The sequence below is a fragment of the Bufo gargarizans genome, chromosome 1 (genome assembly GCF_014858855.1).
Source record: "Bufo gargarizans isolate SCDJY-AF-19 chromosome 1, ASM1485885v1, whole genome shotgun sequence".
In the NCBI taxonomy this organism is placed as follows: domain Eukaryota; kingdom Metazoa; phylum Chordata; class Amphibia; order Anura; family Bufonidae; genus Bufo; species Bufo gargarizans.
Window position 1 is genome coordinate 384871640 of NC_058080.1, and position 144179 is coordinate 385015818.

General features: G+C 43.4%; 2 protein-coding genes across 2 annotated transcripts in view; one reads left to right on the plus strand and one right to left on the minus strand.

Moving 5' to 3' along the window:
* The first annotated feature begins 6666 nt into the window (after positions 1-6666).
* On the plus strand, positions 6667-79510 carry SLC25A42 (solute carrier family 25 member 42). Its single transcript, XM_044270570.1, has 8 exons — positions 6667-6768; positions 20782-20896; positions 45249-45363; positions 57729-57754; positions 64564-64730; positions 71414-71530; positions 72879-73030; positions 76223-79510. The coding sequence occupies exons 2-8, from the start codon at positions 20822-20824 to the stop codon at positions 76546-76548; spliced, it is 978 nt and encodes a 325-aa protein (XP_044126505.1). The 5' UTR covers positions 6667-6768; positions 20782-20821; the 3' UTR covers positions 76549-79510.
* A 61995-nt stretch (positions 79511-141505) lies between these two features.
* The window catches only part of TMEM161A (transmembrane protein 161A), a 15931-nt gene continuing 13257 nt past the window's right edge, over positions 141506-144179 (minus strand). Inside the window, exon 12 of the mRNA XM_044285513.1 lies at positions 141506-142060. Coding sequence (XP_044141448.1) covers positions 141777-142060 — 284 coding nt within the window. The 3' untranslated portion in view covers positions 141506-141776. The remainder of the gene's footprint in view (positions 142061-144179) is intronic.

A 144179-nucleotide genomic window follows, 5' to 3' on the forward strand; every position in this document is an offset into this window, starting at 1 on the left:
GTGGTGGTGGACCGTTTTAGCAAAATGGTGCATTTCATCCCTTTTCCTGGTTTGCCCAACGCTAAGACGCTGGCGCAGGCTTTATTGATCACATTGTCAAATTGCACGGTATTTTTATACAACTGACCGAATGAGTGAATGAATGTGGCGGGGTGTACTGCAGACACCCTGTCTAACCATAGAAAGCTATGAATGAGAAAAACAAATATAGCGATGAGGGAAAGCTAGTTATAAGATCAGGCCAGTAGGATAGAACAGAGTTAAGCATTATATTATATAATCAGTGGGAGATCTTATAGATGCTGTGGAAATCAGATAGCTAAGGGTACTTTCACACTAGCGTTTTTCTTTTCCGGCACTGAGTTCCGTCAAAAGGGCTCAATGCCGGAAAAGAACTGATCAGACATATCCCCATGCATTCTGAATGGAGAATAATCTGTTCAGGATGCATAAGGATGTCTTCTGTTCAGTCATTTTGACTGATCAGGCAAAAGAGAAAACCATAGCATGCTACGGGGATATACCTGATCAGTTCTTTTCTGGCATTGAGCCGGAAAAAACTGAAGACTTGCCTGAATGCCGGCATTTTTTTCCATAGGAATGTATTAGTGCCCGAAAATACCGGAATGCCGGATTCGTCCTTCCTGTCTGCGCATGCGCAGACCGAAAAAAAAGGTGAAAAAAATAAATGCTGGATCCGTTTTGCCGGATGACACCGGAAAGACGGATCCGGCATTTCAATGCATTTTTTTTTACTGATCAGGCATTTTTAAGACTGATCAGGATCCTGATCAGTCTTACAAATGCCATCAGTTGGCATACGTTTTGCCGAATCCGGCGGGTAGTTCCGGCGACGGAACTGCTTGCCAGATCACTCTGCCGCAAGTGTGAAAGTATCCTAAGGCTGTCATTTAGTTGCAATACCAGCAGCTAATAATAATAAATTATCACAAAGGAGATACAAAGTGAGTGAAACCACAGCAGAGTGACTATAAAGGATATGAAAGTAGTAGTATCCCAGTGGTTCCCTCACAGCTGCTTGAACAAAGTATTGTAAAAAAAGAAAAAAAAAACACACTCAGGTGGTCACTACAAGTCAGTAATTTTTGGGTAACATACATTGATTTTAATACATATATTAAATGTTACGTTTTATGGCAAGTACAAGAAAAATGACCTGAAACAGGAATGGGAAAGCCTTTGGCTTTTGTGCAATTGAATATATCTTGGGTAGCAGATAGGGTCTAAGTGCCTTGTAGTGCAGTGTTTCCCAACCAGTGTGCCTCCAGCTGTTGCAAAACTACAACTCCCAGCATGCCCACACAGCCAAAGGCTGCTGGGACTTGTAGTTTTGCAACAGCTGGAGGCACACTGGTTGGGAAACACTGTTGTAGTAATTTCCCATATGAAAGAAAATATATTAACAAGTGATGGGTAGCTTATTTATTTTAAAACTTAACATTTAATAATGTATTTAAAGATAAAATTATAGGCCCTTTAGTATTAAACACTTAGTTTTGTAGCCACGGGTTACACTACTCTCCTAAAGGATGGCGGAGATGGGAGAGGACCGTATGCAGGGACAGCAAAATTTTAACAGACAGGATGAATGGTACGTAAGTACCTAGACAGAAAGATACAGTGCTGGGTCAAAACCCTATACAGCCCTGTCACTATCTCTCCTTCACCCCAGCTGATGCAATGACTCTAGTGTCACCCTCCCTAAGTATGGACTGCCCAGCTTTGCCCAAAAAACAGAAGTAGGTCCTGTTGGTGGTAGGCCAACTGTGTTACAAAGAGGACATGAAGACTGGTATGGAATGTGCAATGAGTGAGGTCCGGTGTAGGTGTCTTATTATTATAGGCCACCCACAGCACGACACCCAGTCTTTCTCACACACATATCAATCAATGTAAATATATATATATATATATATATATATATATATAAATACATACCATCGGTCGAGATGTCCCGATGGCATAAACATACACATATATATAATATATGAAAGAACCAGCGTCTCCCTGAGGCCTAGTAAAAAAAGACAGAGGGGAAACATCAAAATATAAAAGGGAAGTAACTAACTTAACTTCTGAAGTAAATGGACAAGCAGGAACTCAGAAGAGGACCACACACCAGCACTTCCAATACCAAACTGAAGCTATCAACCACATGATGGGTGAAGCCAGACTAAATAGAGAAGTTGGAATGATCACTAAGCTACACCTGAGACAATAGGTGTGGTCATTACCAGCAACAACACTGAAAACATATGAAACCAAAGAGGCTGTCAGATCACATCACATGCAGCCAGTCTCTTAGATCTTCTGACACCTGTCACAATAGAGACCGTGACAGTACCCCCCTTCTATGGGTGGCCTCCGGACACCTAGGACCGACTTTATCTGGATGAGCTCTGTGAAAATCTTTCACCAGCCGACTAGCATTAACATTGGCCGCTGGAACCCACATCCTCTACTTTGGTCCATAACCCTTCCAGTGAACGAGATACTGGAGGGATCTACGGAGAATTCGGGAGTCCACTATTTGGGCGATCTGAAATTCCAGATTACCGTCCACCATGACCGGAGCGGGAGGCAAGGAGGACGGTTCAACATATCTCTTCAACGACTTGTGGAACACATTATGAATCTTCAAAGCCTGAAGGAAGTTCAAGACAAAAGGCTACTGGGTTAATAATGGCAGTGATCTTATATGGACCAATAAACCTTGGCCCCAACTTACACGAAGGTACTTTCAACTTAATGTTTCTTGTGGATAGCCACACAGAATCACCCACTCCCAGGTCTGGACCACTCACACGTCTCTTGTCAGCCATACGTTTATACTTGTTGCCCATCTTTTTCAGATTATTTAGAATTTTTTGCCAAATAGATGACAAAGAAGAGGAAAATCATTGCTCTTTAGATATACCAGGAGTCTCAGTACCAGAAAATGTGCCAAATTGCAGGTGGAACCCACATGCCCCCAAAAACGGCGACTTATCATTATTGTTTATGGCAAACTCGGCTAAAGACAAGAATGAAGACCACTCCTTCTGATTCTCCGAGACAAAATATCTCAAGAGCTCCGCAGGGAGCGCAGTATAATGCCATTCACCCTAATAAATCTGTATTAGGGTCCATTCACACGTCAGTTGTTTCTTTCCTGATCTGTTCCGTTTTTTGCGGAACAGATCTGGACCAGTTCTGGACCCATTCATTTTCAATAGGTCCTGAAAAAAATCGGACAACACAATGTGTGCTGTCCGTTTCCGTTGTTCCGTTCCGCATGTCCGATTAAATATAAAACTTGTCCTATTCTTTTCTGCAAAAATCGGATCCTGGTACAATACAAAGTCAATGGTTCTGCAAAAAACGAATGACATTCGTATGTCATTACGTATGTCATCCGTTTTATGCGGAATCCGTTCCTGGAAATTAAATCCTGCCCACAGAAATCACTTATTCACTTTTATTTTTTTCAAAGAAATCCAAACAACTTTATTTGCTTTGTAAAATTTATACATGTTTCCGTTTTTTGCGGATCCGCAAAAAACGGATGACATACGGAAACATTTTCAGGAACAACGGATCCGCAAAAAACGGACCGAAATTCGGGATATAGAAAAATACTGACGTGTGAATGTAGCCTTTAGAGTCCATTCACAAGTCCGTAGTGCATGGCGGATCCGCAATACACCCGGTCGGCACCCCATAGACCTGCCTATTCTTGTCCGCAATTGCGGACAAGTATAGAACATGTTCTATTTTTTTCGGGAGCCGCGGACCAGAAGATCGGGGCCGCGCTCTGGAAATGCGGATGTGGACAGCACTCTGTTTGCTGTCCGCATCTCTTCCGGTCCCATAGAGAATGAATAGGTCCAGATTCGTTCCGCAACATTGCGGAATGGATCCGGACCCATTCTACGGACATGTGAATGGACCCTTAGGGTGAATAAGACAAGGGATCAAAAGATCCCAGGTTCTAGCCCACTCAGGATGTTAAAAGTTATTATTATAAAAATATTAAATATATAAACAATAAAAAATAAACGTATCGGATATCGCCGCTTCTGAACCTGGACATTCTTCCATTTTCACCCAGGCAGCCTCCCTGACTTGAGCATCGGAGCAGTTCATGCTCCGATGCTCTCCTTTGCCCTGCGCTAAATCGTGCAGGGAAAAAACATTTTTTAGAGATCCGGTGACATACCGGGCTCTCCATGGGGCTGCCAGGAAGCCCGGTGATGCCACCAGAACTGATGGGCAGAATTTAGCGCTGCCCTAGCCAGTAAAATGGCTTGGGCAGTGCTAAAGCCCGCCCATCAGAGCCGATGACGTCACCGAACACACTGCTGGGCAGAAGCAATTTGCGGGCCACAGTACGGCCACGGGGCGCACACGTTCGTGTGCAAGAGGTCTAACATTGATCCAATGGTACCAATAAAACTACAGTTTATTACACATAAAACAATCCCTCATAAAACTTTGTGGATGGAAATATAAAAAAATTATGGTTGTCAGAATATGGCGATGCAAAGAAAATTTTCGATTTTTTTCAAAAGTTTTTATTTTTTTTAAAGCAATAACTATAAAAAAAACTATACATGTTTGGTATTGCCTCATTCGAATTGAGCTGCAGAATAAGGATGTCATGTCATTTTTAGCGCACAATGAACGTCGTGATGTCAAAACCCCAAAAACCTTGGCTGAATTGTGATAGTTTTTTTTTTAAAATTTAAACCCACAATTTTGTTCCCATTTTCCAATAACAGACATGGTAAATTAAATGGTTCCCCTAAAAAAATACAACTTATCCCGCAAAAAATAAGCCCTCATATGGCTATAGGGATGGAAAATTTAAAAAGCTAAAGGAAAATAGGGAGGAAAAAATGAAAATGCAAAACCAAAATTGGGACTGGTACTTAAAGGGACTCTGTCACCAGTTTCTAACCCCCCCTTTTAAAACTATTGTTCTCTCCATGGTGCCCTTGTCATTACAAAGCTGTTGTTATAAGATAAATCCGCCGTCTAGTTTTGATAAAAATCACTTTTATCTAACCTGTCAATCTTCTGGATAAGGTGCCCAGGGCGTTTCTGAAGGTCTGAATCTGCCGCTCTCCGCCGCCGCCGTTGGTGCCCAGCTCCTCCCATGATCCTTTCAGCGCCACCTCGATGTAATGAAATCCGCCTCCGGCTCTCCTCAGTGCCCCCTCCTCCTTTTCAAAGATCCCGCGCGTGCGCACAGGCCTGTGCCTGATGCGCCCGTGCGGACTTTTAGATTCTGCCTCGTGGAGCGATCATGGGAGGAGCTGGGCACCAACGGCGACGGCGGAGAGCGGCAGATTCAGACCTTCAGAAACGCCCTGGGCACCTTAAAAAAGCGATTTTTATCAAAACGACACGGCGGATTTATCTTATAACAACAGCTTTGTAATGACAAGGGCACCATGGAGAGAACAATAGTTTTAAAAGGGGGGGTTAGAAACTGGTGACAGAGTCCCTTTAAGGAGTTAAAAACTAGGTTACATTCTAGATCCTACATGAATACATGGTTGAGAATAGAGCGATCTGATGACTTCAGCTTTGATTAAAGGGGTTGTCTGATCTGAGACAATGGAGGCATATGATTAGGATATACCTCCATTGTCTAATAGGTGGAGTGGGCAAAGGAATCAGGTCCGGCCACCACCAAGCGCTCTCCCCATAGAAGTGAATGGGAGCGCACCGGCCACCGTTCCCATTGACTTCTATGGGCGCAATGGAAATAGCCGAGCTAGTGCTGGGCTATTCTTGGCAACCCCATAGAAATGAGTGTGCATGCGCAGTGCCCCCTCCACCACTTTATGGGCTCCGTTTAGGAGACAGGTGCGGATCCCAGCGGTGATGAGACAACTCCTGTAATGCCAGGAGCATCTGGTACTGCACCTGGCTGGCAGAAGAAAGTGCCCTCCTGCATTCAACTGTATTGCCCTCCACAGGACAGTGATAGAGTTGAATGCTATGTCAGTATTTTCTGCTGGGGCAGTATTGTGTGCTGCACTATAGTATTGCTGGACCCGACTACTTACATTGGCTCAGCGCCAACAACATGGGGCCACTTTGAAGACTGTTTCAGGGGCCCCTTTAAGTTCCCTATATACTGTATTCAGCTCTTGCTGAAATGTAGGCGACTGCTGCTATCCTGGGACTTCAGCAACAGGCTCCTTTCCTGAGGTAAAAATGTCCCCGTGTTTCTGGAAAGTTCTGCCCTGGCGCGCACTATGCAGCCGGGAACATGCATGAGCTGTGCAAACGGGGCCGGTAGAAGAAACGCACTGGAATGTGACTGACAGAAAAAACGCATCTCCCACACTCCATGCGCCCTGTACCATATACACTACACACGTCACGTAATGCTACAGGGTGCCACCCATTTCTGTCACCTTTCACCCTGTTTCTTATACCCTCTGTTCACCCTTCTCCCATCCCCCCAAAATAGCAGCCACATGGGATTAATAACCCCACCCCCTTATTTCAGAATTGGTTTATTCTTACGTCAATCATCTTTTAAACTCCAGCCTCCTAGCCCCGCCACACATGGTTGCGCCCCGTCGATATTTATTGGTTTACGGTCCTGTCATTCTCATTTTACAAACCAATGGGCTTAGCTTAGCCACAAGGCAACAGTGTGCAGGGCGTGTCCCGGGCTACTCAGCTTGTGCTACGGTGGCCTGGAGAGAACGCTTTTTAGAGCGGGTTTCCGAGGACTAGCTAACAGAGGTGAGTGTGTCACCTGCTGGCAGGCGTATGTTCCCACTGTTTGTTTGTGCCCTGGCCAGTGGCATGCTGTGGCAGCCCCCATTTAAGTTTGTCTGTGTGCCCTGTCATGTTTCTGTTGGCACTGCCACCTCCCCTTCACAACATTTGTTTATTCCATACTATTGGTTCTGGAGGTGTTGGTATTCATGTGCCCGGGAGAGTTGTTGCATTCACTAGCCCTCAATGTATAGAAATGTAGGACCTAGCTGTATACCCAGCGTGTGTTTCCAGTTTGCTGGGGCTGACACTGACATCACATGCTGCCTACTGGTAGATAAACACTTGCGATCACAGGATTATCCCGGATTACAAGACCCAGAGCCATATTAACCCTTGAAACTCCCAGCAAATCCTCCAGCTCAGCCTGTGAGATTAGGATTTGACCTATAAGAAAGAGATTATTGTACATGCCGACTAGGAATGCAGGCGGTATACACTATGCCAAGGACTTTACTGGTCTTTCCTATGGATTATGGTGAATTTCTTTGGTATCCAGTCTCATTCAGCTCTGCATTGCCCTTCTGCCCAGGGGTGGATGGGTATAACTGACAGGCTGCAGTTCTCACCGGCACAAGGACAGGGGTGGATGGGTATAACTGACAGGCTGGAGTTCTCACCGGCACAAGGACAGGGGTGGATGAGTATAACTGACAGGCTGGAGGTCTCACCTGCACAATGACAGGGGTGGATAGGTATAACTGGCAGGCTGGAGGTCTCACCGGCACAAGGACAGGGGTGGACGGGTATAACTGACAGGCTGGAGGTATCGCCTGCACAAGGACAGGGGTGGACGGGTATAACTGGCAGGCTGGAGGTCTCACCGGCACAAGGACAGGGGTGAACGGGTATAACTGACAGGCTGGAGGTATCGCCTGCACAAGGACAGGGTGGACGGGTATAACTGACAGGCTGGAGGTATCGCCTGCACAAGGACAGGGGTGGACGGGTATAACTGACAGGCTGGAGGTCTCATCGGCACAAGGATAGGGGTGGATGGGTATAACTGGCTGGCTAGAGGTCTTACCGGCACAAGGATAGGGGTGGATGGGTATAACTGGCCGGCTGGAGGTCTCACCGGCACAAGGATAGGGGTGGATGGGTATAACTGGCCGGCTGGAGGTCTCACCGGCACAAGGATAGGGGTGGACGGGTAAAACTGGCCGGCTGGAGGTCTCACCGGCACAAGGATAGGGGTGGATGGGTATAACTGGCCGGCTGGAGGTCTCACCGGCACAAGGATAGGGGTGGACGGGTATAACTGGCCGGCTGGAGGTCTCACCGGCACAAGGACAGGGGTGGATGGGTATAACTGGCAGGCTGGAGGTCTCACCGGCACAAGGACAGGGGTGGACGGGTATAACTGGCAGGCTGGAGGTCTCACCGGCACAAGGACAGGGGTGGACGGGTATAACTGGCAGGCTGGAGAACTCCCCTGCTTGCTGCTTTTTATAATGTCTCTTAGATATTCTCATAACGGATACAATAAAACCTTTTTCATGACCCAAGTTCTGAGTTATGTTCATGGACCAATTAAGGGCATATTTACCCCCAAAAATCTTTATACCGAAATGCAGTCAAGAACCTCAATATACCTTTACAACCTTAGCAGTGATGTGAAGAAATGCAGTTTTAACCATAAAGATGAAGGGAGTGGTAGTTCACGTTCCTGACCTGCTGCTTCATTCACTGCTCTTGTTATCAGTGGGGGTCCCAGTGGTTGGACCCTCACGTTCTAATAATTAGATTTGTAGCTATGAAACTGGCTGACTAGGCAGTGAAAATGTTATTACTCCTAGCCCTGTCAATCAAAGTGCAGAGGTTGTAGCGGAGCCTCTAGAACATGGATCAGCAACCTCTGGCACTCCAGCTGTTCTGAAACTACAACTCCCAGAATCCTCATTTCACTTCTATGGTAGTTACAAGAACAGCCAAGTAACTGTGCATGCTGGGAGTTGTAGTTTCACAACAGCTGGAGTGCCAGAGGTTGGCGATTCCTGCTCTGGGAGTGAGGCTAGGGCTACACGGCGACACTGGTCACGGCCAGGATCGCTGAGTAGCGGTGATTCCATAGAAACGGGTTAACTGCGACAGACACAAGAAATCCAGCCATGTTGCGGCAATCCCATTCATTTCCATGGGATCACCGCTACTCGGTGATCCTGGCCGTGACCAGTGTCGCCGTGTAGCCCTAGCCTAATGGCAACGCCCCCGTTGTTCCTAGAAGCTAATTTGCATACATTAAAAACATAATTTTTCTCAGCAATGCGGACTCATATGAACATGGGACCAACACAGATGCCTTCAGCTGCCAAATGCAGCTGTATGTAGCTGGTTAGCCAGTGTCATAGGAACCAACCTGCTGATAGGGGTTGTGCAGGAATGGGTGGGGGGTTTTGCCCCCCTCCCTTCCTTGGCTAGACCTAAGGCTGGCTTCAGACAAGCGAGCGTCGCGCTCCAGACTCGCAGAGCAGCACCCGTCCTGAACTCCCAGCACTGACACAGCATTATATTGATTTATGATGCTATGTAACCCTTACAGTTCTGGAATGTATTGGATAACACTGACATAATGTTGTCAATGTTATTGAATACATTCCTCAACTCTACATAGCATCATAAATCAATATAATGCTGTGTCAGTGCTGGGAGTTCAGGACGGGTGCTGCTCTGCGAGTCTGGAGCGTGACGCTCGCTTGTCTGTAAGGGGCCCAAAGGAAAGCTTACTTATCTGCTTCCCGGTGCTGGCTCCCTGCTCCTTCTCCTCCTAGCCTGGGACGCTCCGCTGGGCTACCTTGCTGTAAATATCTGAGCCCAGTCCTTCAAAAGAGAGAGAGAGAGAGAGAGAGGGGGGAGCCAGCACCCCCTCCTTCCCCGAGCTTAGCTCTGATACACTTGCAGTAAACTTTCAGCTTCCAGCACCCTGAAAAATCCCTGTAGATAACTGGATTGCACGTTGTCACCTACTTTCTTTTCTCAGTGACATTGTAAACCGTTAGAGGGTTTCCTGTGGCACAAGTAGGGTGCAGTATGCATTCCTCTAAAATGGCACGGTGCCCTGCCGGCAGCGAGCACATACTGATCCTGCAGGATCAGTTTCATCCACACTTGCTGTAGGTGACCGTCATGGTCCTGTTACAAGTTCTGCAAGACAACTGATTCCTTGAGGATAATTATAAGAAAATGGCGGACACCTAATCTGAAATGTGGATTCATTCTTGCTAATCAGCAGGTAATACGCATTATGCGGAATTTGCGGTCATTTTCCATTCCTGTTCTGGAGTTCAGTGGTATAAAGCTTTGGCTTTATTGCCGGGACTGGGTCCCAAGTTTAAAAATAGTTAGTGGTGCGGTCAATAAGAACTGTGGCACACGCCGTATTGCCCGGTCACACCTAGCATGGGACAGGTCTGTGGCTTTAATAATGTCACTGCAAGTGACAAAATATCAAACAGGTTGTACTTTGCGTTATACTTATCCACGTCTGGGACCATTGGCAGTTTTTTTTTTCCAGTCGATCACAGATTTTATACTTATCAGGTGACGTTGCATCCCTTTTGGAAGCTCTGAGCACCAGTGCTAGTTTATTGTCCTGTTAAAGGGATTATGTCACCACATACCTCAAAATAAGAGACCACTGTTAGATCCGTTACGATATCTTGAGCCATACGTTTTTGTCCCCTACCCAATCGATGCTTCCATTACTGAGAAATGCTGCTTTCTCATCTGTATCATTGAGGGACACAGTCTTGACCTTGGGTATAGCTGTTGCCACTAGGAGGCGACACTAAGCAAAACAAGTGTTAGCTCCTCCTCTCAGCTATATCCCTCCTGCAGACACTGAGCTAATCAGTTATAGCTTAGTGTCCATAGGAGGCAGACCTTGCTGCGTTGCAGGTCTGCAGATTTTAATTTTTTCCCCTTTGTTACTGGTGTCGCTACCCTCACCAAGGGGTAACACACCAAAGCTGGAGCCAGGGTGACAGAAAACGCCAGACGGGTGAGTATTCTCTTAGTCCCCAAGGCCCCCATTCCTCCTCAGGTTTTTTCATGTGAATTTCCCCCATGTTGGCCTACTTACCTCCACCAGAGGCCTCAGTTTTATTGGAGCTATTTGGTCTGTCTGAGTCTGGTTCCCCTGCCAGGTAGGCAGAATTTATTTTCCCTACTGCTGGATACATATGTCCTATAGCATAAGCGGAATCCTGGTGCTACCGCCAGATACCGCACGCCCTGTAGCTTGCCCTCTTTCTATAGGCGGAGTAGTTACATGGAAGCATACCCTCTTTCCATAGGCCCGTCTTCGATAGGCAAAGTAATTGCGCTTGTTCTGGATACCGTACAGCCTGTAGCATACCCTCCTTCAATAAAAAAGGCAGAGCAATTGTACTTCCAATGGATACTGTACATTTTGTAGCATTAATCTCCTTCCATAGGTGGAATAATTGCACTTGCACTCAATGCTGTACTACCTGTAGCATTATCTCCTTCCATAAGGCGGAGTAATTGCACTTACATTGGATGCTGTACTGCCTGTTGCATTACACTCCTTTCATAGGCGGAGTAATTTGCATTTGCACTGGATACCGTACAGTCTGTAGTATTACACTTCCTTCTTAGACGGAGTACTTGCACTTCCATTGGGTACTATATAGCCTGTACCATTACCCTTCTTCCATAGACAGGGTAATAGCACTTCCATGGGGTACCGTACAGTCCATTCCATTATTCTCTTTCCATAGGCGGAATAGTGCCACTAAATCTGGACACGGTACAGCCGGTAGCTTTACCCTCCTCCCAGGGGCGGAGTAAATGCAATTTCAGTGGGTGCCATTCGGCCGGTAGCGTTACCCTCCTTTTTTAAAGGACGGAGTGTTTGCATATTTCTTAGGCAGAGTATTGGCACCTTCCATGGGCTCCTGGACATCAGGTAGCATTGTTCTCCTTCCATAGGCGGACTATTTACACCACCACAGGATACCAGAAGTCATGTAGCACTTCCCTCCTTCCATGGCGGAGTAGTTGCCCTATCACTGGATCCTATGTTTCCGCTAGCATTCCTCTCCTTCTGTAATAGGAGTATTTGCACTCACTCCGTATACTGTACGTTTTGTGGTATTACCCTCTTTGTATAGAGTAGTTGCTCTACCACTGCTTCCTATACAGGCTATTGCATTACCCTTCTTCATTGGACGGGTAACTGCACTTCCGCTGGATACCATACATCCTGTTGCATTACCCCCTCCTCAGGCTGGGTAATTGCACTAGTACTGGTTATCATCTGTCCTTTCGGTTTTCCCCCTTCTATAGGTGGATTAGTGGCACCACAATTGCATACTGTAGATCCGGTAGCATTACCCTTCTTCTATTGGTGGAGTTGTTGCGCAACCAGTAGTGCTTACACTACCCGTGGACCCGATACATTATGTTTGGTTTCCCTCTTCAGTCAGCGGAGTGATGCGCTATCGCATTTTCCGTCTTTCTTAGGTGGGACGGTAGCTGACAGGCTGTGGACTCAACATGATCGACATCCATTCTCTGTCAGTAGGTGGAACAGATGCACTGCTTGTCAGTTTCCTTCCTTCTGAAGGGGAGGATGGCGCTAGCACCTTATTCTGGGTGTTTACTGCTGTTTGGCCTTATTCTCAGGGGGAGCCTCTCCTCTGATCCTGGAAACCATAGTTGGGCTATGGCCTCCCCCCTATGAGGCAGCCTTGCGCTGGATATAGATTTTATCGCTACTCTTGTTCCATGCCCCTACTGTGGGACTCTGTCCCAGGGGGAGTATTTCTGTTGATCGTCCCCCTTCTAGGGGTGGAACCTTCTTGCTAGTTGTAGCTGTGATTGTACCTACATTTCCTGACCATAGGTAGCACTGTGCTCATGTTCTGCCATCACCAGGTGCGATAGATCCTCCAGGCCTTATATGTATGGGTTTGCTCACTTTGCGTGGGTATTAGTACGGCTTTCGGTGCAGGGTATAACCTGCCGATTTCTAGGGCGCGGGCTTCAAGCCTTTACAGGTAGTGCATTGCTTCTACCTTCTACTACGGTAACAGCATCAGCGCTGCCTCTGTGTGGTTTTGGGTATGCACTTATTCAGTTTGCATATGTGTATTGTTAGCATGGGACCCCTACCCATGTAGAGCAGTCATACTGTCCTTGTCACCCCTAGATGCTGGTTCCCTTCTGAGCCGCATCAGCCTTTTCTACTTCTCCTCTTTCGCAGGGTGAGTAGTTGCACTTTCTCCACATACTGTTGCTGCCTGCTTGGCTAGTGTTCATAGCCATTGGGGGCTCGTATGCCCCCTTTCTGCTGTGGGATGCCTGCGCGGGTGGTGTTGGTCCAGGTTCTCTAGCCCTTCAGTGTGTACACCTTTGCATCTTCTGACACTTTTCTGGGGTGTAGAGTTTTGGAGAAAGTGGTCCTCGGATTGGCAGGATGGCTTCTTCATTTATGACCCACCCCGGGGGACTGCTCTGGAACGTCCCAAGGTCAAGACTGTGTCCCCCAATGATACGGATGAGAAAACTCGATTTTTTTACTCACTGTAAAATCTGTTTTTCTTCTGTTCATTGGGGGACGCAGCTCCTGCAAAGTTGCCTTTTTGGTGGCAGTTCAGTGTCTGCAGGACAACCAGATTTTACGGTAAGTACAAAAATCAAGTTTTTTTTCTAATATGCAAATGAGCTGTTTGGTGCAGCTAGGGCGTCATCGTTGCACCTCGCCTTACCTAAAGCTCCACTCCTTATAGCTGGCAGCCACCACCAGCTATGGGTAACAGAGCCAGAAGGAGGTCTAACCTCACCTGGCCCTGTGTTACTGTGCGTGTGCCATTGCTTTGGGGATTTGTGTATGCGCAGAACAGATGCTTTCAGCCCTGGCAAGCATCAGGGCTGTACTGCGCGTGTGCCAGCGCCCAAAGTGAAGACACATGTGCAGTATCACAGGGCATCTCTACTGCCCGCCCCTGTCACTCAAAGCTGAGAGGCAGGGCTGGCAGTAATAAGAAGCAGAGCTTTTGGTGCAGTGAGGTGCAACAGTGTCATCTTCATTGCACCAAAGAGCTCATATAAATAACATATTAGGGGGGAAAAAAGCATTTTGCAGTAATTGAGTCACCGATCGGGAAGGGGACAACTTTTTTTTGGTATTGAGATACCATAATGAATCTAACAGTGTTCTTGCTTTTATATTGAGGTATGTGGTGACAGATTCCCTTTGAAGGTGTTGTCTGATTTAGGTCTTAAAATAATAGTAATAAAAAAGTTATGCTTGCCAGTGCAAAGTCCTCCATTTCACTGTCGCTGCCAGGTCTTTCATGCCAGGCTTTGTTTTCATGACTGCAGTGGTGACATGCCAGTATACTCCACATGACCACTGCAGCCAGTGATTGGCTGCAGCGGTCACAGGATGTTGGCGGTAGTGGTGCAAAGCATCAGAGCAGCAGCACTGGAATGGACGGGTTTGGGCGGTGAGTATATGTTTGTTTTTTCTAGTACCTTAACTGCATTAAAAATAGAAACTCCTCGAATCACTCTTCACTATATTCTCATACACATGCGCTTACAATCCTATTATTTGACTAAAGTGACAAATCTATTTCCTCTGGTTACTCAGTCCTCTACATCTGCCTCCTCACTCGTGGGTGGGCAGTCTTACTGCAGCCGCCAACTTGGCATCTCTTTTCTTCATGTTTGGTGTCAATGAAGGGATCCACATTACACAGTAGACTTAAAGGGACACTGACAGGCCCAATAACCATAATTAGCTGTACATATCCATGCACAGGTCTTCTAATGTGCATTTAAAACATATAAGTATCCCCCCTGTCCACATTATGAATACTGCAAACTCGTGTTTTATAACCTGAAGTAATCCCTGTTCTTTCTGCCCAAGGGGCGGGGTTTCAGCTTCTCTGGGCACAAGAGAAGCTGAAACCCCGCCCCTTGGGCAGAAAGAACAGGGATTACTTCAGGTTATAAAACACGAGTTTGCAGTATTCATAATGTGGACAGGGGGGATACTTGCACATTAGAAGACCTGTGCATGGATATGTACAGCTAATTATGGTTATTGGGCCTGTCAGTGTCCCTTTAAATGATTTTCTTCATTGATCTTTTCATACAGTGTCTCCTAATCACATTTAAAGGGCATCTGTCAGCAGATTTGTACCTATGACACTGGCTGATCTGTTACATGTGCATTTAGCAGGTGAAGGCATCTTTGTTGGTCCATGTTCATATGTGCCTGCATTGCTAAGAAAAATGATGTTTTAATATATGCAAATGAGCCTCTAGGAGCAACAGGGGAGTTGTCGTTACACCTAAAGGCTCTGCTGTCTCTGCAACTGCTGCGCCCTCCTGCACTTGGATATTTAGTGGCCCTGTCAATCTAAATGCAGGAAGATGCAGAAGAGCTATGTCTCTAGGTGTGAGGGCAATGTCCCGTTGCTCCTAGAGGCTTATTTGCATATATTAAAGAGGTTCTCTGGGCTTTTAATATTGATGCCCTGTCCTCAGGATATAAGACCATAAGGATAGTTCCTAGCATCTGGCACATAGTACTTTTCAGTGATACAAGTAATTAGGACACGTACCTAATGTACTAGGACAGACTGCCAACAAAGCCTGCCATGTGTGCACTGTATAGTTGGTAGCAGATGGGTTAATACACTTGTGTTTGGTAATCAAATATGTCAGAATAAATGTGAGAAATCATTGCAGAGCAGACAAGCAATGTGCTAGAGCGCTGATAACACTAGATGCATATTCCACGAATATAGTCTGAATGGCCTTATCTCTCTGTAAACTATCCGTGTTTCTACATTATCTCCATTACTAAGCTTCCATAAATGTCTCTAGGATAATGTGGTTATAGTAGTGCAGATTTTATGCTTGGAGTTTAAAAAAAGACCTGTCGCCATAAAATGCAGTGCAATCTGTGGGCATCAGGTTATTGAGCAGGTTGATATATGGTTTTATAGGAAAAGAGTTAGTAAAACTTTTTGACCATTTAGACATTTAAATCTCTGCTTTTTCTGAGTTCAGTTGTACATGGGGACCGTCTTATCAGTGGCTTACATGTATCTATATATACACACTTACACAGAGAATACTATCAATCACTGATAACACCTCCCCTGTGTACAGCTATCAGTGACTGACCACTATCTATGTATACACACTTACACAGAGAATGCTATCAATCACTGATAACACCTCCCCTGTGTACAGCTATCAGTGACTGACAGCTATCTATGTATACACACTTACACAGAGAATTCTATCAATCACTGATAACACCTCCCCTGTGTACAGCTATCAGTGACTGACAGCTAGCTATGTATACACACTTACACAGAGAATGCTATCAATCATTGATAACACCTCCCCCGTGTACAGCTATCAGTGACTGACCACTATCTATGTATACACACTTACACAGAGAATGCTACTAATCACTTACTAAGCAAGTGAACTCACAAAGAGCAGATATGTAAATGTATAATTTACAAATTTTACTGAAACTTTTCAAAACTATATATCAATCTACTCAGCTTCTCCTGCACTATAACATGCTGCCTGCAGACTGTGTGACAGATTCTCTTTAACCTGAAGCTGCCCATAGACAATAGATTTTAGTTGGTGGGAATTGAGGACTGATTAACATTGGGGGACTGATATGAGGTCTGATAAAAAATAGTTTTTGCTTTATTTTCTTCCTCTAAAACCTAGTCCTATGTACCCCAAAATAGTACTGATGAAAACTGCATCTCATCCTGCAAAAAACAAGCCAAATACCGCTACATCAGTGGAAAAATGAATAAATTATAGTTCTTGAAAAGCAACAATTCAAAAAAAAAAATGTATATATATTATTTTTGAATGAGGTGCTATTATTGTGCAAAAGTAGTAAAAAGACAAACTATACATATTTGGTATTGCGTTAATCGAACTGACCCATATAATAAAAGTAAGGCAGAGTTCACACTTCACTTATTTGGTCAGTTATTACAATCGTTTTTTGTGAGCAAAAAACAGTAGTAAAGCCTACTCAGAAATCAGGTGTAATGTAAAGGTCTGTACCTGTTCTGTGTTTTTAACACAATAAGGGCTCATGCACACGATCGTGTGGCCATATTGCGGCCTGCATACAGCGGGTCCGCCATACACTGGCACCGGCTGTGTGCCTTCTGCATCACGGATCACGGACCGTACCCCAAAATGGATCACGGACCCATTCACTTGCGAAACGGAGACACGGGTCGGAACCCCATGGAAGCACTACGGAGTGCTTCCGTGGTATTTCTGGCCAAGCCTCCGCACCGCAAAAAAGTAGTGCATGCACTACTTTTCTACAGTGCGGACCGTTGAATGCGGACCGCAGCACGGGCACGGAGCCCTTACGTTCGTGGGCATGAGCCCTGTCATCAGGATTATAGCAACAGAGCTTTTCACATCAACGCATCAGTCTCATTGATTTAGTTTAAAATATACTAGTTTTACTGCCATATGTCATGTCATTTAAAATAGCTTTTATTCATATGCAAATTACCTCTTTAAAGGGCTTCTGTCACCCCCAAAACACAATAAAAAAATTTTTTGGGACTTGTTAAAATCCTTATTTAACGACTATTCCCTATATAGGGCTCTTGCCTTTGTCTGTGGCTTCGTTTCCTTAAAAATCGATCTTTTAAAATATGCAAATCACTTCACTACCAGCAAGTAGGGCGTCTACTTGCTGGTAGCCGCCGCAAAAAACCGCCCCCTCCTCCTGTGGATTGACAGGGCCAGCGAACGCTCTCCTCCTCCGGCTGGCCCTGTCAGCATTTCAAATCTCGCGCCTGTCTTCATTCGGCGCAGGCGCTCTGAGAGAAGGAGGCTCGCCTCCTCAGCACTCCCTCAGTGCGCCTGCGCAGATGACGTCTTCTCCCAGGCTGTGAGCTCTGCGCTGCGATTGGCCAGCGCTAGAGCAGAAGAAGGGCAGACTCCGCCTACCATAACTTAGTGACTGAAATCTCCGCCTACTATAACTTGGTGACGGAAGATACCGGAGGGCATAGCAGGAGACCGGAGCGGCGCCCAGGGATAATAGTAAGTGCAGTGAGATCCCCGGGGGCCGCTCTCCATGTCTGTATACTTAGTTCACAGTGTAATAATCGGTGAAAGGTCCTCTTTAAATAAGGATTTTAACAAGCCCCAAAAAAAAATTGTGTTTTGGGGGTGACAGAAGCCGTCACTCTTGCCGTTGGAGCCCAGCTGCTCCCATTCTCTTGGAGCCCAGCACCGCCCCACTGCAAATTATTTACTCCTTTCAGCGCCGACTTCCTTGTTCTGGTGCGCCGTTATCTCGCGCATGCGCCCTGAAACAACTCGTCACCGCCTGTGCAGTGTGCTGGCAGCAGCCTCAGCGAATGAAGCACGCAGGCGCCAGCTGTCTGCGCACTTTGCTCGACCCGGAAAGGAAGAGCGGAGTGGCGCAAAATCCCTTACAGGCAGAGGAGCGAGGTGCAGGAGAAAAGGCACGCAACAGAGTAGGCCACTGAGGAGGCAATTTAGCAAACCTACAAAAAAAAAGGTACAAGGTACACAGTTCTTCAACTGCAGAGGAGCACTCATTACATAGATGGAATAAAGAAAGGCCATAATTGGGGTCATTTATCCAAAATAAATCATCAAGGCCTTACAAACACATTCAGGGCAGGTGAACATGTACACCATAAAAGATTGGGGGCACCTGAAACAATACAACTTTGTGCACTCTGTGCTGCATATAGGCTACTGTAAAATCAAGTTGCAGATCAGAGTGACAAGAGGGGTGGCACGATCTATCACTCAGACATGCATCAAGGTGTGGGAGGGGGGCAATGTCACATGGACTCTGGGACGGCACAGAGGCCTTTACAATTGTGTCAGCTAGTTTCATGGGAAATGTCAGAGTCAAAAATTCCCATCATCTTGTAGATGAACTTACGGCATACAAGAAAATGGGTTGCAGAATGTCTCTGAAGCTGCATATCTTCTATTCCTTTCATATGTCTTCTCCATTCACCACTTTCTAACCACCATACACTATAAACATCTGGGTGGTCGGGATATATAGCAACTATACTGCTTCCTGCTCTGGTCTCAGCAGTCATGTGACCACTGGGGGCCGGGACCTAGATCACCTCTACAGTGAGGTTGTACAAGCATGTACAACCTCTCCGGAGGCTGTATTCCCCCTGTAACTGCGGCTAGTATGTCAGCCCCAGATACAGGAGAAATCAGCAGTAATAAAAATGTAAAGTTGAATGTCCCCCAAAGGTCTTGTGTGACGTTATGGGAAGCACAGCGTGTAAAATAAAGACAAACAATGCAGTTTTTATCCCGGCCCCTGGCAATTATAACCCATGCATCCCATATATAAAAAGGACCGTGATGGAAAGGTGAAACAATAAATATAAAAATATAATCCCTACCAAGTCCCACCCCTTTAGAAAAGTAATGTGAAGCTCAAAATGTCGCAAATTATGGCACGCTCCATAATTTGTGACTTTTTTTAAATTACACAATAATGGCGTAAATAGCTTGATATATGCCCTCAGTGTTTTTCCATTTTTTTTCTCTATATCTTCTAAACAAGAAGCAACCAAAAAATGACATAAGATTAGTTAATCACGTCTCCGTTACAAAACCTGTGTTGAACAGTGTAACTGTCCAAACTAGTGGTCGCATGAAGAATCGGCAATGAAGTTCTGCCGACAAAATCTAACTTTTATGTGCACATAAAAAATGTGATCAGCCGACAAGCGAGAGTTTACTTATTTGTTGGCCGATCCCTGGCACATTTGGAAACAAGCATTTGAAATGGAAGGGACTTGTAATTAGGAGTGGCTCACAATAGCGCTGTTCCGTTACAAAAGGCTGATCAGCAATAAGTCTCCTGTACCCCAAAATGGAGTCAGGGTCCTGCCCATTACATATTGATGATCTATTGTAGCACCGCACGACCCCTTTAAGATCGTTCGTCCGATCATCTGCCCTTGTGAAAGTCCCTTTTCTCTCTTTGATCTTTCCCCACTTCTTGCTACAAACCATAGCAGAGGACATGGGTGAATGGGGACAGGTGGATCAAAACTGCCTCCATTGTATGCTTTGCATTGGTACATCTTGGGTCTTCTGCTTTTCACTTTCACAACCCTCAAAATATAGACTGAGTATTGCTTCAAGAGGTTTTCTAGGACTTCAAATTAATGGTCTATTAAAGCGGTTGTCTGGATTCAAAGCTGAACCTGGACATATACCCTTCTACCACTCAGCCCCTCTGACGTGAGCATCGGAGCATTTGAAGGTCCGATGCTCTCCCTTGCCTTGTGCTTTATCGTACAGGGCAAGGGCTTTTTCTGGCGATCTGATGATGTACCAGGTTCTCCATGGGTAAACTAGAAAGAGGGTGTAAAACGGCTAGGGCAGCGCTAAAACCCGCCCATCAGTGCCGGTGACACCTAGCAGTGTAAAAATATAAACAAACAGCCGTTGCCCTGCGCGATATAGTGCAGGGCAAGGGAGAGCATTGGAGAATGAAATGCTCCAATGCTCATGTTAGAGGGGCTAAGTGGGGGAAGAAGGGGATATGTCAACCCCTTTAATAGTGGGGGGGGGGGGGGGGGGGTCTCACTCTGTGTCTCATAGATCGGCTGCAGGGGCATGGTGCTCAGTGACCACCACATCCTTTTCATTATTCACTAGGACTCACACTAACCACATATTAAAGGCCTATCCTAAAAACAGGTCTTTCATGTTGAATATTGAAATCCACAGTTTGATAAATGTATACGGTACAATCATCCATTTCTCTTTGAGTATATGTCCCAGTGCGATTCAGTAGATTCCAAACAGTTGACTGATTTCTTAGTTCACAGTGACATTCATCTGTTTTTGTTTTATTTTACATTTGATCTAAAGGGAAATTTTATGTTTTTTGTCCTGTAGGAGTGGATTTTTTTCAGCTTCTTTGAGGAAGAATCGTGGCATGGAGAATGGTATAAAAGAAAGTCAAGTGGGTCTAAGCAAAAATGGCAAGCATACTGTACTGCCTACTGCTATGGTAAGGAACTAAAGAAAATCTGTAGATCCTGTAGTAATTAAGTAATACATTATTTGTGATGCTGTGCAGGGTTTCGGGTATTGTAATGTTGCCTGGGCACTGATCTGTCCTGTCTGGTGATACATCTTCCATTGCCAGCTGCACATTTTGGTAGGAGAAGCATCCAAATGTATGTTGATAGTGTCACTTTAAATCCACTTACTATGGTTTTATGTAGTTGGTTACCACATGTACATGTTCCTATGTTGTGTGTTTTTTTTTTTTTTTTTATTCTTCTCACCCCTTTTCACCATGTAAGAGCTCATGCACACGAACGTGTGCCGGCTGGGCCTGTATTGCTGCCCGGGTCTGCAATATATGGGCCCTGGCCATTTGTGCACCGCATTATGGATGCAGACCCATTCACTTGAATAGGTCCGCAATCCAGAAGGTCCGGTGTGGAACAGAGGCACAGAACCCCACGGAAGCACAACAGAGTGCTTCCGCTGGGTTTCTGTCCGTGCCTCTGCACCACCAAAAAATAGAACATGCTCCATTATATTTTTTTTTTTTTTAGCGTTGTGGATGGATCACGGACCAATTCAAGTTGAATGGGTCTGGATCAGCCTGCAGCAGCCACACGGATGGGGCCCGTGCACTGGGGACTGCAAATTACAGTCACACCCGAAGCCAATCACTCTAGTTAGTTTTCATCCTGTATGTAGCACTTCCTGTTACTGTATCCAACCAAACCCATGATGCACTTCTCCTTTCCCTACTGCAACTCCAGCACCGCCCCTAACGACACCCAGCCAGTTTATAGCTTCTCCCACCCAGCTAGTAACATAGACCACTACCCTATCACTGCTTCTCACAGCCCAGAACAGAAATTAGGAGCAATAAAGGTAAAATAAATACATTTCAAGATTACAGCTACCTTCAGAAATGATTACTTTAAAGGATGATGCTAACCAAAAAACTCCTTTAAACTTGCCATGGAAAGTCTTTCAACACGCAGTTTTCACCCAGCAGTGTTATTTGTGCCCTCCAGGCCCATCAGATGAATCATTGGTGGTAATGCTCACTGGAGGTCCCATTAACTGTGAGCATTGTCTACCTCTTATTTATTTGCTAGGTGTGGTTGACAGTCAGTGTTGCTGTATGATAAATTTGCATCCCATTTACACATCTGGCCCTGAGCTTGTTGCTTCTTACTAAATTAATAAATGCACATCCTTTAATAACCTCACTTTTAACTGAAAAGCTTTTCAGTTTAACTTAAAGGGGTTGTCCGGGTTCAGAGCTGAACCCGGACATACCCTTATTTTCACCCAGGCAGACCCGCCTGAGGCTAGCATCGGAGCATCTCATGGTCTCTTTTGTTTATCATAACACACTGCCAGGCGGAAACTTCTGCCTGGCAGTGTGTTTGGTGACGTCACCAGCTCTGATGGGTGGGCTTTAGCGCTGCCCTAGCCGTTTTACTGGCTAGTGCAGCGCTAAATCCCGCCCATCAGTGCCGGCAGCCCCATGGAGAGCCCCGGTACGTCACTGGATCTCCAAAAAATGCCTTTGCCCTGTGCGATTTAGTGCAGGGCAAAGGAGAGCATCGGAGCATGAACTGTTCCAATGGTCATGTCAGGGGGGGGGGTGCCGAGGTGAAAATGGAAGTATGTCCGGGTAGGTAAAATAGGGTACCTGATAACTAAATGATTAGTGGAGACTAATTGCCAAGGACCCCCATTATCCATTAATTGAACATTACAGATTTTTCCTGCACAGATGCACCTGCTGCACAAGAAACTACAATACAGCTTCATTCACTAGACCCATTTCCTTTTGTTCTCGTGCTCATCAGGGGACTCAGTGGTCAGATACCCTCCCAAACCAAACATTATGGCATATTCTAGTATGCAACATAACATTATTAAATTGGAATGCACCTTTAGTGTATGTCTACACAGGACAGAATAAACGTGTTACAAAGTTCACTGCAAAACCAATTTTTTTACATGAGGCCTTCTGTAACTGTCATGTTATTGGGGTAATAAAGACACAGTAGAAGAACTGGGAGCTCTGGAGTGGGGTTACATCCAGACAGTATCGGTCCCTTGGTCAGGCAGGAACCAACAGTCGGTTACTACCTGGCGAAGGGACTGGTACGGTCCCGAAACATGTTGCAGAGAAAACTATTAATAAAGCATTTAGTTGCTTGTAACAAGATTGTATTGTCTGCTGAGGTAGCACCACTCCAGCACTCCCTGTTCCTCTACTGTTTCTTCACTGTATGTTCTGGTTCTCTGTGGATCCAGCGTGGACTGTGTGCATCACCTCAAGATCCATTTATCGATGGCACTATAGGTTGTTGTGCCCTCAGCACAACATATTTAGGAGAGCAGCTCTCCTGCCTGGATTCTTGCCTTCATTCTCAAAGGTCCCGTCTATGATCTGCTTTCCATTCTCCCCTTGCATGTAAATGTGCTGGTGGGGTATCATGTCATTGGGGTACACAGAGACTGTGGGTATAGCTGCTTCCACTAGGAGGTGGACAATAATCAGAAAAAGTATTATCTCCTCCTACTAGCTATATCCCTCCTACAGACACTGAGCTTATCAGTTTTAGCTCAGTGTCTGTAGGAACAGACCTTCCTGCAAATGTAGGGCTGTTTTCTACTTTTATTTTTAGTTTATTATTTTCCAGGACGTCCCCCATCACAGCACATGGGAGGATGTCCTTATAGACCTATGTAGGGACAGGAAGCAAGAGAGTTTAACCTCTTCAGGACACATGACGTACCGGTACGTCATGTATAGTTCCGATCGCCGCAGCCCGGCGGGCGGTGATCGGAGCAGGCACCTTGGCTAAATGCGCCCCCCCCCATGTCAGCGATCACCGCAAACCGCAGGTCAATTCAGACCTGCGGTTTCGGAAGTTTCTGATCCCCGCGGTGTGTGACCGTGGGGATCAGAAACTTCAAATAGCCTTTATTTTACACGTGCTCTTTTTCACGTGCAAAACCCCGTGCCAACTTCTTGATCACAACTCTTGCTCCTCCTCTTCTGCTGGGTCTAACACAGTGAATTGGACCTGGGTCTTGACGGACAGTTTTCTGCCCCGGACTCATTATCTAATCAAGACCACAACTCTTGCAGCCTACTAAGCCATTTCTTTAGTGGGATTGGAGCGGCATGTCCCTTATTCCCGGCAGTCTGAACTACATGCCCAGTGCACCAATCGCCTACCCTTCCTCTCCACAGATCGCTAGGATATGCCCCCATTGTCTGATAGGTGCGAGTCCCACCTCTGGGACCCTACAATGAGAACGGATCGGGGAAATTAATGGAGGGTGTACTGCGCATGCGCAGCTGCCCTCCATTCATTTCAATGGGGCCGCCGGAAATAGCCGAGCAATTTTGTGGTGGACGGACCCTGGGAAACCCGGGGTCCTCCAGCCACAGCTCTCCCCGCTCCGTTCTCCTTGTAGGTGCGGGTCCCAGAGGTGGGACCTGCACCTATCAGACAATGGGGGCATATCCTAGCGATATGCCCCCATTGTATGTGATGGGAATACCCCTTTAAGCCCCACAAGCATTTTCCTCTGTCTGGGTACGACGCTGGTGTTGGAGGCTGCTACTTTAAAGCTCAGATTTTTTTTGCAGCCAATAAGGCCAGCTATGCAGTAGGACTGGAAGTGATGTGTCCACTATTCTTGGCCCTTTTAGGGAGCTATCCAATTCTGCATGAGACTCAGTTTCTGTACCTTTACTCATACATGGCTGTCTCATTGTACACCCTTGTCCTTTCAGTCTGAGAGTTCCTACAAATCTCTGCCCTGTAGAATTTTGTCATTTGCAGGCTTAGTCCTTACAGTAGCCCTGAAGTTTTTCTGTAACCACTCAAGTATTGACCATATCCTCTCATTCAGTGGAAGTTCCCAGGTTTTTATTCCATTTCTATTGCCTGGATCTTGTCTTCCCTTGGCCCACAGCCCTCCTCACCTCTGGCCTGCAGCCTCTCAACCGATGCCAGCAGATGCTTCTGTCTTGGTCTTGCCCCGGCATCTTTCTGGAGCTGCCATTTGGATTGACATTGCATTTCCGGTGTCCATTTGCTGTTGTTTGAGTTCTTAGCTTGAGTAGTCTATCAAGCTACTAATTAGTCACCCACGGTCTCTTTTCTGTCTTCCGTGTTCTTGCTCCCAATATTTGAGAAGGTGCTTTGAGACAACCAGCTGCAAGGGATATCCTTTGTTGTACAGTTCACAGTAATGCTCAGTCCAGTCCCTTGGGACTCTATTCCACCATTCCATGGGAAAGAAGACTAGTCAACGGTCAAAGTATTGGAAGTAAGTACAGTACTTACTGGGTCTTTACAAAGTCCTTCCCCCAGGGCAATAACTCTTTACATTCAATACCACACTCGGCCTTTTAGTTGGCCAATTCTAACCTGCTGGAGCATCCTGTTCATCTCTAATAGTTCCTCCTGCACCCACTTGGGGCTCTCTTCCCCCTACCATTTCAATATTTTTTTTTTTTTACTTTGTTAGACCCAGTTTTTTAGGTGTGTCCAGACCTTTTTAGTCTGACCAGGCCACCCATAGCCTGCCGGTTTTGCCATGGTAAACCACGATTCAATAATTGGAGCTAATGCTTTATTTTCTTTCTGCGTGGATTCCACAGCTAATAGTGGTTCTCTCTTTTTTTCTTAGGCCCCTTTCACGCGGGTGAGAATTCCGCGCGGGTGCAATGCGTGAGGTGAACACATTGCACTCACACTTAATCCGGACACATTCACTTCAATGGGGCTGTTCAGATGAACGGTGATTTTTCACGCATCACTTGTGCGTTGTGTGAAAATCGCAGCATGTTCTATATTCTGTGTTTTTTCACGTAACGCAGGCCCCATAGAAATTAATGGGGATGCTTGAAAATCGCATAGCATCCGCAAGCAAGTGCGGATGCAATGCAATTTTCACTCATGGTTGCTAGGAGATGATGTTAGTAAATTGATAAGTCAATTTAGGCTACTTTCAGACTTGCGGCAGTGTGATCCGGCGGGCAGTTCCGTCGTCGGAACTGGCCGCCGGATCCGCCGATCTGCTGCTGACTTAAAGCATTTGTGAGACGGATCCGGATGCGGATCCGTCTCACAAATGCATTGCAAGGACGGATCCGTCTCTCCGCTTGTCATGCGGACCGACGGATCCGTCTTGTACATTTTTCTCATTTTTACCGATCTGCGCATGTGCATGCCTGAACGACTGATCCGGAATTCCGGTATTCTGAATGGCGGATCCGGCGCTAATACATTCCTATGGGAAAAAATGCCAGATCCGGCGTTCAGGCATGTCTTCAGTTTTTTTCGCCGGAGAGAAAACCGTAGCATGCTACGGTTTTCTCTTTTGCTTGATCAGTCAAAACGACTGAACTGAAGACATCCTGATGCAAACTGAACGGATTACTCTCCATTCAGAATGCATGGGGATAAAACTGATCAGTTCTTTTCCGGTATAGAGCCCCTGTGACGGAACTCTATGCTGGAAAAGAAAAACGCTAGTGTGAAAGTGCCCTTACTGTATTAATTTCCTTTATAACATGGTTATAAAGGAAAATAATAGCATTCTTAATACAGAATGATTACTAAAATGTGGATTGAGGGGTTAAAAAATAAATAACTCCCCTCATCCTCTTGTTCGCGCAGCCGGCATGTCTTCTTTCAGAACCTGCAAAAGGACCTTTTTGATGACGTAATCGTGCTTACCACGTGGTGAGCGCGATGAGATCAGCGCAGGTCCTGCTGAATGACGATAGAAGATCCTTCACCACCTGGTTAGCGCGATTACGTCATCAAAGGTCCTGAAAGAAGACATGCCGGCTGCGCGAACAAGAGGATGGAGGGGAGTTATTAATTTTTTAACCCCTAAAGCCACATTTTAGTAAGCATTCTGTATTAAGAATGCTATTATTTTCCTTTATGACTATGTTATAAGGGAAAATAATCAAATCTACAGAACGCCTAACCCAACCCCGAACTTCAGTAAAGAAGTCTGGGTACCACATTCAGCTTTTTCTCACGCGTGTGCAAAACGCATTGCACTCGCACGGAAAAAACGGAACTTCGGAACGCAATCGCAGTCAAAACTGACTGCAATTGCGTGCCTACTCACGCGGGTTTCCCTCAATGCACATGCGACATATCCGGAGAAAATCTGGACCGCCCGTGTGAAGGGGGCCTTAGTCTTGGCCAGCGCAACATTGTGCTTATCCTCTAGAGGTGTGTAAGGCCACTACCTGGCCTTCTCTTCACACCTTGCTCATTTCTTTAGGAGGCATACTACGTGATATTTAAGATGTTTTTCCTGGTTGCAGGGTTTTACAGCCAGCCATGGCTTCAATGGTTATGTTATGTTTTTTTGTTCCTTCCCCCTGGACTGCTTTAGGACATCCCATGGTCTCTGTGTAACCATTGACACAAGAAAGAAAATAGGATTATATGTGACTCATCTGTAAAATCCTTTTGTCTCTGAGTTCCTTGTGGGAACAGGTACCATCTGTTTTTACAGGGTTTTAGGCATCCATTAGCTTTTCCTTGATGGGTCCAAACTGCGAACAAGAGTTTTTCTCTGGATTTTTCTTTTAACCTTTTGTTGCTCCTCCTGACTGTCCTACTGCTTGCATACATACTGGTTAGCTCAGTGTCTGCAAGAGGGGGTGTAGCTGATAGGAGGGGCTAACACGTTTTCCAATTAATGTTGCCTCCTAGAATTTAGGTTACTTTCACACTGGCGTTTTGAATTCCGTTTGTGAGATCCGTATCAGGGATCTCACAAACTGTTCAAAACGGATCAGTTCAGCCCCAATGCATTGTAAATGGATAAGGATCAGTTTGGCTCCGTTCCGCCTCCATTCCGCTCTGGATGTGGACACCAAAACGCTGCTTGCAGCGTTTTGGTGTCCGCCTGGCGATGCGGAGCCAAATGAATCCATCCTGACTTACAATGTAAGTCGATGTGGACAGATCCATTTTCACTGACTCAATATGGTGCAATTGAAAACGGATCCGGCCCCCATTGACTTTCAATGTAAGTCAGGACGGATCCGTTTTGACTTATATTTTTTTTAAAAAGAATAATGCAAACGGATCCGTTCTGAACGGATACAAGCGTTTGCATTATAGTTGCGGATCTGTCTGTGCAGATACCAGACAGATTCGCACCTAACGCAGGTGTGAAAGTAGCCTTATTTATAGGTCAGTCACAAAAAAGCCTTTTTTATTTTAATTTATTATTATTTATTTTTTGTTCGAATTTGCCACAGATTCACCATGTGCATTGGGCAAAATTCGAAAGAATTGACATGTTATGATTTCAAATCTGGAGCACATGTCAATTTTTGCATGGGTATTTTTTCCATAGAGTGTCGGAGTTGTACACATTACAGATTTCCTGCCCTCAGATGCAGACAAAACATATTCAGCATTTACTCTTAGTCTGCAGTTGTAAAGAGAACCTGTCACCACAAAATACAGTTCAATCTGCAGGCATCATGTCATGGGGCAGGAGTAGCTGAGCAGATTGATTTGTATAGTTTTTTGGGGAAAGATTCGGCAAAACTTTATACATTTAAACCTCTTGAACTTAAGGCCCCATGTACTAGCAGTGATAGTGACAGCAGGGATACAAATTATGCTATCAGTGACTGATAAGACAGCCCCTGTGTACAACTGAAGCCAGAAGAAACAGAGACTTAAATGTATACATTTAAAATACAAGTTTTATAGAATCTTTTCCCACAAAACTATTTATCAGTCTGCTCAACTCATCCGGCTGTATAACATGCTGCATGCAGATTGCACACATTTTGTTGTGACAGTCTCTGCTGTTTCTGACTTCAGTTCTACATGGGGGCCAAAGCTCAAAGCTGGGTACTTTGGAGCTGTTTTCCAGCAGAATAAAAGTGCTTTTCCTGGTCATGGAATAAAGACACAAAGTACACACAGATATATTTGAAATGTATTTAAAATCTTCTGTGAGGCAGTGCTGTTAGTTATATTGGTGAAAATGAGGTGTCAGACTCCCTTTTAAACATCTGTTATTTCTGAGTTCAGTTGTACACGGGGAACGTCTTATCAGTTATTGATAGTAGGGCAGTTATTGGAAAGGAGCTGGAGTATTCATAGAAACACTTGTTCCCAATAATTATCCTGTGTAAAGGTGTCGCCGATCATCACCCTCGTTCATCGGATTAAAACATGGATGATGCCATCACCTAAGACATCATTTCAGGGCAGCAGATTGTGCTGACTGAACAGCGATCTTCTGTTCAGATTCAATGATTATCTGTGGCGAGCTGTCATCCATCGTCCCCATACAGCGGAGGTGATTGCTACATGTAAATGTAACTCTCACATCCTCTGACTAGCAGACAATTATTGGGAATGAGTTTCTTGGTGACAGGTTCTCTTTAGGGTCCATTCACACGTCCGCATGAATGGGTCTGCATCCGTTTTCAATGGGGCCAGAAAAGATGCGGACAGCACACAGTGTGCTGTCCGCATCCACACTTCTGTTCCGCAAAAAAATAGAATGTGTCCTTTTCTTGTCCGCAGACATGGACAAGAAAAGTAATTTCTATTTAAAGTGCCTGACATGTGCAGTCCGCCGGTGTCCGTGTCTTGCGGGTCCGCAATTTGCGGACCGCAACACACTTGTGGACGTGTAAATGGACCCTTTGTGTCTTACAGTTGACACTGCTGGATCAGCTCAGTGTTGTGCAGATGTGGCTGTATGACTTGCAGTCTGTAGCTTTCATGATCACGACTAGCAACAAAATGTAGATTGCGGTCAGCACCCACTGCTGTGTAAGTACTCTTTTGAGTCTGTATGCAGAGTTTTTTTTTATTTTTATTCAGCAGGTATAACTTTAATATATCTATCAGTTCCAGAACTATATTACCTCACATGAGAATGAATAATCCAGGCATACATGGGAGGAGGTTTTAGTTCCTCAGGGCAAAGGCCAGGGCGAGATCTCCACACTTTATCTTACTTTTACTGTGGGTAACAGTCAAATAAGATAAATGAAGGCAAATACTAGGGTACTTTGGTTTGCTTTTAAAGGGTGTATTAGTCTGCCAGATCATTGCTAACAAATTTTCGTAGTATTGCTCATTAGCAATTACTGGCAGTGTACACCCTGTTCCAAATTATGCAAATTCTATTTGTGTCACAAAGATTAAATGTGACTGATTCAGAGTACAGACGGGTTTGTGCAGATAAAGGCACATTGACGAAGATTTCTGCCAGGTCCATTCATCGGATCAAGAGAGCAGCTGCTAAAATACCATTACATAGCAGCAAACAGATATTTGAGGGTGCTGGTGGACATCAAGCTGTAGAGTCCTCCAGAGGCTTGCAACTGTGCATAAACCTTCTATTCAGCCACCACTAACCAATGCTCGCAATCAGAAACAGCTGCATTGGGCAGAAAAATACATGAAGACTAATTTTCAAACAGTACTGTTCACTGATAAGTGCCGTGCAACCCTGGATGGTCCAGATGGATGGAGTAGTGGATGGTTGGAGAACAGCCACCCTGTTCCAACAAGGCTGCGACGTCAGCAAGGCGGTGGTGGAGTCATGTTTTTGGCCGGGATCTTGGAAAGAGAGCTGGTCGGCCACTTTAAGCTCCCCTAAGGTGTAAAGATGACCTCTGCAAAGTATGTGGAGTTTCTGACTGACCACTTTCTTCCCTGGTACAGAAGGAAGAACTATGCTTTCCGTAATAAAATCCTCTTCATGCATGACAATGCACCATTTCATACTGCAAAGAATACCTATGCATCAATGGCTGCTATGGGGATAAAAGGAGAGAAAGTCATGGTGTGGCCTCCATCCTCCTCTGATCTCAATCCTACTGAGAACCTTTGGAGCATCCTCAAGCAAAAGATCTATGAGGGTGGAAGCCAGTTTACATCCAAACAGCAGCTCTGGGAGGCTATTCTGACATCTTGCAAACAAATTCAAGCAGAAACTGTCCAAAAACTCACAAGTTCAATGGATGCAAGACTTGTGAAGCTGCTATCAAATAAGGGGTCCTATGTTGAAATGTAACGTTAACTGTTAAAATGTTTAAAAAGTTAAAATGTTGTTAAAAGTTTGATTGAAATAGGTTTTGGGTTCAGTAAATATGCTGCAAACACAACAAATGACAATTTTCAGTTCTTTACAACCTATAAAGTGTTTTGAAACTTACTGTGCGTAATAATTTGGAACAGTGCGTTGTAGTCTTTTTGTTTAAAAAAAATACTGTTATCATTAGGAGGTTTGTTCAATAAAATTAGAATTGTACTCTTAATAGTTGATAACATGAGAATTATGCTGACTGTTATTTACATCAATTATTTAGGTAAATGAAAAAAATATCATTTGCATAATAAATTAGAACAGGGTGTAATACTACTGCCGATTACCAGATGAAAGAGCAAATGCAATCCAAATCTTTCAACAGGAGTAGAAATCATTGTTTGCCTGCGGTAGATCTGTCTAATCAAGATCTGCTGCCAGCAAACAACTAGTCAGTGTGGGGATAAGCGATGGCATAGTGATAGCCCCTTTCCCAGACTGTGGAGGAGATTGCTGCATGTTATAGGAGCGGTCTCCTCCGTTAGTGACCAAGCGATTTCCAGAAAGGAACGCTTCCATCCTGACAATCATCTGCTTTATCTGCAGGGCTAATACAGCCTTAACTTGATGAGCCTTTAAAATAGGTTGTCCTGTTACAACAACTTGTCCCTTATCCACAGGATAGGGGATAAGTGTCTGATCAATGCAGATACAACTTCTGGGGTCCCTGCTAATCCCTAGACATGTTGGCCCTTTTTCCTCTGTTTGAATGGAGTGGCGGACATGCATAACTGTGGCCACGCCATAATCTCTATGGGACTACCTGAAATAGCTGAGTACAAGTAGGACTGCAGTAAACGATTATTTTAGAAATCGCGTATTCTATTGATTATTTTTACGATTAATTGAGTACTCTAATAAGAAAAAATGAATTAATAGACTGTTTTCCTTTATAAAAACTCATCAGACCCCTATCATCAGTCCCTAACACCCTTAGTTTCCTCTTGTGCCAGCAGCTCTCCGCCCCCTTGTGCCAGCAGCTCTCCGCCCCGCTGCTCCTCCTGACATCTGGAGTGCACAGCGTCATTGGTTGCTATAACACTGTGCACTCTGGGCACCTGGCCTTAGTCGCACCAACTTACCTTTCCAGCAGGGGCGCTGCCGACACTCCATCATTTCGCGCTGCTCTGCACCTGATGTCAGGTCAGTGCAGCGCTAGACCATGGATGTGCTGCGGAGTGTCCGGAGGCCCCGGCTGGAAAGGTGAGTATTCCGAGTACAGCGGGAGACCACAGAGCGGGAGTAATAGTAAGCGCTTCACTCCCACTCCGTGGTCACGTGACACAAACGAGTCCTCGATGCAAAAAATGTGCATTGAGGATTTTTTTTTTCTGTCGATTTTAGTTGAGTACTCATTGCAGCCCTAAGTACAAGCATTTGTCACCCCTCAACACTGCTGACAAAACTATAAAGTTGATGGGATAGAGCAGTGCATACATACCTTATGGGATGGTTATGCAGGTTACATGACAGACAAATTGAAGTTTTAAACCCCTCGGTGCCACGAGCACAGGTGCCCAGGAAGTGGTCCATTCCGTGCCCTAGACTCTGCAGTGAATGCTTTGTGACCATTTCCTCTGCTCTGAGTGACATCTCTAGCGGTCTCCTGATTGGACACTAAGGGGCCACCTTTTGGCACGTGCCATATTTCTGTCAAGTATGATTTATCACATGAGGTATATATGCCTCTCTCTCCCTGTCCCCTATATAGTGCAGTTTTGAGGGGTCAAAACTGCTTCCTGTGGCATCCTCTCGCTCTCCTCTGTGATTGACAGTGCCAGGCTCCTCCACAGGATAGCGGATAACTATTAGATTGGTGGGTGTCCTTCTGCTGGTTCCCCCACTGATCACTAAAACAGGGACCCCCAGTACCCCACAGGGACATCTCAAAATGAACTGGCATGTCCAGTGGTAGGAACCCCACCAATCTAATAATTTTTTCCCTATCCTGTGGATGGGATATGCTACAGCCAGAATATCTCTTTAATTGCTCATTTACATATGGATGAAAAGTACCAGAATGAAGCAAAGGATCACTAAGTGAAGCCTCATGCACACCACCGTTTGTGTTTTGTGGTCCACAAAATATGAAATATAGATGACGTCTGTATTGAACATGTCTTTTTCTTGACCACAAAAAACAGTCCATGGACCCATTGAAGTTAATGGGTCCGAAACATAAAAAAACAATGCAACACAGACTATACACGGTCGTCATCCGTGTTTTGCAGACAGCAAAATATGGTTGTGTGCATGAGGCCTGTGTGTCTAGTAAATTTCCTGGTGACAGACTCCATTTAAGTGCTCATGCACACAACATATTTTTGGTCCATGCATGTCTGATTTCAAGGAGCATAAGTATCTAGCAGGACTTTAGAAGATACCACTTGGAACCGAACCCGAGTTCGGTAAAAGTTTTTTTACAGTAGAAATTAATTTTTTTAAGTTATTACCCGAAGTCTCGCAAGACTTCTTGAAGTAATAATTTCGGCTTATTAAAGCCAATACATTCTAATACAGTACGGTGGGCTCCGTACAGTATTCTAACAACGTTTTATGCGAATTGACTGTCGATTCGCTCATCCCTAGTCATCAATATAAGATCAGTGGAGGTCCAACTTTTTTGAGGAGGCCTGCTGCATCCTCTCCATTGGTTACCTGCACAACATCTAGCTTGTAGCGGCTGTGCAGCGTAATGCCAACTTCCAATTCAGGTGATTGGCGGTGGTGCTGGTAAACGGACCCCCGCCAGTCTGATATTAATGACACTGCACAACCCCCTTTAAACCATCAACCTAGTAGAAGTCCCAAATACGAAGGGGGAGACATATACAGGTCCTTCTAAAAAAAATTAGCATATTGTGATAAAGTTCATTATTTTCTGTAATGTACTGATAAACATTAGACTTTCATATATTTTAGATTCATTACACACCAACTGAAGTAGTTCAAGCCTTTTATTGTTTTAATAATGATGATTTTGGCATACAGCTCATGAAACCCCAAAATTCCTATCTAAAAAAATTAGCATATTTCATCCGACCAATAAAAGAAAAGTGTTTTTAATACAAAAAAAAGTCAACCTTCAAATAATTATGTTCAGTTATGCACTCAATACTTGGTCGGGAATCCTTTTGCAGAAATGACTGCTTCAATGCGGCGTGGCATGGAGGCAATCAGCCTGTGGCACTGCTGAGGTGTTATGGAGGCCCAGGATGCTTCGATAGCGGCCTTAAGCTCATCCAGAGTGTTGGGTCTTGCGTCTCTCAACTTTCTCTTCCCAATATCCCACAGATTCTCTATGGGGTTCAGGTCAGGAGAGTTGGCAGGCCAATTGAGCCCAGTAATACCATGGTCAGTAAACCATTTACCAGTGGTTTTGGCACTGTGAGCAGGTGCCAGGTCGTGCTGAAAAAGGAAATCTTCATCTCCATAAAGCTTTTCAGCAGATGGAAGCATGAAGTGCTCCAAAATCTCCTGATAGCTAGCTGCATTGACCCTGCCCTTGATAAAACAGTGGACCAACACCAGCAGCTGACATGGCACCCCAGACCATCACTGACTGTGGGTACGTGACACTGGACTTCAGGCATTTTGGCATTTCCCTCTCCCCAGTCTTCCTCCAGACTCTGGCACCTTGATTTCCGAATGACATGCAAAATTTGCTTTCATCCGAAAAAAGTACTTTGGACCACTGAGCAACAGTCCAGTGCTGCTTCTCTGTAGCCCAGGTCAGGCGCTTCTGCCGCGGTTTCTGGTTCAAAAGTGGCTTGACCTGGGGAATGCGGCACCTGTAGCCCATTTCCTGCACACGCCTGTACACGGTGGCTCTGGATGTTTCTACTCAAGACTCAGTCCACTGCTTCCGCAGGTCCCCCAAGGTCTGGAATCGGTCCTTCTCCACAATCTTCCTCAGGGTCCGGTCACCTCTTCTCGTTGTGCAGCGTTTTCTGCCACACTTTTTCCTTCCCACAGACTTCCCACTGAGGTGCCTTGATACAGCACTCTGGGAACAGCCTATTCGTTCAGAAATTTCTTTCTGTGTCTTACCCTCTTGCTTGAGGGTGTCAATGATGGCCTTCTGGACAGCAGTCAGGTCGGCAGTCTTACCCATGATTGCGGTTTTGAGTAATAAACCAGGCTGGGAGTTTTTAAAAGCCTCAGGAATCTTTTGCAGGTGTTTAGAGTTAATTAGTTGATTCAGATGATTAGGTTAATAGCTCGTTTAGAGAACCTTTTCATGATATGCTAATTTTTTGAGATAGGAATTTTGGGTTTTCATGAGCTGTATGCCAAAATCATCAATATTAAAACAATAAAAGGCTTGAACTACTTCAGTTGGTGTGTAATGAATCTAAAATATATGAAAGTCTAATGTTTATCAGTACATTACAGAAAATAATGAACTTTATCACAATATGCAAATTTTTTTTAGAAGGACCTGTAGTAACATAGCTTATAAGGCCGAAAAAAGACATCTGTCCATATAGTTCAGCCTGTTATCCTGCAAGTTGATCTTATCTAGCACACTTATGAGACTTATGGATATTATAGTACCTAGACTAAAACATTTCTATATAAACATTATAAAGTCAGGTCCATAAATATTAGGACATCGACACAATTCTAACATTTTTGTTAGAAGGAAGGCGTATGGAGAAGGAAAGGAACTGCTCATGTTCCTAAGCATACCACCTTATCAGTGAAGCATGGTGGTGGTGGTAGTGGTAGTGGCATGTATGGCTGCCAATGGAACTGGTTCTCTTGTATTTATTGATGATGTGACTTCTGACAAAAGCATCAGGATGAATTCTGAGGTGTTTCGGGCAATATTATCTGCTCATATTCAGCCAAATGCTTCAGAACTCATTGGACGGTGCTTCACAGTGCAGATGGACAATGACCCAAAGCATACTGCAAAAGGAACCAAAGAGTTTAAGGAAAGAGGTGATATGTTATGCAATGGCCAAGTCAATCACCTGACCTGAATCCGATTGAGCATGCATTTCACTTCCTGAAGACAAAACTGAAGGGAAAATGCCCCAAGAACAAGCAGGAACTGAAGACAGTTGCAGCAGAGGCCTGGCAGAGCATCACCAGGGATGAAACCCAGCGTCTGGTGATGTCTATGCTTTCCAGACTTCAGGCTGTAATTGACTTCAAAGGATTTGCAACCAAGTATTAAAAAGTGAAAGTTTAATTTATGATTATTATTCTGTCTGGAGGCACATATGCAAACTGTTGTAATTCCTACACCGTTCACCTGATTTGGATGTAAATACCCTCAAATTAAAGCGGACAGTCTGCAGGTAAAGCACATCTTGTTCGTTTCATTTCAAATCCATTGTGGTGGTGTTTAGAGCCAAACATGTTAGAATTGTGTCAGTCCCAATATTTATGGACCTGACTGTAGATGTCCCATGATTTGTTCATTGAGATTTTGTATTGACCTGATGATGACTATGGATAGAGCAAAACATGTGGCATGAATAAAATATCCAGTACTTTCATCTCTTACTGGTGCTACTACAGTACGTCTTTTTGGGTTGCACATTGACATATTGTCACGACTATGGTATTGGTCGTGACTCTTTGTGTCGCATGCAGTTGTCAGCGGTCTGCTCTTTGTTGTTTACCGCAGTTGAGGGCAGTTAGTTGGTTGCCTCACGTGTGGTTGCTGCTGGCAACATGATGTTGTTGGCAGTGTAGCAGCCTGAGATGGTTGCTAGGCTGCTCGCTGTCAAGGCATGCGGTTGCACCTTGCAACGTGTGTTTGAATGTGTTCACTTTCTATGTTTGGTGTGCACGGGATTTAGTTGTGTGTACACTTTCCCTTTAAGTGACACTTACCTTGTCTGGTGTTGAAAGGGTTAACTCCTTTCCTAGTATGTGTGTGTGGGTGTGGCTGCTTGGGCTATTTAGCTTCTGCTGGATGCCTGTAGCTGAGGGGTACTCCAGCCATGCTTTATGCTGGAGTCATCCTCCTGGTCTTATATGCCATCTATCCAGTGAGGGCCACCCTTGTGGTCATTAAAATATATGTATGATGTTAAAGGGGTTGTCCGGGATTAGGGACCATTGTTTAATAGCGTTGCACATACACACACTTTACATACACCCATGTCCTACCTTTTCAGCATGTTTCTAAGTACCCTTTTTACCAAAAACCTTTATGGCAGGAAGTAACTGATTTCTTTCAGTCAGTGACGTACCGGGTTCCTTGCAGAGGAGGAAAGCTTCGTCTTCCGCTGCTCTGGGAGCCCGGTGACGTCACTGACAGCCTAATTAATTATTCAAAAGTCTAGGAGGGGCAGTAACTCTCCTGGCCAAGATTGCGCTAAGCTCCGCCCCTCCAGTCCGGTGACGTCAAAGTGAAATAAAGTGCCTCCCCTAAAATGCTCCACTCCTTTCTGCCCCCATTGTCCCATATATAACAAATGCCCCCCCCCCCCCCCCCCCCCCATGCGTCCGCTCCTTGTGGTGCAGATATTGATGGCAGCGGCTCGGGAACGGAGCTGCTGCCATCAGCAGAGAGCGTTAGCTGTAACTGTAACAGCTAACAGTCTGTAACAGGTGCGCGGCATCCAGATCCATGTGGTTGAGAAGGAGGGAGCTCCCTCTCTCTACCATCGCGCCCCTGCTGCTGCGATTGCAGCGGCCGATCGTTGCCATGGCAACCGGACGCCTAACAAAGGCGTCCTGGTTGCTATGGACCTAAGGCTAATCAGACCCGGAGGTCTGATTAGCCTTAGTCAGGGCTCCAGATGGCGACCAAAATGCCACCAATGAAGAAAACTGACCTGTAATACAAATACAGGAGGCGGGTGCCGGAATCAAATAGCCGACACCCGACCTCTGTGACAGGGAGCTGCGATCAGCTGCAGTTGAGTTAACCCTTCAGGTGCGGTACCTGAGGGGTTAACTGTCGCTGATCGCAGCTCCCTGTCACAGAGGTCGGGTGTCGGCTATTTGATTCCGGCACCCGCCTCCTGTATTTGTATAAGAAACAGTGTGCCCCCCCCCCCCCAACACCCCAGTATAAGAAACATTGGTGGCACAGTGTGCCCCCCCCCCCAACACCCCAGTATAAGAAACATTGGTGGCTCAGTGGGAAGTGCCAATGAGGGTTAAAAAAAATTAACTCACCTCCTCCAGTTGATCGCGTAGCTGCCGGTCTCCTGTTCATTCTTCAGGACCTGTGGTGACGTCACTGAGCTCATCACATGGTCCATTACCATGGTGATGGATCATGTGATGTATCATGTGATGAGCACAGTGATGTCACCACAGGTCCTTTGCCAGGTCCCGAAGAAAGTACAGGAGACGATCTATTGGAGGAGGTGAGTTAATTTTTATTTTTATTTTTTAACCCTCATTGGCACTGCCCACTGTGCCACCAATGTTTATTATACTGAGGGGGGACGCACTGTGCCACCAATGTTCATTATACTGAGGGGGGACGCACTGCGCCACCAATGTTCATTATATTGAAGGGGGCTCACTGTGCCACCAATGTTCATTATATTGAGGGGGGACGCACTGCGCCACCAATGCTTATTATATTGAGGGGGGGCGCACTGCGCCACCAATGTTTATTATATTGAGGGGGGGCGCACTGCGCCACCAATGCTTATTATATTGAGGGGGGGCGCACTGCACCACCAATGTTATATTGAGGAGGGGCGCACTGCGCCACCAATGCTTATTATATTGAGGGGGGCTCACTGCGCCACCAATGTTTATTATATTGAGGGGGGGCGCACTGCGCCACCAATGCTTATTATATTGAGGGGGGCTCACTGCGCCACCAATGTTTATTATATTGAGGGGGGCTCACTGCGCCACCAATGTTTATTATATTGAGGGGGGGCGCACTGCGCCACCAATGCTTATTATATTGAGGGGGGGGGCGCACTGCGCCACCAATGCTTATTATATTGAGGGGGGGCGCACCCCTTTACAAAATTTGAATTAGAAATAAAATAAAAATTGTCTTTTATCCGTTCATTTATTACATAAAAAAAAATTTCATGAATAAAAAAAACTACACATATTTGGTATTGCCTTGTCCGTAACAACCGGCTCCATAAATATATCACATTACACACCATGTCCGAAAAGCACCTTAAAAAAATATCATAAAAACTGTTTTTAAAAAAAGCCTTTTTTTTTTTTTTACCTAACATCACATAAAGTGCAACAACAAGCGTTTAAAAAGGCGCATGTCCCCCAAAATAGTACTAATCAAACCGTCACCTCAACCCGCAAAAAATGAATCCCTAAGGCTACTTTCACACTGTTTCATCAGACGGATCCGCTCCTATAATGCAGACGTTTGCATCCGTTCTGAACGGATCCGCTCCTATAATGCAGACGTTTGCATCCGTTCAGAACGGATCCGTCTGCATTATAACTTAGAAAAATTTCTAAGTGTGAAAGTAGCCTGAGTGGATCCGTTCAGACTTTACATTGAAAGTCAATGGGGGACGGATCCGCTTGAAGATTGAGCCATATGGTGTCATCTTCAAGCGGATCCGTCCCCATTGACTTACATTGTAAGTCGGAACGGATCCACTCGCCTCCGCACGGCCAGGCGGACACCCGAACGCTGCTTGCAGCGTTCAGGTGTCCGCTCACTGAGCGGAGGCTGAGCGCTGGCAGACGGATGCGTTCTCAGTGGATCCGCCTCCACTGAGAATGCATTAGGGCCAGACGGCTGCGTTCAGGGCCGCTTGTGAGCCCCTTCAAACAGAGCTCACGAGCGGACACCTGAACGCAGGTGTGAAAGGAGCCTAACTAAGACAATCGGTCAAAAAATAAAAAAAAACGGTGGCTCTCAGACTATGGACACACTAAAACAATATTTTTTTTTGTTTCAAAGCTGCTATAATTGTGTAAAGCTCTGTCATGTTTAGGGATCTATATGTGAGCGTGGCCCTTATAGTGTGACGCTGTCAGCGATGTTTATGGATAGATGCGGGAGCGTGGCCCTTATAGTGTGATGCTGTCAGCGATGTTTATGGATAGATGTGTGAGCGTGGCCCTTATAGTGTGACGCTGTCAGCGATGTTTATGGATAGATGTGAGAGCGTGGCCCTTATAGTGTGATGCTGTCAGCGATGTTTATGGATAGATGTGGGAGCGTGGCCCTTATAGTGTGACGCTGTCAGCAATGTTTATGGATAGATGTGGGAGCATGGCCCTTATAGTGTGACGCTGTCAGCAATGTTTATGGATAGATGTGAGAGCGTGGCCCTTATAGTGTGATGCTGTCAGCGATGTTTATGGATAGATGTGGGAGCGTGGCCCTTATAGTGTGACGCTGTCAGCGATGTTTATGGATAGATGTGGGAGCATGGCCCTTATAGTGTGACGCTGTCAGCAATGTTTATGGATAGATGTGAGAGCGTGGCCCTTATAGTGTGACGCTGTCAGCGATGTTTATGGATAGATGTGGGAGCGTGGCCTTTATAGTTTGTTGCAGTCTGCTATCCCTAAGGTTGTATACCATGAGTAACTAGCACAAGCATAAAAATGATCTACCATTGTGGAAAGATGGAGCTGCTCCCTGTGTGTTAGTTCACTGTCTGCAAACACTGAGCACATGACATGCAAGAGACAGAGCAAGGAGCAGTTTATGGGGGAGGAATATGAAAGAGGGGGGCGGATCTATGGAGGAGGCTGAATATGTAAGAGGGGGGTGGATCTATGGAGGAGGCTGAATATGTAAGAGGGGGGTGGATCCATGGAGGAGGCTGAATATGTATGAGGGGGGCGGGTGCAGGGAGGTGATCTTACACTGTAGAAACCAGGAGCTGCTGATCTGCACTGGGAGCCACAATGCACTGCAGCAGGAAGTGATGGCATACATAAACATGTATGTACACAGTCTGCTGGGGACTGTAGGAGCCATGCAGCAGTGCAAACGCTACCTAAAAACATCTTGGGAAGATAGATTTGGCTACTAACAGTGAGTAAGCAGTTTAAAAAAAAAAAAAAATTTGATCCCGGACAACCCCTTTAACCCCTTAAGGACACAGCCCTATTTCACCTTAAGGACCAGGCCATTTTTTGCAAATCTGACCAGAGTCACTTTAAGTGCTGATAACTTTAAAACGCTTTGACTTATCCAGGCCATTCTGAGATTGTTTTTTCGTCACATATTGTACTTCATGACACTGGTAAAATGAAGTCAAAAAAATTATTTTTTTTGCACCAAAAAATACCAAATTTAACAAAAATTTGGAAAAATTTAGCAAATTTCAAAGTTCCAGTTTCTCTACTTCTGTAATACATAGTAATACCCCCAAAAATTTGGATGACTTTACATTCCCCATATGTCTACTTCATGTTTGAATTATTTTGGGAATGATATTTTATTTTTTGGGGATGTTATAAGGCTTAGAAGTTTAGAAGCAAATCTTGAAATTTTTCAGAAATTTACAAAAACTCAATTTTTAGGGACCAGTTCAGGTCTCAAGTCACTTTGCGAGGCTTACATAATAGAAACCGCCCAAAAATGACCCCATCTAAGAAACTACACCCCTCAAGGTATTCAAAACTGATTTTGAATACGTTGTTAACCCTTTAGGTGTTGCACAAGAGTTATTGGCAAATGGGGAGGAAATTTGCGAATTTTATTTTTTTGTCTAATTTTTCATTTTAACCCATTTTTTCCACTAACAAAGCAAGGGTTAACAGCCAAACAAGACGGTATCTTTATTGCCCTGACTCTGCCGTTTACAGAAACACCCAATATGTGGCCGTAAACTACTGTACGGCCACACAGCGGGGCGTAGAGTGAAAGGTGCGCCGTTTGGTTTTTGGAAGGCTGATTTTTATGGACTGGTTTATTTACACCATGTCCCATTTGAAGCCCCCTGATGCACCCCTAGAGGAGAAACTCCCTAAAAGTGACCCCATCTAAGAAACTACACCCCTCAAGGTATTCAAAACTGATTTTACATACGTCGTTAACCCTTTAGGTGTTGCACAAGAGTTATTGGCAAATGGCGATGAAATTTGAGAATTTCATTTTTTTGCCTAATTTTCCATTTTAACCCATTTTTTCCGCTAACAAAGCAAGGGTTAACAGCCAAACAAGACTGTATCTTTATTGCCCTGACTCTGCTGTTTACAGAAACACCCCATATGTGGCCGTAAACTACTGTACGGCCACACAGCGGGGCGTAGAGGGAAAGGTGCGCCGTTTTGTTTTTTGGAGGGCTGATTTTTATGGACCGTTTTTTTGACACCAAGTCCCATTTGAAGCCCCCCTGATGCACCCCCAGATTATAAACTCCATAAAAGTGACCCCATCTAAGAAACTACACCCCTCAAGGTATTCAAAACGGATTTTACAAACTTTGTTAACCCTTTAGGTGTTGCACAAGATTTAATGGAAAATAGAGATACAATTTCAAAATTTCACTTTTTTGGCAGATTTTCCATTTTAATTTTTTTTTTCCAGTTACAAAGCAAGGGTTAACAGCCAAACAAAACTCATTATTTATGGCCCTGATTCTGTAGTTTACAGAAACACCCCATATGTGGTCGTAAACCGCTGTACGGGCACACGGCAGGGCGCAGAAGGAAAGGAATGCCATACGGTTTTTGGAAGGCAGGTTTTGCTGGACTGTTTTTTTTTACACCATGTCCCATTTGAAGCCCCCCTGATGCACCCCTAGAGTAGAAACTCCAAAAAAGTGACCCCATTTTAGAAACTACGGGATAGGGTGGCAGTTTTGTTGGTACTAGTTTAGGGTACATATGATTTTTGGTTGCTCTATATTACACTTTTTGTGCGGCAAGGTAACAAGAAATGGCTTTTTTGGCAGCGTTTTTTATATTTTATTTACAACATTCATCTGACAGGTTAGATCATGTGGTAATTTTATAGAGCAGGTTGTCACGGACGCGGCGATACCTAATATGTATACATTTTTTTTTATTTATGTATGTTTTACACAATGATTTCATTTTTAAAACAAAAAAAATGTTTTAGTGTCTCCATAGTCTAAGAGCCATTGTTTTTTCAGTTTTTGGGTGATTATCTTAAGTAGGGTCTCATTTTTTGCGGGATGAGATGACTGTTTGATTGGCACTATTTTGGGGTGCATATGACTTTTTGATCGCTTCCTATTACACTTTTTGTGACGTAAGATGACAAAAAATTGCTTTTTTTACACCGTTTTTATTTTTTTACGGTGGTCACCTGAGGGGTTAGGTCATGTGATATTTTTATAGAGCCGGTCGATACGGACGCGGCGATACCTAATATGTATACTTTTTTTTTATTTATGTAAGTTTTACACAATGATTTCATTTTTGAAACAAAAAAAATTATGTTTTAGTGTTTCCATAGTCTAAGAGCCATAGTTTTTTCAGTTTTTGGGCGATTATCTTAAGTAGGGTCTCATTTTTTGCGGGATGAGATGACGGTTTGATTGTTACAATTTTGGCGTACATGCGACTTTTTTGATCACTTTTATTACCTTTTTTTGGGAAGTAAGGTGGACAAAATTTCAATTTCATCATAGTTTTTTATTTTTTATTTTTATGGCGTTCACCGTTCGGGTAAAGTAACATGACCGTTTTATAGATCAGGTCGTTACGGACGCGGCGATACCAAACATGTGTAGGGAATTTTATTTTTTTAATCAGTGATAAATGTGTTTTTTGATTTTTACCTTTTTTTTCACTTTTTTTTTTGACCCAGACCCACTTGGTTCTTGAAGATCCAGTGGGTCTGATGTCTGTATAATACAGTACTGTACTCTATATAGGGCTCTGTACTGTATTTTACTTACACTGAACAGATCTATGCTTTCAGCACAGATCTGTTCAGCACCATGGACAGCAGGACGCCTGAGCAGGCGTCCTGTTGCCATGGGAACCTTCCCCGTCTGCTCAGTTATGGTCAGAACTGCGCAGACGGGGAAGGGTAAGGACGGGGGCTGTCTGGGGGCTCTCTCCCTCTCCATCGGGGGGCTGCAAAGGCACTGCAGCCCCCCGATCGGAGAGGGAGGGAGCTCCCTCTTACTGTTAACTTTTTCCATACAGCGGTCCGTACGGACCGCTGTATGGAAAGGGTTAAACGGCTGACATCGCATCACCGATGTCAGCCGTTTATACCAGGGTGCCAGCAATGTGCTGGCACCCTGGTATACCCACTGTACACCAACGATTACGCAATAGGAGGCGGGCGGGGGATCGCGATCCCGCCTGCCGCACCGCCCGCCTCCCGCACCGCCCCCACCGCCCGCAACACCCCCCCTGCACCTCCCACCGGGCTAAAATCATTCAGAGGTGCAGGGGGGGGGGGGTGATAAATATATATTTTCGCCACACTAAAGTTTCTGATCGCCGCGGTCAGGGACCACAGCGATCAGAAACTGCAGAAAGCGCAACAAACCGCAGGTCTGAATTGACCTGTGGTTTGTTGCGATCGCGGACATGGGGGGGTCACGGGACCCCCCGCGCATTTAGCCGAGGTGCCTGCTCAATGATTTGAGCAGGCACCTTGTTCCGATCACAGCCAGCCGCACGGCAGTGATCGGAACAACACATGACGTACCGGTACGTCATGTGTCCTTAAGGACTCGGGGAAACATGCCGTACTGATACGTCATGTGTCCTTAAGGGGTTAAGAAGATGTTTTTATGCTCTCTATGTTGTTTGCAGCTATGGGTGTCCTGGATACCTGTGTGAGTTGTGTGTGTGTGTGTGTGTGTGTGTGTGCTGTGTTCTTTATGTTTGTGTGGACATCAGTACTTGTGCACGGGTTCCAGTCAGCGTGTTTGTGGCAGGTAGGTGTTGTAGTAGTTTAACTGACCTGCCATATCCATATGCTGTATATGTTTCTCCTCTCCTTGCTCCTTGGCCAGTGAGACTCCTGTTTATCCGTTTCTAGGAGGAACAGGTAGTCTTACCCTGCTCCTAGTCCAGGGATTTCCTGAGGGCTAGTAGGGACCCTAGGTTCCGGAGTATGAGCCCTCCTACCATCTGGGTTGGCTCATACGGTTAGGAGTCAGGGTCAGAATTAGGGACGCGCTAGGAGGTGACCTGCTCCCTGATCCTGTCGTCCTGGCCTAGCAGCTACCCTTATCCTATTGACATTACACGGTTGAGGGTTTCCCCCATCCTCAGCCGTGACACATATAACATACAGTTTTTCTTTCCTTTTATAGAAAGAAAACAAAAATGGTAAAGTAGTCCTTAACTCCTTAATGTCTGGAGCTTTGGCGGGAGCTGTTGCCAAGACTGCGGTTGCCCCACTGGATCGAACCAAAATCATCTTCCAAGGTAAATGTGGAAAGTCCCCTGGCTAGTATGGTAAATTTGCAACCAAAGATCTTCCCTGCATATTGTATTTAAAGCTCATTTTAAAGCAACATTTTCATTTGCTAGATTGGTCTAAAATTGGGCAAAAATCCTTAAAGGGAACCTGTCACCTGGATTTTTGGTATAGAGCTTAGGACACGGGCTGCTAGATCGCCGCCAGCACATCCGCAATATCCAGTCCCCATAGCTCTCTATGCTTTTGTTGTGTAAAAAAAAAAACTATTTTATAGATATGTAAATGAACCTTAGATGAGTCCTGTCTCCTCCATGTTTGAGAGATGAGTCCAGCATTCTCGGACTCTGAGCCCAGCCACGCCCACTGTGAAGGAGCCCAGCACCGCCCCGCATCCTCCGAATCTCCTCCTTGCTCCCTGACGTCACAAAGCTACAGTAGAGCGCCGTAATCTTGCGATGCGCGAGCTAGCACATGCACAGTTCGTTCCCTGAGGCTGATGCCAGCACAGGGAAGGAACACGCTACCGACACTGCGCATGCGCTAGCTTACTCATCGCGAGATTACGGGGCTCTAGCTTTGTGACGTCGGGGAGCAAGGAGGAGATTCGGAGTATGCATTCTTCACAATGGGCGTGGCTGGGCTCCGGAAATGTTAGTAGCCTCATTTACATATACAGTCGTGGCTAAAAGTTTTGAGAATTACATAAATATTGGAAATTGGAAAAGTTGCTGCTTAAAGGAAACCTGTCACCAGGATTTTGCGCATAGAGCTGGGGACATGGGCTGCTAGATGGCCGCTAGCACATCTGCAGTACCCAGGTCCCATAGCTCTCTGCGCTTTTATTGTGTTAAAAAACAGTTTTGATTGATATGCAAATGACCTGATATGAGTCCTGTAGCCAGAGATGAGTCAAGCGGAAAGGAGCCCAGCACCGCCCCGCGTCCTCCGAATCTCCTCCTTGCTGGCTGATGTCACAGAGCTGGAGCGCCGAAATCTCGCGATGCGCGAGCTAGCGCATGCGTTGTTCGTTCCCTGTGCTGATGCCAGTACAGGGAATGAACATGATGCCGACACTGCGCATGCGCTAGCTCGCGCATCGTGAGATTTCAGCGCTCCAGCTCAGCCAGCAAGGAGGAGATTCGGAGGACTCGGGGCGGTGCTGGGCTCCTTTCCGCTTGACTCATCTCCGGCTACAGGACTCATATCAGGTCATTTGCATATCAATCAAAACTGTTTTTTAACACAATAAAAGCGCAGAGAGCTATGGGACCTGGGTACTGCAGATGTGCTAGCGGCCATCTAGCAGCCCATGTCCCCAGCTCTATGCGCAAAATCCTGGTGACAGGTTTCCTTTAAGTTTTTATAATAGCAATTTGCATATACTCCAGAATGTTATGAAGAGTGATCAGATGAATTGCATAGTCCTTCTTTGCCATGAAAATTAACTTAATCCCCAAAAAACCTTTCCACTGCATTTCATTGCTGTCATTAAAGGACCTGCTGAGATCATTTCAGTAATCGTCTTGTTAACTCAGGTGAGAATGTTGACGAGCACAAGGCTGGAGATAATTATGCCAGGCTGATTGGGTTAAAATGGCAGACTTAACCTGTTAAAAGGAGGGTGATGCTTGAAATCATTGTTCTTCCATTGTTAACCATGGTGACCTGCAAAGAAACGCGTGCAGCCATCATTGCGTTGCATAAAAATGGCTTCACAGGCAAGGATATTGTGGCTACTAAGATTGCACCTCAATCAACAATTTATGGGATCATCAAGAACTTCAAGGAAAGAGGTTCAATTCTTGTTAAGAAAGTCTAGCAATCGCCAGGATTGTCTCCTAAAGAGGATTCAGCTGCCGGATCGGAGTGCCACCAGTGCAGAGCTTGCTCAGGAATGGCAGCAGGCAGGTGTGAGCGCATCTGCACGCACAGTGAGGCGAAGACTTTTGGAAGATGGCCTGGCGTAAAGAAGGGCAGCAAAGGAGACACTTCTCTCCAAAAAAAACACATCAGGGACAGATCGATCTTCTGCAGAAAATATGGTGAATGGACTGCTGAGGACTGGGGCAAAGTCATATTCTCCGATGAAGCCTCTTTCCGATTGTTTGGGGCATCAGGAAAAAGGCTTGTCCGGAGAAGAAAAGGTGAGCGCTACCATCAGTCCTGTGTCATGCCAACAGTAAAGCATCCTGAGACCATTCATGTGTGGGGTTGCTTCTCATCCAAGGGAGTGGGCTCACTCACAATTTTGCCCAAAAACACAGCCATGAATAAAGAATGGCACCAAAACACCCTCCAACAGCAACTTCTTCCAACAACAGTTTGGTGAAGAACAATGCATTTTCCAGCACGATGGAGCACCGTGCCATAAGGCAAAAGTGATAACTAAGTGGCTCGGGGACCAAAACGTTGATATTTTGGGTCCATGGCCTGGAAACTCCCCAGATCTTAATCCTATTGAGAACTTGTGGTCAATCCTCAAGAGGCGGGTGGACAAACAAACACCCACTCATTCTGACAAACTCCAAGAAGTGATTATGAAAGAATGGGTTGCTATCAGTCAGGAATTGGCCCAGAAGTTGATTGAGAGCATGCTCAGTCAAATTGCAGAGGTCCTGAAAAAGAAAGGCCAACACTGCAAATACTGACTCTTTGCATAAATGTCATGTAATTGTCGATAAAAGCCTTTGAAACGTATGAAGTGTGTGTAATTATATTTCACTACATCACAGAAACAACTGAAACAAAGATCTAAAAGCAGTTTAGCAGCAAACTTTGTGAAAACTAATATTTATGTCATTCTCAAAACTTTTGGCCACGACTGTATATAAAATTGTTTTTTGACACAATAAAAGCTATGGGGAATGGATATTGCAGATGTACTAGCGGCGATCTAGCAGCCCATGTCCTCAGCTCAATACCTGAAATCCAGGTGACAGGTTCCCTTTAAGAACTGCTGCTAGAATTGAATAAGCAAAGCCATTTTGGTATCTAAACAAATGTTAACCACTTCCAGACCAGGCCATTTACCCCCTTCCTGACCAGGCCTAATTTTGCAAATCTGACATGTCACTTTATGTGGTAATAACTTTGGAACGCTTTTACTTATCCAAGCCATTCAGAGATTGTTTTCTTGTGACACATTGTACTTCATGTTAATGGTAAATTTGAGTCAAAATGTTTTACCTTTTATTTATAAAAGAAAAATCCAAACGTTAACGAAAATGTGAAAAAATTCACTGTTTTCTAAATTTCTCTGCTTTTAAGACAGATAGTGATGCCTCATAAATATTTATTAATTAACATTTCCCATATGTCTACTTTATGTTGGCATCATTTTAGTAATGTAATTTTATTTTTTTAGTATGCTAGAAGGTTTAGACTTTTAGAAGCAATTTTTGTAATTTTTAAGAACATTTTCCAAAGTCAACTTTTTTAATGACCAGTTCAGTTCTGAAGTCACTGTGGGGCTAACAGAATAGAACCAACCTATAAATGACACCCCTCAAACTATTCAAAACGGGTCTTAGAAATGTTGTTAACCCTTTAGGTATTCCACAGGAATTAAAGCAAAATGTAACTTTTTTTTTTTTTTTTTGCAGATTTTCAATTTTAAGCATTTTCTTTCCTGGAATACATCAAGGTTTAACAACAAAACAAACCTCAATATTTATTACCTTGATTCTGCAGTTTGCAGAAACACCCCGTATGTGGTCGTATACTGCTGCTTGGGCACACGACAGGGCACAGAAAGCAAGAAACACCATATGATATTTGGAGAGCAGATTTTGCTGGAATGGTCTTTGGGCACCATGTTGCATTTGAAGAGACCCTGAGGTATCCTCACAGTGAAAACCCCCAAAAAGTGACTACATTTTGTAAACTACACCATCCAAGGAATTTTTAAGGGGTGCAGCAAGCACTTCACTGTTTCATAGTATTTTACATTTTTGGGTGTGAAAATGAAAAATAATAATATTTTTTTTAACAAGAAAATTGTCCTTTTAGGCCCAAACTTTCTTTTGCACAAAAGATAACAGAATACCCCCCCCCCAGACACACAATTTGCTAGCCACTTTCTCCTGAATACAGTAACACCTAATTGTGATCGTAAACTGTTATTTGGGGATACGCCAGGGCTCAGAATGGAAGGAGCAGCATCTGGCTTTTCTAACATGGAATTTTCTGTCATGGTTTTTAAGAGCAATCATTTTTTTTGTTGAATGAGCTGCGTGAGGGTTTATTTTGTGCGAGATCCACAGTGGTTTTTATTGGCACCATTTTGGGGCACATTTGGCTTTCTGATTGCTTTTTATATCATTTTTGGGAGGTGAAGTCACAAAAAAAGCTGGTGTAATTTTTATATATATATCTATATATATATATATATATATATATATATAACACAGAAAAAACTGCGGCACTCCTTGAAGTAGAAAAATGAGGATATATTGGGGATGATCAGTTACATATGGATTTGAATATTAAATCCACTGATAAGAATACATTATTGCATTTTACAAGTGGTCACCCACGGAGGATGGTGGACTCTTTACCGTTTAGTCAGTTACTCCGGGTACGGAGAATAGTTGATAAGGAAGAGAACATGCATTTGGCAATGAACAAGATGGCACAAGCCTTTGTTGATAGGGGTTACCCTAGAAGGCTAGTGAAAAAACATGCGGATAGAGCTAGAGAAGCTTCAAGAGAGGAGCTGTTGGTCCCCAAACAAAGACAAGTGAATGACAGATTGCCATTCATATCATCATATAACGAGTTGAGCCCCAATATTGAAAATATAGTGAGGCGCCACTGGGGGCTATTGAGTAGTGGACACCCAAATATTGCAGCCTTTAAGAATCCACCTATGATGGCATATAAAAGAGCAGGGAACATTAGGGATAAGGTTGTGCACTCAAGAGTACCTGAAAAAGGACAAGTAAGACAGACATTTTTGAAGACAAGGCGCACTGGCTCTTTCCCGTGTCTTGGATGTGTGAACTGCAAACTGATGGTGAAAGGATCAGGGTTCACGCATCCAGACACGGGAGAGATCTTCAACATAAGGCACTATCTCACCTGTGACTCATCATGGGTGATATATGTGCTGTGGTGCCCTTGTAAAAGGCTATATGTCGGTGAAACGACATGTGAGTTAAAAACTAGGTTGAATAACCATAGACAGTCCATTAGGAGTAAAAGAACTGATTTGCCTGTATCGAAGCACGTTAAACCCTTGGTAAGAGGAGGGGATCGATTAAACATATTAAAGAAAATTGAGCTTAAGTGGATTTTCCGACTAGATACTTTGAAACCAAAAGGGCTAAACGTTGAATTTAGGGTAACGGGAGAAATGGTCAGCTAGTCTCAAGTTCACAGCCCTGTGATTTGATGTGTATCGCATACTGTATGTAGTGAATTAATAGAAGCTATGGTCATGTTCATGTTATACATGTGGCTTAATTGTCTGTAGGCATTGTTTAAAATGTTATGTGGACTGTTGCCTATAACGGATTAGAGGTTTGGAGAAGAACTATGGGAAAACAGATTTGTAATATTTTGCCCAGATGAATGCCCTAATGTAAGATGGCGGTTACAGACCAGTGATGCGGCTCGGTGCGACTGGCGCAGCTCAGTTTCGCACGCAGTGCGTGCGGGGATGGTGCTGGGGCGGCCGATCAATCGTCATCATGTGGGACTCCGCCCAGATGTGACGCAGGGTGGTTATGTACGGCGTCACGAGGGAAGAGGCACTGACACATGCGCAGTGGGGAGTAGCAGACGCGGAACAGTGGCGCGAGCCTCCATACAAGAGAAGACGCCTCTCCCGATATTTCTCTCCATAACTCTCTTTAAGAAGGTATCACAGTCATGATTTTAATTGCACTGTTCACTTTATTGTATGCACGTATACGTAATTACGAGGATTTCAATGAAATATATATTTTTTTAAAAACTTCACCTACATGTATTTAGGATAGATTGGTATCAATGTTAACTTTAGGAACTGATCACATGAGTTGTAGCTTACCCCCAATGGGGAGTGCACTGCTATTGCATTGGTTGTTGAATCAATTAGGCACTAAGTGATGATGTATTTATATATGCACATATGCACTTTTTATGTTCACTTGACTTGAAAAAGGTTCTGGGAGAGAACCGAAACGTTGTCTCTGCTGACATGTGTGAATAAATTGCACATTTTTCTACTTCAAGGAGTGCCGCAGTTTTTTCTGTGTTATATTGCTGGTCCTGGATCGAGGGATCACTGCGGGCACCGCTACAGCTTCAGCTGCATATTAAGGAGTGCTGCCTGACCTTTTGTTATGGATCTATATATATATATATATATATATATATATATATATATATATATATCTATATCGTTTACTGAATGGGGTAGATCATGTCATATTTTTATAGATCTGGTCATTACGGACGAAACGATATCAAATCTTTATTTCTTTTACGTTTTACACCAAAAAATGATTTTTAGGAAAAAAAATCATGTTTTTGTGTTGCCATTTTCTTAGAGCCTAATTTTTTAATTTTTCTGGGTTTAGTCTTGTCTGAGGTTTTTTTGCGGGACGCGGTGACGTTTTTATTGCTACCATTTTGGAGTACATACAACTTTTTGATTGATTTTATATAATTTTTTTTATGTTTTGGCATAATTTTTCTTAGTTTTTTTTTTTCCCCCATATAATCAACATGGCGGCACAGAAGGAGATTGACCTCTGTAGGGGCATGAACAAAGAAAGGTTTAGATCCCCCAACACCAGTTTTTTTCTGTCCCTACAGAGGACAGGGCGTAGAAAGGTCTCTCTGTGTGCAGGGAGATGAAGGTAGGAAATATTACCGTAACACCATATTGGATCGTGGTGTCCCCCCTGCTCTCATGTGATCCCGTACTAATGCTGAGCAGGGGAGGTTCAGGAGGGCTCGCTCCGGTTGATTTGGAGCCTGCTCCCGGGGCGACGTCTCCCGCCTTGCCCCTGGTGTGTTAAGCCGGGTTTGCGCGTTCAGCGCTTTCAAAATACGTCACTTCCAGTGGATACAGTAAGTGACTAGAGCGGTGTGCGTCATTCTGGCTGCCATCAAGCAGAGGAGCCACACTGATCTGAGGTCTGGTACATCGTGGCCGCATGTCGGGACCAGAGCCGCGTTCCCACAGGAGCTGGATGCTCCAGTGCCGCCCTCCGTAAGTTCCCCTGTGTGTGTGTGTGTGCAGGCCTCATCCTGACTTTGGTCCGTTCTCGCCTCATAGGTCTCCAAGGAGGCTCAGAAGAAACCAAAGAATCCGTCAAAATTTATATCCTGTTACAAACGGCTACTGGATAACCACCCTAAAAGATTATGCAATGACTGTATTGCAAGTATTGTTCGTGAGGAACATCCCTCACTAATAGACGAATTTAGGGCTGTGATACAGGAAGAAGTTAAATCCTTATCTAATTTGTCTACGACTCCTAGGGGACCTCTTCCCCCTAAGCGACAAAAATTAAGATCGCCCTCCTCCTCGGATTATGAATACTTGGGGGAGGATGCCTCCTCATCCAGGCATGGTGAGGACCTTGCTTCAGAGACGGAATTCTCGGAGGGCGATAGAAAATTCTATTTTGCTGTGGACAAAATGCCGGATCTATTAAAAGTGGTGAGGGCCACTATGGAGGTGGAAGAGGTGCAGAAAACCCATTCCATCCAGGAGGAAATGTTTGGGGTCTAAGGTTTTAAAAAAAAACTAAGTATTCCCCATTAATGAGAACCTAAGAGACATTGTTTTAGAGGAATGGTCTGACCCTGAAAACACCTGGGTGTGTCAAAGGATTTCAAAAACCTTCTATTATTTGATCCGGCTGGATCTAAAATATTCAATGAGATCCCTAAAATAGACGTGCAAGTGGCAAAGGTCAATAAGAAGACGACATTGCCTTTTGAAGACGCATCCCATTTAAGGGATCCCATGGAAAGGAAAGCTTGACGGTCTGTTATGAAAATCATGGGAAGCAGCAATGTTTACCCTTAAATCAAATATTGCAGCAACATCTGTACCTAGATCTATGTTCCTTTGGCTAAATGAACTTGAAAACCATATTAGGGATAAGACCCCTAGAGAGGAGATTCTAAACTCTATCCCTTTGCCGAAATCAGCCACGACTTTCCTGGCGGATGCCTCTGCTGAGTCGGTAAGATTCTCAGCCAAAGACGCAGGCCTCTCCAACGTGGCTCATAGAACCCTTTGGATGAAGTCTTGATCAGGAGACAAGACTTCAAAGATGAAGTTGTGCTCCATTCCTTTTTCGGGAATATGTTTTCGGACCCGTGCTAGATAGGATCTTGGAGAAAGCCTCAGACAAGAAAAAAGGTTTTCCCAAAGACGTACCATATAGGAAAAAATATCCCTTTCGCTCTTCCTCGGGCTAGGATAGAGTGTATAGAGGAAAGGGAAAATCAGGACACTGGAGCTACACCAAAGGGGGCAGAGGAAAGGGTTTTCTCCTTAACCCCCAGAACAAACCCAGTGATAAACAATGACGCCAAGCAAGTTCATTGTTTCCCGTCTCAGATCTCTGACTACTCAGAACAAGATCGAGCAGGGAGTGCAAGACCTTTTAAAAATGGAAGTGGTAGTTAAAGCCCCGCTTCCAGAGCATAGAAGAGGATTCTACTCCAATCTATTCCTAGTAAAAAAGAAAGGGGGCTCATTTCGAACCAAAATAAATCTAAAATCTCTGAACAAATTTATATCTTACCAAAAATTCAGGATGGAGTTCCTAGGGTCCATAATACCCTTGTCAGTAAAAGACTCCTTAATGGGCACGGTGGACTTGAAGGCCGCCTATTACCATGTTCCAATTCATCTCAGCTCCCAAAAATTTGCCATCAGAGACCATAGAGGGTTAATACATCATTATCAATTCACGGCCCTTCCATTTGGAATTTCCTCCGCTTTCAGGATTTTCACCAAACTCGTAGTCAAGATTGTGGTATATTTGAGGGAAAGAGAACTAATCTTAGTCCCATACTTAGACGATTTTCTCCTAATTGGCGATACTGCAGACCACCTATTAGCAGATTTAGACACCTTCCTGTCAACACTGGGAAAACTAGGGTCGATGGTGAACATCAACAAATCAAACCTACAACCGTCAACAAAAATACGTTTCCTGGGGATGATTCTAGACTCTCATATTTAATCCACTTTTTTCCCAAGACAAAATCAAATCACTGCAAGAGAAAGTCATAATGTTTCAAAAGAAAAAGATCTCCATAAGGGAAGCAATGAGTCTACTGGGCCTACTCACATCATGCATACCCTCAGTACCTTGGAGTCAACTGCATTTTCGACCTCTAGAGACTTGGATTATCAGAGTTTGGAACAGGCAACAGATTACTCTAGATTACAGAGTGTCCATTCCTCACATGGTAAAAACATCACTATGTTGGTGGACAGTCTCAAGGAACCTCTCCAGGGGAGTAGTATAGAAGAGAACTCCCTATGTAAAAATCATGACGGATGCAAGTCAGTTAGCATGGAGAGCGAAAGTGGGAGATTATTACTATCAGGGCTCCTGGCCCCAGTCGATCAGGCTCTCAGTCCTCAAATTTCAGAGAACTGAAGGTAGTATGGGAATCCCTAAAGATAGCGGAAGAAAATCTTCAGGGTTCCCAACTAAAAATTATTTTCGACAACACAACAACCATTGCCTACCTCTCCCATCTGTGAGGAACAAAGTCGAGAAATCTCCTGTCCTTATCCACCAAGATCTTCAACTGGGCAAAACAAAACGTAAGATCCATTTTGGCAATCCATCTCAAGGGGTTGCTGAATCTAGAAGCGGACTATCTCAGTCGGGGGAAGTTAGACCAGACAGAATGGGACTTTTCCATCAGGGACTGACTTGACATCCCAATCCAGAGACTAACAGCTTGGGTCCTGAGAACCAGATACTGAAGTACCAAGGTCTTTCAGATAGAGTGATAACCACACTTAGAGCATGCAGGAAAAAAGTTAATTCCGCCTTCTACCTGAAGATATGGAAGAAATTCTGTTCCTGGTCGGGGAACACGTCCCCGAATCTGAAAGGACCAAACATCCAGATAATCTTGGAGTTCTTACAGCAGGGGCTTAGAACATCCACCCTTAAAGACCAGGTGTCGGCTCTCGGCTGTTTCTTCGACTCTGATCTTGCAAACCACAGATGGATAAAAAGATTTATGAGAGCAGCTTCCAGGCTTCGACAGACTCTAAAATCTCGTGTCCCCTCCCGGGACCTTAAAATTGTTTTTACTGGCCTAACACTATCTCCCTTTAAGCCACTAGATAATTGTTCTATCAAACCAATATCTTTTAAAACAGCACTACTAATTACGATTACACCATCCCGAAGAATGGCTGAGATACAGGCCATTTCCATTAGAGAACCTAACCTGCGAGTTATGGAGGATAGAATTGTACTCTGATTAGATCCAGGGTTCCTCCCAAAGGTAGTGTCAAATTTTTATCGTGACCAGGAGATCATTTTACCATCTTTTTTCAAACGGCAAATAATCAGTTTTTCATACCCTGGACGTCGGACATACAGTTTTGAATTATATTGAGGCTACCAAGGTTTTAGAAAGTCTGATAAACTTCTAGTTCAATTCTCAGGGAGAAACAAGGGTTAATAAATTTCGAAATCTTCCTTAGCCAGGTGGATTAGGAACACTATTTCCTTTTGCTATGAGATTCAGGACCTCCTAGAAGCACTATAGACTAGATTTTTCCAAAACTTCAGACTTGTCATTTGGACGTAAAGTCCTTCAGGCAGTCGCCCCCCCCCGCCCCCCTTTTGATTATATAATTTTGTATATCTCCTTGTTTGCCGTCGTGGTGGTCATATGGAAATCTGGAATTAGTCTTACCGGTAATTCAGTTTCCATGAGATCATCACGACGGCACATTATTCCCCCTTGTGTTTTTTTTTTTTCTGGAGGACTTTCTGGTGGGTATGAGGTAATACCTTCTAGGTTATATTAGCCTTTGTCTCACTATGTGTTAATCACCACCTTTTGCTCTTTGTAATTTCGGAAACTCTGGTGGTGGTGGGAAAGGGGGAATTTAAACCTTTCTCTGTTCCTGCCCCTATAGAGGTCAGGGGTCAATATCCTTGTGTGCCGTCGTGATGATCTCATGGAAACTGAATTACCGGTAAGACTAATTCCGGATTCTTACACTGTTCACTTAATGGGGTAGATCATGTGATATTTTTGTAGGGACAATTGTTACGGACACGGCGATAACAAATGTCTTTTTTTTTTATTTTTATTTTTTTTACACAATAAGAGCATTTTTTAGAAAAAAAATGTTTTTTTGTGTTGCAATTTTCATAGAGCCATTTTTTTTTTTCTGGCTATGGTCTTGTGTGGGGGCTAATTTTTTGCGGGATGAGGAGACGTTTTTATTGCTACCATTTTGGGGTACATATGACTGTGTGATTGATTTAACATTATGTTTTTTGGGAGGTGAGCTCACAAAAAAAATCTGTTTTGGCGCAATGTTTGTTTACCGACTGCCCAAGGACTTTTATAGTCAGTGGGCGGTTGGGAAGTGGTTAAGTGCGCTTCCTGCATTCAGTAAAATCTTGGAAGCGAGTGAATCTATGATTCTGAGAAGTTAAAGAGGTTTTCTCGATTAACTCTATTGACTGCTTATCCTCATGATACGCCATCAGATCAGTGGGGGTGCAACAGCATGCAGCTATATGAACCAATGTAAACAGTGACAGTTCGCACAAGCTCAGTGGCCCCTTTAGCAGGGATACCAAGAGTCATACCCCAACTGATCTGATATTGGTGATCTGTCTTGAGGATAAGCCATCAAAATCGTGAGCCCTGAAAACCGCTATAAATTGATTAAAGTGTTTTGCCCAGTTGTAATAGATCTACAGCCTTCTGACCACTCCACAGTGACCTTTGTACAGATCCTAAGGCATGTCTAGAAAACCCTCCTGAAGAAGTCTATGAACATCTCTAGACTACAGATTCCTATGTCCGTAACTCTCTGAATGCTGTTAACACAAGCTCAGTCAAGATAGTGGCCCTCATAATCATGTTCAGGAAATAGAATTAAAAAAAATCTACCATCAAGAAAATAAAAAACTGATTAGAAAAAAAGAATCTGGGTCATTCTCTGAATAAATGATTAAGAAGCGGTCCAAGAAAAACTTGTGCACTGTTATGCCTGAAAAGGGGGATGGGGGGGGGGGGGGGGGCGGCAATTTCCATGTGGAGTTTTCATACAGCTCCCACCAACCTGGATTATATTGCATAATAAAATGTGCACATAGTGCCCAGCCACTAATACACTGTTCTTTTATCTTATATACAGTGTCTTCAAACAGATTCTCTGCTAAGGTAAGAGTTACTTGCTTAAATGGTCACTACACTTTCAACAGACTGTATTAGAGGTAAATTTAAGACCCATCAGGTTCCTCTCCTCCGTCCCTTTCCCAAACAAACTAATTAGAGAATTGTCTATTAAATCTGCCTATGGATACACGCGATAAACACACTGAGCCTGCAGTAGCTAATAGTGTTAAATCTCACCTGAAGTGCTTTATTCACATATTTAGTAGTACTTTTCTGTAAGCAGATTCTCCTCTATTTTATGTAAGCAGTGTATAGGAGGCATGATAACAGCTAGCCTTCACTCCCTAGCACACAGACAGATTCTACTCTATTTTATGTATTGTAACTGTCACATCCACACATACACAGGGGGAAGGATATTGACCACTACGCTCCACCCTCACCCCTGGCCCTGCCTACTTTCTTACGAGTCCTGATGACAGGGGACAACTGGACGACAGTCCCTTACTTAGGATATGTGCAGGGAAGACAGACAAGACAAAATACGGAACGTGAACGGACTGGGTCAGAACCAAGAGAGCTACGCAGTACAAAGGGTTAAGCAAAGAATGGTCAGGAGAAGCCGGGGTCAAATACCAGGAGAGTAGAGAAGTACCAGAGGAGTCCGCAAAGAGTAGTCAGGTGGGAGCCGAGGTCACAATACCAGGAGGGATGCGCAGTACAGGAGGAGCAGACAAAGGGAGGGAACCTGCGAGATCAGCAGGCTGCCTGCATTTATAGTGGGGTCTGAGGGTCATGTGACGTGGCCAGCGTCACATGACCGACAGACAGACAAGTCGAGCACCGAGTGATCAGCTCGGTGCTCAAGGCAGACCTAGGAGCAGGGAGCCTCCCAGCTAGCAAAGCCGCCCTGGGAACAAGGCCAAACACAGATCTGCGCTCCCGAAGCTAAGCAGCAGGTCTGCGGCTGATGGGAGACCGAGTGCGCCTTTGGCGCCCTGTGACATGTATGCAGTGTATAGGAGACACGATAACAGCTAGCCTTTACTCCCCAGCTCACCTACAGATTCTCCTCTATTTTATGTATGCAGTGTATAGGAGACACGATAACAGCTAGCCTTCACTCCCCAGCTCACAGGCAACTGAGAATTAAAAATGGCGCCTACAGGGATAAACTTGTGATAAATAGCAGATACAGCTGATATAATGGCCAGATGTAGGGGGAAACTTATGAGGGGAAGTTAAAAGTTAGTTTTGCAGGAGTTGACATTCACTTGAGCAAAATTTTTTATATTTGCAGTTTGAGATTTCTACAACACTCCATTGCTGGAGTAAGAGTGCAACAATTCTTGAGACTTTTTAAAAGGTCGGTTAATACATTTTGCTTAAAGGGACACTGACAGGCAAATTCAGCATATTGTGTTATATATCTGACATTGACATTACAGGTCTTATACAGTCTATTAGAATCATGTAAGTATCCCCCCTGTCCACCTTCTAAATACCGAAATATAAAGTTTTATAACTTGTCTGTCTCCTCACCAATCTGCCCAAGGGGCGGCGTTTCATCTGAAAATGCGCCCAGCCAGCCGCTCCCAACTGCCGTTCTGTAGCCCCGCCCAGCTCATCAATATTCACTTCGCTGGGCGGGGATACAACTCTCCGCACTATCATTAACCCCTTTGGAGATGTGAGTGAGCAGCGCTCTGAAGCGCTGCTTTGAACTGTGCCTGGGGCATGCGCATGTGGCAGAGGCTGCAGCTGCCTCTGGGAACGCAGGCAGGGTGTGTACAGCAGGCGCGATCTAACCACGGCGGGGCGCAGGCGCAGAGGATTAGACGGACGCTGCCAAGAGGATTCTATCAACCATACGCAGGATCGTGACTGGGGAGGGTTGTAGCCCCGCCCAGCGAAGTGAATATTGATGAGCTGGGCGGGGCTACAGAACGGCAGTTGGGAGCGGCTGGCTGGGCGCATTTTCAGATGAAACGCCGCCCCTTGGGCAGATTGGTGAGGAGACAGACAAGTTATAAAACTTTATATTTCGGTATTTAGAAGGTGGACAGGGGGGATACTTACATGCTTTTAATAGACTGTATAAGACCTGTAATGTCAGATATATAACACAATATGCTGAATTTGCCTGTCAGTGTCCCTTTAAAGGGAACCAGTCATCATGAAAACACAGTGTAATCTGTGGGCAGAAGGAGCTGAGCAGAATGATATTTAGGCTAGTTTCACACTAGAGATGTCTGAATCCTGCACGTGACACCCGCCGGACCCATTCACTATGGGAACTGGTGGAGATTTGGCACAACCCGGCAAACATGCTGAGAATCAGCCAAACGCATCGGTTTTCGTCCAGCTGATTCTCGCTATATTCGCCAGGTTGCGAGGATTCTACAAACCGTATTCTCAAAAAGTTGGGACACTATACAAATCGTGAATAAAAACTGAATGCAATGATGTGGAGGTACTTCTAATATTTTATTCAGAATAGAACATAAATCACGGAACAAAAGTCTAAACTGAGAAAATGTACCATTTTAAGGGAAAAATATGTTGAATCAGAATTTCATGGTGTCAACAAATCCAAAAAAAGTTGGGACAAGGCCATTTTCACCACTGTGTGGCATCTCCCCTTCTTCTTGCAACACTCAACAGACGTCTGGGGACCGAGGAGACCAGTTTCTCAAGTTTAGAAATAGGAATGCTCTCCCATTCTTGTCTAATACAGGTTTCTAACTGTTCAATCGTCTTGGGCCTTCTTTTTTGCACCTTCCTCTTTATGATGCGCCAAATGTTCTCTATAGGTGAAAGATCTGGACTGCAGACTGACCATTTCAGTACCCGGATCCTTCTCCTACGCAGCCATGAGGTTGTGATTGATGCAGAATGTGGTCTGGCATTATCTTGTTGAAAAATGCAGGGTCTTCCCTGAAAGAGATGACGTCTGGATGGGAGCATATGTTGTTCTAGAACCTGAATATATTTTTCTGCATTGATGGTGCCTTTCCAGACATGCAAGCTGCCCATGCCACACGCACTCATGCAACCCCATACCATCAGAGATGCAGGCTTCTGAACTGAGCGTTGATAACAACTTGGGTTGTCCTTGTCCTCTTTGGTCCGGATGACATGGCGTCCCAGATTTCCAAAAAGAACTTCGAATCGTGACTCGTCTGACCACAGAACAGTCTTCCATTTTGCCACACTCCATTTTAAATGATCCCTGGCCCAGTGAAAACGCCTGAGCTTGTGGATCTTGCTTAGAAATGGCTTCTTCTTTGCACTGTAGAGTTTCAGCTGGCAACGGCGGATGGCACGGTGGATTGTGTTCACTGACAATGGTTTCTGGAAGTATTCCTGAGCCCATTCTGTGATTTCCTTTACAGTAGCATTCCTGTTTGTGGTGCAGTGTCGTTTAAGGGCCCGGAGATCACGGGCATCCAGTATGGTTTTACGGCCTTGACCCTTACGCACAGAGATTGTTCCAGATTCTCTGAATCTTCGGATGATGTTATGCACAGTTGATGATGATAGATGCAAAGTCTTTGCAATTTTTTGCTGGGTAACACCTTTCTGATATTGCTCCACTATCTTTCTGCGCAACACTGTGGGAATTGGTGATCCTCTACCCATCTTGGCTTCTGAGAGACACTGCCACTCCGAGAAGCTCTTTTTATACCCAATCATGTTGCCAATTGACCCAATTAGTGTTAATTGGTCTTCCAGCTCTTCGTTATGCTCAAATTTACTTTTTCCAGCCTCTTATTGCTACTTGTCCCAACTTTTTGGGGATTTGTTGACACCGTGAAAATTTGAATCAATGTATTTTTCCTTTTAAAATGATACATTTACTCGGATTAAACATTTGATCTGTCATCAACGTTCTATTACAAATAAAATATTGACATTTGCCATCTCCACATGATTGCATTCAGTTTTTATTCACAATTTGTTTAGTGTCCCAACTTTTTGGGAATCCGGTTTGTAGTTAATGGGACCGGACAGAATTCTGGCAGCGCAACACAGATGTGAAACGGGCCTTTGTCTTAAGCGAAAGGATTTAGTATAACTTGTAATTTGTACATTTAAATTCCTGCTCATTATGGGCTTTGAAGTAAAGGAGGCGGTCCTATCAGTGACTGACAGCCTTCCCTCTATGACTGTGTATACAGAGATAGCTGTCAGTCACTGACTGATGACAAGGAGGCGGTCCTATCAGTGACTGACAGCCTTCCCCCTATGACTGTGTATACAGAGATAGCTGTCAGTCACTGACTGATGACAAGGAGGCGGTCCTATCAGTGACTGACAGCCTTCCCCCTATGACTGTGTATACAGAGATAGCTGTCAGTCACTGACTGATGACAAGGAGGCGGTCCTATCATTGACTGAAAGCCTTCCCTCTATGACTGTGTATACAGAGATAGCTGTCAGTCACTGACTGATGTCAAGGAGGCAGTCCTATCAGTGATTGCCAGCCTTCCCTCTATGACTGTGTATACAGAGATAGCTGTCAGTCACTGACTGATGTCAAGGAGGTGGTCCTATCAGTGACTGACAGCCTTCCCTCTATGACTGTGTATACAGATATAGCTGTCAGTCACTGACTGATGACAAGGAGGCTTTCCTATCAGTGACTGACAGCCTTCCCTCTATGACTGTGTATACAGAGATAGCTGTCAGTCACTGACTGATGACAAGGAGGCAGTCCTATCAGTGACTGACAGCCTTCCTTCTATGACTGTGTATACAGAGATAGCTGTCAGTCACTGACTGATGTCAAGGAGGCAGTCCTATCAGTGATTGCCAGCCTTCCCTCTATGACTGTGTATACAGAGATAGCTGTCAGTCACTGACTGATGACAAGGAGGCAGTCCTATCAGTGACTGACAGCCTTCCCTCTATGACTGTGTATACAGAGAGAGCTGTCAGTCACTGACTGATGTCAAGGAGGCTTTCCTATCAGTGACTGCCAGCCTTCCCTCTATGACTGTGTATACAGAGATAGCTGTCAGTCACTGACTGATGACAAGGAGGCAGTCCTATCAGTGAGTGACAGCCTTCCTTCTATGACTATGTATACAGAGATAGCTGTCAGTCACTGACTGATGACAAGGATGCGGTCCTATCAGTGACTGACAGCCTTCCCTCTATGACTATGTATACAGAGATAGCTGTCAGTCACTGACTGATGACAAGGAGGCTTTCCTATCAGTGACTGCCAGCCTTCCCTCTATGACTGTGTATACAGAGATAGCTGTCAGTCACTGATAGGACTGCCTTCTTGCCTTCAAAGCCCAGAATGAGCAGGAATGTAAAAGAATGATATACAAGTTATACTGAATCTTTTACCATAAAACTATACATTGATCTTCTCAGCCTCTCCTGCTCTGACATGTTCACTGTCAAAGATTTCCTTTAAATTCATTTGATGGGCTATTCACGCCCTCTTTCTCCACTTTTGCAATACTTTTTGGTAAAAAAAAATAAAAAATTGTTAGCATAATTAATACCAATAAAAAGTAAACCCAAAAAGTGGTAAACCCTATTCAGTGACCTTTTTTATGCAAGAATTCTGGAGTACAGAACTTGCTAAATTTCTTATTCTGAAATGACCCTTGAAAGTGTAGGTAAGAAATTCTTAGTTACTTGCAGGCAGTTCTGCATTTAGATGTAAGAATACTTGGTGCCGTGGGCCACAACCCAGAAAACTTTCAGGCACAGCAATGGTTTTTAGTAGGAGGCCATTCTATCAACAATCTTCAATGGCTTATTTTGTTTGTTCTGTAGCAGGGTTTCTCCCCGCATAGTTTATCCACTCACTCACAGTATTTAGTTCTTTCAGCAGCATTCACTGTAGTCTAACTTTAAAGGTGTGTCACTTCAGCAAGTGCCATTTATTATGTAGAGAAAGTTAATACAAGCCACTTACTAATGTATTGTTATTGTCCATATTGCCTCCTTTGCTGGCTTTATTCATTTTTCCATCATATTATACACTGCTCGTTTCCATGGATCACCGCCACCCTGCAATCCATCAGCGGTGGCCGTGCTTGGACACTATAGGAAAAAGGGCTGGCTGTGACTGTGGGAGCGCACATAGGCTGGTGCTTTTTTCTATAGTGTGTAAGCATGGCCACCGCTGATGGATTGCAGAGTGGCCGTAACCATGGAAACGAACAGTGTTATAATGTGATGGAAAAATGAATCAAGCTAGCAAAGGAGTCAATATGGACAATCACAATACATTAGTAAGTGCCTTGTAGTAACTTTCTCTACATGATAAATGCTATTTCCTGAAGTGAGACATCCCTTTAAGGAGTGGCCACACCTAGCGGACCCACCGAAGAGTTTCTGCTTTGGAAAATCTACAGCCTATCTGGCGATATTGTACAGCGGAAAAATCTGTACCAAATAGTGCAGAAATTATCGAGGAACTGCTGTGCGTTTGCTGCAGATTTCACCCTCTGCATCACAAATCTGATTTGGATTCCACGTGGCATGTCAAGTTATCTGCTGATATAGTTGTGGAATTTCTCCGCAGCATGTGGACGACAGTTTTAAAAATCTCACTATATGTGAAAGGGAAAATGAGTCTCTCTCTATCTGAGATGTGTACATTTGCAGCCTCATCTTTCATGTGATCATTAAAAAAAAAGGCCATTCTGAAGTCACCCCAAATGATTTTAAAATTGGTTGCCGGAACAGTTATTCGGGGTGTTCAAGTGTTGTTTTTTTTGTGTTTTTTTTTAAATAGTTTGTTAATATAAAAAATAATTGAATGAAATGTGGATCCTCACTCAGATGTTCATATATAGTACAAATTACTGTTTGCTCTTTGACAGGAAGCCTACAGGCTGATATATCGCACTTACCTCAATGAGGGATTCCTGAGTCTCTGGAGAGGCAATTCGGCCACTATGGTGCGGGTCATCCCCTATGCTGCCATACAGTTCTGTGCTCATGAACAGTATAAAAAGCTGCTTGGCAGCTATTATGGCTTTCAAGGAGCGTAAGTATCTAGATGCACTTCAGAAGATACTGTCATCTTTTGTGTAAGGCTTCATGAACACAAACATTATTTTTATGTGTATCCAATCTACATTTTTTGGAGAGGATTGCAAGTGGACCCATTCATAGGTCTGGGTCTGCAGAAAAAAATGGACAGCACACGGAAGTCATCCATGTTCTTTCCACATCCGTATGTCTGAGCCACAGATTATAGAGGGGAAAGGAGGAAGTAAGTATCTCTTGTCAAGGAATAACTTAGGGGGAGATTTGTCCAACTGGTGTAAAGTAAACCTGGCTTAGTTGCCCATAGCAATCAATCAGTTTACACCTTTCAAGGAGCTGTGAAAAATGAAAGGTGGACTCTGGTTGTTAGGGGCAACTAAGCCAGGTCTACTTTACACCGGTCTGATAAATCTCCCCCAAAGGGTCCATTCACACATCCGTATGTGTTTTTTGTGGATACGCAAAAACACAGACACCGGCAATGTGCGTTCCGCATTTTGCGGACCGCACATCGCCGGCACTATAATCGAAAATGCCTAACCTTGTCTGCAATTGTGGACAAGAATAGGATATGTTCTATTTTTTTCGGGAATGGAATTGCGGACCCGGAAGTGTGGATCGGGACAGCACATAGTGTGGCCCTATGGAAATTAATGGGTCCGCAATTGCGTTCCGCAAAATGCTGAACAGAATTGCGGACGTGTGAATGGACCCTTAGTTTGTATAGCCTTCAGTAAGAAGAATGACGTGATAAAACCTTTAAATACCTATAGACAAAAGATAAAATGCGATCCGGGGGGCAAATGTTTTAAAGGGGGTTGGCCTATTACAACAACTTATCCCTTATCCATAGGATAGGAGGTAAGTGATCAGCAGGGGTTTGACTACTGGGGCTCCCACCAATCACATTAACTGTGGACTGTGTTCCCCCTTTTGAATGGAGTGGCGGACATGCATTTGCACTGCTGTGCCATTCAACTGCATGGCACTGCCGGAGATGGCCAAGTACAAGTTCCGGCTATCTCCAGCATCTCCATAGAGATGAATTGACAGCGTGCATGCGTGTCCACCACTCTATCCTGTGGATGGGTTATAAGTTGTAATGGGACAGCCCTTTCAAATAAAAAACTGAAGGCAAGAACAAGAAGGCACAATCTAATATTAGTTGGGAAGCAGACAAAATATCAGAAAGTATCGTTTCTCAGAGAGAGTAGTAGTTGCTGACAACAAGCTTACAGCAGATGTGGCTATAAAATAAAGTTAAACATGCCCGACACCAACATCTATCTATTATAAGAAAAAAGTGAAAAAGGAAATAATATAAGGGCAGACCAGGTGGGCCATGTGGTCTTTTCCTACCATCATCCTTCTATTTTTCTATGTCCTCCATTTGAATCGAGCAGGGGTCGAGCATGAGACTGCCGCTCCATTTAAATGAGGACTCTTGTGATCGGTGAGAGTTTGAGCAGTCAGCCCCCCACTGATCAGGCACTTAACTAATCTGTGGATTAGTGATGAGTTGGCATTCTGGCCCTTTATTTCTGAAGTATGGAGAAGGCAGTACTCTATGTTGAGTGGATGGTGTCGAATGCACTCTGTAAATTTCCAGAAACTACGATGATGGTAGCCGTTCTCGCTCCTGTTTAGTAGTCCTCAGGGACACTTGCTGACATTCTGTAGGTGAAGTAGATACCAGCATAGTGATTTGCTCTCCAGCTTGTTAAACATTACATGGTCACGCTGCTGATCCTTAATTGCTTACAGAATAATTCATCACAACGCACAATATCATTTAGATTCAGAGTTCTTGATTCAGACATACATGCTCAATAGATTCTTACACAACGCAATGCAACTGCCTCCTCTTCACTACAGTCCCAGCTTTAATAGATATCACTGCTTGATCTGAACCTAAATTAGCATATTGTGATAAAGTTCATTATTTTCTGTAATGTACTGATAAACATTAGACTTTCATATATTTTAGATTCATTACACACAACTGAAGTAGTTCAAGCCTTTTATTGTTTTAATATTGATGATTTTGGCATACAGCTCATGAAAACCCAAAATTCCTATCTCAAAAAATTAGCATATTTCATCCAACCAATAAAAGAAAAGTGTTTTTAATACAAAAAAAGTCAACCTTCAAATAATTATGTTCAGTTATGCACTCAATACTTGGTCGGGAATCCTTTTGCAGAAATGACTGCTTCAATGCGGCGTGGCATGGAGGCAATCAGCCTGTGGCACTGCTGAGGTGTTATGGAGGCCCAGGATGCTTCGATAGCGGCCTTAAGCTCATCCAGAGTGTTGGGTCTTGTGTCTCTCAACTTTCTCTTCCCAATATCCCACAGATTCTCTATGGGGTTCAGGTCAGGAGAGTTGGCAGGCCAATTGAGCACAGTAATACCATGGTCAGTAAACCATTCACCAGTGGTTTTGGCACTGTGAGCAGGTGCCAGGTCGTGCTGAAAAATGAAATCTTCATCTCCATAAAGCTTTTCAGCAGATGGAAGCATGAAGTGCTCCAAAATCTCCTGATAGCTAGCTGCACTGACCCTGCCCTTGATAAAACACAGTGGACCAACACCAGCAGCTGACATGGCACCCCAGACCATCACTGACTGTGGGTACTTGGCACTGGACTTCAGGCATTTTGGCATTTCCCTCACCCCAGTCTTCCTCCAGACTCTGGCACCTTGATTTCCGAATGACATGCAACAGTCCAGTGCTGCTTCTCTGTAGCCCAGGTCAGGCGCTTCTGCCGCTGTTTCTGGTTCAAAAGTGGCTTGACCTGGGGAATGCGGCACCTGTAGCCCATTTCCTGCACACGCCTGTACACGGTGGCTCTGGATGTTTCTACTCCAGACTCAGTCCACTGCTTCCGCAGGTCCCCCAAGGTCTGGAATCGGTCCTTCTCCACAATCTTCCTCAGGGTCCGGTCACCTCTTCTCATTGTGCAGCGTTTTCTGCCACACTTTTTCCTTCCCACAGACTTCCCACTGAGGTGCCTTGATACAGCACTCTGGGAACAGCCTATTCGTTCAGAAATTTCTTTCTGTGTCTTACCCTCTTGCTTGAGGGTGTCAATGATGGCCTTCTGGACAGCAGTCAGGTCGGCAGACTTACCCATGATTGCGGTTTTGAGTAATGAACCAGTCTGGGAGTTTTTAAAAGCCTCAGGAATCTTTTGCAGGTGTTTAGAGTTAATTAGTTGATTCAGATGATTTGTTTAATAGCTTGTTTAGAGAACCTTTTCATGATATGCTAATTTTTTTAGATAGAAAATTTGGGTTTTCATGAGCTATATGCCAAAATCATCAATATTAAAACAATAAAAGGCTTGAACTACTACAGTTGGTGTGTAATTAATCTAAAATATATGAAAGTCTAATGTTTATCAGTACATTACAGAAAATAATGAACTTTATCACAATATGCTAATTTTTTTAGAAGGACCTGTATATCTGGCACGTCAAGAAACTTTTTTTTTTCTTTTCTTTTGTACTGTGTCCCTGTTCATACAAAATCATATTGGACTTTCCCAAGCAATGAAAAGTACAATATGCCACATACCAGCCCAGCGTATGCCAAAAATATGCTTTTTTGGCATTTGCTGGTTTTATGCAGGTATATGGACACATCAGAGGTATAGGTCGGAGAATAGTTCCAACATATACCTCTGCTGTAGCTAAAACTGAGACACAAAGAAAGCCTAAGGGCTCTTTCACACAAGTGTGTTCCTTGTGTGTAAGAGAGGGATCCTGCGTTCTGGACTCGCAGAAGAGCAGGGCATTATCATGATTGATAGTGCTCTGTACCTCTGCCTGACCTTTCTTCTACAGAATCACAGTAACAGCTTTATGTCAGTATGGTACCTTGCAACCGACCCTGAGTTTGGTAAAAGGTTTTTAACAGTAGAAATTAATTTTTGAAGTTATTACCCAAAGTCTTGCGAGACTTCGAGAAGTAATACTTTTGGCTCATCTGAGCGAGCTTGCTCTGTATAGTATTCAAACAAAATTTTATGCGAAACTACTTCGCTCATCCCTATTTACCATGCCTTGTATTAGAAAACGGGAATTTTTTTTATTTGTGTGGCAAATCTGAAAAGAAAACATAGAACAGCGTTCACTATGCACTAAAAATGACATGACATTCTTATTCTGCGGCTCAATATGAATGTGGCAATACCAAACTTTAATTTTTATTTTATTTTTTAAACCTTAAGAAAAATCTAAATTTTCTTTGCATCACTATATTCTGACAGCCATAACTTTTTTATTTTTCAGTCTACAGAGCTGTATAAGGGCTTGTTTTTTGCGTAACGAACTGTAGTTTTATTGATGCAACTTTTTGATCACCGTTATTGAATTTTTTGGAGGCACAAAATTACAGAAAATGGCAAATTGCGTGTTTTTTCTTTTTTTTTTTTTTTCTGCAACGGCATTCCCCACACAGGAATTTTAATTGTTCAGACATTTTCGGATGCGGCGATACCCAATCAGTTTATTTGTTTATGTATTTTTATGTCACCCCCCCCGTGACTCAAACTTTTAATATATTGTGTTTTTTTTTTTGTTTTTTTATATATATATATATATATATATATATATATATATATATATATATATATATATAACTATTAGCCCCGATAGGGGCCTTGTACATGGGATCTTTTGATCCCCTCTCCTGTTCACCCTAATAGAGATCTATTAGGGTGAATAGGATTTTTACTCCCTTCATTCTGAGCTGTGCCTTGTGCATAGCTCAGCCTGGAGAATGCAATGGCAGGCCTGGATTGCTTCAAAAGCATCCAGGCTGCCATGGCAACCAATCAAAGCCCCCCAATTTGACTGCGGGGGCTCCAATCGGAAGGCAAAGGGAACCGCATCTCTGCCTTCATTCACAGGTTCCGCGATCAGCGCTGATAGCGGCACCTGAGGGATTAAATGACGGGGGCGGCGTGATCGTTGCTCCCTGTCAGTACGGTCGGCCGTATGAAACAGCCGGCATACTGCGCATATGGAGCAGGGTCACTGCAGAGGCCCGCTCCATACACCCGCGGGCGCATAACACCGTATATATACAGCGTTATGGGTTAAGGGGTTGAATTGGTAAAGGAGGAAATATGACAAAACAAAATAGGAGTACATTAGGTAACTGAACAGAGTGCGCTTTGTGTGCATTTAATATGTACAGATCACACAGCCTGCCCTTGGTCACAAGGCCGCCTTCTTGTTGTTGGATGTCATGTGCCTCATATGAATCGCATACTGATTTACAAGAGCAACATGATGTCTTGCTTGACTGCTCTGTAGCAGGAAAGTGGGGGAATATGTCCTCCTTTCAAATACAGACATTCAATTTTCTCAAAATCTTCTTTTTCAATCAAAAATAAAAATTGATTCCTGAATGTAAGTGTGTGAAAGAACAAGGATTCAGCCCTCTCCTATAGAGTGTGAACGTATACTGTATATGGAATGAAGGGCTGTAGCATTGGCGCATCATTGGTGATTTGTCACCTAAATACGGGGGCGTCTGTGTGACATGTCCTACATGTTCTAGGTGTGCACCTCACTATGTGAAAAACTAGTAGAATGTATTTTTGAATCAAGTAGTTTTTATTAATGCGAAAAAGAGCCTGTCACCATGAAATGCAGTGCAACCTGCAGGCGTAATTTATACATTTAAATCTCTGCTCTTTTCATGCATTGGAGTCATGTGTCAATGCTGCATGACCAAGCTTACAGGGAAGGCTGTCAATCACGGCCCACATTACTCCTATGCATAAAAGTAGAGGTTTAAATGAATGTTTTTCTGCAAAACTCTATATCAATCTGCTCAGCTCCTCCTGTTCTAGAACATGCTCCCTGCAGCTTACACTGCATTTCATGGTGACATGTTCCCTTTAATGAATAGTAAAACTTGTAAAATCTGTTTAGTATGGGTGTGTAGCTGAGCCAAACCTATTTTCAGGCGAGCTTGTTCATTGTATGAAATGCGCTCCGCATGGGAGCGTGCTTTCCCAGATTGGACACTTCTGTGACAGGACTGCGGACAAGAAAAGGCATTTTCTATGAGAGTGCTGGCGATGTGCGGACCGCAAAATGCGGAATGCACATTGCCGGTATCCGTGTTTTGCGGATCTGCAAAACACATACGGACGTGTGAATGGACCCTTAGGGTAAATGCACACATTCGGGATTCATGTGCCGAGAATCCGCACTGAAATCTGCAGGTGTTCGCAGGCAAATCCATGCAGTCAATCCGCATCAATTGGTGCAGATTTTCTGCATGCGGATTTTACTAATTGAATGGAGAAAACAAATTGATATGCTGCAGATTTTAAAATTCGCACCGCAGGTCAAAATCCGCACGGAAAAAATCTGCATTGTGTGCATTGAGAATTTCAAATTCTCATAGAATACAATGTATATGACCTACGGTCAGATTTTCCACACGAAAATCAGCGCGGAAAATCCGCAGCGCAATCCTGATCATGTGCATTTAGCCTTATAATTTCCTGTAACGTGGAAAAAAATTAGTGTGAAACTACCCTACCAATCTGGTTAGTACTGTAACCTGTACATATGTACAACGTTTACTTTAAGATTGCATATCTTTCATCCTCAAATTTACTAAGGGAAAAAATAGCTCTTCTTCTTTTTCCTCTAGTGCTTTGACGCCCATCCCCCGCCTTCTGGCAGGAGCTCTCGCAGGTACAACAGCTACAATGTTGACTTATCCACTAGATCTGGTTCGTGCACGTATGGCTGTCACACCTAAGGAGATGTAAGTTTACCACGGTCTAGAAGCAGTAATTTATTTTACTGAATACTCACAATTTAATCTTGTAACAGCATTCTGCCATGCAACAGGCTTTTTATTTTCTGAGTTATTGCGCCTTATAAGGCTACTTTCACACCTGCGTTTAGGTGCGGATCCGTCTGGTATCTGCACAGACTGATTCGCACCTATAATGCAAACGATTGTATCTGTTCAGAACGGATCCGTTTGTATTACCATAAAAATAAAAAAGTCAATGGAAGACGGATCCGTTTTCAATTGCACCATATTGTGTCCCCATTGACTTACATTGTGTGTCAGGACGGATCCGTTTGCCTCAGGCAAACTGATGCATTCTGAACGGATCCTTATCCATTCAGAATGCCTGGGGCTAAACTAATCAGTTTTGGGCCGCTTGTGAGGGATCTCACAGGTGGACCCAGAAACGCCCAGTGTGAACGTAGCCTAAGCTGTTGTTTATTGGACTTGCTAGGAGTAATCGTGGTCATCCCCCGTTTCAATATGGAACTTTACCAAGCACCGCCTTAATATCTGAATTTTAAATCTGCATCCCTTTTTCATGCAATACTGTTGTGGCTGTGCCTCAATTCTGGCATAAATTGCGCCAAAATTGCCACTGTGCCTCATCCTCCATGAAGGCATGGCTTTGTGAGGAAGAGGATTTTTTTTCACAGGAAAAAGGTTGTGGCTTAAGACATTTTGCGCCAAAATTCTGATGCAAGCTAAGCCCTAGATGGTATAAAGTTAGACTGGACAGTGTAAAGGTGCACCACATTTATCATCTAGCATCCGCCACAGTGATAAATCTAGGGCATCTTTAGTCTGTCTGGTCTAAGTTTACAGGATTAATAAATCTGCCCCAGTGTCTTTGGATAGTTCCAAGCAAATATGTCACGTATTTAAAACCAGAAAGTGACATGCAGCTTTTTTTGTATTGTTTTTATTTTGATTGTAGATTTTTGTATTCTAAAGGATTAGGGGGGCAGCCATCTTGCCTAAGCTGTTGTTAACAGCATTTAGAGAATTGCTTTACGGCAGCCAAATGGACCATAGACACAATGGTCAGGAGGGGACCATGTGATAATGAGATGATTGCTGAAAAGTGATCTGTACAGACCAAGAAGTGGCGCCTATTAGGCTTAGTGGCCAGTGCAAAAACTGCTAGATTTTTTTTAAATTATTATTATTATTATTATTATTATTATTATTATTATTTTTTTTTTTTTAAACACAGTCACATGGAAAAGTAAAAATAACATTATCAAAATTTCTTTCAAAATTTGACTTAATAGCTCAATTTCTAGTTAGTGATGTAATGGTTTATATATTACAGGTACAGTAACATTTTTCAGGTCTTCATACGCATGTCCAAAGAAGAAGGCTTGAAGTCTGTGTATCGAGGATTCAATCCTACTATTCTAGGAGTCATTCCCTATGCAGGAATCAGCTTCTTCACTTATGAGACACTAAAGAAGCTACATGCGGGTGAGTAGACCCAACACATTACTGTAATATTAAGGTACCAATGCACAAATGATTATGGTGGCACTGGCGAACTCTTTAATAAGTATGTGGGGTTGTCCTGACTCTGCCCTGTGAAACATAGGTGGCCGCCTTGGATTTCAACTTGCCTAATAATTTGATCCTGCAGGAGCTAAGCTGCCAGAGGGATTTTGCCGCACTTTGTTCTGTAAAACGTACAAGCAGCTTTAGCTACAGACTATATTCTTTGTCAGCTGAGTACCTTCTACTTTAATTTATAGATCAAACAAGAATGCATACATACAGTGATGTGTAGTGATTTCCAGGCTGTATATGTTCCACAGGGGTATGAACCTATCATGTATAGTGCATACTGCATCTACTATCCCTGGTCCACCCTGTCAAAACTATATCTTTTATATAAAATATAAATATCTTTTATAAGAGATAAAATATGGAAATCAGTCAGGAAATCCACTAGGCGGACAAAAAAAAGCCTTTTCTTTTATCTTGAGACTCTAAATTTAATTTATGCAATTAATGAAAAAAAGGCAATCAATTATGCAAAAATATAAAATTTATTTACTGAATGCATATAAATCCAATAAAATACCGCCAATTTTCAGACATACAGATTTAAAACTGTGATACCACTCACCACCACTAGATGGTGCTGTAACCAAACACCATCACGTCACCAATACAGAACAACTTAAAATTACATATGATAAAATGCAAATGCTAGATTTTTAGCAAACAGACCAATAATTAATATATCAAGAGAAACTCAGGATCTTCTGTTTACCAACAGGTTATACCATGACAAAACACAGATTAATACAGGAGCAATAATTGTTGTCCCTTGACTCTGTCTCAGCCTATGACAATCAAAAATATATATATGATATTAATATGATATTTATTCAATTCGGCAATCAGACTACGGAATATAACTTTCCAAAGGTTTAGTCCTCTTTTCAAATAATGCTAGATTTTCCATTAGCAATATGCATCTTTGCTAATAGAATACTAAACATTATGGAGGCGCTTAACACTGTATATTCCCACAATATGGGGATTTTTTATCTATATACCGATAAAAGTATCTTATTAATATCACAAGCAATAAATGTAACATACGTTACCAAGTCAAGGATGGGCAGAGTCTCGGATGGGACCAGTTCTCAGGAGTCAAAATATAATTCAAGTTTCTTCTAATATATCTTTCCTATGATCAGCTTCCTTTATGGATCTATTCTTTCTTGTGAGGCCCCGGTTCCTTGAGATGATTTGAATTACATCTGATGGTTTGCTGATCCTGTGAAGATCTGATGATCTGATCTCATCCCCCTATGTTCCTACCCCAGCAGTACTTATCCTCCCTGATATCTTACATTACCTCCTCCTGGATTATGATCTCCCAATCAACTGAGGAGGGTGTAACGTATGTTAATACTACTATGATGTCATCTTAACCCTTGATATGCTAAATGGGATGCTGTCCATCTGCTGCACTGCAGATGAATATCATAACTTTAAACATTAATTCTAAATACCTAATAATATGTTCATATGACCTTCTTAACCTCTCCAATATACATCAGTAATAAGGGTTTCTTCCTGTAACTTTTAATTACCCATAATCTAGACATGTTGGAGTCACTATCTTCTACTGTCTTTTTAAATTCATGATAATGGACAACGGGACAATGTGCCTTCTTACTTGGCATCCGGGTTTATATATTTAACTTGTCCACATGGCTGACTAATAACATTTAGCTCTCCTCATGAAATCCAATTAGTAGGAAGACAACTTCAATACTTTCTAGACCTTCTAAGGCTATATTCAGTCAGTGAGATACACACTGCATAAAATATATATTCTAAATGACACACATGTGGTACAAAATATATATATATATATATATATATATATATATATATATATATTATCAACACACTGTTACACACAAATGACGCATTATTTAAATCATTGGTTAAGATATGTTGCAAATCTAAATATACCACACAGAAATATATAGAATATAAATATGAATACATGAATGGGACATTCACACACCAAATGTTTCCTATAAGGCATGACTTTCTTAATGACCTTGTAATGAAGTAAAAATTATACATGGCTATTTAAATGGTTATCTCTCAGACAGGGGCGTAGCTAAAGGCTCATGGGCCCTGGTGCGAGAGTTCATCTTGGGCCCCCCTTCCCTTATTGCTTTGTGGCCAGGGGCAGGGAAGCACATTGCAAAAATTTTAATGGCACCCCCCATGCCAAATTCCAGCCAGAGGAGTAACTTGACCAGCATAGACTTTCTATAGTACCGGTGTCTTCTTATGTGGCACAAGGGTCTTTGGGCCCCCTCAGGCTCCTGGGCCCGGTAGCGACTGCTACCTCTGCACCCCCTATAGCTACGCCCCTGCTCACAGACACGTGTCTGTAGGACCTATTATAGTATAAACAGATACACCACATCTGCTCACAATAATTTTTAAGAGACAATGCACTCTATGTCCATTACAAACATTTTACCCAAACTGAACTCAGCATGAACTCATCTCGGCCTATTTCAATACTACAGAAAGATTTTAGTCTGGTTCAGTCTGTCTTTACACTTAAAGGCAATGAGCATTGATATGTAGACTATAATATCTTCAGATAAGACAGTACACTTATGAAAATGCATGACACTCCTACTTTTGTTAGCTGTATTCAAATGCCCGACTATCTGCCTGTCTAAATCCACCTTAAAGGGGGCTTTAGTCATGTGTGAGTGTCTGGCAGCTAGAACCTCCACTGATAATGTATGCAATGACTTGCCTCCATAGTCTACAAAAGCTTCCAATACACAACAGATAGTTCTAACTTTTATTATGGTTTAGTCCAGCAGGATAACTATCACCATATAATTGGTATTATTATCTTATTCTAAGTGCACCAGAATTATTGCTTTATCTCTCAAAATAGTCCCAAAACTATGTTTTTTGGAGAAAATGTGTGACGGTGTCCTGGAGCAGGTTATGAAGTAACTCTTTGCCAGAAAGCTGAGAGAAGCACAGGTTAGAGTACATTTTGATAGATGTAATAGTTCATTAGATTCTCTTTACTTATTATGTTGGACTAGATCTAACCAGTATTGTTAAAGCAGTGTCACTTTTCTGTGTTTGTCATTTTAGAGAAAAGCGGCAGGGCTCAACCATACCCTTTTGAACGTCTGCTGTTTGGAGCCTGCGCTGGACTCCTTGGTCAGTCGGCCTCTTACCCACTGGATGTAGTGAGGAGACGCATGCAGACTGCTGGCGTAACTGGACATACATACAGCTCCATACTTGGAACCATGCAGGAGGTGGTGGCAGAAGAAGGCCTTATCCGTGGACTGTATAAAGGCCTCAGCATGAACTGGGTAAAGGGGCCAGTGGCAGTCGGTATAAGCTTTACTACCTTTGATCTCACACAGATTCTTCTGAAGAAGCTCCAGCGAGTGTCTGATGTTCAACGGTAGAGTGGACGGTCATTTTGATGGTACTTTTTAACCTGTTTGCTGTTTCGGAAACATCCTTTTGACACTGAAGACGTTAGAAACGCACATTTCTTCTTCCCAGTGTGAAGGAAAAGGTTGGCTTTGCGTTTTTGAAGGAAGTGGTGCTAGTTTAGTTAGCCAAAACAATATGGCTACAGTAGAAACATTGCTGTTGCTAAAAGAGGAGATGGCAGTGCCATTGTATGGAATGGGGGTGTAGTGGAAGCGGTCTCAGAGATGCTCCTTAGCCTTTCTGTGCCCTGCTTCATACGCCATCACCCCAGCATTCCCTTGTCTGCCAGAGATGCCTCGTGCCGGCTTTACCCTTTCTTAATAAATCTCTTCTAGACACTTGAATACCAGTAATGCAGGCAGTATCTAAAATCAAAACGGATATTTGGGGCTTCAAGGGCTGCACTACCGGTTCAATAAACAGGATAGTACAAGCCAAATGTACCATCGTTTACCACAATTTCACTTGTATTTTGAAAGACACAAATTCTAATTGTACCCTTTCAGCTGCAGTAAAAGATGTAAAGTGCCATTATTGTGAAAAATATGTATACTTGCACATAGTTGTGCACATTTTGTCTACGCTCCTAAGTATGCTGCTTGTTTGCTGTGTGTTTGTGTACAAGTAGGCACTTTATACACATGGAAATTTGGTATGTGCCTACACGTTCATATGAATAAGGATGTCTGTGTTAGCAGCCTGTTGGGGATTAATAATCCCTATTTACCAGTAGTTTTATACCAAAAGGTTAGGGTGATAAGGGTTTACGGGGATCACAGCAGCCTTCTGTACTGGGCAGAGCAGCTGTAGGACATTTGCTTACCTTGTGCCTACTCGGTCCCATTAGCTGAACCCCTCTCATAATTCAGCTAATGGATCCAGATAATTCTAGGTCTCTTTTAGGGCAGGTTCACACATTAAAAGCTAGAACCTAGCCTTAAAGGAGTTGCACAGGATTAGACCACCATGTCTTTTGGCGCCACACCTTATCCACGCTCTGTGTGTAGTATTTACAGCAAAGGAGCCAAGCCGAAATATGAGATACAACTCATGGACAGGTGTGGCGGAGTTCTTGTAAGAAAGCAGCCATGTTTTTCTAATCCTGGACAATGCCTTAAAACTTACGCAGTTGTTAACTGTGAGTGTTCTGAAACTGTAACTGTACAGTGCCCACCTATCTCAGTCAGTCCGATAGATGGATGCGTGACCCCGGACCCCTGTTCTCTTGATTGGTGGAGGCCACAGCAATCTGACATTACTCACCTATTCTGTGAGTAGATAAGGGTCTTACGTGGGCCAACCCCTTTAGTGCCCTATTACACTGCCCAGTGTTCAGGCAGGATGAGAGCTGATGAACAAACACGTTGATCGGCGTTTGTTTTCATCGGCCTATTACACAGACCGATGCATAGTGAATGGGAAAGGAATGATCGCTACCACAGACATTCCTCTTACTCTGCTCTGTTGATTATTGGCAGCACATCCCTGATCATACATGGACATGTGCTGCTCATAATAATGCATTTTTTATTCTGATGAAAAATGCAAATCATCTGACAAATGTGATTGCTCATTTATTGGCTGATTGGCAGCACAATTATACAGGGCAATTATGTGGAATGCTTGTTCTCAATAATTGACCCGCAAAGACGTTTGGTCTCATAGGGCCCTTGAGGTGGCTTTACACATTGGATAAGAGTTGGTTGACAGTTGAACATCAGTTGACTCAACAATCACTTGGTGAACGTTCCTTTCATAGACGTGACCACACAGATTATAGTCCATATTGGCAGTTACCGTTGTTCAGACTGGTCATACACATTCAGTTAAACCGGGCAATGGATGAATGAACTTTCTGGGAATGTTCTTTCAAAGAAAAATCTTTTGTTCACAAATAATTTTTCTTTGAATGAAAGAATATCAAACATGGCCAACTTCTTCTTTTCAGGCGCTGATGGTCTGTCATCTGTCGGCTTAGGCTACTTTCACACTCACATTTGGTGCGGATCCGTCATGGATCTGCACAGATGGATCCGTTCAGATAATACAACCGTCTCCATCCGTTCAGAACGGATCAGTTAGTATTTTCTTTAACATAGCCAAGACGGATCCGTCTTAATCACCAACGGATCTTTTTTCTATTGCGCAGATTGTTTCATAGAAAACGGATCCGCCCCCATTGACTTACATTGTGTGTCAGAACAGATCCGTTCGTCAGTTCGTCAGGCGGACAGCAAAACACTGCAGGCAGCGTTTTGGTCTTCGCCTCTAAAGCGGAATAGAGATGGAACGGAGGCAAACTGAAGCATTCGGAGCGGATCCTTATCCATTCAGAATGCATTAGGGCCAAACTGATCCGTTTTGGACCGCTTGTGAGAGTCCTGAGCGGATCTCCCAAACGGAAAGCCAAAACGCCAGTGTGAAAGTAGCCTAAAATGATTGTTCGTTGTTCAATTTATGAACATTAATTTTGGTTGAAATAAACTTTAGTTTAATATGTATGGCCATCTTTAGTCAGGCCTGATGCAGGATTGTTTAATTGGTTTAATGCTAAGAAACGCACAAAAGCAACTTAATGGCGACTTTTACATAGGAGAGTGTTTCTGTGGTTGTATTAATATGTCTATAACAGTGTTTGTTCTTTGGATATGTGATAGAGGTTAGCTGTCTGAAAACTCATCTGTTAGAGCCGGCAGACCAATATCTCCCTATGATAAAGCACATTGCCCAGTGACGCACAACTACAAAACAGACAGCCATGCTGCTAAAGTGCTTCTCTGCTCTAATAGCTAACAATTTAGAGGAGTGGATGCTTTTTGCCCTCTGTTCTGCTGTTTTGCAGTGCCAGCACTTTTGGAAAAGTTATATATATATATATATATATATATACATATATTTTAAATGTTGGAAGAGATTGTATATTTAATAAAACATTCTAAAATGACAAGGTGTATCGTTTCTTTGTTTTAAATTTGGGATTGTGTGGTAGGCGAATTCTGATGGATTACATATATTAGTCAAACTATATTTTTGTATCATTTGAGAAGACATATCTGCTTTAACGTTTTTACACTTTTTTTTTTTAGATTCGACGGTTTTATGTGCAATGTTTCATACAGTGTTGCCTCTTAAAACCACTTGAAAGCTTAGTGCTCTGTAGCATTTCTCCATAGGCATCTGCAGTATGATCTTCCATGAGATGGAGGTCTCCCATGCAGTGTTTTGTTGTCCAGCATAACAAAGGATCAGACTGCAGATTCCAGCCTTAGGACCCATGGACTCAGATCCTGAGTATGGCTCCCTCATGATTCAATAGACCACTGGTCAGTGCTCCAGACTAAAAAAAATACCTGGTAGCCATTGGCTCCTGAACTGAAAAATTTAGGAGCCAAATCTAATTTTTAGTCGTCAAATCGAAACCGAATCAAAATTTTGGTATCGTGACAACGCTACTCCGATCAGATCGGCATAGGGTTGTTTTGATACCAAAATTTTGATTCGCTTTCGTCACCATAAAGTATTGCGATACTCAATACCGCGCAAAAAAAACACCAAAAAAAGCCGCGAGCATTTTGCATATTATGAAATGTTCGGCCCATAATAGAACAGTCCTATCCTATTTTTGGGGTGACAAGGTGACTAAAAAATGGCGAATGCTCACCGCATAGGAGATATTTTTTAATAATTTAATAGTTTGGACAGCGCTATGTAATATGTTTATTTATTCTTTATATATTTTATATGTAAAATTGGGAAAGGGGGGATTTAAACTTAATATTTTAGGGTACTTTCACACCAGCAGTTTTCTTTTTCGGCATAGAGTTCCGTCCTAGGGGCTCAATGTCGGAAAAGAACTGATCAGGCATATCCCCATGCATTCTGAATGGAGAGTAATCCGTTCAGTTTGCATCAGGACGTCTTCAGTTCAGTCATTTTGACTGATCAGGCAAAAGAGAAAACTGCAGCATGCTACGGTTATATCTCCAGCGAAAAAAAACCTGAAGATTTGCCTGAATGCCGGATCTAGCATTTTTTCCCATAGGAATGTATCAGTGTCGGATCTGGCATTCAAAATACCGGAATGCACCCGCACTAAATCCGGACCCATTCACTTCTATGGGGCTGTGCACATGAGCGGTGATTTTCACACATCACTTGTGCGTTGCGTGAAAATCGCAGCATGTTCTATGTTGTGCGTTTTTCACGCAACGCAGGCCCCATAGAAGTGAATGGGGCTGCGTGAAAATCGCAAGCAAGTGCGGATGCGGTGCGATTTTCACTCATGGTTGCTAGGATGAAAGTCTATTCACTGTATTATTTTCCCTTATAACATGGTTCTAAGGGAAAATAATAGCATTCCTTAATACAGAATGCTTAGTAGAAGGTCAATATAATAAACATTGGTGGCGCAGTGTGCCCCCCCTCAATATAATAAACATTGGTGGCGCAGTGCGCCCCCCCATCACCCCAGTATGATAAACATTGGTGGCGCAGTGTGCGCCCCCAATATAATAAACATTGGTGGCGTAGTGCGCCCCCCCCACACCCCAGTTTGATAAACATTGGTGGCGCAGTGCGCCCCCCCCCCCCCCCCCAATATAAGAAACATTGGTGGCGCAGTGCGCACCCCCCCCCAACACCCCAGTATAATAAACATTGGGGGGCGCAGTGTGCCCCCCTCAATATAATAAACACTGGTGGCGCAGTGTGCACCCCCCCCCCCAACACCCCAGTATAATAAACATTGGTGGTGCAGTGTGCCCCCCTCAATATAATAAACATTGGTGGCGCAGTGCGCCCCCCCCCTCAATATAATGAACATTGGTGGCGCAGTGGGCAGTGCCAATGAGGGTTAAAAAAATAAAATAAAAATTAACTCACCTCCTCCAATTGATCGTCTCCTGTTCTTTCTTCATGACCTGTCAAAGGACCTGTGGTGACATCACTGTGCTCATCACATGATACATCACATGATTCATCACCATGGTAATGGACCATGTGATGAGCTCAGTGACATCACCACAGGTCCTGAAGCAAGAACAGGAGACCGGCAGCTACGCGATCAACTGGAGGAGGTGAGTTAATTTTTTTAAATTATTCTTTAACCCTCATTGGCACTTCCCACTGTGCCACCAATGTTTCTTATACTGTGGGGGGGGGGGGGGGGGGGCACACTGTGCCACCAATGTTTCTTATACTGGGGTGTTGGGGGGGGGGGGCACACTGTGCCACCAATGTTTCTTATACTGGGGTGTTGGGGGGGGGGGCACACTGTGCCACCAATGTTTCTTATACTGGGGTGTTGGGGGGGGGGGGCACACTGTGCCACCAATGTTTCTTATACTGGGGTGTTGGGGGGGGGGGGCAACTGTGCCACCAATGTTTCTTATACTGGGGTGTTGGGGGGGGGGGGCACACTGTGCCACCAATGTTTCTGATACTGAGGTGTTGGAGGGGGGGGCACACTGTACAGGGAGAGAATCGAATGAGTCACTAACTAAGTCGGATCTTTAGTTCTTTTCACCTGTGACTCATTCGATTCTTTCTCCCTGTACTTGTCAGTGACTCAGAGCTGCTAGTGCTCGCCTTGCCTCAGCTCTGATTGGTTGGTGGGCGGGGAGGGGCTGGCAGAAGCAGCTTCCACTCTAGGATCAGATTACACTCCTCCCAGCCCCTCCCCTCCCTGCTGCCAGCGTCTCTGTGTGCTGTGACCGAGCTGACTCAGGCTGAGAAGAACATCGGCGGCGGCAGAGAACTATCAGCTCCTGTGCCCGTCACTGTTCTACTGCAGAGCTGCCGCGGAGGGTCTAGTCGCAAATGGCGATAAGACTAAAAAGTCTTGTCGCCATTTGTGAATTCTTAGTCGCATTGGCGACCATTTTGGTCGCCATCTGGAGCCCTGCTGGTGTGTCTCCGATTTTATACAGAGCCACACTGAATTTTTTTTTTCCCCCTGCAAGACATGGTTCACCTCAGCCTGTATGTAAAAAGTATTCTCCCCTAGAAGTATTTGCGCCATTAAATAAAATAGGTTTGGAATTGGGATGGATAATCTACGTGCCCTGTGTGCGTACACTTACCTATGCAAATATAAAATACTTACCTGTAGTAATACTGGTATAGTCCTGCTGGGTACAACAGTATGTGAATAAAATGTGAATGGGCCCTATTGCAGAGGCCAACTTATGCACTTATTTTTGTAGCCAAAGGGGCAGATTTGTTATTAAAAATGTCGAAAAATGTAGTCTTAAATGCTGTGCGCTGTATTTATTATAATTTTTGCGCCTCACATGGCAAGTTGACATGGGTTAGCAGGGAAAGGGAGTATGGCTTCAATTGTGAACTTATGCATCACAATTGTGCCAGAGTTTGGGCGTAAAATTCTGGCATAAAATAAGAGAACTTATAGGTTGAAAAAACTTACACTAGACAATCTAAAGGTGTGCCATATTTATTAGCCACCTCCAGCTACCGTGATAAATCTGACACCTCGTTAGACTAAATACACTGTCAAGTCACATTATTATGACCACCAGATAATTTCCAGCGCAACCGCCGTGTGCAGCACAGAGACGAAATGGGAGTGACTCAATAAGGTCCTCCTAGGACAGGTGGTATCTAGAGCGTGCATCCCACAGCTGCTGGAGGGAGCGTGGGGATGAACCTAAAGGGAATACAACAAACGAGGGGGTCAGTCTGGAGAATTAAGGTGCTAGGCAAGTACTTGGAAGTTTTGGTCATGCTCAAGCAACCAATGCTGGACATTTCTAGCTATGTAATATGTCTTATTGTCTTTATGGAGGATCCCATCTGCCCCAAGGAAAACAATCAGCATTGTACATGGTCTGCAAGTATGGATTCATATCGGAATCGGTTGAGCGTGCCTTCCACATGGATAAGTGAGCCCAGAGAATGCCACAAAAACATTCCCTAGACCTGTGATGGCTAACCTCCAGCTGTGGTAAAACTACGACTTCCAAGATGTACACTTGCTTGGCTGTTCTCAGAACTCCGTATAAATGAATGGCGCATGCTGGTAGTCATAGTTTTCCCACAGCTGAAGCGCCGGCGGTTGGCCATCACTGCCTTAGACTATAACACTGCCACCACCAGCTCGTGTTCTTCCAGCAATGGTTGCAGGATGTTCTCTGATGTTTTTTGCCTGACACGCCAACATCCATTTATTCAATGAAGCAGAAATCATGACTCATTGGAGATGGCAACCCTTTGCCAATCAGCAGAGGTCCAATTCTGATAATGCAGCAAAAATTGAAGCCTTTCCTGCCGATACAAATTCATTAGCAGAGGGGCCGTCTCCATTGGTTCGGAGTCCTATACTCAGTAGAGTTCACTGAACTATTGCTTTAGACACACGTCTGGTAGCCCCTTGGTTCATTTTGGCGGTGAGCTGCTCCGCTGTAGCGTCAGTCCGTCCTTGCACACTTTTGTAGCCAACATTCACTTCTCACTCAATGGCATGTGGTGTTCCGCAATTTCCACGTTGCTTATTAGGCAGTGATGCCATTTGTCCACTGATGATACTTTTACCACAAACTCCGCAGTTTCAGAAATACTGCCACCCTTGACCTGAAAGCCAATAATCATCGTTTTTTGCAACTCTGATAAATCACCCCTTTGGACCCATGACTGCATCAAGGGATATGTGTGCAGACAGGCTAACACCTTATATTCCCACAAAGCCAGCTCACGACATGTGACTTCCTTCATAAGCTACATGCTGCTGATGTAATAATGTGACTTGATTGTGTGTTAGACAGCATTAGTAAATCTGCCCCAATGTGCTGTTTGCAAAAGTACCATTCATGCTTTTATGTACAATTTCCACAAGAGGGCGATAGTAGGCTTCATTTGGCACACTGATGCATTTCTTTTTATATTTAGTTTATTGTTGCTCATTCGGGTAGATCAACTTTTATGTGTAAATTGTGATTAAGGCATTAAGCACATGGGGTGGTAGCACACAGACTGCAATTCAAGTCTCAACACGATTTGTGAGGCAGCATGCTGCATTTATTTCCCTCCATGCGCTTCTGCTTAAAAGTACAAGGCACATAAAGGTACAGCATGGGTCCATGGGGCATTATGGGCTGTCTATTCGTGAGCCATACGACAGGGATCCCGATTACCCTTCTGTGCAGGATTCCTTATAGAAGTTTTTTTTTATTTGCTTTTGTGAAAAGGCAGTTTATTTTACTGCGTAATGAGCCATTTTAGGAAATACGTACAGGTCCATATAAATTACTATATGTTTATACTTTACATCTGTAGACTCAGCTTCCCACTCGTCCTTAGGCTACTTTCATACTAGTGTTTTTGCTGGATCCGGCAGGGTTCAGCAAAAACACTTCAGTTACTGAAAATACTGTAAAGTATTATCTGTAACATGGCCAAGACGGATCCGTCATGAACTCCATTGAAAGTCAATGGGGGAAGGATCCGCATTCTGCAGTTTGCTCTCTGGTATGAGAACAGAACTGAATGCATTTTGTTCCGTTCTGTTCAGTTACGTTTTGTCCCCATTGACAATGAATTGGGACAAAACGGACGCGTTTTTTTCTGATATTGAGACCCTATGATGGATCTCAATACCGGAAAATAGAAACGCTAGAATGAAAGTAGCCTTAGTTGTGGTCCACAAGATGGAAGCTTTTTGACAATTTTTTAACACTCTGTATTACCTTTAACCATAATGTATGTTACAATTTAGAGCAGATTAGATCTCACACAGGCTCAAACACGACCGTGATCAGCCATGCGACTTTTTAGCACCAAATCCATGAAGTATTGGAATGATAAATCTCCCCTATGGGCTCTTGCCAGGACCGTTATCGGCCCGGGGAACACTTTCTGTGGTGTTGGCTTCATCTTCCGGTCCGACTGCGTGCCCCCCTGCCCCGTACTGACTGTAAGGCCTCATGCACATGTTGTTCTGGTCCACATCTGAGCTGCAGTTTTTGCGGCTCGGGTGCGGACCTATTCACTTCAATGGGGCCGCTCCGTGTGCTGTCCGCATCCGTTGCTCTGTTACGTAGCCCCGCAAAAAAAAAAAATAACGTGTCCTATTCTTGTCCGTTTTGCAGACAAGAATAGGCATTTCTACAATGGGTTGCCTGTTCCGTTCCTAAAATTGCGAAAGGCACATGGGCGACTTCCATGTTTTGCGGACCGCAAAAAAACGGAACCGTCGTGTGCATGAGACCTTACATAGTATTTTATGACAGTCAGCTTGTATCTGATCACAGGGCTATTGCAGTGTATTGACGTGATGACGTCAGTACACAGCAATAGCTTTGTGATCAGACAGATTGGTTGCATTGTTTCCTAGGCCAATCACATTTGCGTGCATGAGCCTTTAAAAAGTCGCAAAACCCAGAAGTTTCCTAAAAGCGGACAGGACAATCTGGCCCAGCACATTTATCACCATTTACACCAGAAACGGCGCACGGACTGAAGGAGGAGGCATTTCATTTATGACAAAGACAAATTAAATGCCACCTCCAGTGCCGCAGGGTCCATCAAGACCAGCATAGCACACGCCAATCTTGATAAATCAGGGCCATAGTGATCTGAATAATAAGCCATAGTTACCCATATAAACTTTAGAACCCTGATGAATTAGAAAGATGGCACATCTGGTGTCAATGTTTGCTGTATTCACTTTTTCATGGAATTCACTTTGCTACAAATTGTTCTCCATCCTAATAAATGCCTCCGGTATTCTCCTTAATAGACCTGGGTAAAGATGACCTCTTACAAATGATCATTGGTATCCGAATCCCAGGGCTGTTAATACTTACTGTGACATCTACGTAGCTCAGACATCCCTCCTTGTGTCCCCTTCCCCCTCTCATTAGTTAGCCTCTATTAAGACTGCGTGTGAACATGACTGAACTGTGTCCTACACGCTCTGTCCCAACCTCATGGGTCACGTCTGGGTGAGACCCCCTGAGAGCAGTCGGCCTGCAGCCCTGAATATATTAGCACCTGAAATATTCTGCAGATGATTAGTCATTGTCACCGGACACTTTCCAGATATCCAGCCCAATTATCTGCCCTTATTATATCATGCCTTCTTAAACCACTGAGCAGCCTATTATGAGCATTTAATCCCACATAGCCAGAGAAAGCACTTGGAAGCTATTCTATCTTCTCCTCAATATTGAAGTTGTGGGAACTTATTTTTCAAAGCAGAGCAATATTCATACTATTTTCTCTCCATACATATGTACATGTGTGTATGTGTAGATTTATTTTATATTGCTTTCAAATAAATGAAGCTTTAAAGTAATGTATTATCAGAAACTGATCTATTGTTTTAAATCGTGTTTTTATTTTAAACTTTTTTTTATTTTTTTATTTTGGGTGTTTTTTTGTTTTGTTTTGTTTTTTTAACTTTTCCATGTCACTATATTTAAAAAATGTATATAATCCTGCAATTTTCACACTGACCATTAGGTCTAAAACATGTTAATACTTCCTCTCTTTGGAGAGCAGCTACATGGGCTATAGGGACAAAGGACAGGAGCTGACCCTATTGAGTTATATGGGAGTGTTTTAGGCATGCTCTGCTACCTGTGCAGAGGTCAGGAGGGAGCGGATAAGCTGTGATATCACCTATTGTGAGTGGTGTATCATGTCTTATCTACACAGAGGTGTTACCTGTCATTGTAATTCTGCCTATAATGATAACGAGATGGCTACTGAGACGTTACCTGAACACAACAAGAAATCATGACTTATAAGGTGTTCTGGCCATTGTGAAAATTGCGGGAATATATACATTTTAAAATAAAAATAAACTCACCAAAATTCTAAAAAAAAAAGTTTAACATAAAACCTGATTTTCTGATGACACTTTCCCTTTAATCATTGTACAATGAAATGTTCTACAATGTTTGTGTTTAATTCTTCACCATTTAAAATGCAGCGAATTGATTCTCAGCATCCATTTCTATGAGAGTTCTTAGCAGAGCAGAGCAAGTATGCATGCTAGGAGTTGTAGTTTCACAACAGTTGGAGTGCCAGAGGTTGCCCACCCCTGGTATATAAGCTGTACAATAGGCTGTCTGCAGACATGTCCCTCCTTGCTCTCATGGGTAAAAGAGTTGCAGAACGGTATGATGATTGGCTTTTGGGCCAATGGTGGCAGTATATCTAAAATTGTGCAGTTTGTGAACTGATCGTGTCCTGCTGTGGTAAAAGTGTATCGTGTATGGACAAATGGCACCGTTGTGAACCACCACGTGCCACTGATGTGAGAGGTGAACGTCTGCTATGAAGGTGCACGAGGACAGACCAACACGCTACAGTGGAGCAGCTTACCGCAAAAATTAACCAGGGGCTACCAGACGTGTGAACTGTACTGCGTATGGGGCTCTGAAGCAGTCGGATGGACACTACACCTAACAAAGTTGCAGAAAAGGCTTACATTTTCACTGCAGTATCAGAATTGGACCCCTGCTGATTGAAAAAGAGTTGCCTTCTCTGATGAGCATGTTTTCTGCTTCATCAAACAGATGGACATTGGTGAGAAACATCAGAGAACAAACACTCTGCCATCATTGCTGGAAAAAAACACAAGCTGGTGGTGGCAGCCTTATGGTCTAGGGAGTGTTTTTGTGGCATTCTCTGGGCCACTTATCCACGTGGAAGGCACTCTCAGCCGATTTGGGTATGAATCCATCCTTGAAGATTACATACACCCATACATGCTGGTTGCCTTCCCTGGCGCGGATGGTATCTTCCAGCATGACAATGTGATATGTCACACATCTAGAAATTTCCGACATTGGTTTCAAGAGCGTGACCAAGACATTCAAGTACTTCCCTGGCCCCCTAATTCTCCAGGTGTAAAACCCAATTGAGCATTTGTGGGACCACCTTGATCGTCTTGTTCCCTCTATGGACCGTCCAGCAGGTATGGGATGCACTGCAGTTAACTTGGCTCCAGATACCTGCGACCATCTACTAGGACCTTATTGAGTCACTCCTATTCCGTCTAGCTGCTGTCTGTGCTGCACACGGCGGTTACTCTGGACATTTGCTGTTGGTCATAATAATGTGACTCGATCTTGTATATTAACAGAGTTTGCTGAAATTCCATACGTTCTAGGCAACAGCCTGGACGTAGAGTGACATCTCTTTACATTGTAGCAAACCATCAGGAAATGGAGAGCTGTGCTGATTGATATAGTTAGCAAACATTCAGCTGGGAAAAGTAATTGTTCTGTACTGGTTATTCCATTTTCTGTAAACAAGCATATTTCAATTCACAGCTAGCAAGCAGAGATCCTGAAAACGCCTTAAAATATATTAGAAAGCTACATAGCTTTTCATTATACAATAATTTAGCTTTATTAATATCATCTTCAAATGGTTGTGCACATAATTAACAGAATCCCTTCTTTCCATTCTTTGAATGTGACAGGTACTACTTGCATGGATTATTAATCTTGATGGAGTAACGGAGTGGCTATTGTGAAGTGACTACAGAACACATGCCGAAAGAGGATGGAGGGATAGTGAAGTATGTTCAGCATTTCCTTTCACATCCATCTTGTTTAGTTCCCATGTGAATGGGATCAATAAACTGTATGTGAATATCTGCCCCCCTGTCAAATAGTAGAATGGAGAGGTATAGATTTGTACACACCCATGTGCGGGAGCTCTAAATTATATCAACTAACTCAAACAAAACCCCTATTCTATTTCGTTTCTGCGCTATTTTTAATGTTACATCATCTGAAAATAAGCCAATCCCAATTGCTGACAACTTTTCGACAAGGTCCTCCCATCCCATTGTACAAATAAACTGTGGAATTTAGCTGTCTCTGGCAATTAGGTCTACACAAAGCAAGAGAGCAAGCAATGAGAGACCCCTTACTATACCAAGGGCCTAACAACGTGCCACCAAATCCAATTCACAGCAGTGGACAATATCTAAAGTGTACCGGTCATTGGAGGTAATTTTTTAGAGGAAGCTGCCATGTATGTACGTGAGGAATAACACTATTTCTGGCCATTATATGACTTGTGTCTGGCATTTTAAAGGGGTTATCTGGAAAATTATAGAGATGAACTATCCTCCACATCAGCGGGGGTCTGAGTCACTGCATCCCAGTTGATCAGCTGTTTCACGGAGGCGCTGCACTCATCGGAGCTCTGGTGAGCGATGCAGGATCCCAGCAATTAGGTGCCATTTTGGGGGGGCTTTCTGGCTATGCTGCATAGTGGAGCTCTTGGCATTTTAACATCTCCATAGGGAAAAACATTATTAAAAAACCCTAGTGGTCAAACACAGGGTTTAAAAAATAAATAAAAAAGACGACAGAAATACAGGTGAAATTCTAACAATTTGAATATCGTGCAAAGTTCCTTTATTTCAGTAATGCGACTTAAAAGGTGAAACTAACATATGAGATAGACTCATTACATGCAAAGTGAGATATGTCAAGCCTTTATTTGTTATAATTTGGATGATTATGGCTTACAGCTCATGAAACCCCAAAGTCACAATTTTGAGGTCCCCTTTGCTCAGGGGGTATGGGTTAATTAGCTGACTACAGTGTGACACTTTGAGCCTAGAATATTGAACCTTTTCACAAAATTCAAATTTTAAGCTGCTTTAATGCAATTCCTTTTAATTTGCATTACTGAAATAAATGGACTTTTGCACGATATTCAAATTTTTTGAGTTTCACCTGTAAATGCAGCAAAAGCTGCAGGTGGCCAAAAAATAAATAAATCCATGCACTTATTCTAGTGTTTTACAACCCCAAAAATGCCAGTGCCAATCAATGTGTGTGAGTAAAACTAGCTAGGGTCATTTCTGCCCATAGACTACACATGGAGAAACAGGTCCTGCTACTTAACTCTGTAGTACACCCTCAGAAGCAGCAGCAGTAATGGACAGCATAACACAGCAGAACAAAGCAGTTTAGATGTGAATCCAGCAGTGACGTTAGACATTAATGCCTCATGCAGATGTCCGTGTCAGTTTTGGATCAGTGGTAACACGGACCGTGTTCAATCCGTGTTTTCTCCCGTGACAGATCCATGTTGGGTCCGTTTTTTGCTGTTTGTGTTGCATACGTGTTTCACTGACGCTGAACAGCTGAAAAATATTTGGTTTTCTCTTTTTAATGATCCATGAAACACAGACCCATAAACTTTAATAGGCATAATGGATCCGTGAACGGACAAAACAGAGCTTGCATCTGTGCTAAAAAAAAAAACGGACCCATGGACCGTGCTAAAACACTGATGTGTGAATACACACATTAAAATGAATAGGGACATGTGCTGTCCGTGGAGAATACGTATAGCACACGTCCGGGAAACACTGACGTGTGAATGAGGCTTAAAGGGGTTTTCTGAGCTTTTTTTTTTTTACCTGCTGATCAGCTGTTTTAGAAGGCAGCGGAGCTCCTGTGAGCACCACGGCCTTCTCTCTGCTTTTCCTAGGCCGAGTTATGACATGTTCCTCAATCATGTGGCCTAGGAGCCACTCAGCCTCATAGAAGTGAATGGGGCTTAGCTGCAATACCAAACATAGCCGCTATACATTGTACGTCACTGTGCTTGGTAGGCTGCGAGAAGGCAGCAGCTCTCACTGGAGAGCCGGTGCTTTCTTAAAACAGCTGGTCAGTTCATCAGTTAAAAAAAAAATCTTGGAAAACCCTTTTAAATCACTTACAAACGAGCAGCTGTCTCTCTGCCGCAGTTCATCCCTTCTCTTCCTCCTGTTTCTTACTCCATATTCTTCTATTCTAATCTGATCCTTCAGTGAGCAGGCAGCCAGTAATCAGTGAAGACAGATCTGAGCTGAGAACAGAGAGCAAGAGCTGCTTTACACTTGCTGACTAGATAGGCAATTGTCGAGAACTAATTGCTTGTACCTGATAATTGCCTGCTTGTCAGAGGAAGTGAGAGTTGTATTTGCATGAAGCAAAATCATTGTTTCTGGGCAACAAATCTCTGTTTACACAGCATCTGATGCTCAGAAATGATTATTTTGGTGTTCGCATCAACAATACTTTCACCTGATGAACAGGCATTTGCTCGTTCATCGGGTCATTGGCGACAAGACAGTTATTGAGCGTTCTTAATTGTCCAATTATTGGCCCATGGAAAGAGACCTTTAGTGAAGAGTAGGGGAAGCAGGAGAGGAGCCTAGTATGTCGAAAAGAAAGCATCTTTCTCTGATGATTATATATTACAAAGTTTCTTATACACCTGTACCATTTATTTATGAAAAAAATGAAGCAACAGTTACTGTTTAAAACATAATTTATACTACTGATGTTATATGATGGAAAAACATCATATAAAACCAGACTTGTTACAAATATTCATTGTTGACAGCTCATTGCTGAAAACAAAAATAGACTTTGAACATTGTTGTCACGTCTTACATGATCTCAAGGGTCACCTGAGTATCCTGGGTAGGACATAACCAATCAGAGCGCAAGAGTAACATGGAGGATGGCTCAGGCACAGTGGGTGAGGGACAATCATCCCCTATGCCTAAAGTATGCAAAACTGCAGCCAAAGACAAAATGGATAAGGTGAAGACTGATAGTAAGCAGCTGTTGGCGGGCGATTCTATCATAAGAGGTGTGAAGTTTGAGGAAAATGGTTTTGTGAGATGTCTCCCTGGTGCTACTGCAAGCAGGGACAGACGACGCATCCTTAATATTGTTAGGCAAGCAAAGCAGGAAAGGGAGGTGGATGTTATTGTCCACCTTGGGACAAATGATCTGGCTTGCAATGAGGTTTCAAAGGAGAAGGAAGCTTTTCACACACTTGGTAATGATATACGGGAGGTTGCATCGACTGTTTCATTCTCTGCAGTTTTGACTGTGTATAACCTTCAGCATGATAGGAAGATGCACATTAAGGAATTCAATGTACGGCTTGGTGAATGGTGTCTGAACCAAGGGTTTGGCTTTGTGTCTCATTTTAGCACTCGTTGGAATGGAAAAGAACTTGTACAAGAAAGATGGTTTGCATTTTTCTCTTAAGGGAACAAATGTCCTCAGTTAACAGTTAAAAGTATTTGCTACTTCCGGTTCCGGCGCTGGGATGCTAGCAGCGGAGTGAAAGAGCTCCGGCACCCGCTCGTCTGCAGACCGATTCCCTGCTGCTACATATACGCAGGGAGCATCAGAACAGAGTGCCTAAGGCTTGCCGTTGAACCCTGAGCTCCGTACATGGAGCGGTACCTTCTGCGGAGCGGCAGCAGTAAACCTACGACGGAGGTCAGCGCGGGAGAGCTGCGCAGTAAGATGGCGGAGACGGGCGTCCCTGTGCAATGTCCTGTAGCTGAATCGCAGGCGGCACATGAAGAGGGTGAGTCCCATACAGTTCACCAGGCGGTGATATCGACACAGAGCATCGATTACAAGTCGCTGGCAATCGAGGTGGCTACCTACCTGGCTCCTGATATCAGGGACACGCTGCAGAAGACGTTGTCAGCGTCCCTGCAACAGATACACGAGGCAATCCACCAGCATGATGCCAAGCTAGAAGAATTAGAACAGAGGGCTCAGCTGCTGGAAAACGAGAATGCTAATCAAGCGCGCACCCTGAGCGAGCTGTCCAAGCAGAATATGATATTGTTTGACAGGGTGGAAGACCTGGAAAATAGGTCGCGGCGGAGCAATCTCCGTTTGATCGGTTTGCCAGAATCGGTGAAAGCAAGTGAGTTAAAAGAACTCTGTGAGGTGGATCTGCCGAGAGCCCTGGGCCTGGATGGCCGGCACAAGGTTGAGAGGGCTCATAGAATTGGCCCTCAGGAAGATTTAAATCTGAGAAGAGCGGGAGGGCCTCATAACCCGACCGCAAAGCCGCGCCAAGTGATCATGAAATATTTGGACTACTGTGATAAGGAAGCCATATTGAGAGCTTTCAGGAATAGGAAAAGTCCTCTTAAACTACGTGGAAACACTATACTGTTGTTTGCGGATTACTCGGCGGCAGTGGCCAAGAAGAGGAAGGAGTTCAGCCATGTCTGCTCTCTGCTGCACCAAAGACATATCAGATTCCAACTAATGTATCCGGCGAAATTGCGAGTCACGCATACCGATGGATCGGTGGTCATTTTTCATGAGTCGGCGGCGGCGGAGGAAATGGTGGAGGCCTTGCAGAACAGAAGACAGGAGAGGGAAATAGAGAGCAGTCAGAGGCCTATATCGCCGCGCCAGAACAGGAATGAAGGAGAGAGGCGAAGGGCGGATTTGCAAGATCCTGATCGGGAACGACAAGAGAGAGAGGGCCGATCAAGGATGACGGCCAATCATTCTTCCAAGAGAGAAGTGCAGTCATACCCGAGAAGGTGACATTTTCGTATGATAATAGGCGCTGAGACGCAGCGCGTGTGCTGGCCATATGCAAGGGACTCAAAAGTTACTGGAGAGAGTTTCCCTTAATGCGCCACTGATAAAGAGGAATTAAGGGGGTTGGTGGGATGGAAGTTAACGGTTCAGGATTGTGACCAGTTGATATTGTTAATGTTTGATCAGTGTTACAGGCGGCTTTAGGCCCATAAGGCCATTGTTTAGGAAGGTGAGCGGGTGTCGCAACCCAGAAAAAAGGAAGTCTAAACAGAATTAACGTAGTTAGAGGCTGCTCTAACAGTTGGGGAAAGGGTGTGGGGGGTTTGGGAGGGGTCTTTTTGGTCAGAAGTATTGTAGTTTACTTATTCTGCTATTTTTGTCTAATCTGAACATCTATCTTCGCCGGTTACAGGGATAGTTTCTTGTGAGACAACAAGATGAGAGTCATTTCTTGGAACATAAAAGGTCTGAGGTCGCCCCACAAAAGATGGATGATCCTTAGGCACTTAAAAAAACTCAAGCCTGACATTGTTCTCCTTCAGGAAACCCACCTGGAGGAGAAGGATTTCGATAGGATGAAAAAATTATGGGTGGGCTCGGTTTTCGGGGCACCAGCCTGTAATAGGAAAGCGGGTGTTATAACGATGATAAACAAACAACTTAGCTGTACTGTTGTGAGTCACACTGCAGATACACAGGGCAGGTGGGTAGAAGTACTCATTCAGGTCCAGGACACTCAGTATAGCATTTATAATGTCTATGGTCCTAACACGAATAATGGTCCATTTTTTAAAGAATTGGAGACCAAGATGTTGGGAGATGCAAACCCTCACAAGATTGTTGGGGGGGATTTCAACTCTGTGGTCAGGGGTGGTGAGGACAGAAGACGAGTAGGAGACAGGACTGGGATTGACGGACCCCAAGATAAAAAGATGCAACCTCTTATGGGAGGGGCTGGTCTGGTAGACCCATGGCGCCAATTACATCCGGATGATCGGAGTTTCACTTTTTACTCAAACTCACAGTCCTCATGGTCACGGATTGATTATATTCTTATTTCTCACTCACTGTCACAGAGGGTGGAGGGGGCCGAGATTGGTGCTGTGGTTATATCAGATCATGCTCCTATAACACTAGATCTTGCTGAGACATTTCCAAAAGGAGTAGACTATATCTGGCGCTTCCCCTCGTATCTGTGTACAAGAGAGGAATTTGTGGAGAAGTTGACTATTTGGTGGGAGGAATTCAAATCTGATAATGAGGGACATTTGGGAGACCCGCAGTTGTTTTGGAACACGGCAAAAGTGGTGATAAGAGGAAGGATTATGGGATATGTGAGCAATTTTAAGAAACAGGCACATCTTTCCTTTAAGGAAGCGAGCCAGAAGGTTAGGGAGGCCTATTCGGAATTTTTGAGTAGCCCGTCGGAGGCTCACAAACAAAAATGGGTCACTGAGCGTCAAAACTTTGAGAAATGTGTGAAAGAAAGGGAGTCCCTGAGGCAATCAGAAATGGAGGCGAAATTATATAAATTTGGTAATAAGTCAGGGAGGTTACTAGCTAACCTAGCCAAAGGGATGAGGAGTCCCCAGTATATAACTTGCTTGGCGGACAAAGACGGAATATTTAGCCACGACCCAGCTACAATTAGTGGCATAGTGGGCTCATACTATGAAGCATTATATAAGGATGAGGGGACGGGTGACTTGACAAACACTATATTGGACAGGGTAAAACTACCGAAACTGTCTGAGGAACAACTCCTTACACTAAATTCGGACATAACGTTACAGGAATTGCAGGAAACCATGAGACACCTGAGTAATTCCAAAGCTCCGGGCCCGGATGGATTTACCGGGGAGTTCTACAAAGCTGTGTTACCCCAGGTGTCTCCGGTTCTACTGGAATTATTTAACGGAGTATTCCAGGGTCGTATGAGATTGGATAATGAAAATATGTCGTATATAAAGCTGCTACCCAAACCAGGGAAAGATCCCATGTCACCGGGTTCCTATAGACCCATCTCGCTAATAAATGTAGACGCGAAATTATTGGCAAAAATTGTAGCGGACCGTTTGGCAACAGTCCTCCCCCAGCTGGTGGGGAGGGAACAGGTGGGATTTGTGAAAGGCAGGTCGGCAGTAACAAACATAAGAACTGTCTTGACGGTCCTGGATCGGGTCCAGAATCTTCCTGTTGAGGGGGAATCTCCAGCCATGCTCACCTTGGATGCGGAAAAGGCATTTGACAATGTGCGGTGGGCATGGCTGGGAGCAGTATTGGATAGGATGGGGTTCCAAGGGGCTTTCAGGACGTATTTATCCCAAATGTACCAGAACCCGAGAGCGAGGGTGTATACCCAAGGTTTTTTATCTAAACCCTTTCAGCTACAAAAGGGCACTCGACAGGGATGTCCACTGTCCCCACTCCTATTTAATTTAGCGCTAGAACCACTGGCCAGGAGATTATGTGATTCTAGTGTCTTTGAGGGTATCAAAGTGGGGGGATATCAGGCAACAGCGGCATTGTTCGCAGATGACATAGTTCTATTTATGGCCCGCCCGGAACAACAAATAGGAAGGGTGATGGACTTCCTTAGTGAATTTGGGAAATACTCGGGGTATTCAGTAAATAGGACTAAATGTGAAGTGCTCCCCTTGGCGCGAGGAGATGATGGGAGAAATATTGACACTAGGAAATTTGGTATAGCCAAACCATCGACCCAAATTACCTATCTGGGGATCAAAATAGGGAAGTTGCCGCATTCCTTATATAGGTTGAACTATCCACCCTTGTTTGCAAAAATTAAAAAAGATTTGGATAGGTGGAAGGATTTGCCCTTGTCTTTAATGGGTAGGTGCCAATTGATAAAGATGATGGGGGCGTCGAAGCTAATATATCCCCTGCAAACGATTCCAGTCCTCCTACGTCACGCTGATATAATGGATCTGGAGAGGAAATTTACTCAATTCCTGTGGAGGGGTAGGAGGGCGAGAATAGCGTTAAAAAAGTTAAAGCTTAGGAAGGAGCAGGGGGGTCTCAATTTTCCAGATTTGCGAGGCTATAATCTAGCATGCCTTAGTCGGCACATACTGGATTGGGTCAACAAGACTGCTTTTTATTCCAACTTACGAGTGGAGAGTCAGCTAGCATCACCGTGGAATTTGGCGGCACTAATGCATACTAAAATATCGAAACTGCCAGTTATAGCGAAGAGGTCTCTTATTCTTAGGGACACAATTATTACATGGAAAATTGTGAGGAAATTGTGGAACTTGCCATATTTGTTCTCCAAACATCTACCGTTACAGGGTAATCCCAACTTCCCTCCTGGTTACAGTGAGAAATCCTTTCAAGAGTGGGCGCATAAAGGAGTGACTAAGGCAGGAGATTTGTTCCATGTGAAGGAAACTAGATGGGCATCGCTGGGTGAGTTAACAGAGAGGTGGAATCTTCAGAAGCCGGCACAGTTCCAATATATACAGGTTCTTAGCTACGTGAAGAGTGTTATCAGTGATTTGGCCAAGGAGGGGCAGAGAAACAAATTTGATTCCCTTTTAGGGCATAAGTGTAGAATGTCCATTTCAGAAATTTATATGACACTAAGGACAACCTGGGAGGAACAGTTAGCAGTTAATTTGTTTAAAAAATGGGAGAATCAGTTGGGGGTTGAGGAACTGGAGTCGATTGCCAGAACAGGTATTCAGGCGCTCTATAAAGCGGTACCAAGCGAACAGATGAGAGAAACCCACTTCAAGATTTTACATAGGGCTATCTATGGATTTAATTTACCGCACTCCCCAGCTAAACCAGATAGAATGACTGCGTGCCCAAAGTGCAACACGTCGGGGACAGACCTGTTCCACGGAATTTGGTCTTGCCCTAGTCTGAGGGGCTTCTGGTCTCAAGTGCTTACAACTCTGAGAAAGCTAGGCAATAAACGCAGGGAATTATCGCCCCTTTTGGTTATATTTCAGGCAGAGGGACAGCAATCATCTGAAGAGGGAGGAGACAGTGAGAGGAAGGGTCTGAATGTACTCGAACATAAGATGATGTTAGAGGCTAAGAGATGCATATTAACACAGTGGATATCGGCAGACATCCCTAGTGTGGAGATGTGGTTGAATAGAGTGAGACGCTTATTTCATCTGGAGTGCTGCGAGGCTGTGACCAGGAAAGAATTGCTGGGAAAAAAATTGTACAAGGTATGGAGGGGGTTCATGCTGCAGTTCATTCCCAATTCAGAATATCCTCGGTTGATGGGACCCTTCAAACTTACAGCGTGGTATCTGCAAGAGGACCTGAAGGGCCAGCTAGGGGTTCTGAGAGTGTGAAAAAACTGAAATAAAAAGGTTTTAAGTGAAGATAGTGAGATGTTCCTGGTGACCGAGATGTTCAGATTAGACAAAAAAGAGGATGGGAAAGGGGGAGGGGAAGGGGAATACAGGGGAGGGAGTAAGGAGACAGGGGAAAAGGAACTAGGCAGTGTTAAAGCAAATTGATGTGCTATTGATTTGTTGTGACAAAGATTGGTCTCCAGCCGGATTGGCTATTTGTAAAACCGAAGTGTCTAAAGGTTAAATGTTAGTTTTTATGTATATGGAATATTTTGGCTATTATTGGGGGGGGGGAGGGAGAGGGAATTAAAGGGGAAAAAATGGGAGGAAAGAGAATGCATACGTGTCATGATCAGAATGTCAAATATATGTCTGTATGCATGTATCTACTTTTTTCCCAAAATAAAAGTTTATTTAAAAAAAAAAAAGTATTTGCTAGGAGCATTTAAACTAAGAAAGGGGGGAAAAAAAGTGATAATCCAGCTGTCCGACTGCCCCCCGGAACAATGCCAGAAAATACAGTTAGCACATAGGTTAAGAAATGACAAACTCAGAGTCTTGTCTACAAATGCTCACAGTTTAGGGAAAAACATCATTGAACTTGAGTCTATAATGGCATCTGAGAATATAGATTTAGTGGCTGTTACTGAAACATGGTTCAATGGGAGCAATGACTGGGATATAACAATACCAGGGTTCTCTCTATAAAGGAAAGACAGAGAAGGCAAGAAAGGGGGAGGGGTAGCTCTGTATGTGAAAGATAGCATAAAATCTAATTTAATACAAGTTAGTGAGACCAATTCTCAGTTGGGGTTATGTTGCAGCTTGATAATCATAAGGTAACACGTGTAGGTGTGATGTATAGACCACCTAGCCAAGTCAAAGAATTAGATGATTGACTAGTTGAGGAAATAGCTAAAATGACATTGAAAGGGGAAGTTATCATTATGGGAGATTTTAATCTTCCTGATGTAAACTGGAAAACCAAAATAGCTAGTTCTGCCAGGAGTACAGATATTTTAAATTCCCTACTGGCACTATCTCTACAGCAAGTAGTGGAGAAGCCAACCCGGAAGGAGGCCATTTTAAATTTAGTATTCACAAATGGGAATTTGGTATCTGATATTACTGTAGGTGAAAGCTTGGGATCTAGTGATCACCAGTCAGTGTGGTTTACTATAAGTACAGTGACTGAGTCACACCACACAAAAACAAAAGTTTAATATTTTAGAAAAACAGACTTTTCTAAAATTAGATTAGTGGTATACGAGTCCCTATCAGATTGGAACGGTTTCATTGGAGTCCAAGAGAAATGGGACTACTTAAAAGTGGCACTATTGAAGGCAACAGGAAATTGCATTAGGCTTGTCAGTAAAAGCAAAAAAAGAAAGAGATCACTGTGGTACTCAGCAGAAGCATTTAGTAATTTAAAAATAAAAACTAAACGAGGATGACAGGCAAATTTAAAAGATTAGGCAGAGAGAGGCCAAACAAGTTATACGAGCTTCTAAAGCACAGGCAGAAGAGAAATTAGCTCAGTCAGTGAAAAAACGCAATAAGACATTTTTTCAGATACATAAATGGAAAAAAAGGAAACTAAAACAAGGAATTACCAAATTAAAAACAAAAGAAGAAAGGTATATGGAAGAAGATAAAGAACTAGCTGACTGCCTCAATGAATACTTCTGTTCAGTTTTTACAAAGGAAAATGAAGGAAAAGGACCTCAGTTAGGAAGGAAAACTAATGAATCTTTTGATGCAGGTGTCTTTACAGAGGAAGAGGTTCTAAGTCAGCTGTCTAAAATTAATACAAATAAGTCACAGGGGCCTGATGGGATACACCCAAAGCTATTAAAAGAGCTTAGCTGTGAACTAGCAAAACCATTAACAGATTTATTTAACCAATCACTGGTAACAGGAGTCGTCCCAGAAGATTGGAAATTTGCAAATGTTGTGCCCATTCACAAGAAAGGTAGTAGGGAGGAATCGGGCAACTATAGGCCAGTAAGCAGGACATCAATAGTGGGGAAATTAATGGAAACCATACTTAAGGAGAGGATTGTGGAACATCTAAAATCTCATGGATTGAAAGATGAAAAACAGCATGGGTTTACTTCAGGGAGATCATGTCAAACTAATCTTATAGATTTTTTTGATTGGGTGACTAAAATAATAGATGGCGGAGGTGCAGTAGGCATCGCTTATCTAGACTTTAGTAGGGCTTTTGATACTGTCCCACATAGAAGGCTTATCAATAAAGTGCAGTCTTTGTGCTTGGACTCCCATATTGTTAAATGGATTAGGCAGTGGCTGAGGGACAGACAACAGATGGTTGTCGACAATGGAGTATATTCAGACCATGGTCTTGTTACCAGTGGGGTACCTCAGGGATCTGTTCTGGGACCCATATTGTTTAATATCTTTATCAGCAAAATTGCAGAAGTCCTCGATGGTAAGGTGTGTCTTTTTGCTGATGACACAAAGATTTGTAATAGGGTTGATGTTCCTGGAGGGATACACCACATGGAAAAGGATTTAGGAAAACTAGAGGAATGGTCAAAAATCTGGCAACTAAAATTTAATGTTAATAAGTGCAAGATAATGGACCTGGGGCGAAAAAAAAACAAGAGCAGAATATAAAATCAGTGATACAGTCCTAACCTCAGTATCTGAGGAAAGGGATTTAGGGGTCATTATTTCAGAAGACTTAAAGGTAGGCAGACAATGTCATAGAGCAGCAGGAAATGCTAGCAGAATGCTTGGGTGTATAGGGAGAGGCATTACCAGTAGAAAGAGGGAGGTGCTCATGCCGCTCTACAGAGCACTAGTGAGACCTAATTTGGAGTATTGTGCGCAGTACTGGAGACCATATCTCCAGAAGGATATTGATACTTTGGAGAGAGTTCAGAGAAGAGCTACTAAACTAGTACATGGATTGCAGGATAAAACTTACCAGGAAAGATTAAAGGACCTTAACATGTATAGCTTGGAAGAAAGACGAGACAGAGGGGATATGATAGAAACTTTTAAATACATAAAGGAAATCAACAAGGTAAAAGAGGAAAGAATATTTAAAAGAAGAAAAACTGCTACAAGAGGACATCGTTTTAAATTAGAGGGGCAAAGGTTTAAAAGTAATATCAGGAAGTATTACTTTACTGAGAGAGTAGTGGATGCATGGAATAGCCTTCCTGCAGAAGTGGTAGCTGCAAATACAGTGGAGGAGTTTAAGCATGCATGGGATAGGCATAAAGCCATCCTTCATATAAGATAGGGCCAGGGACTATTCATAGTATTCAGTATATTGAGCAGACTAGATGGGTCAAATGGTTCTTATCTGCCGACACATTCTATGTTTCTATTCTGGAAATCTATATGGCTATGTACTGATCTGTTCCATGTCAGGCTGGAATGTTTCACTCGCCGTTTAAAACTACACATGTATGGCTGATTACAGCTGATCATTTGCCACATTGGCAAGTTTAAAACATGTCCTTGATCTGCACCAAGTATAGTCCCTGGACTTGATGCAGGGTTTCCAGCCCAAAAATATGGCACCATTTGGTGCCTGCCCCTATGGCCTCATGCACACGACTGTGACTGTATACATTTTGCGTTCAGCAAACCGTGGATCCGCAAAATACGAATACCAGGCATTCTGCAATTTTTTCATTCCCTTGACTAGAACAGACAAGAATGAGACATGTATTATAATTTGCAGAACGGCCACATGGATACGCACAGCACATAGATGACATCCATGTGCTGTCCACATGTATTGATGACCCTTAAAAATAGGTTCACAAGCTATCCGCAAAGAATACGGTCTTGTGCATAAGACGTAATATTAAAGGGGTTGTCTGCCTTTTTCTTACCGATGATCTATCCTTTGGTTAGGTCATCAACATTAGCCGCTGCATTCTTTTTTTTTTTTATTAAAGATATTTTATTATTTCAATACAAAATTTTAAATCCATATTACATACTCCATAAATCTGCCATTTCTAATCTGTAAACATAATTAACAATAGTTTCATGCAAGTATCCATAGCAGTATTAGCATTAAAAAACAAAAAACAAATGGAGGTCTCCTAGTGGGGAGGGTACCAGGACTACCCAGCATCCATGGCTTAATAAAGTAAATGAACTCTCAGCCCAAGTTCTATATAGGCTATAGGGATAGAGGCCCGAAGTCCAGACATCCGCCAAGCAGTGAGCGCCACACGCGCACGCCCTCACCCAGACACAGGTAAGTACGAACCAAAAGGTTGGCACCCATGTGGCCGATCGCTTGATATTCCCATACTACCTATAGGCGAGCTTACAGCGATCTTTAATCGCAAGCCTTTAATAAGGCAAAAACCAAAGAGGGGGGGTCCAGCAGTCTTACCACAGTGGTAGAAAACCCACTCACATGTTTTACTGCCTCATCCCCATATGATTAATCAAATATCAGGGCCATAGTTCGCCATACCTCGCGTATATTCGCGTAGATATTTCATGCAGCAGGGAACTCAAATCGAATGTCACTGGATAGTCACCGGCAGTTGAGAAAAGAAATATAGACAGAAAGCAGAGCCTAAATCAGCTCTGTCTCCTTAAAAAAGCACACAATAGCGTGCTCGTCACGTATGACCCATCTCTTCCTGCACTCGAACTCCGTGTCCAACGGGAAGAGCCGTACCCCGAGCCGCGCCCGGCACCCGGGCACCCCCGGACTCCAAGCCACAGTCCCCTGCCCACATACCGCTCGGTATTTTAAATAGCTGAGAGTTCCCAACATCATTTAATGCCGAGAAGTCCCCCCTCCACCAGCCTGGAGACCCACCTGTGCTTGGATATACCTTCACATTCTTCATCAATAAAGTACATAAAGAAACACCGGACAAATAGAATTTTCCCCAGCTCACCCCTCCCACCCACCCCCCACCTTGCAGGAGAAAAAAAAAAAAAGTCCTAATTAGTTAGCCGTATCCCAGTCTTTCCATAAGCTATTCCACTTTGAATAAGATCCTCTTTGTACAGGATCTTCTCATAGCTTTTCACTTTTTCCACCAGGCCCAACCAATTATTACAGTCTGGGGCGGAAGAGCAAAACCAAGATCTCGAAATCAGGAGCCTAGCCAAAAACATCACCTTAACCAACAAGTGACTTTTTATAGGTTGATAGTTAACCTCAGATAAGTCTCTCAGGACCCAGATCCTGGGAGACAAAGGAACAACAATTTTAAGTTTACACGCCAGATTCTTTTGGACCAGGCTCCAGTACCTACTCACCATTGGGCAGTCCCAGAACAGATGTAAATGATCTGCCTCGGGATCGCCACAGCGTGGGCAGTCAGAGGAAGCGCTAAATCCTCTTCTATATAACCATACAGGTGTCACATAAATTTTGTGAAAAATATTGAATTGTACCACAATGTGGTATCCCAGTTTGGAGAGCCCACCTCTGAAAGAAGAGAGGACCAGGCTCTCTGTCCTGGAGAGAGAACATCAAGAAAAAAATTATGCATTAAGTGTCTATAACAGTGCGATAGTTTAATTCTCGTGACAGTTTTCTTACAAATTAGATCCTGTAAAAATACAGGGGTATCTATAATAAAAAAGTGCCTATTCAAGGTGCTAGAGAGTGCTAACCTCAATTGAAAATATGCAAACCAAGCCACCTCACCTAAATTTGCCCTTAATTCCATAAGGGACAAAATTTGTCCACTACTGACTACTTGGTGTAAGTACTGCACATTTTTGGTCCTCCAATACTGGCGGCAGCTTGAGTCATTTAGATTAAGAAGTTTTGGGTTATGCCATAATGGGGTGCAAATAAGCGAAGCCTTAACTCCACACCAACTGAAAAATGTGTACCCGCTCAGGGTGTTTAATAGATAATCAGATTCCAGTACGGTGAAGAAATTGGAAAAACCTGCCTCTTTCACCACTTTACTACAGAAGGGACTATTTTGCCAATCATTAAAGAGGCAGAGTTGGGAGGCCACAAAATAGCCCCTAAAGTAGGGGAGGTTAAGACCTCCCCGACTATAGGGCATAGAAAAATAAAGTGCCTTCAGTCTCACACGCTTCCTCCCCCATAATAAATCATTGAGTATACGCTCTATCAATCTAAAATGCTTGTCTGGGATCCATATAGGCGAATTGCGCAGGACATAAAGAACCTGGGGGAGCACTACCATTTTTATCAATGAAATTCTGTCCGCTCTTGCTAGCAGAATTTTTTGCCATATCTTAATTTTCGCTCTTAGCTTCGTCAACAAGGGAATCAAGTTAAGTTGTAAATATTCCTGAGGTTTAGCGGAAACTGTTATCCCCAGGTACTTTATTGAGTCAGAGATCATTAATCGATTATTAAATTCGCCTCGCAACTCGTCTATAGGGAGGAGGACGGTCTTCTCCCAGTTGATCTCAAGTCCAGATAAATCGGAAAAGTGATCAACCAGGTCCATTATACGAGGGAGAGTAGTATCTGTTTGATGAATAAAAACCAGAATATCATCTGCATAAAGGGATACACGATCATGCTTCCCCATTATGCCAAAACCAGCCACCTCCGGATCTTGTCTTATCATAACCGCTAAAGGTTCAATATAAATATTGAATGAGAGGGGACAGCCTTGGCGAGTGCCTCTTCCCAAAGTAAAACTCTCTGTCATTGAATCATTGATCCTAATCCTGGCAACTGGGGAGTTGTAAAGTAACTGGACCATCGCAATAAATCTTGGGCCAAAGCCCATTTTTTTCATTATCTCCCAGAGAAAAGTCCACTCCACCCTGTCGAAGGCTTTTGTAGCATCCAGCGACAGGATGGAGCGGGCACCACGCCCCGGGGATTGAATATTCATAAATAACCTATGCAAATTGTGATGGGTGCCCCTATTTGGCATAAAGCCATTTTGATCTGGGTGAATAATCGTGGGCATAACCCGCGAGAGCCTCCTAGCCAAAACTGTTATGGTTTCACCCTCTGCATTACGGATGGAAGTAATGGGTTGTTTTTTCTTGTCTTGTTGTGTAATTATTCTAGCTAAAAGCTTACCCCGGCGTCCAGACTCGATAAAATAATTGAGCCCCTTGAAGAATACCCTGTGGTTTGCTTTCTCTGTTACGTGTTTCTCCAAAGAGCAGCTAACCATCTGCATTCCTTCCCTATTGTACTCAGTGGGGTGGCTAGCATATCGCTCAGCTGTAAGTGCGGCCGTCTTAGCCAACTCCTCCTCTTTCTTCCTAAATGTTCTTTTTGCTGCGGCAATCTCACTTATAAAGGCCCCCCTCAAATATGCTTTAAAAGCATCCCACACTGTGTTGATGTTGGCAGAGGGAAGATTCACCTCCCAAAAGGAGGACATCAGTAATTTCATTGACTGTAGATTATCCATGATAGTGAGCCAATATGGATTCAACTTAAATCCTAACCCCCTGGTATCCTTGTTCTTCCCGCTACGAACCTCAACAAGTACGGGTGAGTGGTCGGAGACTGTTCTTACTCCATATCGCATCTTACGGATATTACTCAAGTTGCTCTCATTAGTAAATGCTAGATCGATCCTTGACATTGCTCTACCCCCCCTGCTCACACAGGAGTATACTCTTTCCTCCACCAAAATATTCCCATATATCCACCACTCCAAGCTCTGTGCAAAATTGAAGCAGCGGGGAATTGCAGGGATTCCTCCCCCTTTCCGCATCCAATGAGAATCTATCTTTTTTAGGGTCAATGACCGCATTAAAATCCCCCATCAGGATTAAGCGACATTCTGGACTCTTTTCAAAAAAGAGCATTAACTGAAGCAATGGATACATTGAGAATGGCAGAGGTATATAAAAAAAAAGCTAAGATATAACTATCACCATACAGCATGCCATGCAAGAAAATAAATCTACCCTGAGCATCTATATAAGATTTTATAAGGGTAAAGTCTATAGAGTTGTGAATAAGAACCGAAAGACCCCTAGAGGAGCCACTCAAGGTAGAATGATACGATTGGGAGTGCCATCCCATTGTCAAGCGGAACAAGGTTTCTTTGGTTAAATGAGTTTCTACTATACAGATAATCGCTGGAAGGTATCTTTTTAATGCATCCATGATCGCTTGTCTTTTAAATTTGTTTTAGGAACTACTTGCATAATAATTCTGAAACATCTGTTCTTATGACTCTGTTATGCCATTCCTCTCTTATTTCTACCAGAAGTTATGAATGAATTGCCTGCAGTTTGCAGTGACGGTTCATATGGGTGTTACCAGTTGGGGGAGGGTGTCCCTGTCTGACATTATCCAATCAGTATTGTCAGTGTCAGACTGCGCAGGGACTCGGGCCCGAAGGGTTACTGCCCATCTGGACCTTCATTGCAAACTGCAGGCAATGCATTCACCTTCTCACAGGAATAATAAAGGAATGGCACATAAGTCATAAGAAAAGATGCTGCTGAATTGTTTTTACATGGGGAATGCAAGTAATTACTAAAACAGACATGTCAAGAGAGGTGACAGATCCTCTTTAAAGGGGTTGTCCAGGTTCAGAGCTGAACAGGGCAAGGGAGCGCATCGGAGCATGAGATGCTGCGATGCTAACATCAGAGGGGCTGCCTGGGTGAAAATAAGGGTATGTCCGGGTTCAGCAAATCCACATGCTAAGTTAAAAAATATTTGTGAAAATTGACCTGTGGGGTCGATTTTAAATCAACGCCATGTCAATTTATGCTGCAGGTTTTCACTAAATATTGCGCCCTTTACAATGCATAGGGTAAAATCTGCACCAACTTATGTGGATTGTGCCACAAATGTTTTGATGCATTTTTGGTATTTAAATGGAATCTGTCACCAGATACATCATTATTAATCCAATTTAAAACCAGTTCTACTTTACACCAGTTTGATAAAAGACCCCAATTATGAGAAATCTAACGTGTCTGTGTAACAATCTATGTAGAGACGAGATGCGGCTGCAAGAATTTGTCATGGCGGTCTGGGTAAAACGGAGGAGAAGAGGAAAGAGAAGGTCTACATGACAGGAGATGTCACTGGATGTAACAAGTATGTGATGTTGCATTCCCCTATATGTAGAGCTGTCCCACTACTTTGACCTGTGTCTCATCTTCTCCTCCAAGTCTTTTTTTTATCATAATCATATGTATTTTAAATTTGGCAACTAAAATCCTATCTAACAGCTCAGATAACAGTGATAACTTTCTGTGTGCAGATAATATAGTAGCACACCCCATGTAACACCCCACATAACACAATAATTCACTCTGTTATGTGGGGTGTTAAATAGGACTGCAGGTAACATCTATGATATCTGTACTCAGAGTTATAAGATGGTCGGGTATGATTCCTGGCACCCCTGCCAATCAGCTGTTTGAGGAGACCGTGATGTTCCAGTGAGCGCCTTAGCCTCTTTGCTCCTTACCAAGCATTGCGCTGTCCATTTGATAGTACTGTGCTTGATATTGCAGCTCAGCCCCAATCACGCGGATGGGACTGAGCTACACCTAGTCCACGTGAACGATAAATGTGATGTCATATGGCCTAGGAAGAGACTGTGCCGCTCACGAAGTACCGCAGCCTCTTCATACTGATTTTTTTAAAACTAAAATAGAGGGAGGGGCCAGAGTTGTGTAGACAGCCCCGGGCCTATAATGCACTTAATCCGCCCCTGATAAGGGAAAGATCTGCACCTCTTCTGTGTTTAGAGCCGCACCTGGTTTTGGCTCAGAATCACTGATGGAAACCACTGACCTAACACTGATGTGTAAATGAGGCATTAGGGGGACATTTATTAAGACCGGCGATTTAGACATCGGTCTTAATCCCTCAACGCTGCCAGTGGAAGCGCCAAAGTTATGTTGGCATAGTTTAAGGAAATTTTCGAAAAACTATGAACGAAACAGGCCTACTTGCACGACCCGCAACACCCCCCCCCCCCCTTTTTTTTCCACTTTGCAAAAGTGGTGTGAGCAGGGAAAAGCCACAGATTTTGACACAAAACACAATAACAATGCCAAAAAGTGGCGTAAAAACTTTAATAAATAAGCCCTTTAGTTGATTAATCTGGCTTAAATCAGCCTAACAATACCCAATATTCTACCAACGTTTCAAAACTGCAGTGAGCGGAGCAAAAATGCAAAGGGGGTAATGGATGAAAGGCTTTGCACCAGAAAAGTGGAGGGTTCTTAGCTATTTCCTTGGTAGAGTAGCGTTTGCGACAAATTAAGAAGTGTTTGTGACATTTCTGGCATTTTATACTTGCATATGTATTTAAATATGTTTTGTGGGTGGAATTACATTTTTAGCCAGATGTCCAGTAACCTGGTGGCATAGAAACTGATGGAACCATTATAATAAATGACAGGCAATAAAAGAGAGCTCCAGATTAAGAATTGGCATACAATAAGTGTTAAATCTGGCACCAAAAATGACACAAACAGCAGGAACTTCAAAAAAGACTCATAATATTAAATCTAATAGTGCAAAAAAGTCTCAAAGCCCTATTTTGAGAACCTTTGAAGCCAGAAATCTGGAGTGCACATGTACGCCGCAGATGTCCGTACCTTAAGGAACAGCGCCATACATGTACGGTGCAAGTGTCACGGTCATATTGGTGTTTGACCGTGACACGGTTGCCATGCAGAATAGTTGCCAGTGGCAACGTGTTGTTGGCAGTTTGCATGTGCACTTCCCCTTTAAGGTTTGCCTTCCTGCTGTTTGGTGAGCAAGGGGTTAATCTTCTTGTTATTGGGGATTAAGGTGTTTCCTGGTTATGGCCGCGGGCTTGATATACAGTACAGACCAAAAGTTTGGACACACCTTCTCAAAGAGTTTTCTTTATTTTCATGACTATGAAAATTGTAGATTCACACTTAAGGCATCAAAACTATGAATTAACACATGTGGAATTATATACATAACAAAAAAGTGTGAAACAACTGAAAATATGTCATATTCTAGGTTCTTCAAAGTAGCCACCGTACTGCTTTGCACACTCTTGGCATTCTCTTGATGAGCTTCAAGAGGTAGTCACCTGAAATGGTCTTCCAACAGTCTTTAAGGAGTTCCCAGAGATGCTTAGCACTTGTTGGCCCTTTTGCCTTCACTCTGCGGTCCAGCTCACCCCAAACCATCTCGATTGGGTTCAGGTCCGGTGACTGTGGAGGCCAGGTCATCTGGCGCAGCACCCCATCACTCTCCTTCATGGTCAAATAGCCCTTACACAGCCTGGAGGTGTGTTTGGGGTCATTGTCCTGTTGAAAAATAAATGATGGTCCAACTAAAACGCAAAACGGATGGAATAGCATGCCGCTGCAAGATGCTGTGGTAGCCATGCTGGTTCAGTATGCCTTCAATTTTGAATAAATCCCCAACAGTGTCACCAGCAAAGCACCCCCACACCATCACACCTCCTCCTCCATGATTCACGGTGGGAACCAGGCATGTAGAGTCCATACGTTCACCTTTTCTGCGTCGCACAAAGACACGGTGGTTGGAACCAAAGATCTCAAATATGGACTCATCAGACCAAAGCACAGATTTCCACTGGTCTAATGTCCATTCCTTGTTTTCTTTAGCCCAAACAAGTCTCTTGTTGCCTGTCCTTAGCAGTGGTTTCCTAGCAGATATTCTACCATGAAGGCCTGATTCACACAGTCTCCTCTTAACAGTTCTAGAGATGTGTCTGCTGCTAGAACTCTGTGTGGCATTGACCTGGTCTCTAATCTGAGCTGCTGTTAACCTGCGATTTCTGAGGCTGGTGACTCGGATGAACTTATCCTCCACAGCAGAGGTGACTCTTGGTCTTCCTTTCCTGGGGCGGTCCGCATGTGAGCCAGTTTTTTTGTAGCGCTTGATGGTTTTTGTGACTGCACTTGGGGACACTTTCAAAGTTTTCTCAATTTTTTTAACTGACTGACCTTCATTTCTTAAAGTAATGATGTCCACTCGTTTTTCTTTACTTAGCTGCTTTTTTCTTTCCATAATACAAATTCTAACAGTCTATTCAGTAGGACTATCAGCTGTGTATCCACCTGACTTCTCCACAACGCAACTGGTGGTCCCAACCCCATTTATAAGGCAAGAAATCCCACTTTTTAAACCTGACAGGGCACACCTGTGAAGTGAAAACCATTTCAGGTGACTACCTCTTGAAGCTCATCAAGAGAATGCCAAGAGTGTGCAAAGCAGTAATCAAAGCAAAAGGTGGCTACTTTGAAGAACCTAGAATATGACATATTTTCAGTTGTTTCACACTTTTTTGTTATGTATATAATTCCACATGTGTTAATTCATAGTTTTGATGCCTTCAGTGTGTATCTACAATTTTCATAGCCATGAAAATAAAGAAAACTCTTTGAATGAGAAGGTGTGTCCAAACTGTACTGTATACCTGTGGCTTGCTGGCTGGGGGCAGTTGTACTACAGCCTTGCTTGGTGTTGGAGCTTTGCTCCTTGCCTGTGTGTTTCTGCCCAGTTCTTGAGGGCCACTTTATGGAATATAAATTGTCCTCCCTTATGTACCCTCCATATACCTTTACCCTCATTTGTATGTGTGGTGTGGGTTTATGTTCTGGGTGTGTGAAGCATTTTGTTGGTTGTTACATGTCTGGGCTGTTGTTGGTCCCTGCATGTATGCTATTCGTCACCCGGTATGTTTGATACCTCCGGAAGGGGGCTGGTTTCCCGGAGGGGTGAACCATAAGTCTGGATGCAGTGCTGCCTGGAACTGCTGTGCACCTTGCTGTATGGGGCCCAGGAAGTATCAGGTGTCCTGATTTCCGGTGTGTGGTGTTGTTTGTACGGTGTCCTATTTAATGTGTGTGGGAAGATAAATATGTATTCACTGAGCACTATTCACACTACACCGGCCACATTTTGTACTGGGGAAGGTATATAGACGATATTTAAATTTTCTGGGATGGCACAGAACTTGATTTTGTCCAATTCACAAATGACCTCAATAAGAATTATATAGGCCTAAAATTTACGGCAGAGATACAGAAGAAAAGTCAAAATTTTCTGGATCTAAAAATAAATCTAGAAACTGATGGCAAAGTTAATACTGAGATATACAGGAAACGAACGGCAACTAACAGCGTCCTTCATTGGGAAAGCTGTCACCCAAGGCCCCTCAAAAAAGGTATACCAGTAGCCCAGTATGTGAGAGCAAAGATAAACAGTACAAATGAGTCAGCTTTTGAGGAGGAAAGTAAATTACTGTATCAAAGATTTCTGGCCCGAGGTTATCCTAGAAAAGCATTGTATAAGGCCTATAATAGAGCAAAGTAGAGTCTTTTTCGGAGGAAGGAACAGAAAAACTAAAAAACAATACGATGTATAGGTACTTTTAATTCCCAATATCAAAAAGTATATGGGATTATCAAGATATTGGCACATTCTGAGATCGGATAAGGACCTCAGAGAAGTAATACCCAGCAATCCTGCAATAACCTATAGAAGGGGGAAAAATGTAAAAGAGATAATGGTACATAGCCATTTTCAAAAGAAGAAATGTACTAAAACCTGGCTATCAACACAGAGATCATATCCCTGTGGAGGGTGTACAGTACATTTTGTAAATATATGTCACCAAAAAAAGAATTTTAAAACCCTTATGATGGGAAAATGTTCATCATAATGGACTACATTAACTGCAAAACTACTGGCGTAGTATATGCGATACAGTGTGAGTGTCCAAAAATATATGTGGGGAAGACGATACAAGAATTGAAAAGGAGGATTTCCAAACATCTCAGTAACCTCAATACAAATGAGGATACACCTCTGGCAAGACATATAAATAAATATCATAGAGGTAGTCCCTCAGGCCTTAAAATCTGGGAAATACAGAAGGTAAAAGTAGATATTGACAATAAGCTGCAACAGGAGGAGGCTAAAAGGATCTACCGTCTAAAATCCCTATCACCAATTGGAATAAATGAAGGATTCACCTTCTCTCCTTTTTTGTAAAAAAGTGGAACAGCAAATAACAATGTAAAAAAATTAACAACAAAAGAACAAATACTATAATAAACAATGATCTAACTAGTATATATAGATAGATAAGGAACCATCCTTTATATATAAAAATAAAAATATACCAAAATAAAAAATAATTGAAGAACACTCACCATTGAAATTGATGATGGTATCCTCCCCAACATTGGGGGATTCCGAGGGGTGAAGGGATGGCTGACATCCTGGAACAAAAGTACTTGGTGATAATCCTAAAAATAGGGAACAATAAGTACTGATTATACACAAAAACCGAGACCCCCAAATACCTGGAGAAAGCGAATAATAATACCTTTGGACAAATGGACCACATGCCATTGTGGAGATCAATTTGCATACACAGCCCAATTATTTATGTATACATCAGAACGTTAGTTATCTCTAACTGAACAAAAAACCACCCTAAAGCTGATAGGCAGGCATGAATTGATTGAATATCCAATATGAGAAATAAAAAGTAAATCTCCAAGTTTACACGCATGTGCAGCCCACTGGAATTAAATGCGCTTGGCAGATTGGAGAATAAAAGCTATGAAAAAATCCAAACTGGAAATATATGCGATCGATAATGGTTGAGGTGCATGCGTCCATACAATTGCGCCGGCCTAACGAAAGGGAGACTGATGAGAGCTGAATATTTCTAAGTCAAGGCGCATGCGTGAACTTACCTAAATACTGCTCAATAAAGAAAACTCTTAAGTTCATGCGCCTGCGCAGCCCTAATGAAGCAAGGTATGTCGGGAGAAAAAGTGTTTTGTAGTCCGCGCATCGTGAGATATAACACCGGCAGTCTCGGCATAAACGAACGTATCAGAAGGAGGGAGGCGTGGTATAAAGGAAGGTACGTATGATGTATCGCCATCTCACTGGTAGCCGCAAATACGCCACCGAATATGAAATTATACAAACCGGATTCCCAAAAAGTTGGGACACTATACAAATCGTGAATAAAAACTGAATGCAATGATGTGGAGGTGCCAACTTCTAATATTTTATTCAGAATAGAACATAAATCACGGAACAAAAACTTAAACTGAGAAAATGTACCATTTTAAGGGAAAAATATGTTGAATCAGAATTTCATGGTGTCAACAAATCCCAAAAAAGTTGGGACAAGGCCATTTTCACCACTGTGTGGCATCTCCCCTTCTTCTTACAACACTCAACAGACGTCTGGGGACCGAGGAGACCAGTTTCTCTAGTTTAGAAATAGGAATGCTCTCCCATTCTTGTCTAATACAGGCCTCTAACTGTTCAATCATCTTGGGCCTTCTTTGTTGCACCTTCCTCCTTATGATGCGCCAAATGTTCTCTATAGGTGAAAGATCTGGACTGCAGACTGGCCATTTCAGTACCTGGATCCTTCTCCTACGCAGCCATGATGTTGTGATTGATGCAGAATGTGGTCTGGCATTATCTTGTTGAAAAATGCAGGGTCTTCCCTGAAAGAGATGACGTCTGGATGGGAGCATATGTTGTTCTAGAACCTGAATATATTTTTCTGCATTGATGGTGCCTTTCCAGACATGCAAGCTGCCCATGCCACACGCACTCATGCAACCCCATACCATCAGAGATGCAGGCTTCTGAACTGAGCGTTGATAACAACTTGGGTTGTCCTTGTCCTCTTTGGTCCGGATGACATGGCGTCCCAGATTTCCAAAAAGAACTTCGAATCGTGACTCGTCTGACCACAGAACAGTCTTCCATTTTGCCACACTCCATTTTAAATGATCCCTGGCCCAGTGAAAACGCCTGAGCTTGTGGATCTTGCTTAGAAATGGCTTCTTCTTTGCACTGTAGAGTTTCAGCTGGCAACGGCGGATGGCACGGTGGATTGTGTTCACTGACAATGGTTTCTGGAAGTATTCCTGAGCCCATTCTGTGATTTCCTTTACAGTAGCATTCCTGTTTGTGGTGCAGTGTCGTTTAAGGGCACGGAGATCACGGGCATCCAGTATGGTTTTACGGCCTTGACCCTTACGCACAGAGATTGTTCCAGATTCTCTGAATCTTCGGATGATGTTATGCACAGTTGATGATGATAGATGCAAAGTCTTTGCAATTTTTCGCTGGGTAACACCTTTCTGATATTGCTCCACTATCTTTCTGCGCAACATTGTGGGAATTGGTGATCCTCTACCCATCTTGGCTTCTGAGAGACACTGCCACTCTGAGAAGCTCTTTTTATACCCAATCATGTTGCCAATTGACCTAATTAGTGTTAATTGGTCTTCCAGCTCTTCGTTATGCTCAAATTTACTTTTTCCAGCCTCTTATTGCTACTTGTCCCAACTTTTTTGGGATTTGTTGACACCGTGAAAATTTGAATCAACGTATTTTTCCTTTAAAATGATACATTTACTCGGATTAAACGTTTGATCTGTCATCTACGTTCTATTACAAATAAAATATTGACATTTGCCATCTCCACATCATTGCATTCAGTTTTTATTCACAATTTGTTTAGTGTCCCAACTTTTTGGGAATCCGGTTTGTAAATGATGGTCCCCGTCCCCAACACTCATACCTGCATGATCCTCTGAAGACGCTGGGTGTCCAGCGAAACATGTCGTGATGCAGGGTGTATGAGTGTTTGTGTTCTTAGGCTCAGTGGTAGTAAGGGAGCTCCCTAACAGGAGTTAATATACAGCTAATATAGGCGACAAGAGGAAGATACTTACAAATCAAATACAGGCTGTAACCAATATTGGCATTAAACACTTGCTGTGAAGTAACAGCAATAACACTGTTACATTAAAAAAGACGGAGCGACCCACAACTACTGATAGTTTTAATCTGTTTGTGTACTGTTAGTCCTTAAAAATAAAGATTTTAAAAGTAAATAATAAATAAAAGTAAAGTTTTAGATATATTCAACAGCACAGGATTAAAAGATGTATATGGGTCCGGTTGGACCACCTGTTAGCTTGCTAAATTATTAAACGTCGACATGTGCTGTGAGCTCATCTTCATTCATAGTTGCTATTTGGTGTGTGGGCACCTGTACTTTTGCACGTGTTCCAGTCGTGGTGGATGCGGCAGGTGTGTTTCTGGTGTTCTTACCTGCCGACTCTGTTGCTGTATTCAGTCGTCCACTTTTCCCTGCAGCTAAGCCTGTGGAGACTCTGGTTCATCCGTGTCTTGGATGAACCTGGTTGTCTCTTGTCCCTGTCTCCTAACCTCAGGGATTTCAGGGTTCTGAGGTTCCAGTGTATGGGCCCTCCTACCATAAGGGTCAGCTCATACAGTTAGAACAGGGCAAGATTTAGGGATGCTATAGTGGGTGACCAGCTCCCTTTTCTTGGCAGACTGGTCTAGCTGCTACCCTTATCCCTTTGACATTGTACGGTGGGGGGTTTCTTCCACTCCCCACCATGACAGCAAGGTCCGCGGGGCTCTGGGGAAGGATCGGGGGAAAATCGAAGCACCATGCCTGCTCTTACTGGCAGGCAATCATGCCAGGTAAGGGCAGCATGGTGCTGAACCGTCCCCCTGCTATTGGCTGTATTCTTCAGACATGCGCATCGCAACTCCGGCTGCGATATGGAGGTGCGGGGGGTGTCATCTGGAGGTGACTGGTGAACAAGTCAGCACCTGTGTCCTCCTAGGTCAGGCAGGGGACACCAGTGTTTTGGGTCCCCTGCTAGCGCTGCTATTGGCTAGAACAACGCTCCAGCCAATGGCAGCACTATAGCTCCACAGGAAGAGGCAGAACTTCCCTGCATGCCCCCATTCTAGCTGGTGACTGCATGCAGAGAGGTTCTGTGCTTTTCTGTGCTGCTTGTGGCTTGCTGGGAATTGTGGTGTACCACCAGAGTGTTTTAACACCTTCCCTGCTGAAAAGAAGAAGAAAGAAAATCTGGAATAGCTGCACAGATATATATTTTCTTTATTTGCAGCTGTTCCAGATCCCTAAACCACCCTCTGTCCCTGTCCTTTGACATTATTTATTGTAATCACGGTCACTATATAATAGCGCTGTATTTTATGCACATGTATTATATTGAAATAATATTTAAGATCAAGTTTTACACAGTAAAATTATGTTTATTTATTTATGATCAATTATGTAACACTGATGAGGTTTATCTGATTTAAATATGTTGGGGCACTATGTTCACTAGCTTGACAAAGGCTCCATTGATAGAGCTGAAATGCTGCATTGCTGTTGGGTGTAATAAAATCCGCCTTTTTTACTTGAAGACCGGAGTGCTGCCTTCATTTTACTGCTTTAGGCCGAATGACGCCGTGCGCTTCATGCCGTCGCTGCTGTATAGTAATACACTCGTGTAGTGTATTACTGTAGTCCAGCGGCAGCATGAAGCGCACGGCGTCATAGCAACCAATGACGCCGTGTCGCTCCTGCTCTGAACAGGAATCCAGCCCGGCATACCACGGACCGCTCTCGGATGCGGAACAAGGCCATGTGCATTCGGCCTTACTTTACTGTTCCTAGTCCAGGAATCATTGTGGGAATTGCACCTGGCATACCTATAGAGTGTTGATGTTTTCTTTATATATATATATATATATATATATATAAGCAGAGAATCGGACAGCACTCCAAGACTTGAAAAAAGTAGAAATCTTTATTCACCCATGTGAAAAATATTATTTTTCACATGGGTGAATAAAGATTTCTACTTTTTTCAAGTCTTGGAGTGCTGTCCGATTCTCTGCTTATATTAGAAGGTGGAAAGCTCATTCCTTTGGACCCAGCACCTGAGCCAACAGCTGGTGCCGCCAAATCTCCTTTTCTGCTATATATATATATATATATATATATATATATATATATATATTTATATATCTATATATCGTGAAGAAAATGGACTGCACTCCAATTAAAAGTGAAAAATAGTAAACTTTTTATTCACCCATATTGTGGCAAGTTGTGCGACGTTTCGGCTCACAAGAGCCTTCTTTCAGCTGGAAGAAGGCTCTTGTGAGCCGAAACGTCGCACAACTTGCCACAATATGGGTGAATAAAAAGTTTACTATTTTTCACTTTTAATTGGAGTGCAGTCCATTTTCTTCAAGTTACATTATCGGGGTGTTGCCGCGGCCCCTGTGGACATTGCACCCGCTGCTTGGTTGGTGCTCCCGCTGGACCTTTTTCATTATATATATATATATATATATATATATATATATATTTCAGTTAGTGTGAGTTTAGGTTTTTGCACGAACACACCATTTTGCAGAGCACTGTAGTGAATTTTTATACTACAGTTTTTGCACACACACACAATCTGTGTGCGTGCATGCATGCTGCAGAGTAGTAGCATCTGGACATTTTAAAGTAGATTTTTTGTAATTTTATATTTTTTTGGGTTTTGCACAAACGCACCATCTGCGTGCGTGCATTTTGCAACCATGAGTACCGATCACTAGTATCCATTACTGATTGTGTCTGCTCAGTTTGCACTGCAAGTTTTTTTTTGTGCAGAAAATACTTTTTTGTGCAGAAGACTTTTTTGTACAGAAAATACTTTTTTTTACAACTTTTTTTCTCTACTTTTTTATATATTTCAAATTTATCACAAGCCCCTTCATGTGTGAAAACACTACATACACAACCCTCACACTAAATAAAGGTTTACACGTTTCACACCTCACATCTCAATAAAATAAAAATGGCCTGTCCATCCCAATGAGTGTACTCAGCTGAAGAGGCATACGCCATGCTTGCCTCTGATACTGAGTCTGCCAGTGAGGGAGGAGGATGCCACTTTCCTCTACTCCTCTACCCCCCATCATCATCATTATCAACTGATGATAGACCCTCTAGAAGGCGCCCCAGGGTAGCAGAGGAGGTAGCCCTCCAGAGTGACCCCATATGGACCCCACCCTCTGATGAATATCAGCCCCAAATTCCTGAGTTTGTAGGCAACTCAAGAATTCAGATTGTGCAGGCTTCACGGAGCTAGATTTTTTCAAAATCTTTTTCTTTGAAGATTTTGTATATTTAATGGTGGCCCAAACCAATTTATACGCCCAACAATTTATTTCCCAGAACCCTACTTCGCCATACGCTAGACCCCTAGGTTGGACCCCAGTAGATGCAGTAGAGATGAACTTTTGGGTACTCGTGCTGCATATGGGCGTAGTAAAAAACGAACAAACGTTAGGCAATATTAGAGTTCAACACCACTAAGCCACACCTCCACTCAATGTTATTAATAAATATCTTTGTTAAATTCTCATTAAAACATATATAACAAAAATTCACAATGTAAGTTTAATTACAATAGATCCCATATGTGGCAACCAGGAGGTCATCACCAGCAATGCCGGTCAGCCTCAACAAATAACAAAATATACCCAAATATTCTGAGCTGTAATCCTATTCACAAGATCATCGTCATCAAAGCTGAACGTCACAGACAATAGAATGGCTGAGACCCATAAACAAACAGAGACCCAACCACCTCTAAGCATAAATCTAGGCAGACTAACATCCATCCATAACATGAACATAAGATTGTTTATTTTATGGATAGACATTAGTCTGCCTAGATTTATGCTTAGAGGTGGTTGGGTCTCTGTTTGTTTATGGGTCTCAGCCACTCTATTGTCTGTGACATGTGCAGCTATGATGACGAGGATCTTATGAATAGGATTACAGCTCAGAATATTTGGGTATATTTTGTTATTTATTGAGGCTGACCGGCGTTGCTGGTGACGACCTCCTGGTTGCCACATATGGGATCTATTTCAATTAAACTTACATTGTGAATTTTTGTTATATATGTTTTAATGAAAATTGAATAAAGATATTTATTATTAACATTGAGTGGAGGTGCAGCTTAGTGGTGTTGAATATTTGATTAGGATCACACTCTAAGTATATGGTATTTGGTATACCGATTAGTGGTGGAGCAATATTGGAGTTTAGACATTTTCTACCAGACTCCAATTTACAGTCAGACCATGACCCGGAAGCAATTTGAGTCCATTGGGAAATTCCTACACTACAATGACAATGCCTGTTCAAAGTTAGGCCTGTCGTTGACCACTTCAGCACCAAGTTTGATGAGGTGTACAACCCAGAAAAAAATGTATGTGTAGATGAGTCCCTATCACTGTTCAAAGGGAGGATTAGATTCCGCCAGTACCTTCCTAGCAAACAGGCAAGGTATGGCATAAAAATATACAAACTCTGTTAGAGTTGCTCCGGGTACTCCGACAAATTCAGCATTTATGAAGGGAAACATTCCAGGATAGAACCCACAGAATGCCCCCCATCCTAGGAGTTAGTAGGAAGATTGTGTGGGACTTACTGCACCCACTGCTGGATAAGGGTTACCACCTCTATATGGATAACTATTATACAAGCATACCCCTATTCAGGTCCCTAACTGCCAGAGGTACTGTGGCTTGTGGCACAGTGCGCAAAAATCAGAGAGGCCTCCCTAGATCCCTGGTAGTTCAACCACTGAGAATGGCTGAAAGTAGGGCTCTCCTCCGTGAGAACATGCTGGTGGTTAATTACAAGGACAAGAGGGATGTCCTTTTACTGACCACCATTCACACTAATGCCAGCTCCCCTGCTTCTGTACGAGGTACCACAACCACTACCCCCAAACCAGTTTGTATCCTGGACTACAACAGGCACATGGGAGGGGTGGATCTTGCAGATCAACGTATGAACCCCTACAGTGCCACACGAAAAACGAAAGTGTGGTACAAAAAGCTCACCGTACACATTGTACAGATGGCAATGTGCAATGCGTACGTGCTATTTCATTCTGCAGGCCACAGAGGAACTTTACTTTAGTTCCTAGAGGGGGTTATCAAAGCCCTAATTTTTCAAAGCCAGGCTGGGGAGGGTCCCAGTACATCCGGAAGTTATGGTGCCCGTGTTGTACCAGGGCAACATTTTCCAGGTCAAGTCCCTCAGACCGCAAGGAAGGGAAGGACCCAAAACAGATGCAGGATGTGTTCCAAAGGGGGGATAAGGAAAGACACAATTTGCCATTGCGAAACCTGCCCTGAAAAACCTAGCCTGTGCATGCAGGAGTGCTTCAGAATCTACCACTCATCCATGGAGTATTAATTTAATTTCATCCATGATGTACCCTGTAATTTTACCACCTTCTATCTGTCACAAACAGACAGCTGAGAACCTATGACAGAAGCTTTTCAGAACCTCCTCCTTGAGTTTTCTTTGTTGTAGTGTTCAGTTCCTCATCTCGTTAGCCTCTCTCAGCTGTCATGTAGTTGGACTGATTGCTTCCCTTTAAATTCCTCCCCATAATGCATTACTGGGCGGCTTATACTTCTTCCTGGAGTGTGTGTGCATGCTGATCCTATTTCCCAGTCTGCTACTAAGTTAAGTACTGTACATTTATCTGTTATTTTCTGTTTGCTGGATCCCAGGTGACCCTGACTCCCTCCGTATCTGGTGTAGGGAGCCGGTGGCCGTGTCCCCTCACTATTGTAGGGTGTTCAGGTGTTATATAGTCGAGGTACGTGGATATGCAACCATCCACCTCTGGGATTTTTGCATAGGCTGAGCAGCCAGGGAAAGTGCCAGGTTTTGTGCAGGGGTCTCCCTTTTGGTTCCTTAGCTTTGGATCCAGTGAGTCATATATGCATGTTGCATTGTCTTGTTTCCTGTACACCTTCCGTGACACTATCTCGGATTTAGTCCGCATAGCTTACATATCCACTTTTCACCAACCACTACATATTCATTTCTGTGAAACAGTTGTTAGGTCAAAAGTGCCCTTTCCACCCCTTAAAATGTTCGTACTGGGGTGCTCTTTCCAAAATGGGGTCACAATATTTTTTTTTATTTCTGGGGACCTCAGGAAATTTATTTAATGTGACATGGCACCTAAAATACATGTCTGTTTTTTCAGGCCTGCAAAAAACAGTTTTTGCACTTTCCCTCTAGAGACCTGCTGTGTGCCAAGACAGCAGGCTACAAGCACATATGGGGTGTTTGCAAAAGGGGGAGAAAATGGGGAACATATACTGGGATGCATTTTCTCCTTTATCCCCTTGTGAAAGTGGAAAATTGGGGTCTGCTAGTAATTTTTTATTTTTACAAATGTGTGCTTTGAAATCCTTTCTCTAGTATTTCTGCCTTCTGTGAGACACCTGTTTGCTGAAAAGTATTCTTTCCACCACTTACAATGTTCATACGGGGGTGCTCTTTCCGAAATGGGTCACTTGTTGGGGTTTTTTATTTCTGGGGACTTCAGGAATTTATTTAATGTGGCATGGCACCTAAAATCCATGTCTGCCAATTCAGGCCTGTCAGCAAAATTCATGTTTTACCATTTGCCTGCTGTGCGCCAATACAGCAGGCACAAGCACATTTGGGGTGCATTTTATCCTGTTACCCCTTGCGAAAGTGAAAATGTGGGTGTAAAGCAATTTTTTCTGGAAAAACTACAATTTTTCATTTTCACAGCCAAGCGTTTCCTAATTCTGTGAATCGCCCGATGGGTCAAAGTGCTCACTGCATACCTTAGAATATTTTTCTTTGAGGGGTGTAGTTTCCGGAATGGGGTAACTTTTTGGGGGTTTCCACTCTAGGGGTACTTCAGGGTGTGTTCAATTGCAAGATGGTGCCTGTCAATTATGTCAGTGAAATCTGCCTTCCAGAAGCCATTTGGTGCTCTTTTCCTTCTGACCCCTGTGGTACGCCCATATAGCAGTATACAAGCACATATGTGGTATTGCTGTAATCAGGAGAAAATAAGCAAAAAATTGGGGGGTGCATTTTCTTAAGTTCCCCCTTGTGAAAGTAAAAAATTTGGGCCTAAAGTCAATTTTTCTGGAAAAATAATTAATTTTTCATTTTTCCAGCCAATTCCATTAATCACTTTTAAGGTCAAAGGTTTTTTTCACTCTACGGGTACCTCAGGGTGTCTTTAAATGCGACATAGCTCCCAAAAGCCAATCCTGCTAAATCTTTCCTCTATGGCGCTAGTTCCCTTTTGAACCCTGCCATGCATCCATACATCATTTTTTTTAGTACATATTGCTGGTGTATTCGGGGGGAAATGGGGAACAAAATGTGGGGTGCATTTTGTCTTGTTTCCCCTTGTGAAAGTGAAAAATGTAAAGCAACTTTTTCTGGAAAAATTTGTAATTTTTTATTTTTACAGCCCATCATTTCCGAATTCTGTGAAACGCCTGATGTGTCAAAGTGCTCACTACACACTTTGAAATATTCCTTGAGGGGTGTAGTTTCCGGAATGGGGTCACTTTTTGGGGGTTTCCACTGTAGGGCCACCTCAGGGTGTCTTCATATGCAACATAACGCCCAACTACCATTCCAGCTAAATCGCTCTCCAAAAGCCATATGGTGCTCCTTCCACTCTGAAGCATGCTGTGCGCCCATACATCAGTTTTTGAGCACACATGGGGTGTTTCTGTAAACTCCTGATTCAGGGTAATAGATTTTGAGTTTTGTTTGGCTGTTAACCCTTGATGTGTTGCAGAAAAAAATGATTAAAATGTAAAATCTGATAAAAAATTTAAATTTAGAAATTTCATTCCCATTTAATTCTCATGGGGCACCTAAAGTATTAAAAAAGTTTGTAAAATCAGTTTTCAATACCTTGAGGGGTGTAGTTTCTAAAATGGGGTGATTTATGGGTGGTTTCTAATATGTAAGCCTCAGAAAGTGACTTCATAACTGAACTGGTCCTGAAAAAATTGGTGTTTGGAAATGTTCTTAAAAATGTTAAGATTTGCTTCTAAACTTCGAAGCCTTCTAATGTCCCAAAATAATAAAATGTATTTTTCAAAATGATCCAAACATGAAGTAGACATATGGGGAATGTAAAATAATAACAATTTTTGGACGTATTTTGGTAAATTTGGTATTTTTTTTATAAATAAAAATGAAATTTTTGGTCTCAATTTTACCACTGTCATGAAGTACAATATGTGATGAGAAAACAATCTCAGAATGGCCTGGATAAGTAAAAGCATTTTTAAAGTTATTACCACATAGTGACATGTCAGATTTGCTAAAAATGGCTTGGTCCTTGAGGTGAAAAATGGCAGGGTCCTTAAAGGGTTTGTTTGGGTTAACCCGGACATACCCATATTTTCACCCAGGCAGCTCCCCTGATGTTAGCATCAGAGCATCTCATGCTCTGATGTACTCCCTTGCCCTGTGCTAGATCGCGCAGGGCAAGGGCTCTTTTGTTTAAAATAACACACTGCCGGGTGGAAGCTTCCGCCCGGCAGTGTGTTCGGTGACGTCACTGGCTCTGATAGCCGTGCTTTAGCGCTGCCCTAGCAGTTTTACTGGCTAGAGCAGCGCTAAAGCCTGCCAATCAGTGCCGTTGACATCACCGGGCTTCCTGGCAGCCCCATGGAGAGCCCGGTTCGTCACCTGAACTCCTGAAAATGCCTTTGCCCTGCACGATTTAGCACAGGGCAAAGGAGAGCATCGGAGCATGAACTGCTCCGATGCTCAAGTCAGAGGGGGGCTGCTGTTAGGGCAAAACCCCTACTTCTATGACCTGCTGGGGTCCAAATCAGATAAAAGTACGAGTATACTCGGGAGAGATAAATGACACAGGCTCAAGGTTGTATCAGAATGATCACTCGCATCTTTATTGGGCAGATACAAAATATTTATACCCATTTTCTAGAACTCAAGCCAACCGATATTGTCATTTTACGTAAGCATCACATGATTATTAATAATAACTTATTTTTGATGCTTGCAAGTCAAGCACATTTAATTACAACAAAAAAACCTTATTTTATCCTTAAGTTGTTCATCCTTGAGAAGTATCTAGAATCAGTTGTACTCCCAGAACATCAGGTACACATTGTTCTGAGAACTAACAAGTAATTAACTTTGTTTGTCTCAAATATACACGGCTCAGCAATTCTCCATTCTGACCTAAAATAAACCAGCAAAGTAAAATGGAATCCAGGATACAAAATGAAGGTGCAATCCCTCACAATTCCCCCATTTTGAGATATTCACTCATTGCAGGCAACAGGTACACATACTTCAGCCGGACATTTCCCTTTGCTGCTGGTTTCCCAGATTCTGCATATCCGTACCTGCATGAGGGATAATCTCAATACATTTTAATAATCCCTACTACTACTGGTTTTGTTACACACTTAATGCTAGCTTAATCACAATGTAAATAAGTTCAATAATCAACAAAATCTGTATTATCCCCTGCACTATGCCCACAACCAATATTTTTGAACCAATTTGCTGGGTTCAAGAAAGAGAAAGTGTCTGACCACCAAGAATCTTATCCGCACTATGTTCGTTCAACCACTTATCTCTCATTTCCTTCATCTTTTCAATACCTACCCTTATCTGGAGGTTACCTTGTGGATCAATATAATGACAGCAGGTTGGTCCTATCACTTGACACATTCCTCCTTCCCTGGCAGTGAGAGAGTCCAGAACTAAAGTATGCTGGTTAGTGACTATGATTAACTGAGATTGTACATCGTTAGTTTGGTTTACAAGGCCTAACACATCCCATAATCATTTGGTAAATAAACAGAGTACTAAAGAACTTATTTGCAATACTCATCTCTACTACATGAGGCTTCCCATTTAGTCTGGGTTTGTTGTCTGCAGCTCTTTTATATAAGGTATATTTAGACACAGCATTTATATTAAGCTTATCATGTGACAGCATAAATGTGGCTGGAGTCCGCCGGACAAAAGTACAGGTTCTGGAAGCTCCAGGAGGAATCCACTTATATGCTGCCACTCCACAAGCAAAATATAGATTGCCGGGAAGAGTATAATTATAGGTTACATGATAAAGGAGTATATAATCAACTGCAGTAATGGTTACACTTTCATTATATAAACACCATTTTTGACCACCATCATTATCACTGCCTATCCCCCCCCCCCCCCCCCCCAAACCCGCAGGAATAACTGTCATTAGTTTTATGAGTCAATACAGCCCCGGGGTTGTCTTTACAATCATCACTATCCTTTATAAACCCTTCAAACTTGTTGTTATGCTCCCATGACACTTTATGTAGAGTCCTTTGTATTGCCACTATAGTGACTCCTTCAGTCTGATGGTATCCCTGGGCCAGTGCAAAAGAGACCGATACTGGAAAATCAAAATCTCCTAGATGAAGCTTTCATACTTTCTTTCTGGCCCACTTACGTCTATCAAAATCCCATACTCTGACAGTGTTGTCCTTTTTTGCAGTCACATTGGCCTGCTACCAGGGGGCTCTACCCATCCAGCAATAGGAAGGGGCACTGCAGTAGTGTTAAACTTAAGACTTTCATTCTCTGATCTTCGAATGGATAAAAAGTCTCTACAGTTTATGTTAGCAAACTCTAACCACGGTACCGTGATCGCTAAATAAGGCATAGTCTTTGAACTCACAAGACTGAGTACAGATCCAACAGTTTTTATAATTGTCCGCATCTGTCATATTCTTTAACATGACCTGATGATGCCTAATAAGGGCATTGTCCCAGTCACTTTTTATGTTCACATGTAGAGCTTGGATGCTCAGAGCCAGGAGTAGCAGTGCAAGGATCTCCAACCCCAGGGTTTGGCACTTTCTTGCAATGTGAGGCGTGAATCCAGTTAGGCTTTCCTTCCACCTTTATGGAGGCTGTAGTTTTTAACAAGACTTGGAAGGGACCATCAAATCTAGGCTCAAAGGTTTTCCTCACGTTCCTCTTTACCACCCAATCTCCAGGCTTAAAACCGTGTGTACCTTCTACTGAGTCGGGATCTTAGGCTTTGTATCTAGTCTATCTGCAGTCTCTGGAACGGGTAAAACGGCCTCGGAGTGTGCTTGCTTGGAGTCTTCACCACTTGTCCTGGATTATTCAAAGCACAAATCATGCAACTTTGTACAAACCTGCTTGCCATGGTGGAGAACCCTGGAGCGATCCACCTTTTGGCCACAGTGTTGGACCTTTTGCCTGGTACGTGACCCCATGTGCTTCTTGGGCCAACATCGGATACAGGACTCTGGGTAGACAGATCTTACCTTGAACTTCCCATAGTCCCTACTCATTTAGGGTAGCGCCTATCTTAGTCCAAGATTCTTTTTCTTCTTCATCTGTTTGAGCAGACAGTTTTACCAGAACTTCCACAGACATCTCCTGAGGCTCAAAGGCATTCACCGGTACAGTCTGTGTCTCTGGGCTTGAGGGCAGCTTGTTTAGCAGCTCTGTCATTTTCTTTTCATTCGTCACTTGTTTTGTGTGGGCTTTTACCTTTATAACAGACACTTCTTCAGGTAACAGTAGTGAGTTCATTAGTACAAATACAGAGTCTTTGTTCTTAATGGGCTGGACTGCCGATGTCAAAAAGTCTCTGGCCTGCCAAATTGGTCCATAATCATGTGCAATACCAAAAGCATACCTGGAATCCGTGTAGATGTTCGCCTTCTTGTCTTTAGCCATTTTACACGCCTCAGATAGTGCCTTCGACTCTGCCTCCTGTGCTGACATGTGAGGAGGGAGTGGTTCAGCAAGTACTACCTCATGCTGTGTGACCGCCGCATATCCAGTGTGGAACCGGCCATCCTCTCTCATAAATCTGCTTCCATCTACAAAATACTCAAAATCAGGATTATCAAGAGGTTTGTCATGAACATGTGAAAAACCAGAGGTCTCTTGTTGCCTCAAATGCTCACAATCATGATCTTCTGTTTCCATTAACTCTGTAAGTAATGGATCTGTACCTCCCTCGCCCATTTCTGAATCTGTGATTGGTAACAATGTAGCAGGATTCAGAGTTGTGCATCTCTTAAAGGTATTGCTATCTGGCATGAGGAGGAAACATTGTAACCTCGGTTGTCAGGCCATAGAAATGTGTTTGGGCTGTACTTGACTGAGTATGCCTTGAATGTCATGCGGTGTTTGTACCACTAGAGGGTAGTCAAGGACAATGTCAGATGCTTTTTCCACCATGAGCTGGACAGCCGCCACAGCTCTGACACATGAAGGAGCTCCCCTGGACACAGGATCCAATCTGGCAAAGAAATACCATGCTCCCCCTTCTTTTTCACTTGAGGATTGAACTTGGTATCGTAATACAGATTACCTCTCATATGTCTGCACACCCAGTGCGGATTCTCCACATGATTTGTGACTTTACACCAAGCGTTCACTATCTCCTCACATTCATCATCCTTTATCCACCCTCCATTTAACTCCTTAAACTTCTGCCATGTTCTAGGGTTTAAATTTCCATACTTCATCCCAGCGTTTTGTAGCCCTCAGGGATTGCATGGGAGTTTCCCATTTTACTTTCCAATCCCTTAACTGAATGCACTAATTATCTCCAGACGTCTGTATTTTTAATTTCCTGCTTTCCCTTCCTCGTGGTGCTTCCCCACTAGACTTCCTTCCTCTAGTGTACACTATGTAGGACAGCAGAATACCAACCCCTACCTTCATTTACCTTATGGGGTTCCAGGGCTCCCGATTGCGCTGTGCTGCATTCAATGTGATTCTTTACAAAATCCAGAGGACTACTAAGACATATATCACGATACCAAGTGCAAACCCAAAGGTGTTTAAAAAAATAATAATATCCATACCCAGCGATCATAGGAATGACGTGGTTGGGGTTACCTCTCAAATATGGCTCGACCTTAAGTAGACCTTTTATACTTCCCCACAGTCCCGATCCCAGACAGAAAGGCAAAGGAGACACAGATAGGTTTGTAAGAATAAGCTTCAAACCTTAACAGCGCTGTTTTTAGATCATCTGTGCATCCTGGTCCCTCTCCTTAATAGGTCGGAGTTGTTGGGAGGAGTCCACTGGTCGAGCCCCAGGTTGATGGCGCCAAGAATTGTTAGGGCAAAACCCCTACTTCTATGACCTGCTAGGGTCCAAATCAGATAAAAGTACGAGTATACTCGGGAGAGATAAATGACACAGGCTCAAAGTTGTATCAGAATGATCACTCATCTTTATTGGGTGGATACAAAATATTTATACCCATTTTCTAGAACTCAAGCCAACAGATATCATCATTTTACGTAAGCATCACATGATTATTAATAATAATAATAACTTATTTTTGATGCTTGCAAGTCAAGTACATTTAATCATAAAAAAAACGTATTTTATCCTTGAGTTGTTCATCCTTGAGAAGTTTCTAGAATCAGTTGTACTCCCAGAACATCAGGTACACAATGTTCTGAGAACTAAGAAGTAATTAACTTTGTTTGTCTCAAGTATACACGGCTCAGCAATTCTCCATTCTGACCTAAAATAAACCAGCAAAGTAAAATGGAATCCAGGATACAAAATGAAGGTGCAATCCTTCACAGCTGCCTGGTTGAAAATGGAGGTATGTCCGGCTTCAACTCTGAACCCGGAAAACAATCCCTTAAGGGGTTAAAAGCTTGATGCCATTAGGTCAACCTTCTTTTGTTTGGATGCTGAATAGCAGGGTCTGATGGCTGAAACCCACACAAATGCAGAGTAAAGTAGGACTCCATGGCATCAACATGAGATGCTATGGAATTGTACAATGTTTACTTATGGGAAGGAAGTTCTCCGCTAACCTTTTGATGAGTGACCAAGATGGTTGCAAGATTGCTTGCAACTTTTCCTTGGTTCTAGGGGAACCTTTATCAGGGTGGCTGCACACGGTGAAGATTTGTGTGAAGAAAATCCTCAGGAAATATGCACCAAAACCGCACAAAACAATGTGTATAAATCAACTCCATTGAAGTCTATAGGGAAAACAACCTTACAGAAGGTGTGGAAACAATAGATACGCTGCAGATTTTAAAAGTCAGTTTCTGCACAGGAAAAAAAGCTAAGTGTACATCAGATTAGTAAAATCTCATTAATTTTGCTGATACCGTAGTATGCTTCGGTTTGGTCAGTGATTTCCATCAGTGATTATGAGACTAAACCAGGTGCAGGTCAAAGACCCAGCACAGGTGCAGATCTTTCCTTTATACCTGTGGAGGCTCCAATCCTGGTTTTGACTCACGATCACTGATGGAGGTGTGAACTAGGCCTTATACTAAAGCCTGTATTACACTGGCCAGTCGGCCAGATAATTGCTAAAAACGTTCGTAAGAACACTCGTTAGGGTACTTTCACACTAGCATTTTTACGGATCCGTCATGGATCTGCAAAAACGCTTCCGTTACAATAATACAACCGCATGCATCTGTCATGAACGTATCCGGTTGTATCATGTCTTCTATAGCCATGACGGATCTGTCTGGAACACCATTGAAAGTCAATGGGGACGTATCCGTTTTCTATTGTGCCAGATTGTGTCAGAGAAAACTGATCCGTTCCCATTGACTTACATTGTGTGCCAGGACGGATCCATTTAGCTCTGCATAGTCAGGTGGACAGCAAAACGCTGCAGGTAGCGTTTTGGTGTCCGCCTCCAGAGCGGAATGGTGACTGAACGGAGGCAAACTGATGCATTCTGAACGGATCATTTTCCATTCAGAATCTATTAGTGCAAAACTGGTCCATTTTGGACCGCTTGTGAGAGCCCTGAACGGATCTCACAAACGGAAAGCCAAAACGCTAGTGTGAAAGTAGCCTTAGCAATCATCTGGCAGTGTAATACTGCCGCTGATTACTCGATGAATGGGTAAGCATGCTTAAAAATCACAGTTTATTGGCGGCAGAACATGCTGTCTAATTATGATCTGCTGCCGGCAAACAAGTCAGTATGGGGATGAGCAAAGGCATAACGGTCGCTCATCCCCATATTGTGGAGGAGATCGCTGCATGTAATAGCAGCGGTCTCCTCCGCTAGCAAGCGGGCGATTGTCGGGAAGGAACACTTCCCTACCAACAATCGCCTGCCTGATGTTTTAATTTAGCCCTTTGGCTTCCTTCACACACAGTTTTGTTCATAGAGATTTTTGGGCTGGCTTGATTAAGCTGTAAAAAAAAAAAAAAAAAGGTATGGGAGAAAAAAAATTGCCAGAACCACAGCATGCTACAAAATTTGAAAAAACAAATGCCATTTACAGTTTTTATTGGGTAGTTCACTCTCGATTCCGTTTTTATAGATTTTAGTCTGGCATAGGTTTCTGACTGCCAGAGAAGGCATTTAATTTATGACGAGGCCTAGGCCTATAGACTAGGGTAGCACACACTTCTCTTGATAAATCAGGGCCTATGTTTTAGTTTTCAAGTGCATTTGAAGATGAGAATTGAAATTTGGTTGCTCTGGGCAACAAGAACAATTTTTCCCGAAACCACTTTGATATATGAGGCCCACTTGGTCCTTTCAGAAACCTAAGGGTGGCTGCCCACAATGAGGATTCAGTACAAGCAAAGTAAATCACACAGTGTAATACAGTACCAGCAAAGTGTATGAGATTAGACAAATGTCATGTACACTTTGCTTTTTTCCTCCGTGTGGAAATTAACCTGCCATGCAGACTTTGTGGGTTTTTGGGGGGAGAACTGCAGCAACACCGCATCAAAAACCCATGTAACACATTCAGTTTTTGGTGTGAATTTGCTGCAGAAATGCCCAGAAATTCATGTGGAATTTCTGTTAGGCCTCTTGCTCATGAACATAAGGGCTCCGTGCCTGTGCTGCGGACCGCAAATTGCGTCCCGCAATGCACGGACATCGACCGTGGGGCAGCCGCATGCGGATCGCGGACCCATTAACTTGAGAAGATAGAACAAGTTCTATTTTTTTGCACAACGGTTCACCACAGAAACACTCTGTAGTGCTTCTGTGGGGTTCCGTGCTTCCGTTCCGCAGCGTACCTCCGGATTTGCAGACCCATTCAAGTGAATGGGCACGGAGCCCTTACGTTCATGGGCAAGTGGGCTTACACAGACCACACCTGTGTGCAGATACCCTAACAAAGGCAATATTATCTTAACCCATAAGGCCGTATATAGATCTCTATTAGGGTGAATAGGAATGGGGATCAAAAGATCCTATGTACTAGGCCCCTAAGGTGAAAAAAAAGTGAAAAACAAAACACATCAATATATTAAAAGTTTAAATCATCACCCTTTCCCAATTTTGCATATACATACATTACAGACCAAAAGTTTGGACACACCTTCTCATTCAAAGAGTTTTCTTTATTTTCATGACAATGAAAATTGTGGATTCACACTGAAGGCATCAAAACTATGAATTAACACATGTGGAATTATATACATAACAAACAAGTGTGAAACAACTGAAAATATGTAATATTCTAGGTTCTTCAAAGTAGCCACCTTTTGCTTTGATTACTGCTTTGCACACTCTTGGCATTCTCTTGATGAGCTTCAAGAGGTAGTCACCTGAAATGGTTTTCACTTCACATGTGTGCCCTGTCAGGTTTAATAAGTGGGATTTCTTGCCTTATAAATGAGGTTGGGACCATCAGTTGCGTTGTGGAGAAGTCAGGTGGATACACAGCTGATAGTCCTACTGAATAGACTGTTAAAATTTGTATTATGGCAAGAAAAAAAGCAGCTAAGTAAAGAAAAACGAGTGGCCATCATTACTTTAAGAAATGAAGGTCAGTCAGTCCGAAAAATTGGGAAAACTTTGAAAGTGTCCCCAAGTGCAGTCACAAAAACCATCAAGCGCTACAAAGAAACTGGCTCACATGCGGACTGCCCCAGGAAAGGAAGACCAAGAGTCACCTCTGCTGTGGAGGATAAGTTAATCCGAGTCACCAGCCTCAGAAATCGCAGGTTAACAGCAGCTCAGATTAGAGACCAGGTCAATGCCACACAGAGTTCTAGCAGCAGACACATCTCTAGAACAACTGTTAAGAGGAGACTGTGTGAATCAGGCCTTCATGGTAGAATATCTGCTAGGAAACCACTGCTAAGGACAGGCAACAAGCAAAGGAGAATTGCTTGGGCTAAAGAACACAAGGAATGGACATTAGACCAGTGTAAATCTGTTCTTTGGTCTGATGAGTCCAAATTTGAGATCTTTGGTTCAAACCACCGTGTCTTTGTGCGACGCAGAAAAGGTGAACGGTGGACTCTACATGCCTGGTTCCCACCGTGAAGCATGGAGGAGGAGGTGTGATGGTGCTTTGCTGGTGACACTGTTGGGGATTTATTCAAAATTGAAGGCATACTAAACCAGCATGGCTACCACAGCATCTTGCAGCGGCATGCTATTCCATCCGGTTTGCGTTTAGTTGGGCCATCATTTATTTTTCAACAGGACAATGACCCCAAACACACCTCCAGGCTGTGTAAGGGCTATTTGACCATGAAGGAGAGTGATGGGGTGCTGCGCCAGATGACCTGGCCTCCACAGTCACCGGACCTGAACCCAATCGAGATGGTTTGAGGTGAGCTGGACCGCAGAGTGAAGGCAAAAGGGCCAACAAGTGCTAAGCATCTCTGGGAACTCCTTCAAGACTGTTGGAAGACCATTTCAGATGACTACCTCTTGAAGCTCATCAAGAGAATGCCAAGAGTGTGCAAAGCAGTAAAGCAAAAGGTGGCTACTTTGAAGAACCTAGAATATGACATATTTTCAGTTGTTTCACACTTTTTTGTTATGTATATAATTCCACATGTGTTAATTCATAGTTTTGATGCCTTCAGTGTGAATCTACAATTTTCATAGTCATGAAAATAAAGAAAACTGTTTGAATGAGAAGGTCTGTCCAAACTTTTGGTCTGTACTGTGTGTATATATATATATATATATATACACACACACACACACAGTTGCAAGAAAAAGTATGTGAACCCTTTGGAATGATATAGATTTCTGCACAAATTGGTCATAAACTGTGATCTGATCCTTATCTAAGTCACAACAATAGACAATCACAGTCTACTTAAACTAATAACACACAAATAATGAAATGTTACCATGTTTCTATTGAACACACCATGTAAACATTCACAGAGCAGGTGGAAAAAGTATGTGAACCTTTGGATTTAATAAGTGGTTGAACCTCCTTTGGCAGCAATAACTTCAACCAAACATTTCCTGTAGTTGCAGATCAGACGTGCACAACGGTCAGGAGTAATTCTTGACCATTCCTCTTTACAGAACTGTTTCAGTTCAGCAATATTCTTGGGATGTCTGGTGTGAATCGCTTTCTTGAGGTCATGCCACAGCATCTCAATTGGGTTGAGGTCAGGACTCTGGGCCACTCCAGAAGGAGTATTTTCTTCTGTTTAAGCCATTCTGTTGTTGATTTACTTCTATGCTTTGGGTCGTTGTCCTGTTGCAACACCCATCTTCTGTTGAGCTTCAGCTGGTGGATAGATGGCCTTAAGTTCTCCTGAAAAATGTCTTGATAAACTTGGGAATTAATTTTTCCTTCGATGATTGCAATCCGTCCAGGCCCTGATGCAGCAAAGCAGCCCCCAAAAATGATGCCACCACCACCATACTTCACAGTTGGGATGAGGTTTTGATGTTGGTGTGCTGTGCCTCTTTTTCGCCACACAGTGTTGTGTGTTTCTTCCAAACAACTCAACTTTGGTTTCATCTGTCCACAAAATATTTTGCCAGTAATGCTGTGGAACATCCAGGTGCTCTTGTGCAAACTGTATACGTGCAGCAATGTTTTTTTTGGACAGCAGTGGCTTTCTCTGTGGTATCCTCCCATGAAATCCATTCTTGTTTAGTGTTTTATGTATCGTCGATTCGCTAACAGGGATGTTAGCATATGCCAGAGACTTTTGTAAGTCTTTAGCTGACACTCTAGGATTCTTCTTTACCTAGGGTTGGACGATATCAAAAATATTCAGACGATAACGATATTAAAAAATGTATCACGATAACGATATATATCGCGATAATTACCCGTTTAAAAGAAAAAAAAAAACAAGGAGACGTTATACTGTATGGGGGGCCACAAGGAGACGTTATACTGTATGGGGGGGCCACAAGGAGACGTTATACTGTATGGGGGCAGCCACAAGGAGACGTTATACTGTATGGGGGCAGCCACAAGGAGACGTTATACTGTATGGGGGCAGCCACAAGGAGACGTTATACTGTATGGGGGCAGCCACAAGGAGACGTTATACTGTATAGGGGGCCACAAGGAGGCATTATAATAAGGTCTTATGGGAGCGAGGAGGAGGGAGAGCCGGGGTGGCCGCTGCGGGAAGTAGTAAGTTTATAATTTCGTCATCAGACAGAGCACACTAGTGAGGCAGCCGCAGGAAAAGTCTCTCCAGAGACACCAGTACTCACACAGGGGATTACATATACAATAGAGTCAGCACTGGTGGGTGACGACGGTGATGATGTCAGATGGTGGGTGGAGACTTGACTAAGGGAGGCGGAGCAAGAAGGAGGCAGGCCAGGAGCGAGAGGAAGTAATGTTACCCAGCGCTATGCAAGGTGCAGGAGCGGGCAGACGCACGTTTAGAAGAGGTCAGCGCACAATGTGCGCTGACCGCTTTGATGACGTCACAAAATACCGCTGTATTTAGGAAACTGCGATATCAACGTTTTTTTAATACCGCAAACCGCGGTATATCGTGATACCGTTATATCGCCCAACCCTATCTTCACCTCATTGAGCAGTCTGCGCTGTGCTCTTGCAGTCATCTTTACAGGACGGCCACTCCTAGAGAGAGTAGCAGCAGTGCTGAACTTTCTCCATTTATAGCCAATTTGTCTTACCGTGGACTGATGAACAGCAAGGCTTTTGGAGATACTTTTATAACCCTTTCTAGCTTTATGCAAGTCAACAATTCTTAATCGTAGGTCTTCTGGGAGCTCTTTTGTGCAAGGCATCATTCACATCAGGCAATGCTTCTTGTGAAAAGCAAACCCAGAACTGGTGTGGGTTTTTTATAGAGCAGGGCAGCTGTAACCAACACCTCCATGCTCATTTCATTGATTGGACTCCAGTTGGTGGACGCCTCACTCCAATTAGCTCTTGGAGAGGTCATTAGTCTAGGGGTTCGCATACTTTTTCCAGCTTCGCTGTGAATGTTTACAGCGAAGTCCGAAGTCCGCATCCGTAATGTGGAATGCACACAGCTGTGGCCCCGTGTATTACAGACCCGCTGCATGCGGGCCGCAATACGGCCACGGCAGGGCAACGGTCGTGGGCATGAGCCCTAACTCTGATATAAAAAATAAAAAAAAAGTCTTACATACTATAAAAATTGTACCAATAAAAGCTAAAGTTTATTATGCAACAAACAAGCCCTCACACAGCTTTGTAGACCAAATATATATAAAAAAAAATATAAAGTATGGTTTTCAGAATATAGAAATGCAAAAGAAAATTTTTCCAAAGGTTTTTATTTGTTTAAAAGTAGTAAAACAAAAGAAACACTATTCGAGTTTGGTATTGCCGCATTTGTATTGAGCCGCAGAATAAGAACGTCAGGTCATTTATAGTACATTGTGAATGCTGTGATGTCAAAACCCCAAAAACCTTGGCGTCAGTTTTTTTTTTTTCAATTTTGCCACACAAAGATTTTTTTTTTCCCGTTTTCTAATACAAGACATGATAAATTAAACGGTCGCATTAAAAAAATGCATCTTGTCCCGCAAAAAAAATAAGCCCTCATATAGCTATGTGAATGGAAATATAAAATAGTTATGGCTACTGGAACGTGGGGAGGAAAAAAACTAAATGGAAATAGGCCCGGTCTTTATGGGTTAAAAGGAAGAAAACTGCATACCTGAGCAACATTAAAATGGGATGGAGTAAACTGTTGGCAAGATAACATTAATTTTGTGTCTAATACTTTTTTTTGATTAAAAAGTGAATGGGGGAGACTTATCAAACTAGTGTAAATGAAAACTGTCATAATGCCATAGCAACCAATCAGATTCTACCTTTCATTTTCCAAAGGAGCTCTGAAAAATGAAAAATAGTGTCTGATTGGAAACTAAGGCAGTTTTCCTAAATCTCCACCAATATGTTGTTATGGAGTAGTAATAGAGTACTCATAGAATGGGCCCTACTAAACCTCCTTATGTTTCATCTCAGTTTTTTTTTTCATATGAATTCTACAGGAGAAAAATAGTCATAGCATGCACCATCAGATGGCATATTATGGAGACTATGTGCACACAGATGAGTTTACAGGCAGCTGATTTGCTGCGTGCTTTAGCTCCTAATAGCTGCTTCAGATGTTGCTGGGATTTCTTGCTGTGAGAGAGAGCTACTCCAATTAGATTCTGGGCACAAAATTCAAATTCATCTCTGTTCAGGAGAGCAGACAAAGTAATATCCTAGTACAGGGGTAGCCAACCTTACATATACAAAGAGCCCCAAAAAAAAAAAAAACATATGACTACCAGGAGCCACAAGCTATACAATTACACACGAGTCACTGTATTTTTCGTGCTACAAGATGCACCTAGGGTTTAACAAAGAAAAATAAGATAAAATAAATGTTTTTCATCCGATCTGAGGTCTGCTAAAAATATATTTTTTCTTATTTTTCATTAGCAGAGAAAAAAATATAAAATCAGATCCCCAATCCTAATCTGACCTACAATAAGATCCCCAAACCTCATCAGACCTCCAGAATAAGACCCTCAATGCTCGGATCAGGCAACAGAAATCAGACTCCCGGTGTCAGATCTCGATCTCTCTCTCGATCTCGATCTCTCTCTCCCCCCATGCTCAGATCTCCCCCTTCTCAGACCTGACCAACCCATGCTCAAACAAGACCCCCATGATCAGATCTGCCCATGCTCAAATCTGAACCCTCATGCTCCGATCTTCCCACTCATGCTCAGATCAGACCACAATTGTCCAGATCAGGACTGAGTGATTCAGCGCTTGGACAGTGGATCAGATGCTGCTTCCAGAACATGTAAAGCAGCAGAAGATCCACTGCACAAGCACAGGAGTTGGCTCAGAGACTCAGTGCTTGCAAAATGAATCTGATGAGCTCAGCAAGTAGCATCAGGTCCACTACATAAGAGCAGAGTCAGTGAGCCAACTCAGTGCAGACGCGAGAACACAGGGCTAAGTGTTCATACACACAGCCGTATGTATTTTGCGGTCCACAAAAAAAACAGATCAGCAAAAAAACAAAACACATGACAGTGTGCATTTCGTATTTTGCGGAACGGAACAGCTGGACCTTCATAGAACAGTACTATCCTTGTCCATAATTCAGACAATAATAGGACAGGTTCTATTTTTTATTTTTTTTTGCGGATGGAAATACGGTAATGGAATGCACACACAATAACTTCAGTTTTTTTTTTGCATATGGTCCGCAAAAAAAAAAGAACTATGGAACCGACACGCAAAGAAAATATGTTTGTGTGCATAAGCCCTAAAGGAGATGTTTAGCTCCGTCAATCATAGGGAAGAGTGCAGAGCACAGGGGCATTGCGTTAGGCTACTTTCACACTGGCGTTTTGGCTTTCCGTTTGAGAGATCTGTCATGGGCTCTCACAAGCGGTCCAAAACAGATCAGTTTTGCCCTAATGCATTCTTAATGGATAAGGATCCGCTCAGAATGCATCAGTTTGGCTACGTTCCGTCTCCATTCCGCTTTGAAGGCAGACAAAACACTGCTTGCAGCATTTGTGTCCATCTGATGAAACTGAGCCAAACGGATCCATTCTGACACCCAATGTAAGTCAATGGGGACGGATCCGTTTTCTATGACACAATCTGGCACAATAGAAAACTAATCCGTCCTCCATTGACTTTCAATGGTATTCAAGACTGATCCGTCTTGGCTATTTTAACCTTCTCCCTAACGCACGGATGCGTCCGGAAGGTGGTCGATTCATTCCTCCTGGACGCATCTGTGCGTCATCTCGCGAGAGGCGAGATTTCCTGTGAACGCGCGCACACGTTCACAGGAACGGAAGGTAAGCGAGTGGATCTCCAGCCTGCCAGCGGCGATCGTTCGCTGGCAGGCTGGAGATGCGATTTTTTTTTTTTTTAACCCCTTACAGGTATATTAGACGCTGTTTTGATAACAGTGTCTAATATACCTGCTACCTGGTCCTCTGGTGGTCCCTTTTGCTTGGATCGACCACCAGAGGACACAGGTAGCTCAGTACTACACTACACCCCACCCCCACTTATTAACCTCTTATGAACCCCTGATCACCCCCATATAGACTCCCTGATCACCCCCCTGTAAGGCTCCATTCAGACGTCTGTATGATTTTTACGGATACATGGATCGGATCCGCAAAACACATACGGACGTCTAAATAGAGCCTTACGGGGGGGGGGGGGGGGGGGGGGGGGGTGATCACCCATATAGACTCCCTGATCACGCCCCTGTAAGGCTCCATTCAGACGTCCGTATGTGTTTTGCGGATCCGATCCATGTATCTGTAAAAATCATACGGACGTCTAAATGGAGCCTTACAGGGGGGTGATCAGGGAGTCTATATGGGTGATCACCCCCCTGTAAGGCTCCAGTCAGACATTTTTTTGGGCCCAAGTTAGCGGAAATTGTTTTGTAAAAAAAAAAAAAAAAAAAAAGTTCTCATATTCCACTAATTTGTGTCAAAAAATAAAATCTCACATGAACTCACCATACCCCTCACGGAATCCAAATGCGTAACATTTTTTAGACATTTATATTCCAGACTTCTTCTCACGCTTTAGGGCCCCTAAACTGCCAGGGCAGTATAAATACCCCACGTGACCCCATTTCGGAAAGAAGACACCCCAAGGTATTCAGTGAGGGGCATATTGAGTCCATTAAAGATTTAAATTTAAATCTGTGGAGGACACTGAAGGGGGGGGGGGGGGGGAGATCTATTGGACGACACTGAAGGGGGGGGGGGGGATCTATTGGACGACACTGAAGGGGGGGGGGGGATCTATTGGACGACACTGAAGGGGGGGGGGGGATCTATTGGACGACACTGAAGGGGGGGGGGGGGGATCTATTGGACGACACTGAAGGGGGGGGGGGGGATCTATTGGACGACACTGAAGGGGGGGGGGGGGATCTATTGGACGACACTGAAGGGGGGGGGGATCTATTGGACGACACTGAAGGGGGGGGGGGATCTATTGGACGACACTGAAGGGGGGGGGATCTATTGGACGACACTGAAGGGGGGGGGATCTATTGGACGACACTGAAGGGGGGGGGGATCTATTGGACGACACTGAAGGGGGGGGGGGATCTATTGGACGACACTGAAGGGGGGGGGGGATCTATTGGACGACACTGAAGGGGGGGGGATCTATTGGACGACACTGAAGGGGGGGGATCTATTGGACGACACTGAAGGGGGGGGGGATCTATTGGACGACACTGAAGGGGGGGGGGGATCTATTGGACGACACTGAAGGGGGGGGGGGATCTATTGGACGACACTGAAGGGGGGGGGGGATCTATTGGACGACACTGAAGGGGGGGGGGATCTATTGGACGACACTGAAGGGGGGGGGGATCTATTGGACGACACTGAAGGGGGGGGGATCTATTGGACGACACTGAAGGGGGGGGGATCTATTGGACGACACTGAAGGGGGGGGGGGATCTATTGGACGACACTGAAGGGGGGGGGGGATCTATTGGACGACACTTAGGGGGATGTTGGGGTGGGAGGTCCAATAGGTATGTGGGGGTGGGAGATCCGGGAGGGGGGGCCCCATAATATTTTTTTTGCTATGGGGCCCAGTCATTTCTAGCTACGCCCCTGCTAGGCTGCAAAAAAGTGTCACACATGTGGTATCGCCGTACTCAGGAGAAGTTGGGGAATGTGTTTTGGGGTGTCATTTTACCTATACCCATGCTGGGTGAGATAAATATCTTGGTCAAATGCCAACTTTGTATAAAAAAAAAGGGAAAAGTTGTCTTTTGCCAAGATATTTCTCTCACCCAGCATGGGTATATGTAAAAATGACACCCCAAAACACATTCCCCAACTTCTCCTGAGTACGGCGATACCAGATGTGTGACACTTTTTTGCAACCTAGGTGGGCAAAGGGGCACACATTCCAAAGAGCACCTTTCGGATTTCACCGGTCATTTTTTACAGATTTTGATTTCAAACTACTTCTCACACATCTGGGCCCCTAAAATGCCAGGGCAGTATAACTACCCCACAAGTGACCCCATTTTGGAAAGGAGACACCCCAAGGTATTTCGTGATGGGCATAGTGAGTTCATGGAAGTTTTTATTTTTTGTCACAAGTTAGTGGAATATGAGAAAAAAATAAAAAATAACATTTTCCGCTAACTTGTGACAAAAAATAAAAAAAGTTCTATGAACTCACTATGCCCATCAGTGAATACCTTGGGGTGTCTACTTTCCTAAATGGGGTCATTTGTGGGGGTTTTCTACTGTCTGGGCATTGTAGAACCTCAGGAAACATGACAGGTGCTCAGAAAGTCAGAGCTGCTTCAAAAAGCGGAAATTCACATTTTTGTACCATAGTTTGTAAACGCTATAACTTTTACCCAAACCATTTTTTTTTTTTTACCCAAACATTATTTTTTTTTTTGAATCAGAGACATGTAGAACAATAAATTTAGCGAAAAATTTATATATGGATGTCGTTTTTTTTGCAAAATTTTGCAACTGAAAGTGAAAAAGGTCATTTTTTTGCAAAAAAAAAAAAAAAACACGTTAAATTTCGATTAATAACAAAAAAAGTAAAAATGTCAGCAGCAATGAAATACCACCAAATGAAAGCTCTATTAGTGAGAAGAAAAGGAGGTAAAATTCATTTGGGTGGTAAGTTGCATGACCGAGCAATAAACTGTGAAAGTAGTGTAGTGCAGAAGTGTAAAAAGTGGTCTGGTCATTAAGGGTGTTTCAGCTAGGGGGGTTGAAGTGGTTAAAGATAATACAAACGGATCCGTTCTGAACGGATGCAGACTGTTGTATTATCTGAACGGTTCAGTCTGTGCAGATCCATGACGGATCCGCACCAAACTCGAGTGTGACAGTAGCTTACTCTAGTATAATTGGTCATTTGCATAAAACATAAAAGCAAAAATCTGTTGCAGTTCAACCTAGAGACAAAAGAATTTGGCCTGGTTTAATAGGGTTGATCATACCGACAGATGCTCTTTAACCAGACCACAGCTGCTTATCATAGCAAAACTGAGGGGGAGAAGAAATGCATTAAATTTTTTGTTTTCTGCTGCACCACATATGGTAAAGCACAGATTTTATTTCAACACGTTTTCTGATTATTGGTATACACTCATTCATTTACACAAAGTAAAAACTTTGCAGCTGGGTCAAAATGACCTAAGTTATTACAGTAATAACTGCCAAACCAATTAAAAGTTGCTCTAATAGAAAAATACATGCAAAAAACACACCTAAAACAAACAGTATATAAAATCTGATTTAGTTCATTCAGCCTTAGAGTGGCTTACTCATATGTTTGGTTACAATCAGGAGAACTACATTCAGGCACATGCTTTTTTCCTTGCTCTTTCCTCCATGTGCTACAGTCATTGTTGTCATGGATTTCAAAATCTTCTTTCCTTTCAGGTTAGTATGGCTATTTCATTGCAAATGTGGATCACAAAAAGTGATGTTTCCATTTTAAATAATAAATAGGCTTAGGATCCCCAGTAATCTTTTTCCACATTTATCTAGGAGGCTCCTAGGGACTGATGGAAATAAAGGCCAAACAAGCTGCAGACAATTTGGCACACAGAAACCCACCAAGTCAAAAAGCCAAACAGGCCACGGAAAAAAATTGAAGTAAAGATGTTTCGAAATGCACCCAGAGCACCTATTATATGCTCCACGGCAATCTGAACATCCTCAGAGTCTTCCTCTTCTTCAGAAGATGTGGTGGGTGGTGCAGAAGTCGGGGACTTTAACACAGGGGTATAACCAACAGGTTCTGGATACAGACCCCACGAATAATCACCTGGAAATATACACATAATTATAAAGACACAGCCTTACACATTGTAACATGAACTAATCATTTAGCAATACCTAATTCAAGTAATCTAAAGTGAATTAAAAATAGTTTATTTTATATTGGGGTGTATAATCTGTGGCCTGGGGGGTCCCATAATACTGTTCTGTGTGAGCCCCTAATAATCTGGAATATAAAAAAAAAAAAATAAAAAAAAAAAAATAAAAATTGTGGACTGCCCAGCTGATAAATAGTGACATTAAGTGCTAATGGTGCACAGAGTAGCCATCGCTGGTTCCCACATGTATGTGGAGAATGGGGTGCCTTGGCTGCTGTTGGACACTCCAGGAAGGAGTATACGAGTTACAGGTGGCTATACATGCAGGGATCTCTACTGTAGTTTATGGGAGATGTGAAATGCTAGGCTGTTACCACAACACCTATAAATCAACAATGGAGAGTGTTCCATGAATGCCTGGTCTCATCCTGTAGTGTTGATACATTACCTATTTTAACCTCTTGACATCATTTACCGTACATGGAGTTTAAAAATGGGGAAGACGTGACAGCCGGAGTTACATAGTTGACACCCATGGGCAAAAAAACAAAAAAAAACTGGATGAAAATATCAGTGTGTCTTATGGAGCGAATACTAATGACCACTTCCATTATGGTATGCAGGAGGCACAGGGAGTGTGGTGCTGTGCTGGCTGTACTCATTACTCCCTGGTCTTCTTCTGGACATGGGCCTGAAGAAGACGAGGATGCTGTGAGTGTAAGTGCAGGTTGGATCAGAAGAGGTAATTTTTTTATTTTATATTATCAAATGCTTTGGAGAAGTCCAGATATATGACATCCATTGACAGCGGCGAATCAATGGATGTCGTATATCTGGACTTCTCCAAAGCATTTTACACTGTACCACATGAAAGGTTAGTATATAAAATGAGAATGCTCGGACTGGGAGAAAACATCTGTATGTGGGTAAGTAACTGGCTTAATGATAGAAAACAGAGGGTGGTTATTAACGGTACACACTCAGATTGGGTCACTGTCACTAGTGGGGTACCTCAGGGGTCAGTATTGGGCCCTATTCTCTTCAATATATTTATTAATGATCTTGTAGAAGGCTTGCATAGTAAAATATACATTTTCGCAGATGACACTAGCCTGTGTAAAGCAATTAACACGGAAGAGGACAATATACAGCTACAGATGGATCTGGATAGATTGGAGGTTTGGGCAGATAAGTGGCAGATGAGGTTTAACACTGATAAATGTAAAGTTATGCACATGGGAAGGAATAATGCAAGTCACCCGTACATACTAAATGGTAAAACACTCGGTAACACTGACATGGAAAAGGATCTAGAAATGTTAATAAACAGCAAACTAAGCTGCAAAAACCAGTGTCAGGCAGCTGCTGCCAAGGCCAATAAGATAATGGGTTGCATCAAAAAGGGGCATAGATGCCTGTGATAAGAACATAGTCCTACCACTTTACAAATCACTAGTCAGACCACACATGGAGTACTGTGTTCAGTTCTGGGCTCCTGTAAACAAGGCAGACATAGCAGAGCTGGAGAGGGTCCAGAGGAGGGCAACTAAAGTAATAACTGGAATGGGGCAACTACAGTACCCTGAAAGATTATCAAAATTAGGGCTATTCACTTTAGAAAAAAGACGACTGAGGGGAGATCTAATTACTATGTATAAATATATCAGGGGTCAGTACAGAAATCTTTCCCATCATCTATTTATCCCAAGGACTGTGACTGACGCGGGGACATCCTCTGCGTCTGGAGGAAAGAGCAGTGAGACTATGGAACTCTCTGCCTGAGGAGGTGGTGATGGTGAGTACAATAACAGAATTCAAGAGGGGCCTGGATGTATTTCTGGAGTGTAATAATATTACAGGCTATAGCTACTAGAGAGGGGTCGTTGATCCAGGGAGTTATTCTGATTGCCTGATTGGAGTCGGGAAGGAATTTTTTCCCCCCCCTAAAGTAGGGGGCTTTTTTGCCTTCCTCTGGATCAACTTGCAGGATAAGAGGCTGAACTGGATGGACAGATGTCTTTTTTCGGCCATATGTACTATGTTACTATGTCTGATCTGAGGTCTGAG

Bases quoted from the DNA above. Each gene is read 5' to 3' on its own strand.
- SLC25A42 (XM_044270570.1), top strand. From the start codon at position 20,822: ATGGAGAATGGTATAAAAGAAAGTCAAGTGGGTCTAAGCAAAAATGGC. The intron at 71,531-72,878 runs GTAAGTTTACCA...TATATATTACAG, and splicing joins GCTGTCACACCTAAGGAGAT to GTACAGTAACATTTTTCAGG. The intron at 73,031-76,222 runs GTGAGTAGACCC...TTGTCATTTTAG, and splicing joins ACTAAAGAAGCTACATGCGG to AGAAAAGCGGCAGGGCTCAA.